The sequence below is a fragment of the Moschus berezovskii genome, chromosome 12, assembly GCF_049115385.1.
Source record: "Moschus berezovskii isolate FMDL1 chromosome 12, NW_MosBer_1.0, whole genome shotgun sequence".
In the NCBI taxonomy this organism is placed as follows: Eukaryota; Metazoa; Chordata; class Mammalia; order Artiodactyla; family Moschidae; genus Moschus; species Moschus berezovskii.
Window position 1 is genome coordinate 88,530,044 of NC_142471.1, and position 143,554 is coordinate 88,673,597.

General features: G+C 42.8%; 5 protein-coding genes and 1 non-coding gene across 12 annotated transcripts in view; 3 read left to right on the plus strand and 3 right to left on the minus strand.

Annotated features, from left to right (window-relative positions):
- The first annotated feature begins 2,792 nt into the window (after positions 1-2,792).
- Positions 2,793-23,797, plus strand: C12H10orf88 (chromosome 12 C10orf88 homolog). Its single transcript, XM_055424459.2, has 6 exons — positions 2,793-3,110; positions 4,234-4,437; positions 5,230-5,302; positions 7,335-7,541; positions 15,296-15,750; positions 20,774-23,797. Exons 1-6 carry the CDS (start codon positions 2,947-2,949, stop codon positions 21,006-21,008), a joined length of 1,338 nt encoding a protein of 445 aa, XP_055280434.1. The 5' UTR covers positions 2,793-2,946; the 3' UTR covers positions 21,009-23,797.
- TRNAH-GUG (transfer RNA histidin (anticodon GUG)) lies at positions 16,678-16,749 on the minus strand. Its single transcript has one exon. It is a non-coding gene; the product is annotated as a tRNA-His (tRNA).
- Positions 23,798-36,763: 12,966 nt separating the features above from the next.
- Positions 36,764-64,634, minus strand: LOC129555274 (ATPase PAAT-like). 2 transcript variants are annotated; one of them, XM_055424456.2, is made up of 6 exons: positions 54,543-55,526; positions 53,060-53,263; positions 52,175-52,247; positions 49,340-49,546; positions 43,625-44,079; positions 36,764-38,393 (listed from the first exon to the last, which is right to left on the minus strand). In XM_055424456.2, exons 1-6 carry the CDS (start codon positions 54,704-54,706, stop codon positions 38,159-38,161), a joined length of 1,338 nt encoding a protein of 445 aa, XP_055280431.1. In that variant the 5' UTR covers positions 54,707-55,526; the 3' UTR covers positions 36,764-38,158. The 2 variants fall into 2 exon arrangements, with proteins under 2 accessions (XP_055280431.1, XP_055280432.1); XM_055424457.2 differs by having other exon boundaries at positions 38,206-38,388; positions 54,543-64,634.
- PSTK (phosphoseryl-tRNA kinase) lies at positions 64,594-77,423 on the plus strand. The gene is made up of 6 exons (XM_055424463.2): positions 64,594-64,823; positions 67,173-67,464; positions 67,918-68,116; positions 70,735-70,810; positions 73,267-73,360; positions 77,089-77,423. Exons 1-6 carry the CDS (start codon positions 64,608-64,610, stop codon positions 77,286-77,288), a joined length of 1,077 nt encoding a protein of 358 aa, XP_055280438.2. The 5' UTR covers positions 64,594-64,607; the 3' UTR covers positions 77,289-77,423.
- A 6,063-nt stretch (positions 77,424-83,486) lies between these two features.
- On the minus strand, positions 83,487-101,017 carry IKZF5 (IKAROS family zinc finger 5). 4 transcript variants are annotated; one of them, XM_055424460.2, is made up of 5 exons: positions 100,898-100,996; positions 99,297-99,419; positions 90,254-90,458; positions 88,118-88,300; positions 83,487-87,522 (listed from the first exon to the last, which is right to left on the minus strand). In XM_055424460.2, the coding sequence occupies exons 3-5, from the start codon at positions 90,384-90,386 to the stop codon at positions 86,579-86,581; spliced, it is 1,260 nt and encodes a 419-aa protein (XP_055280435.1). In that variant the 5' UTR covers positions 90,387-90,458; positions 99,297-99,419; positions 100,898-100,996; the 3' UTR covers positions 83,487-86,578. The 4 variants fall into 4 exon arrangements, with proteins under 4 accessions (XP_055280435.1, XP_088698531.1, XP_055280436.1 ...); XM_088842405.1 differs by lacking the exon at positions 100,898-100,996 and adding an exon at positions 99,840-99,854; XM_055424461.2 differs by lacking the exon at positions 99,297-99,419 and having other exon boundaries at positions 100,898-101,017.
- Positions 100,974-143,554, plus strand: part of ACADSB (acyl-CoA dehydrogenase short/branched chain) — a 45,256-nt gene continuing 2,675 nt past the window's right edge. Inside the window, exons 1-9 of one of the 3 annotated variants that reach the window (XM_088842404.1) lie at positions 100,974-101,119; positions 129,399-129,547; positions 129,741-129,841; positions 133,385-133,591; positions 134,302-134,472; positions 135,633-135,758; positions 137,063-137,155; positions 141,031-141,120; positions 142,503-142,640. In XM_088842404.1, the coding sequence (XP_088698530.1) occupies positions 100,989-101,119; positions 129,399-129,547; positions 129,741-129,841; positions 133,385-133,591; positions 134,302-134,472; positions 135,633-135,758; positions 137,063-137,155; positions 141,031-141,120; positions 142,503-142,640 (1,206 nt within the window). In that variant the 5' untranslated portion in view covers positions 100,974-100,988. Of the gene's footprint in view, positions 101,261-129,390; positions 129,548-129,740; positions 129,842-133,384; positions 133,592-134,301; positions 134,473-135,632; positions 135,759-137,062; positions 137,156-141,030; positions 141,121-142,502; positions 142,641-143,554 lie in introns of all 3 variants that reach the window. The other 2 variants (XM_055424454.2, XM_055424455.2) reach the window with 2 other exon arrangements.

Below are 143,554 nucleotides of genomic sequence, written 5' to 3' on the forward strand. Positions count from 1 at the left end.
GGCCTCCATGACCTCTGCTTGTACGTCTCTGAAAATGTGAATTTTATTTACCTTAAGGTTTTCCAGCTCCTGCTTTAAGTCTAAACAAACACTTGTCTTAAGTAAATGAACCTACTATGCTCACCCTCACTGAACCCAATACTTTGAATTAAATTATCTGTGGGTTTCCTTTCCTCTCACTCAAAAATGTTTTATTTTTCCAAGTTTTCTTTTCTTCCTACTCCTTCCTGTTGAAGCAGCAATGATTCTGAGGTAAATAGTCTTAAATGACCTAAGTCATGACTAAGGACACAGGCTATGTTGACTTTCCTTACAGAGCTGACCACTTCATCTCTTGGTTTCCTTCTATTCCTGTGGTTACTGATTGCTGACTTACTTGATAACTCTGTACATTGAAAGTGTTTTTTTCAAGGTGTGAATTTTATGAGGAACAAACTCTGGATCCCCCAATTATCAAAAAGAGTCTAGAACCCATCAGGTGCTAGCATGTGTCATGGACAATGACTCAAACATGAATTTTATCAATCGAGTAACAATTTACCCCACCTAAGCCTCTAAATTCAGGCGCAGAAATAAATTCAGACATACCCATTTACCCCATGAAAACTGCATGAAATTAAAAATGTCAGTGTCCATAAAGATTCTGAAACACAGTGACACTCATTTGTTGAGAACTTGTTTACTTTTGTTGTCAAGGTAAAACAGCAGCCTCGAGTAGTGTCAATAGAAAACAGCCTACAAAATTTAAAAAATTTATTCATTTGGTTCAGTTTAGTTGCTCAGTTGTGTCTGACTCTTTGCGATCCCACAGACTGCAGCACATCAGGCCTCCCTGTCCATCACCAACTCTTGGAACATACTCAAACTCATGTCCACAGAGTCAGTAATGCCATCTAACCATCTCATCCTCTGTTGTCCCCTTCTCCTCCTGCCTTCAATCTTTCCCAGCATCAGGGTCTTTTCCAATGAGTCAGTTCTTTGCATCAGGTGGCCAAAGTACTAGTTTCAGCTTCAGCATCAGTCCTTCCAATGAATATTCAGGACTGATTTCCTTTAGGATGGACTGGTTGGATCTCCCTGCTGTCCAAGGGACTCTCAGGAGTCTTCTCCTACACCACAGTTCAAAAAAATTTATCTGGCTCTTTACAGAAAGCTTGCTAATCTCTGATGGAACATCAGATGTATCCTCTCATCAGACTGTTACATCTGCTTCCATCTCAAGTCTCAAAGTGGATAATATAAAAACTTTTAGAATAAAAAAAATTAAAGATACATCACAAGAAAAGGATAGGAGTCAAAGAAATTTTTCATAATTGCATATTTACTGAAAAATACATCAGAATAATGTAAATATGACTTTCTAAAGCAAGTGAAGAAATAAAAACATACTTCAACTGAAATGCTAAGAACAAAACAAAAAACCTCCTCGGTGAAAGAAATAAAAACCATAAAGGTGTTCGTTCCCAGCATTTCCAGGTTAGATTCCTTCACACAAATGAACTGTGGCAGGGGTGGCAAAAGAGAGCTCGCCTGTAAGTGGTGAAATGCCACAATATTATTCTCTAAGGCTCCATAATTTAAGTGTCCAACAACTAAAGAGGGAGGAGATGCTAGATTTTTCAGGATTATCTTCTTCCAAACCCTGTTACAACACTCTTGAGATATATTTTTTACAATGAGATCTGTGAAGTTTATTCTAAGACCATGCTGCTGCTGCTATTTAGACCCTAAGTCCCATCGAAGTCTATGTGACCACATGGACGATAGTCTGCCAGGATCCTGTCCATGGGATCCTCCAGGCAACAATATAGGAATGGGTTGCCATTTCCTTCTCAAGGGGATCTTCCCGACCTAGGAATGAAACCGAGTCTCTCGCCTGGCAGGTGGCTTCTTTACCACTGAGTCAGCTCTACGGTCCACTTTTTTCACAAGGCGGGGCTGACAGAAAGGGGCAGAAAGGCATCATAGGTTTAGCTATCCCCCGGGGATCTGGGAAGTTCCATCCAAGACCACTTTTACGGACCAAAGCTTAAAGGCCCTTCAGGTGCAGCTCAGATTCTACAGCTCCACAACAGACCAAAGGCCGCCTTCCTGATTGCTCCTCCTGGGGCCTGGAGTGCAGACCAGTGGGGCAAGCCCCTTCCGGCCCTTGTCTTTCTCCACTTTCCATCCTGCCCGGTGGGGCCCGGTGCTGGGCCCCGGGGGACAAGAGAGGGGTTCGGATCAGCTGAGAGGGTAACGTCCCAGGGCCCCAAACCTTCCCTAGAAATTCGCCCCGGCCCCACAGCTGCGGGGTACATCGTCCAAACTTCCTCGGCGAGAGACGAACTGCGGGCACCCACCTGATACCCTCGGAGGAAAGTGCGTGTGGGAGCCGGGTGAGGAGCGACAAGGCGACTCCACGGCCACCCGCGCAGTCCCCAAACCCCGCACCCAACTGCCATCAGCAAAAACTACCGGCGTCCACTCCAGAGACACCCACGGTCGAGAACAGGTCCTTCAGCTCTCGAGAGCAACGGACGCCACACCGAACTCGCGATGGACTCTCCTCAATGGACCAGCCCAACTCGGTCAGCCCAGCAAAAGGGGAGCGACACCACCGGCTTCAGCTCCTGGGATAACGTCGAATAACCGCTGCGTTCCCGCGCGCTCTGCACCGCGCCTGCGCAAATCCCAGGGCTTGGACGCGGCTGCCAGTGCTCATGCGCCGCCCTCCAGCTCTTTCCCCAAAGGCTTGGGCGCCCCCCCTCCGCCCAAACCGGCCGGTATGCGCATGCGTGTCTGCGGCAGCTGGTCCCTTCCCGACGCAGCCGGGAAGCCGCGGTTGTCAGGTTTGCCGCCGGCCGAGCCGGAAGTTGCCCTGTTCCTTCACCTTCCCTCGATCTGGCGCAAATTAAAGAGCTATAGAGAGAGGTTCCGGAGCCGGCCTGGCCCGTCGGTGGCCGAATGGAGACCGAGACCGTACATGGGCCGCTGACCCGCCGCCCGACCCTGGCCTCTTCCTGGGATGCCGCGTGCGGAGCCCTGGCCCGGAGTCTCCGTCTCACCCCGGCTGGGCTCGGCGCCCGGGACGCCGACTGGGAGGAGCTGCTGGAGCCGCCCGCCGCGGGGTGCGCCGGGCCGGCGGGGACTGGGCTGCGCCGGCTGACGGCCGCGCCTGGGGGAGCCGCGCGGGCGGGCGGGCGCCCTGAGGGGAGCGGGGCTGCGCCCGGGATGCGGGAGCCGCGCGGGCGGCGGGGCTGCGCCCAGAATGCGGGAGCCGAGCGGGAGCCGCGCGGGCGGCGGGGCTGCGCCGGAAATGCGGGAGCCGCGCGGGCGGCGGGGCTGCGCCGGGAATGCGGGAGCCGCGCGGGCGGCGGGGCTGCGCCCGGGGTGCGGGAGCCGCGCGGGCGGCGGGGGAGGGAGCGCCGGGCCCGGGTGGCGGGAGGGCACGGGAGCGTCGGCGGGAGCGCCGAGCGGACTCGGGTGCGAATGCTGGGGCCGGGGGCAGGTGCGCGGGAGGCAGCGTTTCACACACACGCCCCTTGAGTCCAGCTCGTCGGCTCCTGAGGCCCCTTGTCGGATCAGAACCGGCCTCTCATCCTGAAACAAAAACCTCCGGTCTGTCAAAATAGGCATTAAACAATCCAAATGTCGAATATCTTCATAAGCTTGATTTTGAAAATGGCACACATTTGTCCTTTATTCCATTCTGCAACCCCAGCCCCCGACCCCCGCACACACACTTCTAGCCTTTTTTTTTGTTTGTTTAATTTCATGCTGGCCACTCAGTAAATCTATTTCATTAACTAGATAAGCTTCCCTAGTGGCTCAGAGATTAAAGCGTCTGCCTCCAATGCAGGAGACCCGGGTTCGATCCCAGGGTCGGGAAGATCCCCTGGAGAAGGAACCGGTAACCCACTCCAGTATTCTTGCCTGGAGAATCTCGTGGACTGAGAAGCCTGGTAGGCTACAGTCCACGGGGTCGCAAAGAGTCGGACACGACTGAGCGACTGAACGGAACGGAACGCCAATGTAGATAGAAGTCAAGGGAAAATAGTGGAGGCCCTCGTCTAAAGCATCATGTCATCATGATTTCTTTATTGCGCATTTATTTGGTCAGTGTTTTGGAGTGCACTTGGACTCCAAATGCAGACGTAAGGGATTTGGATAATATGTCAACCCTGTGGCCCAGTAAGTGGATTAACGACAATGTTCAGAGAACTATAGGTATATTCTTCATTTTCTTTTCAGCCAGGATCAGGTGATTTTGAAAAGGAACCTGAACAACCAAGATGAAAACCCCTGCTTCCTTTACCTGAGATGTGACCCTCATGGAGGTGAAGAAATCGTTTCTATTGGCATTTTAAGTTCAGCAAGAAATATGGAAGTGTACTTAGGAGAGGAGTACTGTGGAACCAGTAGGGGCAAGAATGTTTGTAATGTTCTGGATAACAGGTTTGTGACTTATGCATGTGGAAGTGTTCTGAAGTAGTGTTGTGTTTTCTTGAACTTTTGCAGTATTTGTTGATTCTCTGACATTGGTGCTAAACACTGGGAGAGAGAAGATAGAAACATACCAGCAGACGTAGAAGTTTAGGCCTTTAGGGATCTTAAAGACAGTCTAGAGCAGCCTAGTTGTTTTTATAAATGTGGAAATGGAGAGCTAATGGAAGAGAGAGAAGTTGATAAAATATCATAGCTAGTTAGTGGAAAAGTTTTATTAGAATAAAACTCTGGTAAGTGTTTCACATTTGTTTTATTTAACTTACAAGGCTCTGTTTTCCAAAAATTAATTTGTCTGATCAGTCTAGAATTTTGACCATTTTCCTATAGGAGACCGTTTACAAATAGTGCATGAATTCAAGACTGCCATACCAGCATACTTAACCCATTATTATACTTTTTGATTTTTTCCCCCCAATTTCTTATGAAGATTCTGTCTTAATCGTTTCTTAATATGAATCAAAATGTGAACCGGGCATGTTGTATATAATGGATATATTCTTGAGCTTTATGGTGTGCTCTGTGCTACATGATTAATACTGTTGATTAATTTTCTCATGTAGCTAGTAACTGGCAGATAGTGTTTTTATATCCAGTGCAACTCCACAGGAAATTCCAACTGTTTATGTCTCACCAGGAAAACTGAATTTCAGGATTTAAATATTGTCTTGGAAACCTTTATTTTTAACTGTAACTATTATAAATGATAATGTATGAAACTTTTATAATTTTTTTTATTTTTAGTGAACATGAAAAGATTACTTTGTACAAAAAATATCTAAAATTGGAGTCTCCCACATATGCTTGTAAAATAAAGGTAAGTCATTCCTAAATTTTAACTAATTTGAAAACTATAGTTGTTTTTCTGCCTTATATACACTTTCTGTTGAGTGGGTAAAATAATTAGTCCAACTTGGTTTCCAGTTCTAGTTCAGAAATACTTAGTAATTATTTTCTAAAAAATTATGCTTTTTTTAAAAAATTTGAACATTTATTACATTGCTATGTCATGACATATCCTGTTGATAACACAGTGATATTTTACTTTTAAGCCTCCAAAAACTGTGATTAAAAAAATAAAAATTTTAACTAAGTTATAGTTTATTTACTTGAATATGTAAGTTTAAAAGATTTGTTATCTTTTTATGAAAGGTGTCAAAAAAAAAAGCATATGCAGTTTTTGCCCCCAAATATTTAGAAAGATAAAATATAATTAGAGAACTTTCAGACAAGGGTAACACAAAGTTAAAGAGAATTGAACTGGTGTCTTCAGCATGAACAATATTGTTAAAGTGAAGTTTACTGATGTCATCAGGTGTAGGGAAAGGGTATAGAGCTGGAAACCATAAGCCCTGGCTATTATGTAGGCTCTTTTGCTGACTAGCAGAGTAATCTTGAGCCAGTTTCTTCATTTTTGTTTGGACCTACTTTATGGGTAATATTAGGGAACTGAAGAAAATAAATTATTGAATTGATTATTTTTATCTCTAAAATTCTGTGCTGATTATTACAGAAGAGCAAAGATGTTGTTTAGGTGTGTATACTAATAGCTTCTAAAGTTGTTTAAGGTGATTCATTCATCCACACATATTGGAAAGCCTATTAATGACAGATATGGTACTTGACATTTAGGAATTAGAAATAAATTGGAATGAAGCCATCACATTGCTAATATTATAGTGGGCAAGACAGATAATAGGTTGATTCAGTGTGGAAAATAGGTACCACATTCACTCCTGAGAAAGGTTTGGGGCAGGAATAATAAGGAAGTTGAGATGTGGGTGTATACATTTCATGAGGTATTTACTCACTTGCTGATGACAGTCACATCTTTGGTGCAACACTGTTTTTGGATCATGGACCTGTATTCACCTGTGTCTTTGTGTGATGTATGGGTTTGTTGTCTCTGAAGGTGAAAGGGATTCATAACTGTCAACTACCAGGGAGTGCAGAGAGTTTGATTTAGGAAAATCTTTGCGTTTGTATGACCTCTTCTGGGCCAGTAGTACCTTCAATAGTTTATGAAAGTTGAATGATAGTTACTGATGTGTGTCTTTGAGCACTCACTCAGTGATCTATACTGGACATTTTAACACACAATCCTTATAACAACCATGTGAACTGATTTTACCCCTGACTCAAGTTTGGCATCTGCCCAGGGTCACCCAGGCACAGCCCTCACTGAACTCAGGTCTGTCTGATTCTAAATCCTGTTTGCGTTCCACTTTGCTACTTTGCAGTCCTACGGCGCACAGGAAACATCTTGGTTTAGAAGCATGAACAAAGTGAGGCAGCATGAAGCACGGAATAGCTCCTGGGACAGAAGCCAGAAGAACTAGGCTCAGAGACTGACCTTTATTTACTCTTGACACATTAGAAAATCACCGTGAACTCATCTTTTCTATGTGCAAACTGTTGAGCTCTCTTAAGTCATCTGGACATTCTCTTAGAATTCCTTTAAAATTTATTCTAAATTTTAAAATACGGAACTGTATTAACTATCAGCCAACACCTTGCATGGGCTTCTAGTGAGTCTTATTTAATATCACATAATATTATGGCAAGTTTCAGTATGTTAAGGACTCAGATTGGAATAGTTTATCTTTAATTCCTTAAACTATTAAGTAAAACATTAATTACACTTAATTTTTTTTAGTTGCAAAAAGACTTTAAAGTTTATGTAGTTCTTTATAGCTTTTTTCTGTGACTAGAGAAACTTTAAAATGTACTTGAGGTTAATTTTTAGACTTTTGAATGCTTCAGTGTTACTTCAATATTGACAAGAAATGACCTTAAATAATGGTTGTTTTTATTGCTATTAATTTTGCTGAACTTTTGTGTTACAATAGCTGCTCTCCTTTGGTGAAAAGAACTGTGTGTTCATCAGTAAAGTTGTGGTACACGTAAGACCAGTCTCGGCACATTCTTCAGCAGGCTCTCGCGCTCTTGGATCAAGGATAGACCTGGAGAGGGTCCAAACCATCATGGAGTCCATGGGGTCAAAGTTATCACCTGGAGCTCAGCAGTTGATGAAGATGGTGAGATTCCAGCAGCAGGTGAGTAGGAATGGATTTCTTTCCAGATACCATTACATTTCTCTAAATGATAGCACTTTACTACAACATGTGGTGACATAAATTTTTTCCTTTTAGCTTTTATTATTACTGATTTCCCTGTTATCTTTACTGACTTATATAAAAATTGCATCTTGCAAAAAAAAATGGTTTTTACAGACTTCACAATTTTCTGTTAATTCTCTAGCTCATTCATTCAGCAAGCATTTACTTAGCCCGTTTTTCATGAATAATGCACTGTTTCGATTACTTTAAAAAGTTCTAAGGTGAATTAGTCTACAGCCAGTCTTTTAAGAATTTCTGTAGACTTAATAGGGAACTCAGGGCATGTAAGTGGGGAATGTTGAGAAAGACTAGGAAAGGCTTATTAAAGAAAGTGGCATTTTATCTGGGCCTTTAAAGAGAAAGGGTGGGATTAAGCAAGTGAATTTGGAGAGATGCAACTTAAGAGCTGGAGAATAGTTCAGATTAAATCTTCAGTGCTGGAAGGAGTAGGATGTAGCTAGGAAGGGAATAGAAGTTCATTTCTCTGGAGTGAAGATGTGATAGGAGAAGCCTCAGGTGGACTGGGGCTGGATCATAGAGGATTTTGAATGCTATAAAGTTTGTGGGTGTCTTTTAGCTTCGCATGACAAAATGTGATCCACTGGAGAAGAGAATGACAGACCACTTCAGTATTCTTGCCTTGAGAACCCCATAAACAGTATGGAAAGGCAAAAAGATAGGACACTGAAAGATGAACTCCCCAGGTCGGTAGGTGCCCAGTATACTACTGGAGATCAGTGGAGAACTAACTCCAGAAAGAATGAAGAGACGGAGCCAAAGCAAAAACAACACCCACTTGTGGGTGTGACTGGTGATAGAAGCAGGGTCCGATGCTATAAAGAGCAATATTGCGTAGGAACCTGGAATGTTAGGTCCATGAATCAAGGCAAATTGGAAGTGGTCAAACAGGAGATGGCAAGAGTGAACGTAGACATTCTAGGAATCAGTGAACTAAAATGGACTGGAATGGGTGAATTTAACTCAGACGACCATTATATCTACTACTGTGGGCAGGAATCCCTTAGAAGAAATGGAGTAGCCATCATGGTCAACAAAAGAGTCCAAAAGGCAGTACTTGGATGCAATATCAAAAACGACAGGATGATCTCTGTTCATTTCCAAGGCAAACCATTCAATATTACAGTAATCCAAGTTTATGCCCCAACCAGTAACACTGAAGAAGCTGAAGTTGAACGGTTCTATGAAGACCTACAAGTCCTTTTGGAACTATCACCCAGAAGAGATGTCCTTTTCATTATAGGGGACTGGAATGCAAAAGTAGGAAGTCAAGAAACACCTGGAGTAACAGGCGTATTTGGCCTTGGAGACAGGATGAAGTAGGGCAAAGGCTAATTGAGTTTTGCCAAGAGAATGCACTGGTCATAGCAAACACCCTTTTCCAACAACACAAGAGAAGACTCTACACATGGCCATCACCAGATGGTCAATACCGAAATCAGATTGATTATATTCTTTGCATAAAAGATGGAGAAGCTCTATATAGTCAGCAAAAACAAGACCGGGAGCTGACTGTGGCTCAGATCATGAACTCCTTATTGCCAAATTCAGACTGAAATTGAAGAAAGTAGGGAAAACCACTAGACCATTCAGGTATGACCTAAATCAAATCCCATACGATTATACAGTGGAAGTGGGAAATATATTTAAGGGACTAGATCTGATAGAGTGCCTGATGAACTATGGATGGAGGTTCGTGACATTGTATAGGAGACAGGGATCAAGACCATCCACAAAAAAAAGAAATGCAAAAAAAGCAAAATGGCTGTCTGAGGAGGCCTTACAAATAGCTGTGAAACAAAGAGAAACGAAAAGCAAAGGAGAAAAGGAAAGATATACCCATTTGAATGCAGAGTTCCAAAGAATATCAAGGAGAGGTAAGAAAGCCTTCCTCAGTGATCAGTGCAAAGAAATAGAAGAAAACAATAGACTGGGAAAGACTAGATCTCTTCAAGAAAGTTAGAGATACCAAGGGAACATTTCATGCAAAGATAGGCACAATAAAGGACAGAAATGGTATGACCTAACAGAAGCAGAAGGTATTAAGAAGAGGTAGCAAGAATACACAGAAGAACTGTACAAAAATCTTCACGACCCAAATAATCACACTGGTGTGTACACTCACAGACATCTTGGAATGTGAAGTCAAGTGGGCCTTAGGAAGCATCACTATGAACAAAGCTAGTGGAGCTGATGGAATTCCAGCTGAGCTATTTCAAATCCTAAAAGATGATGCTGTGAAAGTGCTGCACTCAATATGCCAACAAATTTGGAAAACTCAGCAGTGGCCACAGGACTGGAAAAGCTCAGTCTTCATTCCAATCCTAAAGAAAGGCAATGCCAAAGAATGCTCAAAATACCACACAATTGCACTCATCTCACACGCTAGCAAAGTAATGCTCAAAATTCTCCAAGCCAGGCTTCGGCAGTACATGAACCGTGAACTTCCAGATGTTCAAGCTGGATTTAGAAAACGCAGAGGCACCAGAGATCAAATTGCCAACATCTGCTGGATCATTGAAAAAGCAAGAGAGTTCCAAAAAAACATCTATTTCTGCTTTATTGACTATGCCAAAGCCTTTGACTGTGTGGATCACAATAAACTGTGGTGGAAAATTCTGAAAGAGATGGAAATACCAGACCACCTGATCTGCCTCTTGAGAAATCTGTATGCAGGTCATGAAGCAACAGTTAGAACTGGACATGGAACAACAGACTGGTTCCAAATAGGAAAAGGAGTACATCAAGGCTGTATATTGTCACCCTGCTTATTTAACTTATATGCAGAGTACATCATGAGAAACGCTGCGCTGGAAGAAGCACAAGCTGGAATCAAGATTGCTGGGAGAAATATCAATAACCTCAGATATGCAGATGACACCACCCTTATGGCAGAAAAGTGAAGAAGAACTAAAGAGCCTATATGAAAGTGAAAGAGGAGAGTGAAAAAGTTGGCTTAAAAGCTCAACATTCAGAAAACTAAGATCATGGCATCAGGTCCCATCACTTCATGGCAAATAGATGGGGAAACAGTGGAAACAGGGCTGACTTTATTTTGGGGGGCTCCAAAGTCACTGCAGATAGTGACTGCAGCCATGAAATTAAAAGACGCTTACTCCTAAGTTATGACCAACTTAGCATATTAAGAAGCAGCAACATTACTTTGCCAACAAAGGTCCATCTAGTCAAGGCTATGGTTTTTCCAGTGGTCATGCATGGTTGTGAGAGTTGAGAAAGCTGAGCACTGAAGCATTGATGTTTTTGAACTGTGGTGTTGGAGAAGACTCTTGAGAGTCCCTTGGAGTGCAAGGAGATCCACCAGTCCATCCTAAAGAAGATCAGTCCTTAGTGTCCATTGAAAGGACTGATGTTGAAGCTGAAACTCCAATAGCTGGCCACCTAATGGAAAGAGCTGACTCATTTGAAAGACTGAAGGCAGGAGGAGAAGGGGACAGCAGAGGATGAGATGGTTGGATGGCATCACCAACTCAATGGACATGAGTTTGGGTAAACTCTGGGAGTTGGTGATGGACAGCGAGGCCTGGTGTGCTGCAGTTCATGGGGTCACAGAGAGTCGGACATGACTGAGTGAGTGAACTGAACTGAACCAATTATGTGTAAAGATGGGTCAGCAGGAAGTGAGGCTGCAAGATGGAAAACATCTGTTATTTCTCATCCAGATGAGGGTTAAAAAGGGCCTAAACTTGAAGGAGGAAGCAGGTCCTGGGCTGTGAGATGCTACAGCAGTGGTACTGGTGAGACCTGACCATAACTTAGTATGAGTTTTGTGGGAGAAAAACAATCAGAAACTAAAGTTTTGAAGATGCTGTTACTAATAATACACATGGAACACAACGGAGGGAGTGACTTGGGGAAAAAGGAATTTAATTTGGAAGTATTGAATTTTAGATGTGAAACTTTAAAACAAGAAATACAAATTAAAATAGCATATAACTTCTGTGAGATTTGCCAATATTAATTTAGTAGGAGTATCATTGGAGGGACGGGCAGACATAGGAGAACAGGAGAGCTGGTGATGATCTTGGAAACCTCAGAAAGGAGAGCTTCCAAAAGAACAGAGTCCGTCCTCTTCGTTCTCTGGTAGAGTGATCTCACCTGCATAGCTCAGGAGGTTCCTAACAGATGCTCCTGCTCCAGTGCTCCGTCTCCACAGAGCAACCAGAATGATCTCAGGGTCCATCAGACTCGACTTCCCCTGTGTGATGTCCCCGAACTGCTTCCCCCCGCAGCAGAGTTAATCCAGATTCCTCACCCTGTCATCTCAGATCTGGGCCATCGTTCCCTCCTCAACACCATCTCCTGTCGCATCTCCTCAGATGCTCGTCTCTAGACATTCTGAGGTGTGTGTTCCCCAGATACCCACCTGTGCTCCCACCTCAGGACCTCTGCACTCTTAACTGTTCTCTTTGGCCAGAATCCCCTCTTCTCCATCTTAGCAAGTCTGCCCTTTTCTTGTTCTTTCAGCCTCATCTTAAATGTTCCATCTTAAGCAAGACTGTCCCTAACCACCCTGTTTAAAATAATTAGCCTCTTCCTCCAAACCTCTTATCATATTTTCATCAGAGCTTTCTCGACTATTTTTGTTTTTATTCGTGTATTGTTCTGTTTATCTCACTAATATATAAACTTTGTGCAAATAGGACCTGGCTGTCTTGTTTATGGCTCCAGGTAAGTACAAAGTATATACGCCCTTCAGATTATCAACCAGGTACTCCTTAGAGATCTTCAGGGAGTCGGTTTGAATAGTGATAAGATGAAAGTTTTCAGTGTCCACCTCTTTGCGATCTTGAGGACTGTAGCCCGCCAGGCTCCTCTGTCCATGGAATTCTCCAGGCAAGAATGCTGAAGTGAGTTTCCATTTCCTCCTCCAGGGGATCTTCCCCACCTAGGAATAGAACTCAGGTCTCCCACATTGCAGGCAGATTCTTTACTATGTGAGCCATCAGGTTAGGTGATAAGATGTAAAGTGTCACATGAGCTCTGTAGCTGTCTGTTGAGTATAAAGTAGGAATGTTTCATAATCAGAACCCCTCCTCCTGTGGAAGGGGTGTAATGACACATACTCTTTAGAACCTTCATGTGTTAATTGGGGCAGGGCCTGTCCAGAAGGGGAAAGGAAGGACCTGGGAGCAGCTTACCGGCCTCTCCCTGTTTCACCTGTGCCTTGTGAAAAATTTTATTAAAGTGGTTTCTTATTTTCTTGTTTCGAAGTTCAAATGTGTGAACTTGACTGTTTTTGCTTCTGCAGTTTAGAATAATTGAGTGGGAATTCTGTCTCTAAATTCCTGGTATATGATTGTCATTTAAAGTTATCTGAGTGAAAGCTGTGAGAAAATATATTTTCTCAAAGAAAATATATTCAGTTATTCAAGATTTTTATTGTTTACCTTTTACATCTTTAAGAAAATGAAAAAAGATCTTTTTTCTTGCTTTTTCAAAGTGATACTTACACACGCACATTCTTTATAATTAAAAGAATTAAAGATGATCTTCAGAAATCCTACAAGATGTTCATAAACAGTTTTTCAGAAATCTTGGAGTATATGTATATATATTTGAAATTAAATATACATGTACAAGTATATGGACACAATTCTACATAAATGCTTTCATGGTTTTCAGCCTGCTGTATGTTTTTTCCACATGTTAATAGCATATGACATGTGCCCTAAACAATCAGTACATATGAATCATTTTATATATTTTTTTCTGCCTACTTTAAAAAAGGTTTGATGTCCCTTGCAAGGCAACATATGACAGCTCAAGAAAATTAAGAATTGAATAAAGGCAAACAAAAGAAGTAGAAGAATAGCCACCAGCATCTAAAGTTGGTTCATTTACTGCACTGTCCTATAGACTAACCTGTGAATTTCTCAACATTTAATACAAAGTAAAAAGTAATCACCTTAAGAGCTTTTCTCTAGAAGAATATGACTAATTTTTATGATCAATGAATTTCTTATAATTATATAATTATATAAATATATATAATTATAATAATGTTATAATATATCAGAAAAGAAAAATTCATATAGCAGATGCCTTAATTGAATTTAGATTTTTCTGATTAAAATTTCTGGCAAATTAATTGTCATTTACAGTTTTGACATTGAGTCCACTATTAATGTAATCGCAATTTTGTAGACTTTTCAATTTTCTATCATAAAGTTTTCTTGTAGTATCAAAATTATGCTACCACCAAAAATAATCGAGTTTTGCCTTTATGATTCAATAAAGCTTCTTTTCAACAAAGGAGAGTGGTCTAATTTTTAAATTTTATAAATTGTATATAATCATCATTCTTTAGGAATAATTTAATATTTACTTAAAACTTGCATTCAATAGAAGAAGATAAGATTTTGTTATAGAGGGAGTTTCTCCAGTGGGCAGTTGAGTAGAAGTTCCTTGGGGCCCTGTTGCTCCCACACACCAACTTCCCTGGCTCTCATTATTCGTATGTCCTGTTGTATTTTCCCTGAAGTATCACTGGCTCCATCCACAGGGTTTCTTTCTTTCTTTGTTGTCTATCTCCCCCTGCTGCCTAGATTGTACTGTCCACACATCAGTGATTTTGTTTTTTGTTCACTGGCTTATTTCCAGGGCCTGAAACAGTACCTAACACAGAGTAGATTTCTGGAAGATATTTGTTTAACGAGTAAGTTTGGGGCTCACTTAATCCAAGAATCATTTTTCAAATATCCAGAAAATATATGGATTGAGTGTCTTCATCTAATCTTGAATAATAATTTTCTTAGTCTCTCATACAAGGTTTTGAACAATAATATCACTGTGAGATGATATTCCCTGATAAGTATCTCTAGTAGAGATCTGGGTTTAGAATTTAGGATGGCACCATAAAATTTAACAGTTAGCTAGGCTAGAGGTAGTTTTGCTTTTCTCTTGCAGAAAAATTGAAGACCATAGCAAGAGTGTGCCTCCCTATAGGAGACAGTATAACCTCCTATCAGATGTGAGCCAGTCTTCTCAGGAACGAGTATAGCCTAGCTAGTTGAGTTGAGGCCACAAAACATAATTATTACCCTATAAATTATTATGGCAGACATGGCCAAAAGGTAGCTAGCTCATTTTAATCATTGAAAATGTCACAAAAATATGCAGACTTTAAGTATATAAGTAGAACATCAAACTTTAAGCAAGTAACTATCTAGTCTATCTTCTAGTGAAAACAAATTGTATTTCTTTAGGGTGGCCTACATTTGTGACAGTGGGCAGATGATTTTTAATTCTAGGAAAATTATCAATTATCGTGACTCATTAGAAGATACCATAGATTAAGGAGGCCTTTGTAGTGGAAACATTAAAATATGCCTATGCAATTTTACTAAGTATGCTTGTATTTAATTGAAGATTTTCCATAGCAAAACTACACTGAAATGACTAGAAGTCCTGACTCTGGAGTTGGGTGTCCAGGGTTCCAGTCCTAGCTCTGCCACAGACGGCTGTGTTACCTTGGCCAGGTTAGCTTTAGTCTTTTCTCCTCAACTCAGTATTGGGACAGTGGCTGTAGCCTACTCCACGTGGATGTTCTGAGGCTCAGATGAAAGAAGGCAGCTTGCCTGACTCTAGGTTACTGCAGAGTTAGCTGTCATTATCATTAATGTTGCTGCTGTTTTCTTATCTGCCTTCCTTAGAATTGTGTTGCCATCGGAGAGCAGCTGCAGTGGATACTGGGAGACACGGGACACAAGCGCGTGACGGGACTGCAGTCCTCGTCTCCTCCGGGAGCCTTCGACAAGTCATCCTCCACACCTTTTCCTTTCAGAACTGGATTGACATCTGGAAACGTGACTGAAGACTCGGAAGCTGACACTGAGAAAAGTCCGCAGCCAGCTGGTGGAGGAAGTATGAGCCGCCTCCAAGAGTGTAAAATTGTGCCACAAAGCCGTTCTCTTCTTGAGAATGATCTGAAGAATGCAGTATCTTCTTTCTTATCAAAGAAAGCAAGTGACAGCTCACACATACCTAACTCCGAGTTGCTGCCTTTTCTCCAGAATTTGTGTGGTCAGGTGAGCCATCTCCGGGTGGGACCCGGCACCAAGTGGCAGGACAGCGTCGCCAAGCCCGGCGGAAGCTCTGGGGGTGTCACGTAAGTGTTTAGACCCGTGTGGTCGAGATGGGCTGTGGGGGAGGGGGAGGAGGCAGGTGGAGGAAAGAGGTTTGTTTCAGCAGCTTCTGCCTGAAATTGTTTCCGGAGAGAACTGTAGGAGCCTTGACAGTTCACCACTGACACACATAGAGGAAAGAAATGTTCTGCAGAGTAGAATGCATTGCTTTGAAAGGTGTGTAAAGTGGAGGTGCCGAGCCCTTCTCAGGCGTTTGGTGGGAGGAGTATAAGCAGCAGACGGGTCAGAGTAGAGAGTTACCCGTATGAAAGGAGAGGAGCTGTGGTAGCCGTGATGTGTACACTGTTTGCCTGATTGTATGAAGTGAGCCACTGCAACGGATTTTCCTTGTAGATCCTGTGTGACCCAGGCTAATTTTGGAGTCATCCAAACAGTTTTCAGCTCTTAATTATTTACAGTATACATTTCTTATCCTCTGGTTTCATAATTCCAATTTTTTCCAGTCCTGCTTTGATTAAGTGGTAGCAATTTAGTATGTTCCCCATCCTTTATATAAATGGAATGTGTCCAAATATTGCACTGGAATTCAGGACTCTAATCATAGTCCTGGCTTAACTATTTGACTTAACTATTTCAAACTTTGGATTTTTACTTTTATTACATTATAAAATGAGGTAGTTCTGTTGGTTGAATTTTTTTTTTTTAATGTTCCAATAGCATTCAGTTTGAGGAGTTTAATAAGTTAAAAAAAGTGGTTCCTACTTGAGAAGGACAAGGAAAGATAACAGTCTTTAATAGTTTAAGTTACTTTAATGTTAGTGTAGTGTAGTCGCTCAGTCGTGTCCGACTCTTTGTGACCCCATGGACTGTAGCCCACCAGGCTCCTCTATCCATGGGATTCTCCAGGCAAGAATACTGGAGTGGGTTGCCATTGCCTTCTCCAGGGGGTCTTCCCAACCCAGGGATCGAACCTGGGTCTTCCGCATCACAGGCAGATGCTTTACCGTCTGAGCCACCAGGGAAGCCCAAGGTTGGTGCAAACTTAATTGTGGTTTTCGGACCGTGAATTTTAAATCATTATAACTAAGCTCAAACACATCTGTACTAGTCAGAGTAGGAACCATTACAATCAACACATTTTTACCAACAAGAAATAAGTTTGTTTATTCCTGTAGTGTAAAAATCTGTGCCTCTGGATCTGACAAACTCTTGGAAAGCATTTTCTGCCTCCTGCTGGTTGTGGAAGCATTTTCCCTGCAAAAAGCCGTTGAGATGCTTGAAGTGGTAGTCGGTTGACAAGAGGTCAAGTGAATGTGGGGGGTGAGGCAAAACTTTGTAGCCCAGTTCGTTCAGCTTTTGAAGCACCGGTTGTGTGCCGTGCACTCAGGGATTGTCGAGGAGAAGAATCGGGCCCTTTCTGTTGACCTATCTGGCTGCAGGTGTGGCAGTTTCCAGCACACCTCATCGATTTGCTGAGCACGCTTCTCAGATGTAATGGTTTTGCTTGGATTCGGAAAGCTGTAGTGGATCAGGTGGGCAGCAGACCACCAAGAGTGGCCATGACCGTTTTTTGGTGCAGGTTTGGCACTGGGAAGTGATTTGGTGCTTTTTCTCAATCCAGCCACTGAGCTGGTCAGCACTGGTTGTCTTATAAAATGCACTTTTCATCACATGTCACAATCCAATTGAGAAATGGTTTGTTATTGCATACAATAAGAGAAGATGATACTTCAAAACGATATTTTTTTTTGTTTTTCGTCAGCTTACGAGGCAAACACTGAGCCAGCTTTCTCACCTTTCCAGTTTCCTTCAGATGTCAAATGACCATAGAATGGTTGACGCTGAGTTCTTAGGCAGCTTTCTTGGGTAGCTGTATGAGGATCAGCTTCAATGATTGTTCTCAGTTGGTCATTGTCAACTTCCGTGACCGGCCACTGTGCTCTTCATCTTCAAGGCTCTTGTTTCCTTTGCAAAACTTCTTGAATCCCCACTGCGCCAGATATTCCTTAGGAGTTCCTAGACCAACTGTGTTGTTGATGTTGGGAGTTGTCTCTACTGCTTTATTTCCCACTTTGAAGTCGAATAAGAAAATCACTGAAAGGACTTTCCTGGTGGCTCAGATGGGAAAGAAAATGCTTGAATTTGCTTTTTGTCTAACATCATTTCCCTAATCTAATATAAATATAAAATACACAACAAGTAATAAGCCATTAGCAAAAAAATCATAAAGCGAGAATGCACATTAAAATGATGTGTAACATAACCACATTTATCTAAGAATGTATTCCATTATCAAACAGCAGGTTTCAACAGTGCAAAACTGAAATTACTTGTGCACCAACCTAATACTTTAAAAGTATTAAATTACTTTAATACTTTAGACTTCCCTACTTCCTAATTGTCAGAGAATTTCTTTCATCATGACTAGGTTTCTGTCAAATATTTTTCCTATGGCCATTTATATGATCATGAATTTTCTTCTGTAGTCTGATCTTATGGGGAATTACATTAATTTCAAAACTTGAACCCACCTTGCATACCTAGAGTAAATCCCACTCAGTTGTGGGCTGTAATTTTTATACAATGTTGGATCTGATTTGCTAATATTTTGTTGAGTATTCTTGCATCTAATTTATTAGAGGTACTGGTCTGTATTTTTCTTGTCCTGTCTTTGGTTTTTCCTATGAGGATAATACTGGCCTCATAAAATGAGTTCCACATCTTAAAAGAGATTGTGTACAACTGGCATTATCTCTTCTTAAGATGTTTGGTATTGATAGGAGTCCTCAGTGCAACCAGCTGGGCCTGGATATTTCTTTCTCAGATATTGTTAAATTACAAATTCAGTTTTTAACAGTAAAGTTGTCAGTTCTCCCCATTGATACAAAGGTTTAATGCAATACATACTAAAATTTCACCACAATATTTTATAGACAGAGACAGGATTATTTTAAAAATTCTATGAAAAGCAAAAGAGGAAGAATAGCTAAGACAACCTTGACAAAAAGAATGAAGCGGGGGCATCCCTCTTCCAGTGTCGAGTCTTCTGCAGCGAGAGGATCAAGACAGGGCAGTGATGGCGGAGGGGCGGACACAGGGGTCAGTGGAGCCCAATAGAGGGTCAGAGATAGACCCACACAGGTGCGCTCAACTGAGTTTTGACAGAGGCGCAGCAGCAGTTCAGTAAAGGAAGAAGAGTCTTTCTAACTCATGGTGCTGGAGCAGATGGATATCCAAAGAGCAAAGAGTGAACTGTGACCCAAACCTTGTACCTTATACAAAACTTCACTCAAAATGGATCAGAGCCGTAAGTGTAAAACATGAAGCTCTGGAAGTTTTCTAATAATCCATAGGAGACATTCTTTGGGAACCTAGACAAGATTTCTTAGATATGACACGAAAAGCAGGAAAATTGAAAATATACTGGACCACATGAAAATGCAAAATTTTGCTCTGTGAAAGACTCTGGGGGCTTCCCAGTGGCTCAGTGGTAAAAAAAATCCTGCCAGTACAGGAGACAAGGGTTTCCCTGATCTGATAAGATCCCACGTGCTGCGGGGCAGCTGAGCCTGTGCACCCCAACTGTTGAGTCTGTGCTCTAGAGTGCAGGAGCCACAACCACTGAAGCCCCCGTGCCCCAGAGCCTGTGCTCCACACGAAGAGAGGCCTGCGCACCACAACTGAAGAGTAGCTCCCGCTCGGCACAGCTAGAGAGCAAAGCCCACGCAGCAGCAGAGACCTGGCACAACCAAAAATAAATAAATTCTTTTTTAAAAAAGACTTTGTGAAGTGGAATAAAATACAAATTCCAAACTGGGGAAAAAATTTGCAAATCACAAATCCAATAAATGACTTACATCTAAAATATAGAAAGGGCTCTTAAAACTCAACATTAAAAACTCCAGCTGGCACATGGGCAAAAGACAGAGAGAGACATTTTACCCGAGAGGCTATGCAAAAGCAAATAAGCACATGAAAAGATGTGCTATTGACCTCGTGGCTATTAAGGAAAGGCACATTAAAACCACATGATACCACTCCACAGTTATTCAAATGGCTGAAATAAAAAGTGTAAGATGGTGACAATACCAAATTCTGATGAGGGTGTGGAGAAAGAGGATCTCTCATACATTACTCATGGAGATGTAAAATGCTACAGCCACTCTAAAAAATACTCCGGCTGTTTCTGATAACTAAGCGTATATAGGTACCGTGTGCCTCAGCAGTCATGCTCCTGGGCATTCATCCCAGAGAAAAGAAAACATCTGTCCACATAAAAGCCTGTACACAGTTGTTCATAGAAGCTTCTAGTAATTTAGTAAGGTTGCTGCTGCTAAGTCACTTCAGTCGTGTCCGACTCTGTGTGACCCCATAGACGGAAGCCCACCAGGCTCCCCCGTCCCTGGGATTCTCCAGGCAAGAACACTGGAGTGGGTTGCCATTTCCTTCTCCAATGTGTGAAAGTGAAAACTGAAAGTGAAGTGGCTCAGTCGTGTCCGACCCTTAGCGACCCCACGGACTGCAGCCTACCAGACTCCTCCATCCATGGGATTTTCTAGGCAATAGTACTGGAGTGGCTTGCCATTGCCTTCTCCGTTAGTAAGGTTATGTGGATTTAAAAAAAAAAAAACTCAACTATTTCAATTGTACCATTGCTTAGGGAAGTACTCGGAAGAAGACCTTAAAAAATTCACAGGATGACTTTAGATTTGGAGCTCAAAATAAAAAAAGTCCCTTTCTTTCTAATGATCTATTCTTTGAGGGTAGAAGTTCCATCATCTTCATTTTTATACTCTCATTTCACTTTGTGCTTAAATGTTTAATGAATTAAAGAAATAAGAAGGCTTTGGGCATTCAGCGTTGTGGTCGTCTCCTGGGTATGTGTTGGAAATATGTTGCAAGGAGACAGAATATAGTTGTGGAGACAAATTTCAAAGTTGTGGCGACAAATTTCAAAGTTGTGGCTACTTTATTGTACTACAGTTTGGTTGTTTTTGTTATAGTATTAAAGAAAATTGTTACATTATTATTTAAATTTACTTCTAGACTGGAAGAGCAATCCATTTGTTCCTACTTGGAAAAGATTCTTTCTAAAAATATGGAACTGATGGAAAAGAAACTTACAGACTACATTGATCAGCGAATATATAAACTCCAGGAGCACATAGATAATAAGATCGCTTTGTTAATGGACTTGCTGCAGCGCCCCAACTCCCCACCTTCTGGGATGCCTCTAAGACATTATGACTCTGGAGAAGGACTTTCAAATGGAGAAAGATAAGCACTCAACATATACAAAGTACTACAGATATTTATTACATATTTATTATAAAACCAAACTGCCAAGAGTTAAATCAACTATTTAATGTCATTTGAGGATCGCTGTTTACTTGCGTAAAGTGGCTTCAGTGTTCATTTTACTATACTGTTACTGTAAATCTGGTACTGTACACTAAGATTTAATGTGGTAGGGTCACAAATCTTGTTTCCCATATTTTTCACTTTTGTAAAAAATTCACATACACAGCTGGGTTGCTTAAATGTTCAGATTTTTTTAAAGATTTCTAAAGCATTTCATTAGTTTGTACTGTATATGTGTTTGATTGGAGTACTCTTGTAATATTTACAAAGACCTTATGTTTAGGGGTATACAAAGTGCTCAGAATATGTGATTGATATTTTTTCTTTTTCTAATCGTTCTTATAAAACTGGGTACCTAAGACTTGGAACCTTTAATTTCAAATCACTATGTTACCTTTTTTGTTGTTTATTTCAGGTTAAAAATTAAATGTGATGTTTGGCATGTGTAAAACTGGTTTACATTGGGGCTGTTAATTTTGTGTTCTGTCACATTGTAGCTGTGGATAGAAAATTAGTAATTAGAACTGACCTATCCTGTGTTAGGCTTATTAATTTCAGATGCAGTGTTTGGTGTAAAATGAGAGACGTCATCTTGTTTTATCTCAGTCAGTCCAGGAAGCAGAAGGAACTCTCTCCTTTTCCGAACTGACACAGGTTCTTCTTTCCAGAGCCCTTTTCTGTTTAAAGTATGAAATGCCGAGATTCTGCATTGAGGCGTTAAGACTCATAAAGCAAGGAGGTTACAGTTCTCTCTGGCAGACTTAATTTCCAGAAATGATACCATATATGTGTTGTAAGGTGATATATTTGCCTCTAAAAAATTAACGAATTCACTCTGGAAATTAAATGTTTTCATCTAATATTTTAGATGAAAAAGGATGGTTTACACTCATTTAGTATTTTCATGAATTTAGTTCTTTGAAGTGAGAACTAGGATAAAATTTGTTCATTTGTAAATCACTCTGAAGTTAGGGATATGAGGTGGTTGTTCAGTCACTAAGTTATGTCTGACTTTGCGACCCCATGAGCTGTAGCATGCCAGGCTTCCCTGTCCTTCACCATCTCCCAGAGTAGGACTTGTATAATATATAACTTTTATCAGTCTTTTCCTAATTTATTAACAACATATGTAGCCATTAGATGGCATTTCTTTTAGCACATAGGAGAAATGTGTCTCACTTAAAGTTGAACCCTTTCATTAATAGTTTACACAGCTTCTGATAATTGTGGTCTGTTTTTTGATTCACAAATTGCTTAGTATAACTAGAACACATATGCTGTGTTTTATAAAATAATTAAATACAGTATTTATGATTATAGTATTATAAATAATTCAGATGAGCTTTAATTCATAATCTTCCATTTTTTAATTTTTTTCATGTTAATAAAGACCTAAATTACATTTTAAATGTATTAGAGATTCATGTGTGTGCTCAGTCGCTCAGTTGTGTCTGACTCTTTGTGGCCCCATGGACTGTAGCCCACCAGGCTCCTCAGCTCATGGAATTTTCCAAGCAAAAATACTGGAGTGGGGTGCCATTTCCTACTCCAAGGGGATCTTCCCAAACCAGGGATCAAAGGTATTGATTTTCTTACATTTATAAATTTCTATACATGTGTATATGTAATTGCTTTGTTAAAATCATTATTGCCTAAGGAAATACTGCCTGAATTTGCTCAAACGGGAGGAGCAGACACACAGTATGTACAAAATCTCTATAAAGTCTTTTTTTTCTCGTAACTTTTCTCCACTTGTAGGTGGCACAGCTGGTAAGTCCAGTCTGGGCAGTGAGGGTTGGCAGCTGCACCCGTGTCAGGATAGCCACAGCAGTTAGAGGCGGCTGCACGGGATGTGTGGGCGATTAAAAATGAGGTCAGGAGACAGGTTATGTATTTTAATTTCCACACTGCCTCCCCTTGGAGGATTGTTTCATCTCCATCTTTCCCATGGTGACATACGAAGGTTTCCATGCTTCTCTCATCACTGGATTTTCAGCCGTTTAGGGGCAGGACAGAGAGTGTACTCGCATGCTACTGCCACGTGACTCGTCATGAAGAGTCGATGGCTCACGGAGGTGCTTCCTCACTCAGCCCCAGCATAGCTTTCCAGGCACACGGGCCACCACGACGTGACCTGCTGGTCCAGCCTGTCCCTTCTTCCCAAGCCCCTGTGGGCTGTTGGCCCAGTCCTCCTGTACGCTGACCCCCACCTCTCCCTGCCCTCATCACAGTCGTCACACTGCTGTCCAAAGCTCAGCTCAGGTGCAGCTTCATGAAGCTGCCCTTGCTCTCTGAGTTCCTCAGCAAGTGGCTGGACAAGTGAAACCTAAAGAGACAACATTGAAGGCTCTTCTTAGGGGGACGTAAGTGAAAAAGTTGGCTTAAAGCTCAAAATTCAGAAAACTAAAATCATGGCATCTGGTCCCATCACTTCATGGCAAATAGATGGGGAAACTGGAAACAGTAGCAGACTTGTAGCAGACTTTATCTTTTTGGGCTCCAAAATGATTGCAGATGGTGACAGCAGCCATGAAATTAAAAGACACTTTTTCCTTGGAAGAAAAGCTATGACCAACCTAGATAGCATATTAAAAAACAGAGACATTACTTTGCCAACAAAGTTCCATCTAGTCAAGGCTATGGTTTTTCCCGTGGTCATGTATGGATGTGAGAGTTGGACTGTGAAGAAAGCTGATCACTGAAGAATTGATGCTTTTGAACTGTGGTGTTGGAGAAGACTCTTGAGAGTCCCTTGGACTGCAAGGAGATCCAGCCAGTCCATTCTAGGGGAGATCAGTCCTGGGTGTTCATTGGAAGGACTGATGCTGAAGCTGGAACTCCAATACTTTGGCCACCTGATGTGAAGAGCTGCCTCATCTGAAAAGACCCTGATGCTGGGAAAGATTGAAGGTGGGAGGAGAAGGGGATGACAGGATGAGACGGTTGGATGGCATCACCAACTCAATGGACATGAATTTGGGTAAGCTCTGGGAGTTGGTGATGGACAGATTCTTGGCATGCAGCTTTCGCAAAGAGTTGGACACGACTGAGGGACTGCACTGAATTGAGAGCAGTTTAGATTGACTCAAGCATACGACACATGTGAGAGGAAAGGCTTGAAAAGGTAGTAGCCTGGGTCTGACTCAGGAAAACCATCACTGCGTCCCTGCAGATCTTTAGCACCAAGTTGGCAGCAGCTCAAGCAGGAGGGTGACCTGATTACCCTCGGCCTTGGGGAGAAGACCAGAGTTGAGCTTTGCCCCTGGCCTCGCTTGCAGGATTTCCTGGCATCCTGCTTTGGGTCTTGTGAATGGATCAGTAGAACCATGTAACATCTGACTGATGAGTTAAGTCAGTTGCTACTCACTTGCTCAGCAGGCTTTGCCAGAATCCTCTGGGGAACTTGATAATCGTGCAGGTTCTACAGCCCAACCCATTCTAAGGAATCATACTGAAGTGGTCCCTGAACAGGGGCCTTTCAGAAGATCTCAGGGTTCTTATTGGATGATGGGCTGAGCTGGTACATCTCGGCCCAGAGCCGTCCCATCAGCCTCACCTGGGAACTGGTTGAAAGGCAAATTCACCAGCTTTTACCCCCAAATCAATGAATCAGAATCTCTGGTGGGGCCCAGCAGAGAACCCTTGGTGAAGGTTGCATCAAATCAATCTTTTCACTTCTACACTTTCCATCCTGATCAAGCTCAGGAACAGAACACATCTGTGGCTGGATCAGAGCCACCATCAGAGGGGTCAGCTGCTCACACTGGCATCACAGTTTACAAAGTACTGACACGTCTGTCTGCACCGAAGCCTCTCACACATTAACAGCCACCACGCCGTCAGACCACACAGCATTTGTTATCTTTTCACATTTGAGAAGAAACAACAGGCTCCGGGAGCTGAACTACTTTGCCAGCCATTCTGTCAAGTAAATGGAGGGAAAGGGGCTGGAGTCCGGGACTCCTTTCCTTCTCCTGTCTCCATCCTCTGTTCTCTGTGCCCATGGAGGTCAGACTCCCCAAGACTCCAAAGGTACAGAACCCATGGGTTGATTCCCCCAGATTTAATGCGAGTCCTGCTGAGAAGCCCAGGCTAGCCCAGCACCAGCGGCATGGTGGACAGTGCAGGAGCCCCCCGACAATGGTAGCTAGGAGACATGCTCTGCTCACTCCCTGGTCATGACACTCCTTCCCTCCACTGATGGGTGTGCCAGTTGGCAACCCAGAGGGGATCCCACCATAACAGTCATCTTTGCTCCCATGGGCCAGAGATTCCTTCTCCCGCGTAGATACACCCATGGCTCTAGCTGGGGAATCTCCAGTTCTTTCAAGCAGCACTGCTGGGGGCTTCGGAGCCCCGGTATCACTGAAAAAATGGATCAAAATAGCACGTGGAGGGACTTCCCTGATGGTCCACTGGCTAAAGCGCCACACTTCCACTGCAGAGGGCATGGGTTCGAGGCCTAGTTGGAGGAACTAAGATCCCTCATGCCTAAAAACAAGTCAAAAACAAAATGGCACCTGGAGTCTCCTCTTTTAATGTTACTAGACTGGCTGGGTACAAGTACCTTTATACACTTGACTTAGAACAGGTATCCTATTCAGCTTTGATTTGTAACCCTTTTAACTTATAAAGTATGAAAATCTTCCAATGTCACTGAACATATGCTTGAATCCTAGTAAATGCCTCCTTATCATTTTATTGTGGTAACAATAAAATTTTGTTTTATTGTAACATAAAGTTCTGTAATCAAACTCTTTGGTGTAAGAGTGTTTTTCACCTCCCCACATTTCTGTTTATTTTTTTCACTGAAATTTTAAACCTGCTTTTGATTTCCAGTCAAAACCTGAAAATTACTGTAAGGGAAATAAGACCTGAAAAGGTAAAGACTTAGAATTAAGTGATTGAAAATGATCTTTCTGTTTCATGGGGGCTAAAATATACCTCCGCGTGGAACAGAATTCAGAACTCCATGGAAGAGCTGGTGTCCAGAGTTGATGTCACACAGGCTGTGGCCCAATAGGGGTCATAGCACCAGACCTGGAGAGAGGCTGGGCTTCTAAAGTGAGCTCTTCAACCTTGCATCTTAAGTTCTCTAACAGGGATGATTCGATCCCTCTTTCTCAAATTACAGGTTTGATAAAATATCCTGTTCCCTGCAGAGTTTTTGGTTGTTATTTTAAAAAAAACACAATTTTTTTCCAGTTGGCCTTCATCCAGATCTAGAGGATTTAACTGTAGTAAGTATGTTCAGCGGTGGAGTTGTTTATGCTTCTTTCCTGACTCACTGCTCCCAGATTTCGTTGTGTTAGGTTAAGCAAATTGCTTATTCCAGGCAAATGATCTCCTGGGAGAATAGAGAGGGGAAAAGGGCAGAAAGGCCTTTTGTCTCCTATAGAGACAGAATAAGGAAAAAAAGGCTCCATGGATCTTAAACCATGAGATGGCATGACAGTTGTCAGTGGGAGAATTGAAAACCTTTTCCTTAAGGCATAATCACTTATAAAACAGGTTTGTGTATTTTATTTCCTGCATGATGTTTTGAAACAAAGAGTCTTTCCCTGAGTCATTCCCATAAAATAGTATTTTTAAATTTGCTGGAGAGCAAGGGGCCTGACTCTTATCAGTAAACGTATTTCATGAGACCCAGGTGTTTGGGAATAAAACCCTTTGCTCAAGTGCAGGCTTGTTTTTGACAGACAGCTGCATGTTACTGCCTGTGAAAGGAAAAGATTCTTAAATTTTCTGTTGATTGAGTTCCCTCTGGACTTTCTTTTTCAGTCCTTTTGCACCCATGAATAAACCCTTTACCCAACCTGGACCACTTTGGGATGCTAGGCTTCTGGGAAGATTCATGTTTCCATGCATAAGGAAGGCTCTGTGGTTTGGGTTCCCTGACCCCTCTGAAGGAAGCATACTGTGGTTGCTAAGTGACTGGGGGGCGGGGGAGGGGGCGGGAGCTCACACTCACACTCACGGCTTGCACTTCTCTGCCCAGGTGTGTGAGAGATGTTTGATCTCGAGATCATGATCGCCATTGGGAGCGCCTTACTGATGACAGCTTTCGTGCTCATAGGCGTCGTCATCTGTCTTTTCTACAAAGTATCCAACGCACTGAAGTGAGTGATGTGGGTAAGAGGGGCTGACACCCCCTCACATGGGATCCTGGGGCTCTGTGCTTGAGCGGGGTTATCCCCGGCCCTGTGGCCGCACCCTGGGTGACGTCAGGAACAGCGGGAGGGTTTGAGAGGACCGAGGCGGGGAGGGTAGAGGCTGGCTTTCTGCCCCTTCTGGTCTGGGGCTGTGAGCTCACAAGGACACTGTTCTCAGCCGCTGCGTCTGCGTTGCTTTGCCCTCCCGTACCCTCAGCGGGTCGACTCCACAGGTCTGCAGACTGAAGACGGTGTGACTGAGTCTGCCTCTGCTTACTTGGAGGATGCGCTGAGCTAATGTTCCCCCCGCCTGAGTTGGGGCGCTCTCAGCGGGTCCTTGGCTCTGGGCACAGTGGGATGGGCCTGTAGGCCCCTGGGGAAGCTGAGTTGTGTGAAGATCCTGGGCTTTGCCTCACCAGGGAGTGTCGATCTGAAAAGGGAGTGTTAAGTTTGGGGGAAAGGAGCCTTCAAATATGGGCGAGACTGGTCGTCAGAAGCAGTGGTGTTCCCATGCATTAACGTTCCAAGGAGACAGCATGTTTGTCGAACAGTCCTGCATCAAGCTTTGAATGACCTGGTTTTTATTTCCAGCTCCTCCTCTGCTTGTATGTGTTTGATCAAGGCACTGCGCTTGTCCATGTCTCAGACTCTTTATGTGATGAGTGGGGAGAATAATACAAAAACAAAGCAGCAGTTGTGTTCCCATTCTGGGGAAGTTCGGTCTGTAAGCAGGAAGGTAGCTCCCAGCACCCGGGGACGGCTGACTTGGCACCCTCCCGGGTTGTGCTCTGCCCTTGGTGAACTTGCATCGATCACCTGGGTGACCCGCACTTGCAACTCACTCTCCCTCATTTGCTGGAAGCTGATCCTTAACACTTCTGGCACTCTTAGGAGAGGAAGGGATTGGCCAGGAACTTGGGAGGAGGGCAGCATTGCTTTCATCTCGGGCTGGTGTCATGGGTTTGATTGGTTCCAGGCCCAAATTCTCCAGATCCCCCTGACAGTTGTAACATGTGGACCGAGAAGAAATATTCTAATCCTATGCTGTGTATGTCTTTTCTTCAGTGCTGCAAAGACACCCTTTGCTACGACCATTACCTGTAGTGATCAAGATAAGGTCACCGAGGCTGCAACCTCCACCCCCGAGTCCTACCCCAGCTTCCAGTGGTGTGAAGACTGTAACTTGCCTGCCAGCTTTGACCCCTGACATCGTGCTTCTGTGACATAAGCAAGGGGCTGAGTACAGAATGAGTAATACCAGGTGGCTATAAAGGCCGACTGCCACCGTCTGAGTGTTACGGGAACAAGGGCTGTCGTGAACATTTCCTCGTTTGTTATGAACGTGTCGTATTTACATATATTAAGCAAATGTGTTTTCTTTCTTATTTCCATATCATGTCACATAAAATGTACTAACTTTATGTCAGTATTTAGTATTTAATTTTACATCATAGTATTTATGTTCTAGGCTTCCCAGGTGGCTCAGTGGTAAAGAATCTATTTGCCTAGTAGGAGACTCAGGTTTGATTCCTGGGTCGGGAAGATCCTCTGGAGAAGAAGATGGCAACACACTCCAGTATTCTTGCCTGGGAAATCCCATGGACAGAGGAGCCTGGCGGGCTCCGGTCCATGGGGTTGCAGAGTCGGACACAACTTAGCAACTAAACAACGACAAATATCCTATTCTGTTTCTCTGGAGAATCCTAATAGAGTTGGATAGGACGTGAAAAGCACTTGCAAACTAAAGCATTTTTAGTAACATGAAAAGTGAACAAACAAATCCCCTTCCTTCATCTCAGGGCTTCCCCAGCGGGTCAGACAATAAAGAATCTGCCTGCAATTCAGGAGACCCAGGTTTGGTCCCTGCGTCAGGAAGGTCCCCTGGAGAAGGGAGTGGCTACCCGCTCCAATATTCTTGCCTGGAGAATCCCATGGATAGAGGAGACTTGGGATCGCAAAGAGTCGGGCATGGTAGAGCGACTAACAGTTTCCTTCACCTCAGTGTTTATTTATTTTCTTAAGCACCTTCTGGATTTAAAAATAGTGGATTCAGCAAGACAAAGTACAGATACAGAAGCTTTGGTTCCTGAATTCAAGTATCTGTTCAGGGTGCAAAATCATGCACTGGAAACTGGAAACCTGTGGGTCAGACAAGATTCAGAATCCGTTAGAGGCACAGCAAAGGGCATGGAGGCAGCAGAGGAATAACTGATGGGGGAGGGCAGGTGAGAGCTTTCAGGAGAGAAGACACGAGCATTGAACAAGTGGAGGAAGAGACGGAGATAAGGCCCAGGCTGAGGTGTGAACCTGGTCGGCTGGAAGAGTGAGCTGTGCTGAGACATGGCGTCAGAGGCCGTGCTAAGGGCTGTGGCTTCATCCTACCTTGGGGGCTCCCCCACTGAGTTTAAGGTAGATCTGTTAGGGGAACCACTGAGTTATCTTACAAACAGGAGACCCTGGTAAGGAACATGGAAATAACAAGCTACCGCCAACTGGAAGAATTCAGGAAAGGTCAAAAGGAGAGAGGAGGGACCTCCCAGTGGCTAAGACTCAGCTCCCGATGCAGGGGCCTGGGTTCGAACCCTGGTCCAGGAAGTATATCCCACGTGCAACTAAGATGGGGCACAGGCAAATTAAAAAGACTGAGGAGTGTCTAAAGCTTAAGGTATCTTCAAATCTTGTAAAAGCTAATTTTTTTCTTTTCCATGTTAAGCTGAACAAATCACTTGACTATTTTATCATTTAAGATTAGGTGTGCCATAACAAAATTTCAAATAACAGTGGCTTGAACAAGTAAGAATTTGATTTCTCTCCTCTTCAAGATGCCCAGCAGCAAGCGGTCAGGCTGGCTGTCTTTGCCACGTCAGGGGCCATGTTACTCTGTGTGGGTTCTTTCCCCGAAGTCACAGCATGGTCCAAGGTGACTGCTGGTTCTCTAACCCTCATGTTTAAATTCTAGAGAGGAGGAAGGCTAAGAAAGTCTGTGCATTCCATTTCTCTTTAAACCCCCTGTGCTAGATAGAATTGAATGACATGGTCTCAATGAGCCACAAGGGAAGCTCAAAAACGTTTTTACTCCAGTTCTGAATGTGTACTTGAATTTTGCTGAGTCAGTAGATATCAGGTGTCCTCACCACACACACACAGAAACACACACACACATTGTAGCTGTGAGTGGGAGGTATGCTAATCAGCTTGATTTTGGTAATCATTTCATGATGTACACATGTACTAATACATCATGGTGTATGCCTTACGTATATATAATTCTTATTTTTCAATTCTACCTCAATAAAGAATACTTCCTGGCATTTCCTTGGTGGTCCACTGGTTGAAACTTTGCTTTCTAATGCAGGGGTTGCAGGTTCAATCCTTGGTCAGGGAACTAAGATTCGACATGCCGCATAACCAAGGAACCAAAGCATAGAAGGGAAGTAATATTGCAGCACATTCAATAAAGACTTTAATAATGGTCTACATAAAAACAAAAGAAAATTAAAAACTTTAAAAAGGGTTCAGTTGCTCAGTCGTGTCCGACTCTGCGACCCCATGGACTGCAGCACACCAATCCTCCCTGTCCATCACCAACTCCTGGAGTTTACCAGAACTCAGGTCCATTGAGTCGGTGATGCCATCCAACCATCTCATCCTCTGTCGTCCCCTTCTTCTCCTGCCTTCAGTCTTTCCCAGCATCAGGGTCTTTTCAAATGAGTCAGTCCTTATCAGTGGCCAAAGTATTGGGAGTTTCAGTTTCAACATCAGTCCTTCCAGTGAATACCCAGGACTGATCTCCTTTAGGATGGACTGGTTGGATCTCCTTGCAGTCCAAAGGACTCTCAAGAGTCTTCTCCAGCACCGCAGCTCAAAAGCATCAATTCTTTAGCGATCAGCTTTCTTCACAGTCCAACTCTCACATCCATACATGACTACTGGAAAAACTAGCCTTGACTAGATGGACCTTTGTTGGCAAAGTAATGTCTCTGCTTTTTAATATGCTGTCTAGGTTGGTCATAACTTTCCTTCCAAGGAGTAAGCGTCTTTTAATTTCATGGCTGCAATCAGCATCTGCAGTGATTTTGGGGCCCAAAAAAATAAAGTCTGACACTGTTTCCCCATCTATTTGCCATGAAGTGATGGGACTGGATGCCATGATTTTAGTTTTCTGAATGTTGAACTTTAAGCCAACTTTTTCACTCTCCTCTTTCACTTTCATCAAGAAGCTCTTTAGTTCTTCTTCACTTTCTGCCCTAAGAGTGGTGTCATCTGCATGTCTGAGGTTATTGATATTTCTCCTGGCAATCTTGATACCAGCTTGTGCTTCCTCCAGCCTGGTGTTTCTCATGATGTACTCTGCATATAAATTAATAAGCAGTGTGACAATACACAGCCTTGACGTACTCCTTTTCCTATTTGGAACCAGTCTGTTGTTCCATGTCCTATTCTAACTGTTGCTTCCTGACCTTCGTACAGATTTCTCAAGAGGCAGGTAAAAAGTGTTATTTTTACTAAATACTATTTTATATCACCCATCAGCCAGAGAGAAGAAAGAAAAATAGAGACTTCTGTGGTAGTCCAGCGGTTAAGATTTCACCTTGCAATGCAGGGGGTGTGAGTTCAATCCCTGGTGGAGGAACTAAGATCCCACATACCTCAAAACCAAAACATAAAAAACAGAAACAAAATTGTAACAAATTCAATAAAGACTTCAAAAAGAAAGCAAGATTTCTGGAATTAAGCTGCAGGAGCTGCTTGTATAATTTGGAGATTAATCCTTTATCAGTTGCTTCATTTGCTATTATTGTCTCCCATTCTGAAGGTTGTCTTCTCACCTTGCTTAGAGTTTCCTTTGCTGTGCAGAAGCTTTTGATTTTAATTAGGTCCCATTTGTTTATTTTTGCTTTTATTTCCAATATTCTGGGAGGTGGGTCTTGGAGGATCCTGCTGTGATTTATGTCGGAGAGTGTTTTGCCTACGTTCTCCTCTAGGAGTTTTATAGTTTCTGGTCTTACATTTAGATCTTTAATCCATTTTGAGTTTATTTTGGTGTATGGTGTTAGGAAGTGTTCTAGTTTCATTCTTTTACAAGTGGCTGACCAGTTTTCCCAGCACCACTTGTTAAAGAGACTGTCTTTTCTCCATTTTATATTCTTGCCTCCTTTGTCGAAGATAAGGTGTCCATAGGAGCGTGGGTTTATCTCTGGGCTTTCTATTTTGTTCCATTGATCTATATTTCTGTCTTTATGCCAGTACCATACTGTCTTGATGACTGTGGCTTTGTAATAGAGCCTGAAGTCCGGCAGGTTAATTCCCCCAGTTCCATTCTTCTTCCTCAAGATTGCTTTGGCTATTCGAGGTTTTTTGTATTTCCATACAAATTGTGAGATTATTTGTTCTAGTTCTGTGAAAAATATTGTTGGTAGCTTGATAGGGATTGCATTGAATGTATAAATTACTTTGGGTAGTATACTCATTTTTACAATATTTATTCTTCCAATCCACGAACACGGTATATTTCTCCATCTATTCATGTCCTCTTTGATTACTTTCACTAGTGTTTTATAGTTTTCTATGTACAAATCTTTTGTTTCCTTAGGTAGATATATTCCTAAGTATTTAATTGTTTTCATTGCAACAGTGAATGGAATAGTTTCCTTAATTTCTCTTTCTATTTTCTCATTATTAGTGTATAGGAATGCAAGGGATTTCTGTGTGTTGATTTTATATCCTGCAACTTTGCTGTAATCATTGATTAGCTCTAGTAGTTTTCTGGTAGAGTCTTTAGGGTTTTCTGTGTAAAACTAAGTGACCCAATCAAAAAATGGGCCAAAGAACTAAACAGACATTTCTCCAAAGAAGACATAAAGATGGCTAATAAACACATGAAAAAATGCTCAACATCCCTCATCATCAGAGAAATGCAAATCAAAACCACAATGAGATACCATTTCACACCAGTCAGAATGGCTGCTATCCAAAAGTCTACATGCAATAAGTGCTGGAGAGGGTGTGGAGAGAAGGGAACCCTCTTACACTGTTGGTGGGAATGCAAACTAGTACAGCCACTATGGAGAACAGTGTGGAGATTCCTCAGAAAACTGGAAATAGAACTGCCATATGATCCAGCGATCGCACTCCTGGGCATACACACCGAGGAAACCAGAATTGAAAGAGACACATGTACTCCAATGTTCATTGCAGCACTGTTTATAATAGCCAGGACATGGAAGCAACCTAGATGTCCATCTGCAGATGAATGGATAAGAAAGCTTTGGTACATATACACAATGGAGTATTTCTCAGCCATCAAAAAGAATGCATTTGAATCAGTTTTAATGAGGTGGATGAAAGTGGAGCCAATTATACAGAGTGAAGTAAGCCAGAAAGAAGAACATCAATACTGTATATTAACGCATATATATGGAATTTAGAAAAATGGTAACCTGAACCCTGTATAAGAGACTGCAAAAGAGACATGCATTTAGAACAGTCTTTGGGACTCTGTGGGAGAGGGTGAAGGTGGAATGATTGGGGAGAATGGAATTGTAGCATGTATATTATCATAAGTGACCAGTCCAGGTTCGACGCATAAATTTTCCTCTGTTCATTTCTTTGCATTTGTGCTTTTTTAATAAAATTCTTTTTTAGAAATAAAAAAAAATAAAAAAAAATAAAAATAAAAAAAAAAGCAAGCAAGAAAAAGTTAACCGCTAAGAGTCCACGATGAAGTGTGTGTTCATTCACATTGTTTCTTTTTAAAACTGTCCTCCTTCAGGCTCTAAGAAATTTTTCCTCTGTGTGAACCCTGTGTCGAGACGTCATACATGTGTTCTCCCCAGAGCGTGACACTGCGGACATAAAGTCCTGGCAGCTAACCCTGTGATGAGGGAAACACAGGTCACTTCTAGCAACGTGGCAGAGTGGGGATGTCCCGGTGGGGAGCGGAAACCCACAAAGCCCTGATCCTGAAACTCAGCCCCAGTGAGGACGGCCCCTGGACAATGAGAGAGCAGCAAACAACACGTCAGAATCCTCTTTCCCCACTTTCAGCAGGTGGAGACTTTGATCTCTGAACAAGGAAGGCTGAAGGCTCTGCCCGTCCTGAAAATCTGTTAGTCAGCTGCTCACAGACGATGAGGATGGGCATGGCTGATAAGTCACTGACTGACGATTGTGTCCCCAGCTCGAGCTCACAGGGAGGTTGAGAACTTGTCTCAGATCATACTGTTTGTAAATGGGATGACCACAGTTAGTAGCCAGCTAGTCTAGTTTCAGATTTTTGCCCCCAAGACACTGTACTTCTAGTTCTGGGATTTTCTGTGCATTATAATCAGCAGGGGAGCTTCCCAAGACCCAGATCTATGGACTGAACACCCTAGACTCAGATCACCATCTCCAGGGGTGGGACCCAAGAACCAGTAGATTATTTTTAACCTTTTATTTTGAAATAAATGTACACCCACAGGTGGTTTTGGCTTTTCTGTTTGTTTTTTGTTTTTTGTAAGATCTCAATGTGAGGCCAAGCTGAGAAGAGGGCACTAGACTACAAGACTGTCTCAAGGTTTCACGAGAACTGCCTCAGTTAATCTCAACAGCCTTCACTCAGGGACAGATGTGATCGAATTCCCAGTCAATGGCTAAGAAAGTCCAGTGTGCTGTGCGCCATCACTCAGCTGTGTCCGATCCTTTGCAACCACGTGGACTGTAGTCCCCAGGCTCCTCTGTCCATTGAATTTTCCAGGCTCCAATACTGGAGTGAGTTGCCATTTCCTACTCTAGGGGATCTTCCTGGCCCTGGCATAGAACCCGCATCTCTTGTATTGCCTACGTTGGCAGGCAGGTTCTTTACCAGCTGAGCCACTGGAGAAGCCCAAGAAAGTCCAGAGAACTGACTTAATGTGACCAAAGGCACATACTAATGGAAGGCAGAGAGTTGATTCCAAGCAACCTGGCTCCAGAGCCTGCACTCCTCCTTACCCTATCCCAGTGGTTCTGAAACTGGACAGAGTATCAGAAGCACTTGCAGAGTTACTTAAAAGCATAATTGCTGTGCCCCACCACACCCCCAATTCACACTCAAACAGGGTGTGTGGGGCCTGAGAATGTGCACAGCTCACAACTTCCTGGCGATACTGATGCCGCCACACGGTGAGAATCACAGCCCTACACCGCTGACACAGAGCTGACTTCCCGTTAACCCTCAAGGAAATAAGAGAAGTGGGGCTTCCAAATCGCCTGGAATTCTAGGGTTATTAAGAATCATATGACTTCCCTGGTGGTACAGTGGATAGGAACCCATGCACAGGGTACATGGGTTCAATCCCTGGTCTGGGGAAAATTCCACATGTGGAGCGGCCAAGACCACATGCCACGACTGAGCCCGTGTGCCCTAGAAACTGTGCTCTGCAGCAAGAGAAGCCTGCACATCACCAGTAGGGAAGAGCGCATGTGCAGCAGTTTAGACTCAGCGCAGCCAAAGATAGGGAAGAGGGAGATTAACACTTAATTGTCACCTCCCGTGTCCAAGACCTGTACTAGCTGCTTCATGTTCAGAGTATTATAAACTCATACAAGATGGAGGCTGTGATACTCCCATTTTACAGAAGGGAAAACTGAGGTTATTAAAACTATTGAATCCCTCACGCAAAGTTAGACGGCAGTTTAGTGACCAGCAAGGAAGAACTCAGATTTATCTATCCTGATGTTTCTTCCTCTACATCGTCATGTTCTCCAAGAACACTTAGAGAGAAAATGTCAGAATGGTGGAATACTGAAACCCTGGGCTGCTGTCCAATGCGGGGCTGGGACTGCCTTTAAGAAGGAGGAAGTAGTGAAGTGAGGGCAGGAAGGGACAACGAGGAAGATGCTGTATTTGCTTTCCCTTGAGAGATGAGTCACTTTATCTTTCAATAGCCGTGGATTTCAAAGGTCAAAGGAGATCAATTCAAAATAAGAAGGTTCTATACCAAAACCTATATGGGCACTGGGAACAGAGGATGGAGACAAGGAGAAGAAAAGGAGTCCTGGATTCCAGGCCCATCTTCCCCACATTTTTTAAGAGGGAGATCTTGATGTCTACAAGGTAGAAAATTCAGTTGAATATTTGAAATCAGCTCTTTTCAGTCTTGAACCTTTATCTATCTTTTTGATATGATCATATTTCTGTTTCAGATGTAATCAAGGTGAAACTTGTAATATGAATCACGTATCTGGAAGGAGGCATTTTAAAAAATAATTTTAATTATTTTTGGCTTTGCTGGGTTTTGTTGCTGCATGGGCTCTTCTCTAGTTGCAGCAAATGGGCTTCTCAGTGCGGTGGCTTCTCTTGCTGCAGAGCACAGGCTTAGGTCACGCAGGTTCCAGTAGCTGCGGCTCCCAGGCTCTAAGGCACAGGCTCAGGAGTTGTGACACGTGGGCTTAGATGCTCCGAGATATGTCGGATCATCCCAGATCAGGGATTGAACCTGTGTCGCCTGCTTTGGCAGGTAGATTCTTTACCACTGAGCTCTGGAAGGAAACATTTTGTAAATGAACAACTACCAGAAGCTGTAAAACTGAACTAAAGGGTTCAGCTTGGAGTGAGACATTCCTCCTGAACAACAATGGGAATACTACCTTACAGCTATGTATGTTGTCCCATCAATTAGAAAAGAATAAAAAAGTATGCAGATTCTCGAGGGGCTATAGTGAGAGTCTGTCCCATATACTGTCACCTTTGTAGTGTGATACAAATGAATAAGAGGATGTAAATGAGTCCTCATTTGAAAGAACTGACCACAACATTGACTGCAAAACACCTGCTTTCATAAAGCATTTTGAGAAAAGATATCTGAGGGAGGTAGGCTCGAGGAAGGGGATATACATACACTTACCGGCAGACCTGCCCTGTATGGCAGAAACCACCACAACTTTGCAAGAGCAGTTATCCTCCAGTGAAAAAAGAAAAAAGAGAGTTGAAAATAAAAAACTTCTGCTTCCGTAGACAAGTAGTTCTCAGAGTGGATACATTTATTTTTTAAACGTGAATCATCACCCTCCAACACACAGATGATAGTTATAATTTCTGAAAATTAAGTCTGCCTGAGAGAGCTGCAACCTCCCTGACTCACATGTCTCAACCCCTCAGTGCAGACCCTCAGAGTTTCATGCTTTAAATGTACAGAAAAGGGCTCTGGAAAGAGAAACCTGTACCAGTCCAGAAAGGAAAACAGTTCCTAGTATCTTTTGGATTGGCTGAGATAAAATAAAACAACTTCTCTCATTTTACATCAAACACTAGATATAAAATAACATTCCTAACAAGGAACAGGCTAGCTCTGCTTTGTACTTCCTTCTCTACTGCGACACTGTACTGAAACCAATAATATTAACCTCAGTGTAAACTACTTTCACACATGGCAAACACTGCATTTTCCTCATTATCTGAGATAAACAATACAAAATGTAAATTAGTGATTTGAATGAAAGTTTCCAAGTCTGAAGGATCCAATTTTTCAAAAACAATCAATTAGAAAAAGAAAAACTATCAAATACTCTAAGCATTATTTTTCAGACTCCTAAGACTGTAAAAAGTCTTTGTATAAAAAAAAGTACTTCAACGAAACACATATACAATACAAACTGATGAACTGCTTTAGAAATCTTTAAAATCTTAAACATTTAATCCAGAAGTATACATAAATTTCAGTAAGAGTGAAAAATATTACAAACAAAAACCTAAGATCCCACCATGTTAACTTAGTATACAGTACTGGATTTACAATGTGTGCAGGAAAATGAACACTGAGATCACTTCATGTACGTAAGTGGTAATATTTCAAAGGACATTAAATACTTGCTTTTCATAAACTTTCTGGGGTGGGGTTTGGCTTTGTAATAAATATGTAATAAATATCTGTAGTACTTTGTACATGTTGAATGCTTATCTTTCTCCATTTGAAAGTCCTTCTCCAGAGTCATAATGTCTTAGAGGCATCCCAGAGGGTGGGGAGTTGGGATGTTGCAGCAAGTCCATTAACAAAGCGATCTTATTATCTATGTGCTCCTGGAGTTCATATATTCGCTGATCAATGTAGTCTGTAAGTTTCTTTTCCATCAGTTCCATATTTTTAGAAAGAATCTTTTCCAAATAGGAACAAACAGGTTGCTCTTCTACTCTAAAAATAAATTTAAAAAAATATTATGACAATTTTCCCTCGTATTATAACAAAACAACCAAAATACACTACAATAAGGCAGCCAATACATATCGCTGAAATTTGTCTCCACAACTACATTTTGTCTCCTTCCAACATACTTCCAGGTTCTTGACATATTTATAATCTCAAATGCTTAAAGCATTATTAGTGCTTCAGTTCTTTAAATATTTAAGCATAAATTGAAATAAGAATATAAAAATTGAAGATGACAGAATTTCTACCCTCAAAAACAAGTCTTTAGATACAAAAGGTCTTTCTCCTCTGGTTTTGAGCTCCAAATTAAAAGCAATCTTGCTTTTTCTTTAAGGTCTTTGTATGTCTTCCAAGTCCTTGCCCATGCATTTTAACAGTTTTCTCTTTTCTTCATCCAAACAACCTTCTAAAGCATTGGAAGGACAAGGACAGTGAATTTCAGAGTGTGGTCCACAAAACCCTAGGATCTCCTCATATTGTTCCAGGCATTCCATGAGGTCAAAAGTATTTTTTATCATAACACTAAGTTATCTGAACATGAACTGTACAATAAGTGTACAATGAATTATCCAGAGGCCACACCATGTATAATGTCATTACTGTGACGACTAATTGCTATCTGGTTGTGTACTCTGTTCCCTAGAATTCTTTAAGGTGGCAGGTTTAGGGCAGAGATAAATGTTTTCTCAGAGGTAACTCAGTTTGCTCTCAGAATCTCTACTGCGGTCTTACTAGCTATGTTGAGTTATACATGCTATGAGGTGACATATATGAAACTACAACCAGTCAATGCAGTTTTACATACATTTGAAACAATACCATTCTAAAAAGAAAATATGGTGTTTTTTCAGAAAGATATTTATGTTACTATGTAATGGGTTTATTGTTATTTCTAAACTAATAAATATTTGTATATAGCCTACATAAATAAAAGTTCTTTGGACTGCTCAATTAGTTTTAAGAGGGTAAAGACCAAAAACTTTGAGAACCACTGCTCTAGAATGTGGTGGTTTCTAGTACTCATGCATGAATGAGAGAGTTGGACCGTAAAGAAGGCTGAGCGCCAAAGAATTGATGCTTTCGAACCGTGGTGCTGGAGAAGAGAGTCCTTTGGACCACAAGGAGATCAAACCAGTCAAACCTAAAGGAAATCAACCCTGAATATTCACTGGAAGGACTGATGCTGAAGCTGAGGCTCCAATACTTTGGCCACCTGATGCAAAGGGCCGACTCATTGGAAAAGATCCTGATGCTGGGAAAGAATGAAGGCAGAAGGAGAAGGGGGTGACAGAGGATGAGACGGTTGGATGGCATCACCAACTCAATGGACATGAGTTTGAGCGAGCTCCGGGAGATGGTGAAGGGCAGGGAAGACAGGCGTGCTGCAGTCCCTGGGGTCGCAGAGAGTCAGACAACAATGACTGAACACCACCACTCCAGAATATACAAGAAGCTTTTTATTGTTCTCTTTATTTTCAAATAACTATAGATTCGTAGGAAGTTGTAAAGACACTGTATTTGCCTAGTACCCTTCACCCAATGGTCCTGGTCTGACTTCTTACCTACTATGGAATAATATCAAGACCAAGAATTTGATGCCAGTACAGTGTATGGATGCCATTTTATCACACACACACACATTCATGTAAATATCACCACAATCAGAGACAGAACTATCCCTTAACTACAGCGATCTCCCTCCTGCTACCCTTCCACTGTCACGTCCACTTCCCTAACCTCCTCCACCCTGAACACCTGGTAATCACTTACAGTGCTCATCTGTGCTATGAGAACGTTACACAAATGGAACCGTGCAACGTGACCTCTTGAGATTCTCTTGTAGATCAGATAATGCCTTTGCCAGACAACCACATTGTTGCATGTGTCAATAGGTCACTCCTTTTTATTGCTGATAGCATCCCATGATATGGATATACCAGGGTTAACTTAACCATTCATCAACTTTAAGATATATCGGCTGCTTATAGTTTTGGGCTTTTACAAATAAAGCTTCTATGAACAATTGCGTATTGATTTTTATGTGGAAAAAAATTCTTGGGGGACTTCCCTGGTGGCACAACAGATAGGAATCCACCTTCCAACTTAGGGGACATGGGTTCAGTCCCTGGTCAGGGAAGATTCCAGGTGCCGCAGAGCAACTAATGAGAAACCCGTGCTAAGCAACAAAGAGCAGCCCCTGCTCGCCACCGCTCGAGAAAGCCCGTGAGCAGCAATGAAGACCTAGCACAACCAAAAATAAATTAATTAAAAAAAAAGAAGTTCTCATTTCTCTGGGATAACTGCTCAGGAGTATGATTTCTGAGTCACATGATAACAACATCTTTAGCTATGAGAAACTGCCAAACATTTTTTAAAGTGACTGTACCACTTTAAATCCCCATGAGCAATGTATGAGAGATCCAATTTCTCATTGGTATTTGGTTTTGTCACCATTTTTAAACTTTTAATTTTAACCACTTGAATAATTGTATAGTGGTATCTTGTGTCTTGTGCTTTTAATGTGCCCTTCCTTAATAGCCAAGAGGTCAACAATAGCTCATCTTTTCACGTGATTATTTGCTTTGTACATCTTATCTGGCAAAAATGTCTCTCTATGGTCTTTTGCCCATGTTCTAATTGGATTTTTTTTTTAAATGTTGAGTTTTCAGCACTCTCTATATTTTAGATGTAAGTCATTTGTTGGATTTGTAATGTGAAAATATTTTTTTCCCACTCTGGAACTTGTATTTTACTTCTCCTAAAAGAGTCTTTTACAGAGCAAAAGTTCTAACATTTTCATGGAGGTCAAACATTTTTGGTGTCTTATCTAGGTTACCAAAGAATGTCTCCTTTGGATTATTAGAAAACTTCCAGAGCTTCATGTTTTACACTTACGGCTCTGATCCATTTTGAGTGAAGTTTTGTATAAGGTACAAGGTTTGGGTCACAGTTCACTCTTTGCTCTTTGGATATCCATCTGCTCCAGCACCATGAGTTAGAAAGACTCTTCTTCCTTTACTGACCTGCTGCTGCGCCTCTGTCAAACTCAGTTGAGCGCACCTGTGTGGGTCTATCTCTGACCCTCTATTGGGCTCCACTGACCCCTGTGTCCGCCCCTCCGCCCTCACTGCCCTGTCTTGATCCTCTCGCTGCAGAAGACTCGACACTGGAAGAGGGACGCCCCCGCTTCATTCTTCTTTCTCAAGGTTGTCTTAGCTATTCTTCCTCTTTTGCTTTTCATAGAATTTTTAAAATAATCCTGTCTTTGTCTACAAAATATTGTGGTGAAATTTTAGTATGTATTGCATTAAACCTTCATGTCAATGGGGAGAACTGACAACTTTACTGTGTTAGAAATTCAATTTGTAATTTAACAGTTACCAGGAAAGAAACCATCCAGGCCCAACTGGTTTCATCGGAGACTTCCATCAATACCAAACATCATACGAAAAAAATCACATCAATTTTACACAATCTCTTCTAAAATATAGAACTCAAAAAAAGTAGAACTCATTTTATGAGATCAGTATCACCCTCATAGTATAAAACCAGACAAAGACAGTAAAAGATAAATACAGACTAGTATCTCCAATGAATTCTATGTAAGAATACTTGACAAAATATTAGCAAATCAGTTCCAGCATTGTATAAAAAAGAATTAGACCCCACAATCAAGTGGAATCAATTCTAGGTATGCTAGAGTTTTTGAAACAAATGTAATTTCACCATATGAAGAGATTACTGAAGAAAATTCATAATCATATAAATGGTCATAGGAAAAATTATTTGACAAGATCTTGTATCCCCCTATGATGAAAGAAACTCTGATACCAAGGAACTAAGAAACACTAAGCTTTAGAGGCCCTAAGCAATCTGACTTCTCTCCACCTATAGTCTTTGTGTGTTTGCTCTATTATATCCAGGGATTTTTTATTGTTAATAGGGACGATCTGAGAGAACTGGAGACATTCCAGCTAAGCTGGAATCAGAAAGGTGGAAGTGGAAGTCGTTCAGTCGTATCCGACTCTTTGCAACCCTAAGGACTATACAGTCTATGGAATTCTCCAGGCCAGAATACTGGAGTGAGTAGCCTATCCCTTCTCCAGTGGATCTTCCCGACCCAGGAATTGAACCAGGGTCTCCTGCATTGCAGGCAGATTCTTCATCAATTGAGCTATCAAGGAAGCGCAGTTTTTAAATGTTTAGGTTTTTTTTTTTCTTTGCATTTTAGTATTTGCTTGTTTTGCCATGTCACAAGTTAACACCGATGAAGACTATCAACAATTAAAAAACAGTTACCTTTCCTTGTTCTTCCCAAGTAAGAACCACCATTTGTTTCAATAACTTACTAAACTCAAATTTAAATGCTATTAAATACATTAAGAAAATTTCAACCAAAAGAACGACCTCATTTGAGATGTAAAAAAAGTCTAAATCAAAAGACTGAAAGAGTAAAGTAAAATAGCTCAGTCAGAACCATGGCTGAAGCCCTGAATTCCCGTCTGGTGCATCTATCTAAAGGATGGTGTATGTGTGCTCAGTCGCGCCCAACTCTTTGCAGCCTCATGGACTGTAGCCCAACAGGCTCCTCTGTCCATGCAATTTTCCAGGCAAGAATACTGGAGTGGGTTGCCATTTCCTAGTCCAGGGGATCTTCCCGACTCAGGGATTGAACCTGCATCTCTTGTGTCTCCTGCACATACTAAACACTTAAATACCCCTCAATCAAAGCAGGAGTGGAAAAATTGGAATTATGAGATCAAAGGATAAGAGCCTGTACACTATTAACAATTACAAGCTGACAAATGTTTGGATGACTCCAAAATTAGCCTGGGTCACACAGGATCTACAAGGAAAATCCGTTGCAGTGGCTCACTTCATACAATCAGGCAAACAGTGTACACATCACGGCTACCACAGCTCCTCTCCTTTCATACGGGTAACTCTCTACTCTGACCCGTCTGCTGCTTATACTCCTCCCACCAAACGCCTGAGAAGGGCTCGGCACCTCCACTTTACACACCTTTCAAAGCAATGCATTCTACTCTGCAGAACATTTCTTTCCTCTATGTGTGTCAGTGGTGAACTGTCAAGGCTCCTACAGTTCTCTCCGGAAACAATTTCAGGCAGAAGCTGCTGAAACAAACCTCTTTCCTCCACCTGCCTCCTCCCCCTCCCCCACAGCCCATCTCGACCACACGGGTCTAAACACTTACGTGACACCCCCAGAGCTTCCGCCGGGCTTGGCGACGCTGTCCTGCCACTTGGTGCCGGGTCCCACCCGGAGATGGCTCACCTGACCACACAAATTCTGGAGAAAAGGCAGCAACTCGGAGTTAGGTATGTGTGAGCTGTCACTTGCTTTCTTTGATAAGAAAGAAGATACTGCATTCTTCAGATCATTCTCAAGAAGAGAACGGCTTTGTGGCACAATTTTACACTCTTGGAGGCGGCTCATACTTCCTCCACCAGCTGGCTGCGGACTTTTCTCAGTGTCAGCTTCCGAGTCTTCAGTCACGTTTCCAGATGTCAATCCAGTTCTGAAAGGAAAAGGTGTGGAGGATGACTTGTCGAAGGCTCCCGGAGGAGACGAGGACTGCAGTCCCGTCACGCGCTTGTGTCCCGTGTCTCCCAGTATCCACTGCAGCTGCTCTCCGATGGCAACACAATTCTAAGGAAGGCAGATAAGAAAACAGCAGCAACATTAATGATAATGACAGCTAACTCTGCAGTAACCTAGAGTCAGGCAAGCTGCCTTCTTTCATCTGAGCCTCAGAACATCCACGTGGAGTAGGCTACAGCCACTGTCCCAATACTGAGTTGAGGAGAAAAGACTAAAGCTAACCTGGCCAAGGTAACACAGCCGTCTGTGGCAGAGCTAGGACTGGAACCCTGGACACCCAACTCCAGAGTCAGGACTTCTAGTCATTTCAGTGTAGTTTTGCTATGGAAAATCTTCAAATAAATACAAGCATACTTAGTAAAATTTCACAGGCATATTTTAATGTTTCCACTACAAAGCCCTCCTTAATCTATGGTATTTTCTAATGAGTCACGATAATTGATAATTTTCCTAGAATTAAAAATCATCTGCCCACTGTCACAAATGTAGGCCACCCTAAAGAAATACAATTTGTTTTCACTGGAAGATAGACTAGATAGTTACTTGCTTAAAGTCTGATGTTCTACTTATATACTTAAAGTCTGTATATTTTTCTGACATTTTCAATGATTAAAATGAGCTAGCTACCTTTTGGCCATGTCTGCCATAATAGTTTAAGGGTAATAATTATGTTTTGTGGCCTCAACCCAGCTAGGCTATATTACTTCCTGAAGAGACTGGCTCACATCTGTTAGGTTACACTTTCCTCTAGAGAGGCATGCTCTTGCTATGTTCCTCAATTTTTCCACAAGAGAAAGCAAAACTACCCTCCAGCCTAGCTAACTGTTACATTAGATGGCTCCACCCTAAATCCTAAACCCAGAACTCTACTAGAAATTCTTTTTTATTAACTTATCTGTTTGTTTATTTATTTTGTTGCACTCTACCACATGAGGGATCTTAATTCCGAAACCAGGGTTCGAACCCATGCCCCCTGCAGGTGGAAGCTTGGAGTCTTAACCACTGGACCACCAGGGAAGTCCTAGAGATTCTTATCAGGGAATATCCTCTCATAGTTAATACTGTTCAATACCTTGTAAGAGAGACTAAGAAAAGTATTATTCAAGATCAGGTGAAGACACTCGATCCATATATTTTCTGGATATACTAAAAAATGATCCTTGGATATAATTAGCCCAGAACTCATTCATTCAACAAATATTTACCAGAAATCTACTGTGTTAGGTACTGTTTCCGGTCCTGGAAGTAAGACAGTGAAAAGCAAACACAAATTTGTATATATACTCCCAGAATTCTGAAAAATTATTTATCTCTGAATATCTTAAAGGATTTGCTTTAACTTTTTAATCACCTTGAAAAACAAGGAAAAATAAAAAATAAAAAAATAAAATAAAAAAAAAATAAAAATTTTTATTTTTAAGATGAACAAGGTAAATAGTGAAAAATCTTGGAATAACTGAATATATTTCCTTTGAGAAAATGGCCCAGAGCTTTCACTCAGATAACTTTAAATGACAAACATATGCCAGGCACTATGAGACAGAATTCTTACTCAATTATTCTAAACTGCTGAAGCAAAAACAAATCAAAGTCAGCACATGTGAACTCCAAATACAAAGGAAATAAGAAACCACTTTAATAAAACTTTTCAGGAAACAAGTAACCACAAGGCACAGGTAAAGCAAGGAGAGGACAGGAAGCTGCTCCCAGGTCCTTCCTTTCCCCTCAGGACAGGCCCTGCCCCAAAGAACACAGGAAGGCTCTTGACAGTGTGCGTGGTGACACCCCTTCCACAGAAGGAGGGGTTCTGATCATGAAACACCCCTACTCTACATGCAACAGATACTTACAGAGCTTATTCGACACTTCTCAGAAAGACAGTCCATGGATTATTTGTTTGCAAACAAAAGTAATCCCAGAGAACCAGGTATATCCCGTGAGAATCATTCCATGAATGTAGTCTTCCGCATAGACATAGGATATTTATCAGCATGTTTAAAAGAAGATTTCACAGGATCATCTGCTTTCTTCCCCAGGGTGTTTCCAAAATGCCCCCAGAGGTAAGGATTTAGCATATGCATATGAGGGGAAACAGGGTACAACACATGCGCTGCTGGCAGTAGGACTTGCATTTCTGGATGAGACAAAGCTGCAAAGACACACACCAAGCTGGACAGTAAGATAAGAGTTGGGCAAGCACTTTACCTAACGCATTTCTGAACTGACATAAATTCATGATGAAGAAAGCATGTTTTGGGAATTAAATAAACAAGCAAAAAAAAAAACACCTTAAAGACATGGCCAAAAAAACACCTGAAACTTTGGCATCATTTCTTTTCCAAAGACAAGTTTTTAAAACATAAATATCAGTCATGAACTGATTTTTTTAAAATTCATTAACCCTCTTGAATGTTTCCAAAAATCTTTCACAAACACAGTTTTTTCGGTTTAAAATTTTTAATCTCTATGTCCACTGGATCTTTCCCCTTAAACATTTGTTCTTAAAATACACTATGCATAGGGCTCATCTGGTATTGCTAGTTAGAAATAGTTGAGTCCTGGATCATACCCTCAGGGTTTTAGGTCACAACTGAGGGCCAGTGTTCTGTCTTTATAAGCATTCCAAGGAATTCTGATACAGGCAGGTTCATTATCTCTAGCCTTTTTGAAACAACCTACTTTAACCTGGCTACCTCCACATTCCAACTACTCATTTACTATCTAATTCCTCAAAATCTGGTTTCCATCTCCTCACTATTCAAGCTGACCCATTAAGGATCTGCAAAAGAAGCTGAGTTGATAATCAAGGAACATATACATTAGAGTCATAAACAAGACAGATCAGATTCCTGTTTGCACAAAGCTTATATTTTAATGAGATAAACAGAGTAATATATATACATGTATATATGTGTGTGTATATATATAAAACAACAAAAATAATAAAGAAAGCCATGATGAAAATATGACAGAGACAGTGCAGGAAAGTCTAATCTAACAGTGTGATTGGCAAAGGTCTCGCTCAAGATGGAACATTTAAGATGAGGCTGAAAGAACAAGAAAAGGGCAGACTTGCTAAGATGGAGAAGAGGGGATTCTGGCCAAAGAGAACAGTTAAGAGTGCAGAGGTCCTGAGGTGGGAGCACAGGTGGATATCTGGGGAACACACACCTCAGAATGTCTAGAGACGAGCATCTGAGGAGATGCGACAGGAGATGGTGTTGAGGAGGGAACGATGGCCCAGATCTGAGATGACAGGGTGAGAAATCTGGATTAACTCTGCTGCGGGGGGAAGCAGTTCGGGGACATCACACAGGGGAAGTCGAGTCTGATGGACCCTGAGATCATTCTGGTTGCTCTGTGGAGACGGAGCACTGGAGCAGGAGCATCTGTTAGGAACCTCCTGAGCTATGCAGGTGAGGTCACTCTACCAGAGAACGAAGAGGACGGACTCTGTTCTTTTGGAAGCTCTCCTTTCTGAGGTTTCCAAGATCATCACCAGCTCTCCTGTTCTCCTATGTCTGCCCGTCCCTCCAATGATACTCCTACCAAATTAATGTTGGCAAATCTCACAGAAGTTATATGACTTTTTTATTTGTATTATTTGATTTAAACTTTCACATTCATCCTATGATCTCAACAGCGTTGCTAGATTGTAAACAATTACCATTTAGATTGTAAACATGAAGAAATTTATCCTTAAATAGAGGAAGCAATGCTAAATAACACAGAACTAACACTGTCAGCGTTGAATTCAGGTCTCCTGACATCAGAGTTGCACTATAAAGAAAGCTGAGTGCCAAAGAATTGATGCTTTTGAATTGTGGTATTGGAGAAGACTCTTGGGAGTCCCTTGGACTGCGAGGAGATAAAACCAGTCCATCCTAAAGGAGATCGGTCCTGGGTGTTCATTGGAAGGACTGATGTTGAAGCTGAAACTCCAATACTCTGGCCACCTCATGTGAAGAGCTGACTCAATGGAAAAGACTCTGATGCTGGGAAGGATTGGGGGCAGGAGGAGAAGGGGACAACAGAGGATGAGATGGCTGGATGGCATCACCGACTCGATGGACATGAGTTTGAGTGAACTCTGGGAGTTGGTGATGGACAGGGAGGCCTGGCGTCCTGCGGTTCATGGGGTTGCAAAGAGTCGGACACGACTGGGCGACTGAACTGAGCTGACATCACATCTCTGCTGCTCTCAACAGGGGCTCCTGCTCTCCGGCTCCTCGTCCCTCTCCCTGTGCTCCAAGAAACGCAGCTGCTTGCCCATGGTGTTCCTTCCTGGCTCTGGTCTCTCCCTTCACTACCTTCTCTGTCATCTACTAGGGATGCTGCCGCCCTGCTGTGTTTCTGAAGGCTCACAACGTCACCCCAGGGAACGTGGTATTCACATAGAAAACTCAATACTCCAAAATTAAACTACTTTTTTCCCTCCAAGTCACTCCCTCCCTTGCGTTCCCTGTGTATTACTGGCATCACCATCTTCAAAAGTTTGGTTTCACGTTTGATTCTATTTTTCTCCCCCAAACCGCACACAAGGTATTGTCAAGTCCCAGTGGCTCCACTGTTGTAGCGTCTCACAACCTAGCACTAGGTTCCTCCTTCAAGTTTAGACCCTCCTTAACCTGCATCTGGACGAGACATAACAGAGATCCTTTCCCTCCTGCAGTCTCACTTTCTACTGACTCCTCATCTTACACGTAATAGTGAACTAGGGTTAATTAAACAGGAAAAACACGCCCACAAGCTTCAGAAGAGCATTCAAAACCCTCTGTGATCCAGCCCTAGTCTACCTGAAGCTTCCCCTATCGCTTCTTCACTCCAGAGAAATGAACTTCTGTCCATTTCCTAGCTACATTATACTCCTTCCAGCACGGAAGATTTAATCCATACTGCTCTCTCTCTCTCTCAAGCTGCAGCCCTCCAAATTCACATGCCGAAGCCCACCTATGTAGTCCCCTAATAAGACCACCGAGACCTTTAGGGACAGGCCGTAGACTAATTCACCTAGGAACCGTCTGTAGTAACTAGAACAGAGCATCATTCACGAACAAGGGGCTAAGTAAATACTTGCTGAATGCATAAATGAGTGAATTCATAGAAAATTATGAAGTCTGTAACAGAAATATTTTATTTGTAAGGGCATAAGGCTACAGAATGTTGCTTTTAGAAAACTTAGTAAAGATAACAGTCACATCAATAATAATAGTTAAATAGAAAAGATTTATGTCACCACATGTCCTAATAAAAAGCAATTATTTAAAGAAATGTAATGGCACCTGGAAAGAAATCCATTCCTACTCACCTGCTGCTGGAATCTCACCATCTTCATCAACTGCTGAGCTCCAGGTGATAACTTTGACCCCATGGACTCCATGATGGTTTGGACCCTCTCCAGGTCTATCCTTGATCCAAGAGCGCGAGAGCCTGCTGAAGAATGTGCCGAGACTGGTCTTACGTGTACCACAACTTTACTGATGAACACACAGTTCTTTTCACCAAAGGAGAGCAGCTATTGTAACACAAAAGTTCAGCAAAATTAATAGCAATAAAAACAACCATTATTTAAGGTCATTTCTTATTAATACTGAATAAAGAAGCATTCCAGAATCAAAAAATTATATTCAAGTACATTTTTAAGTTGTCTCTAGAACAGTCAAAGCCAAGAAAAGATTCAAGAGAACAAGGAAAATGTAAAAAGTCCTTTCAAAGTAAAAGATTACGTAAAAGTAATGTTTTATCTAATAATGTTTTCTTCTTTAAGGAACTAAAGATTAACTGTATCAATCTGAGATCTTACCATCATGAAACATGCTATATCATTTAATGCAAAAGAAGATTGTCCAGGATCCCATGCAAATGTTTGTGAAGTGCTAAATATAACTCAGTATTTTAGAATTAAAACCATACGGAATATTAAGACAACCTAAGAGATCTCAACAGTTTACACATGAAAAACGAGTTCACGGTGATTTTCTAATGTGTCAAGAGTAAATAAAGGTCAGTCTCTGAGCCTAGTTCTTCTGGCTTCTGTCCCAGGAGCTATTCCGTGCTTCATGCTGCCTCATTTTGTTCATGCTTCTAAACCAAGATGTTTCCTGTGTGCCGTAGGACTGCAAAGTAGCAAAGTGGAATGCAAACAGGATTTAGAATCAGACAGACCTGAGTTCAGTGAGGGCTGTGCCTGGGTGACCCTGGGCAGATGCCAAACTTGAGTCAGGGGTAAAATCAGTTCACATGGTTGTTATAAGGATTGTGTGTTAAAATGTCCAGTATAGATCACTGAGTGAGTGCTCAAAGATATGCATCAGTAACTATCATTCAACTTTCATAAACTATTGAAGGTACTACTGGCCCAGAAGAGGCCTTCATACAAACGCAAAGATTTTCCTAAATCAAACTCTCTGCACTCCCTGGTAGTTGACAGTTATGAATCCCTTTCACCTTCTGAGACAACAAACCCATACATCACACAAAGACACAGGTGAATACAGGTCCATGATCTAAAAACTTAGTGTGCCACCGAAGATGTGACTGTCATCAACAAGTAAGTACCTCATGAAATGTATACATCCACATTTCAACATGCATATTGTGCTTTTCAACCCCCAAGCCTTTCTCACCAGTGAATGTTGTCCCTATCTTGCACACTTAATCTACCTGTCTTGCCACTATGAGCAACATTACAGTTTATTTCATAACTGCTACTTCCTAAATGCCTAAAACAGCAGCTGGTATCTATAAGTCCTCTAATATGAGTAAAGAGCCTCTTGATGAAAGTGAAAGAGGAGAGTGAAAAAGTTTGCTTAAAGCTCAACATTCAGAAAACTAAGATCATGGCATCTGTTCCCATCACTTCATGGGAAATAGGTGGGGAAACAGTGCAAACAGTGGCTGACTTTATTTTTCTGGGCTCCAAAATCACTGCAGATGGTGACTGCAGCCATGAAATTAAAAGACGCTTCCTCCTTGGAAGGAACGTTATGACCAACCTAGACAGCATATTAAAAAGCAGAGACATTACTTTGCCAACAAAGGTCCGTCTAGTCAAGGCTATGGTTTTTCCAGTGGTCATGTATGGATGTGAGAGTTGGACTATAAAGAAAGCTGACTCTGGAAGAACTGATGCTTTTGAACTGTGGTGCTGGAGAAGACTCTTGAGAGTCCCTTGGACTGCAAGGAAATCCAACCACCCATCCTAAAGGAGATCAGTCCTGGGTGTTCATTGGAAGGACTGATGCTAAAGCTGAAACTCCAATACTTTGGCCACCTCATGCGAAGACTTGACTCACTGGAAAAGACCCTGATGCTGGGAAAGATTGAAGGCAGGAGGAGAAGGGGACGACAGAGGATGAGATGCTTGGATGGCATCACTGACTCAATGGACATGGCTTTGGGTGGACTCTGGGAGATGGTGATGAACAGGGAGCCCTGGCATGCTGTGGTTCATGGGGTTGCAAAGAGTTGGATATGACTGAGTGACTGAACTGAACTGAATGTGTGTTAGATAAATGCATCACTTTATTAAAATGACTTTAGAATCCATTAGTATATACACCTAAACAACATCTTGGGATAATCAGCTCTGTGCTCCTCTGTAAGCAATAATCAGCACAGAATTTTAGAGATAAAAATAATCCAAGAATTTTCTTTAGTTCCCTATTATTACCCATAAAGTAGGCCCCAAAAGATGAAGAAACCTGCCCAAGGTTACTTTTTTAGTCAGCAAGAGACTCACTTAATAGTCAGGGCTTATGATTTCCAGCTCAGTATCCTTTCTCTGGATCTGATGACATCAGTAAAGTTTACCTTAATAAAATTTTTCATGCTGAGGACACCAGTCTAAACTCCTTTAACTTTGTGATGCCCTTGTCTGAAATTTCTCTGATTGTGTCCAACACTGCTACACTAACCAAAGTACAGTGACATGACAATAGCAAATAAATGATCAAATTTTAAAAGAAGAATGTTGATAATATTTTAGAAAAGAATTTCTTTTTACATGTTTACTAAGTATTTTTGAAATAAAACCAGGGACCACGCTGGACTAATTACATTACCAATTTACGGAAATAAATATATCTATACATTAGGAAAGCAATTGTAGTTTTAAATTAGCTAAAATTTAGAAATGACTTACCTTTATTTTACAAGCATGTGTGGAAGATTCCAATTTTAGATATTTTTTGTACAAAGTAATATTTTCATGTTCACTAAAAATAGAAAAGAACTGGTTTATTAAAAATTTCATAATTATCACTAAGAAGAGTTATATTTAAAAATAAAGGTTTCCTGGACAATATTTAACCCTGAGATTCAGTTTTCCTGGTGAGGCATGAACAGTAGAGACTTCCTACTGAATAGCACTAGATATGAAGACAATATCTGCCACTTACTAATTATACGAGAAAATTAAATTAGATATCCAATGTATACTCATGCAGCACTGAGCATATTTTAAAGCTCAGCAACACATCTGTCATACACATACACACAGTACATAAAACAGTTCATACTTTGATTCATATTAAAGAAAGATGAGAACAGAATCTTCATAAAAAATTGGGGGAAAAAAATCAAAAAGTCTAATAATGGGTTAAGCTTGCCAGTATGGAACAATCTTGAGCTCATGCACTATTTGGTAACGGCATCCTACAAGAAAATGTTCAAAGTTCCAGGCTGAGTGACAAAGTGATTTTTGGAAAACAGATTCCTTGTGAGTTAAAGAAAACAAATAAGAAACTTACCAGAACTTCATTTTCATCAGACTTTTTCCCAAACTAGCTATGATCTTTTACCAACTTCTCTCTCTTCCATTAGCTCTCCATTTCCACATTCACACACACAATTAGGCTGATCTAGACTGTCTTTAAGATCCCTAAAGGTCTAAACTTCTACGTCTGCTGGTATATTTTTACTTTTTCTTCCCTAGTCACCAATGTCAGAGAATCAACAAATACTGCAAAAGCTCAAGAAAATAAAACACTACTTCAGAAGAACACTTCCACATGCATAAGTCACAAACCTGTTATCCAGAACACTACAAACATTCTTGCCCCTACTGGTTCCACAGTACTCCTCTCCTAAGTACACTTCCATATTTCTTGCTGAACTTAAAATGCCAATTGAAACGATTTCTTCACCTCCATGAGGGTCACATCTCAGGTGAAGAAAGCAGGGGTTTTCATCTTGGCTGTTCAGGTTCCTTTTCAAAATCACGTGATCCTGGCTGAGAAGAAAATTATGTAGTTTTATAGTGCTTCCCTGGTGGCTCAGATGGTAGAGAATCTGCCTGCGATGCAGGAGACCTAGATTGGATCCTTGGGTGGGGAAGATCCCCTGGAGAAGGGAATGGCAACCCACTCCAACATCCTTGCCTGGAAAATCCCATGGACAGGGGAGCCTGGTGGGCTACAGTCCGTGGGGTGACAGAGTCGGACACTTTGTCCGACACTGAGTAGACTGCCACTGCCTGCTGCAGTCCACGGAGTCGGCCACAAGAGCAACGGAACGACAACATGCAGTGTTACAGCTCTCTGTCATTAACAAAACACTGTCATTAACCCCCTTAATGGGCCACAGGGGTCGACATGTTACCCAATTAGCTGACATTTGCATTTGGAGTCCAAGCACCCTGCAAAGCACTGATCAAATAAATGTTCAATACAGAAATCATGAGGAAATGATGCTTTAGACTCGAGGGCTCTCCACTCTATTTCCCCCTGGACTTCTATCTACACTGTATGCGACTTTCTGAAAACTGTCTGAACAGTTAATGAAATGTGCTTACTGGTCGGCTACTGTGAACTCAAAAACCGTTCAGGAGTGGGGGTTTGGGGACAGGTACAGAATAAAGGGGAAAAGTGTGCCATTTTCAAAATTAAACTGATGAAGATTTTTCCACTTTTGGCTTTTTTTTAAGGCCTATTTTAGCCCACGGGCTTCCCAGTTGGCTCAGTGCTAAAGCATCCTTTGCAAATGCAGGAGACAACGGGAGACGCGGGTTCGATCCCTGGGTGGGGGATGATCCCCTGAAGGAGGAGATGGCAACCCACTCCAGTATTCTAAACTGGGCAATCCCTCGGACAGAAGAGCCTGGCGGGTCGCGGGTACATAGGGTCGCGGGTCGCCAAGAGTCAAGACCCGACTGAAGAGATTTAGCATGCATGCATTGGTAGACAGGTTTTTGTTTCAAGATGAGAGGCCGGTTCTGATCCGACAAGGGGCCTCAGGAGCCGACGAGCTGGACTCAAGGGGCGTGTGTGTGAAACGCTGCCTCCCGCGCACCTGCCCCCGGCCCCAGCATTCGCACCCGAGTCCACTCGGCGCTCCCGCCGACGCCCCCGTGCCCTCCCGCCACCCGGGCCCGGCACTCCCTCCCCCGCCGCCCGCGCGGCTCCCGCATCCCGGGCGCAGCCCCGCTCCCCTCAGGGCGCCCGCCCGCCCGCGCGGCTCCCCCAGGCGCGGCCGTCAGCCGGCGCAGCCCAGTCCCCGCCGGCCCGGCGCACCCCGCGGCGGGCGGCTCCAGCAGCTCCTCCCAGTCGGCGTCCCGGGCGCCGAGCCCAGCCGGGGTGAGACGGAGACTCCGGGCCAGGGCTCCGCACGCGGCATCCCAGGAAGAGGCCAGGGTCGGGCGGCGGGTCAGCGGCCCGTGTACGGTCTCGGTCTCCATTCGGCCACCGACGGGCCAGGCCGGCTCCGGAACCTCTCTCTATAGCTCTTTAATTTGCGCCAGATCGAAGGAAGGTGAAGGAACAGGGCAACTTCCGGCTCGGCCCCCGGCAAACCTGAGAGCAGCCGCTTGTCCCCGTTGTCTGGAGACCAGCTACCGCAGACGCGCAGACGCGCGCCGGCCGGATTTGGCAGTGGGGTTCAAAAGCACTGGGCCGCGGTGCGGTGGCTCGCGGGAAGCTCCAGATTAGAGCATGCGCGCTGATAGCCCGTGGGGCACCCCGCCTCTGGGCTATGCGCAGGCGCAGTGCGGTGGTCACGCACCCCCGACCCCGACCCCCAGCCTTTACTTGACTTTAAGTTCATTCGCTCAGTCGTAGCCCATTCTTTGCGACCCCAAGGACTGCAGCACGCCAGGCTTCCCTGTCCATCACCAACTCCCGGAGTTTGCTGAAACTCATGTCCATCCAGTCGGTGATACCATCCAACCATCTCATCCTCTGTCGTCCCCTTCTCATTTTGCCTTCAATCTTTCCCAGCATCAGGGTCTTTACCAATGAGTCAGTTCCTCATATCAGGTGACTGAAGTATTGGAACTTCAGCTTCAGTCCTTCCAATGAATATTCAGTACCGATTTCCTTTAGGATTGATTGGTTGGATCTTCTTGCAGTCTAAGGGACTCTCAGGACTCTAACACCACAGTTCAAAAGCATCAGTTCTTCGGCGCTCAACTTTCTTTAGAGTCCACTTCTCACCTCCATACATGACCACTGGAAAAGCCGTATCTTTGACTAGACGGACCTTTGTCAGCAAAGTAATGTCTCTGCTTTTAATGTGCTGTCTAGGTAATGGCTTTTCTTCCAAGGAGCAGGTGTCTTTTAATTTCATGGCTACATTCACCATCTGCAGTCATTTTGGAGCCCAAGAAAATAGTCTGTCACTGCTTCCACTGTTTCCCCATCTATTTGCCATGAAGTGATTGGGACCAGATGGCATGATCTTAAGTGTTTTGAATTGAGTTCTAGGCCAGCTTTTTCACTCTCCTCTCTCACCTTCATCAAGAGGCTCTTTAGTTCCTCTTCACTTTTTGCCGTTAAGAGGGGTGTCATCTGTATATCTGAGGTTATTGATATTTAACCCTGCAATCTTGAATCCAGCTAGTACTTCATCCAGCCCAGCATTTCACTTGATGTACTCTGCATTTAAGTTAAATAAGCAGGGTGGCAATATACAGCCTTGATGTACTCCTTTCCCACTTTGGAACCAGTCCATTGTTCCATGTTCAGTTATAACTGTTGCTTCTTGACCTGCATACAGATTTCTCAGGAGGCAGGTAAGATGGTCTGGTATTCCCATCTTTTAAGAATTTTCCACAGTTTGTTGTGATCCACACAGTCAAAGGCTTTAACACAGTCAGTGAAGCAGTAGTAGGTGTGTTTTTCTGGAACTCTCTTGCTTTTTCTATGATCCAACAGATGTTGGCAATTTGATCTCTGGTTCCTCTGCCTTTTCTAAATCCATCTTGAACATCTGGAAGTTCACGGTTCACATACTGTTGAAGCCTGGCTTGGAGAATTTTGAGCATTACTTTGCTAGCATGAGATGACTGCAATTGTGCAACAGTTTGAACATTCTTTGGTTTTGCCTTTCTTTGGGATTGGAATTAAAATTGACCTTTTTCAGTCCTGTGGCCACTGCTGAGTTTTCCAAATTTGCTGGCATATTGAGTGCATCACGTCCACAGCATTGTCTTTCAGGATTTGAAGTAGTTCAGCTGGAATTCCATCACCTCCACTAGCTTTGTTCCTAGTGACGCTTCCTAAGGCCCATTTGACTTCACTCCAAGATGTCTGGCTCTGCGTGAATGATCACATCATCGTGGTTATCTGGGTCATGAAGATCTTTTTTGTATAGGTCTTCTGTGTATTCTTGCCACATCTTAATACCTTCTGCTTCTGTTAGGTCCATCCATTTCTGTCCTTTATTGTGCCCATCTTTGCATGAAACGTTCCCTTGGTATATCTAATTTTGTTGAAGAGATCTGATTTTTTCCATTCTATTGTTTTCCTCAATTTCTTTGTATTGATCACTTAGGAAGGCTTTCTTGTCTCTCCTTGCTATTCTTTGAAACTGCATTCAAATGGATATATCTTTTTCTCCTTTGCCTTTAGCTTCTCTTCTTTTCTCAGCTATTTGTAAGGCCTCCTCAGACAACCAGTGACTTTGGCCTTAGAGAAATAGCACGTAGTAGGGATGCCAGTGCCTCTTTGGACCTGGTCCAAAGAGGAGAGTCCCTCGCAAGGTAAGTGTGGTGTCCTCTTTCTAGAGACCTGAAGCACCTCTTCCAAACCCTCACTCTCTGGAATGGACCCTGAGCCTTTCCGCCTAGGGTGGTGATTGTGTGTGGGGGGGGATGGGGACAGGGTGGGCATGGAGTTGGATTTTCTCTCCTCAGCCCCCTTCCCACAAGCGCTCTTTCTTTTGAGGGTGGCAGGTGGATGCTGGCAGTTCGACTTTAGTTGCAGAGATTTGCATGTTGTCCATGGCAGCTATGGGGCCAGGCAGGTGGTGTCTGAGGAAGGTAGGGGCTCTGGGACGTGGGCCTCTTGTCCACAGGGCCACCAGGTCAGATGGAAGGTGGAGAAACAGCAGGGCCCAAAGGGGGTTGCCCCCCCACCCTGTCATCTGCACTCCTGGCCCCTGGAGGAGCAATCAGGAAGTGTTGGGTCTGTGGTGGAGTAAAATCTGGGCTGCAACTGAAGGGCCTTTAAGCTTTGCCTGGAAAAGTGGGAGTGGATGGAATCTTCTACTCTTGGGGTAGGAAGGTATATGGTCCCTCCCCACCACCACCACTTATCCTCTTCATGAAGCCCATAGAGATGAGTTTTCCAGGTTCTGAAAGGAAAAAGGGAATCAGAATAAGTGGAATGTCAGAGTTTGAAAGGCCTTGCTTCTTGTTCTAATAAACTTTCATTGATAGTAACATGTTTGCACAGTCCAAAGAAAATAAGCTCTTCTTCAGAAACATCAGTCTGCACTTGAAGGAGCAGGTTCAACCTTATCACTGGACTTCGGCTTTCCTGAACAAGGCTGAATGACCAGGATTCAGGAAACTAGACTTCTGTGGTCTCTCCTTTCTTTTGCACAGCCAGTGAAGTCACGAAATCTTGGTTTTCTGAAAGGAAATCTATTATATCTTTCTTCATCTCTGCTTCTGTTTTGAAGCACTTTCATCTGAACAATTCCAGGAGCTTCTTTACTGTCCTTAGCCTTCATTCCCAGTCCCTTCCGTTCCACCCTCTGCTCTGCCCTCTGCTGCTTCTGGTGCTTGTTGCTCTTGACAAAGTACAGCCTTCTGTACTCTGATTCCTGCCTGCCTCCCTGCCCTCCTTCCTACCTCAACCTTTGCAAAAGCAGTTCCCCTTTCCTGGAAAGCCTGTTATTTTGGTGCAGAGAAAATCCTGTTCATCATTCAAAACCAAGCAGATCTCCACCCTACTACAGAATTAAACTCATTCCTCCGTAAGACTCTTATGCTTTTTTGGTATGTCAAAGAAAATCCAAAACTGGAGGTTATGTTTATTTCAAGTCCTTCCAGGGATATTTTGTTCCATTATGTTGCAGGTTAAGGGGAAGCTACAGAATCCTTCCTACCAGTTTTACCTTTGATAGTTTTCCTTTTATATACAATTTAACATAAACAGCCAATTTAAATTTTTTAGGATTTAGTTATACTTATCCCTGTGTTGTGGACAGTTTGTTTTTCTCACTTTCCTCCTGAAATAACTTTTTTTTTTTACCAGCAGAGTGTGTCTGTATGTGTGAATCCCCAGCATTTAACAGTATTTGATACACAAATACATTGAATGGATAACTTTCACAGTGTTAAAATACAAGGCTCATTTATTGTTGTTGAAGGATTTGGTTGTTTTTAACATCTTAATAATTATTTTAAACACAATGATGGAAGTAAGCAAACAATGAAAAACCTCTGTTGGAAATTTCTAGGAATTTCTTTCTTCTGAGAAGATAGTTTAGAAAACTTAAAAAACAAGAAAGTGATATCTGTTCATTGTTGTTATGAGCCAGAAGTTGGTAAAATTCAGCTTCTCCTTTATCTTAGGAGAAACTGCTTGTACCTTTTATCTTTCCTCAGACACTTAGGTGATTCTTAGGATTAGTGAGACTGATGATTATTCTGGATCTAAGTACCCACGTTCACATTAGTTCATTTACTTTGCTTTCAGCGTCACACCACCAGGAGCAGAATGGTCTTTGGGAAATCAGAAAAACACTTGATACTGTAAAATTAGTTCAAGGTTTGGTAACATTTGAGTATCTGGCTCACATTTTAGGCTATCTTTGTTTTTTTTTTTTTTTAATAAGAAAGGTAAGACTGGTAACTTAGTGATTCAACTGAAAATGACATTGATTGTAAGGTATAGAAAAGGAACCAATAAGCTTGTAAGTTTTACATTGGCTTATTTAACTTATATGCAGAGTACATCATGAGGAACGCTGGGCTGGAAGACGCACAAGCTGGAATCAAGATTGCTGGGAGAAATATCAATAACCTCAGATATGCAGATGACACCACCCTTATGGCAGAAAGTGAAGAGGAACTAAAGAGCCTCTTGATGAAAGTGAAAGAGGAGAGTGAAAAGTTTGGCTTAAAGTTCAACATTCAAAAAACTAAGATCATGGCATCCGGTCCCATCACTTCATGGGAAATAGATGGAGAAACAGTGGAAACAGTGTCAGACTTTATTTTGGGGGGCTCCAAAATCACTGTGGATGCTGATTGCAACCGTGAAATTAAAAGACACTTACTCCTTGGGAGGAAAGTTATGACCAACCTAGATAGCATATTAAAAAGCAGAGACATTACTTTGCCAACAAAAGTCCGTCTAGTCAAGGCTATGGTTTTTCCAGTGGTCATGTATGGATGTGAGAGCTGCACTGTGAAGAAAGCTGACTGTGGAAGAATTGATGCTTTTGAACTGTGGTGTTGGAGAAGACTGTTTAGAGTCCCTTGGACTGCAAGGAGATCCAATCAGTCCATCCTAAAGGAGATCAGTCCTGGGTATTCACTGCAAGGACTGATGCTAAAGCTGAAACTCCAATACTTTGGCCACCTCATGCGAAGAGTTGACTCACTGGAAAAGACTCTGATGCTGGGAGGGATTGAGGGCAGGAGGAGAAGGAGACGACAAAGAATGAGATGGGTGGATGGCATCACCAACTCCATGGACGTGAGTTTGAGTGAACTCCGGGAGTTGGTGATGGACAGGGAGGCCTGGCGTGCTGTGATTCATGGGGTTGCAAAGAGTCGGACACGACTGAGCGACTGAACTGAACTGAAACTTTAGAGGAGGAGTTGCTGAGATGGGTATGAACAATACCTCTTTGGAGACTAAAGTAAGGAAGTTCATTTTTATGGGTCTGTAAGGACTGATGCAAAGCTGAAACTCCAATACTTTGGCCACCTCATGCGACGAGTTGACTCACTGGAAAAGAGTCTGATGCTGGGAGGGATTGGGGGTGGGAGGAGACGGGGACGACAGAGAATGAGATGGCTGGATGGCATCACCGACTCGATGGACACGAGTCTGAGTGAACTCCGGGAGTTGGTGATGGACAGGGAGGCCTGGCGTGCTGTGAGTCATGAGGTCGCAAAGAGTTGGATACGACTGAGCGACTGAACTGAAGTGGGTAGCAGCCAAAGAGTCAAGCATTTACTAAATGTCTAGTCCAGTTCAGTTCACTCGCTCAGTCATGTCTGACTCTTTGTGACCCCATGGACTGCAGCATACCAGGCTTCCCTGCCCATCACCAACTCCCAGAGTTTACTCAAACTCATGTCCATTGAGTCGGTGATGCCATCCAACCATCTCATCCTCTGTCATCCCTTTTTCCTCCTGCCTTCAATCGTTCCCAGCATCAGGGTTTTTTCAGATGACTCAGTTCTTCGCATCAGGTGGCCAAAGTATTGGAATTTCAGCTTCAGCATCAGTCCTTCCAATGAATATTCAGGACTGATTTCCTTTAGGATGGACTGGCTGGATCTCCTTGCTGTCCAAGGGACTCTTAAGAATCTTCTCCAACACCACAGTTCAAAAGCATCAATTCTTTGGTGCTCAGCTTTCTTTATAGTCCAACTGTCACATCCATACATGACCACTGGAAAAACCACAGCCTTGACTAGACAGACCTTTGTTGGCAAAGTAATGTCTCTGCTTTTTAATATGTTGTCTAGGTTGGTCATAACTTTTCTTCCAAGGAGTAAGCATCTTTTAATTTCATGGCTACAGTAACCACCTGCTGTCATTTTGGAGCCCAAGAAAATAAAGTCTGTCATTTTTTCCATTGTTTCCCCATCTATTTCCCATGAAGTAATTGGGACCAGATGCCATGATTTTAGTTTTCTGACTGTTGAGTTTTAAGCCAACTATTTCATTCTCCTCTTTCACTTTCATCAAGAGGTTCTTTAGTTCCTCTTCTTTCTCTGCCAGAAGTGTGGTGTCATCTGGATATGAGGTTATTGATATTTCTCCCCACAATCTTGATTCCAGCTTGTGCTTCATCCAGTCCAGCATTTCTCAGTATGTACTCTGCATATAAGTTAAATAAGCAGGGTGACAATATACAGCCTTGACGTACACCTTTCCCAGTTTGGAACCAGTCTGTTGTTCCACGTTCAGTACTAACTGTTGCTTCTTGACCTGCATACAGATTTCTCAGGAGGCAAGTAAGATGGTCTGGTACTCCCATCTCTTTAAGAACTTTCCACAGTTTGTTGTGATCCACGCAAAGGCTTTGGCGTGGTCAGTAAAGCAAAAGTAGATGTTTTTCTGGAACTCTCTTGCTTTTTCCATGATCTAGCGGATGTTGGCAATTTGATCTCTGGTTCCTCTGCCTTTTCTAAATCCAGCTTGAATGCCTGAAAGTTCTCATATACTGTTGAAGTTCATGTACTGTTGAAGCCTGGCTTGGAGAATTTTGAGCATTAATTTGCTAGTGTGTGAGATGACTGCAATTGTGCGGTAGCTTGAGCATTCTTTGGCATTGCCTTTCTTGGGGACTGAAATGAAAACTGACCTTTTCCAGTCCTGTGGCCAATGATGAGTTTTCCAAATTTGCTGGCATATTGAGTGCAGCACTTTCACAGCATCATCTTTCAGGATTTGAAGTAGCTCAGCTGGAATTCCATAACTTCCACTAGCTTTGTTCATAGTGATGCTTCCTAAGGCCCACTTGACTTTGCATTCCAGGATGTCTTGCTCTAGGTGAGTGATCACACCATTGTGATTATCTGGGTCATGAAGATCTTTTTTGTATAGGTCTTCTGTGTATTCTTGCCACCTCTTCTTAATATCTTCTGCTTCTGTTAGGTCCATACCATTTCTGTCCTTTATTTTGCCCATCTTTGCATGAAATGTTCCCTTGGTATATCTGATTTTCTTAAAAAGATCTCTAGGCTTTCCCATTCTATTGTTTTCTTCTATTTCTTTGCATTGGTCACTGAGGAAGGCTTTCTTATCTCTCCTTGCTATTCTTTGGAACTCTGCATTCAAATGGGTAGATATTTCCTTTTCTCCTTTGCCTTTAGCATCTCTTCTTTTCACATCTATTTGTAAAGCCTCCTCAGACAACCATTTTGCCTTTTTGTCTTTTTCTTGAGGATGGTCTTGATCACTGCTTTCTGTACATTGTCATGAACCTCTGTTCAGAATTCTTCAGGCATTCTATCTATCAGATCTATTCCCTTAAATCTATTTGTCGCTTCCAATGTATAATCATAAGGGATTTGATTTAGGTCATACCTGAATGGTCTAGTGGTTTTCCCTACTTTCTTCAATTTAAGTCTGAATTTGACAATAAGGAGTTCATGATCTGAGCCACAGTCAGCTCTACTAGAGTACAGAATAAACATCTTAGTTAATGTCAGCAACTACAGGTGAGATTTTGGAGAGGTTATGAACAATGCCATGCTGTCCAGGTCATGTTTGAGTTAAGGTAAAGTAGTTCAGGTCTTTTTAAGTGAAAATCTGTTTGTGAATAGAAAGGGGATCCAGAAGGCTTAGCTCTAGGGATTAGAAAGAAAGTAAAGAAAGAAACTTACTCTTTGGCTAAAGTTCTTCCACAGACAAAAAGCTGGCTGAGGATATGGTGGGCAAAGACCATGGGGTTCTGCTTCATTTCAGGGAGAGAGGACCAGGTAGAGTACAGAGGATTTTTAGGGAGGTGAAACTATTCTGTATAACACTATAATGGTTATACATTATAACCATGTACATGTCATTATACATTTGCCAAAACTCATGGAATGTATAACCCAATGTAAACTAGAGGTGATAATGTGCACTGTGCTGTGCTCAGTTGCTCAGTCATGTCCGACTCTGCAACTCCATGGACTTCAGACAGTCCGGCTCTGATGTCCATGGCGATTCTCCAGGCAAGAATACTCGAGTGGGTTGCCATGCCCTCCTTCAGATGATCTTCCCAACCCAGGGATAAAACCCAGGCCTCCTACATTGCAGGTGGATTCCTTACTGTCTGAGCCACCAGGGAAGCCCAAGAATACTGGAGTGGGTAGCCTATCCCTTCTCCAGGGGATCTTCCCAATCCAGGAATCCAACTGGAATCTCCTGCACTGCAGGCTGATTCTTCACCAGCTGAGCTACCAGGGAAACCTGATAATGATGTGTAGGTTCATCAATTCGTAACAAATGTACCATCCTGGATGTTGATAGTAGAAGAGACTTGGGTAGGGGTGGGTAGAGGTGTATGTGAACTCTCCACTTTCTTTTCAATTTTGCTGTGAACCTAAAACTGCTGTTAAAAATGTAAGCAAGCACAACTAACTGTGTTTAAACAAGAAAAAAAAAAATAGGTTGCCTAGGAAAGGGAGAGGAAATGAGTGTGAGCGGGGATGAGGAATAAAAAACAGTAATAAGGGGGAGGGATCTTGCACTGGGCCTATGACAATGAACTGTCATAAAATGAATGTTTAACTCAACGGTCACCTTCAACCCAAGAGAAAGAAAATGAGGTTGATGTATGTGCACCTGTTCTGTAATCACAAATATATCAGATACAACACCGGTTATTGATTATATTTTGCCCTAGTATATACTCATTCTCATTCACTTGTTCTCCACATTTTGAACATACCTCCTTATGAAGAAGAAGTAACCTCATAAGATAAGCGGAAAGCTAGAATCTGAATGCAATTTTTCTACATCACATTCCCCACAGAGGGAATCTGTTTTATACTTCCCCACATCTTAGCATTTCTTTAACACTAAAAAAAATGTGTGCTCTGCGTGAATGCACTGGACTTGGAAGTGTAAGAAGGGCTGTCCCTTTCTTGCCTTCATTTCCCGACACTTGCTGCCAGCTGGTGGCGTTACCGCGCAATAACTAATATTTTTTACCTTTCCTCCTGTCACCTGGAAGGAACAGCGGAGCACAGTTGTCGGACTCAGCTGTAGTTCGATGTTTTGTTTTTTTTTTTAAACTGCCTCGCCCCGCAGCTTTAGGGGATTTCATTAATAGTTCCCCGACCAGGGATTGAATCTTGCCCTCCGCAGTGACAGCGTTGACTGGATCCCAGGGAATTCCTAAGTCCAACTTTTCTGACCTTTTAGGAAACGCATCCCCGTGAACTTGCCAGCCTAGGGGACTCGACTCACACTCAGTTCAGCACCAGCGCTTCAAGGGTCCAGGGGGACGATCTCAGAGACTACCGGGACCACGCAGGCTGTTTTGATCCGAAGACTCGCCCAGTTCTCCCTTGCGCCCCCACGAGGTGCAACCTGGCGGTGGGACACTGCGCATGCGCGGTTTGACGGACGTTGCGCCGTCAACGCTTCCGGTGGCCTCGGGTCTCCCGCTACAGCATGAAGATGGGGGAGGACGTCAGAGGAGCGCACAGCGAAGGGCCACAGAAGCTAGTCCTCTGCGTTCTCTGCGGCCTGCCGGCTGCAGGAAAGTCAACTTTCGCGCGCGCCCTCAGACACCAGCTACAGCAGGAACTCGGCTGGGCGGTGGGCGTCGTCGCTTATGATGACGTCATGCCGGAAGCGGTACTTGAGGAGGCAAGCGCACGCCCATTGGTCAGTACGGAGGGGGCGGGGCCTAGGCCGGAGTTCAGTTCGGTTCTGTTGCTCAGTTGCGTCTGACTCTTTGTGACCCCTTGGACTACAGCACGCCAGGCCTCCCTGTCCATCACCAACGCCCGGAGTTTACTCAGGCTTACGTTTATTGAGTCAGTGATGCCATCCAACCATCTCATCCTCTGTCGTCCCCTTCTCCTCCCGCCTTCAATAGCCAAGGGAAATGTATTGTTGGAGGAGACCCTGATGCTGGGAAAGATTGAGGGCAAGAGAAGAAGGGGACGACAGAGGATGAGAAGGTTGGATGGCACCATAGGTGTAGTGGATAATGCGTGGTGTGGGAGAAGGATCCCTGATGGAGGAGAAACGGGGGTTCGAGGAAAGTGAGCTGCTTTGCACAGAATAAGTTGACTATGAATATAACAGGTACAAACAGCCACCAGTATAGGGTTAGATTCTGAAGTAGCGTGCAAGGTGGAAATCTCCCATTGTCAGATACCCTCCTGAAAATCCTTTGGGAAGGTTTTTCTGAAAAGAGGGACAGACGCTCTCAAAAATTCCAACACAGCCAATTTAACAATCAGCCAGGAAAATCCAGGTTTTATGGGGCTTTAAATTATACAGTTTGAGGGAAACCCTTTTAAAGAAGAAGGATACAAAATTACAAGTAACAAGGCACTTACTAGGGTGCCTCCTGTGAAACTCCAGTCTGTACTAATGAAGAATTTGGCCTCTGAAGCTGGATCTTCATTTGTAATCAGAGTAAACCTGCCACTGCCAGAATAGGAAAAGATGTTGGTTTCTTAGTTGACCACCAGATGAAGTAATAGGCTTGTGTTTGGGTACCAAGTACATACTTGGCTTTAAGCCCTCAGATCACCCTCAGCGTGATGAGATGCATCCCTTTGAGAAGCATGTGAAAACAGAGACTTGGGGGAACAGTAGATTGACAGCATTCATCTCATGCTAACTCTAGAGAAAATACTCAGTGACATATTCTGAAAATTTTTAAGTAGTTTGGTTGTTTAGTGCTGAATGTAGATGAGTTCGCATAAATAAAATGCAAATATGGTGTAATTTCAGTCTGTGAGTATATTTGCAAAAATACAGTACATTTGGCATGTGAAAAATTTTGGACTTCACCAGCAAAGTTATATATTTCCCCATTCTTGGTTAGTTGTGAGGTAAATATGGTATCAGTCCCGTAGTAGCACTGGATTTACTTAGGTAATAGTATTTCACCACTCTGGAGGAAGCTGGAACTTGTCGATAGAGATTGTATTTGCTGTGGTTTTCCCTCAGTTTTCTTACTGTATTTTTTCCACTCTCCCCCTACAAAGGCCCTGGGGCTCATCTTGTTACCATGATTAGGATATCTCACATTTTAGGAAGTGATCTGTGTTGCTGTTTTCTTTTCAGTGAATTTCACTGATATATTGGGTTGGCAAAAAAAATTCATTTGGGTTTTTCTGTAAGAGGGCACGGGAAAATCCAAACAAACTTTTGGGCCAAACCAGTATTGGTTTTGTGTGCTGTAATCGCAGTGATGTGATGGGGCGTGGACAGACAGGAGAGGGGTCCTCATCTCCCGTCCTTGTGTTTTCCCTCCAGCCTTGACCTCATAACTGAGTCAGTGCTCTCCAGAGCGCTTGAGCAGCAGCAAGGTTACTTGTGTTTCCAAGCTACTTATTCTCTTCCCCTCAATCTGCTTACTCTGTCTTTCCCCATCCCATTCCATTCCTATTGTTAGCCTGAGGTCCTTTCATCTGGACCCAGAGACTTTTCATCTGATCCTCTTCCTGTCTGCAACTTTTCTTATTTCAAGGGCACGTGGGCATTGCTATATCTTAGCCAGACTGTTTTATCTGGCAGGATATTGATTTTGGTTCCTTCTTTCTCCTGGATGGTAACAGCTTTTCATTCTTTCATTTATGCACTTATTCAGTCATTTCATAAACATTTCTGGAGCATCTGTTAGGTGTCAGACCCTCTGCTGAAGGCTGGGTATACAGCAGTCTATTGATCTAGCAGGGACATGGAGTTGCTTAAACAGTATAAACCATCTTAGAGTGGAGACTCAGTGTATACAGGTGTCATGGTAGGCGAAGGAGGGTCTGCATGCCTTCTTCGTGGTTGAGTCTGAAAAGAGTTCACAGAGAGGTAATATAGCTGAGTAGTTTTTCAGCAGAGGGAATAGCATATATGAAGACATGAGTATGAGAAAGCAAGCTGTGACTAGAGACCTCCAAATGGTTCAGAAATTATCATATGGAGCAGCGGGGGTGTTGAGGCATGACCACACTACTGGCCAAAGCCTAATATAATTTGCAGTTCTCTGGTATTTTGCAGCCATCCAAGTGGAAATTGTTTCGCCAGGAACTGTTGAAGTACCTTGAACACTTCTTGCTGGCTGTCATTAACGGGTGTCAGCTGTCTGCCCCACCCAGCAGGACTGAAGCCATGTGGAAGGATTTTATAACCTGCTTGAAGGATCAAGAGCTGATATCTTCTGCAGCTGTTGAGGCCCAGTCTCTCTACCCCTTAACGAAGACTGCTGTGTCTAGACCTCTGCTTTTGATTTTAGATGACAACTTTTATTATCAAAGTATGAGATATGAAGTCTATCAGCTGGCTCGGAAATGTAATTAACACATTTTTTTTTCCCTCACACACAAAGATATTTATTCACGTCTCAAATTTACTAGTGCTGGGACTTCCCTAGTGATCCAGTGATTAAGACTTCACCTTCCAATGCAAAGGGTGAACGTTTGATCCCTGGTCAGGGAGCTGATATCCCACTTGGCTTGTGGCCAGTAAACCAAAACATAAAATAGAAGCAACACTGTCACAAATTCAGTAAAGACTTTAAAAATGGTCCGCATCAAAAAAAAAAAAAAAATAACGATCACTGTTTTTAGTGAGAACTTAAGTGAATTAGGAGGTTTACATGGATTTACTTCATTTTCAAAGCTACATGTTCAGTACTGCTCATGGTCTTTCCTTCTGCAGATGGGATAACTTATGTAAATATATTTAGTTCACATTTTGGAAAGATACTGCCCGAGTAATTTTGTGGTTTTTGAATTGTTTTCAGATGCATTAGGCTTTTGCCAGCTCTTTTTAGATTGTGCTCTCGAGACCTGTCTACAGAGGAATGCTCAGAGGCCACGACCACTGCCTGCCGAGACCATCCACCAGATGGGAAACAAAATAGAAAAGCCCAACCCCGAGAAAAATGCTTGGGAACACCACAGCTTCGCAATTCAGAGTCCAGCGTGTGCTTCCGAGGCCAGGTAGCCCACTCAAGGGTTTCTTTCCACCAGGAGCTTCACTGAGCCAGGCCCTGGGCTGCAGGCCTCTCTTGTATCCACTCGATTGCTCTCACACAAGCCTTGGAGAGAGATTATTTTTTCCTCTTTGTGTAGAAGAGAAAACCCAGTGAGGGAGTTTAGCTTGCCCAGAGTCACTGACATGGTCAGTTACGGCTGCGAGGTGAATCCAGGTTTGTTTGCAAATATGTCCTCTTGTTAAAGTTATACGGTTTCCCAGGGATCAGGGCAGGGCGTTCAGAGTAGGGTACCTCTCTGATACTCTTGCTTAAGTAGTGTAGTCTAGACTGCCCAGCAGTTTTCTTTCCTTTTTTAAAAACTTTTTATTTTGGGGGCTGCACCACGAGGCTTGGGTGATCTTAGTCCCATGAGCAGGGATCGAACCCACATCCTCTTCATTGGAAGCACAAAGTCTTAACCACTGGCCCACCAGGGAAGTCCCCCCGCCCCCCGTAGTTTTCTTATACAGAGAAAAGGAATGGATGGAATCCTGGTTGTGCCTTAAGTCTCACTCCATTGCGCTGCTTGTCTAGATGTGAGGCTTGTGGCTATGCTATCTAATGCATCTGATTGCTGACAGGCCTCGAGACTTCTAGAGTTCAAGTTTACATTTCTGATAGAAATTTCACCGATGATGGAACTGCTTTGTATTTGTCCTGCCCAGTATGGTAGCTGCTGCAGCTGCTAAGTCGCTTCTGTAGCTGCTAGCCACATGCAACTGACCATCAAGCACTAGACATAAAACCAGTGCAACTTATGACCTGAATGTTTATTTATTTGGCTGGCCTGGGTCGTCTTTGCTGCATGTGGGCTCTCTAGTTGCAGAGAGTGGGGCTGTTCTCTAGTCACTGTGCATGGGATTCTCCTTTCGGTGGGTTCTCCTGTTGTGGACCACAGGCTCTAGAGCACAGCCTAAGTAGTTGTGGCCCATGGGCTTAGTTGCTCTGAGGCATGTGGGATCTTCCCAGACCAGGGATCCCACCCATGTGCCCTGTATTGGCAGGTAGATTCTTAAACACTGGACCACCAGGGAAATCCCATGACCTGAATTTTAAATGTTATTTTGATCACTTTAAACTTAACTGGTTGCATGTGGCCTGTGGATGCTGCAGGAACAACACAATTCTAGGGGTATGTTGCCCACAGTTCCTTAGTTCCTGCCTCACTGTTGTCCATATGAGATCAACAGTTTTTTAAAAGTCTAATGTTTTAAATTCTGTATTCTCTTCCAATCATATAAATCTTTTTCTTAAACTCATTCTTCAAAATGTTTAGTTCCCAAGATACAGTTTCCATGCATTTTGTAATACTCTAACATTCTAAAAACATTCCAAATTGGATTTAAGTAAGTATTGTTCGTAGGTTTAATGAAATAAGCTATGGCTGAGATTTCTAATTTTAACTTCCCATAATATCTTGAAACTTTGAGCAGGCGAACACATAGCTGATTGATGGCTTGTTTCTGGAATACTGAAAATGTTTTCCTTCGGAAATGAATGGCTGGTTGAGATATTGAGATATCCCATGAGAGCAGCCCAAGGTTATCATCACTGCTTTGGGGGCTAGTTCTTACTAGAAGTAGGAAGGAGTGTGAGCTTTGCCAGTGCCAGGGCCAACCCTGAGCAGAATCTGCAGGTCTGTCTTAAGTCTTAAGAACGTACGTGGTCCAGGGACTTCCCTGATGGTCCAGTGTCTAAGACTCTGTGCTCCCAAAGCAGGGGACCCAGATTCAATTCCTAGTCAGGGAACTAGATCCCACATGCCACAGCTAAAAAGGTTCCACATTCCATAGCTAAGACCATGTGCATCCAAATAAATATATAATTTAAAAAAGAAAAAACCTAAACCAGGGAGGGAAAAAAAAACCAACAACCCGTGGTCTAAGATAGTCCCAGCATAGCTGTGAAGGGGTTGTCTAAAATCTGGTGGCCTTCTATTGGAAGTTGAAAGATGATATGACAAATATACCTTTCCCAGGCTTCTGTGAAATACTACAACTACTAACTGGTGGTTCAGCACTAAAGAATCCACCTGCAGTGCAGGAGCTGCAGGTTTGATCCCTGGGTCAGGAAGGTCCCCTGGAGTAGGAATTGGCAACCGACTCCAGTATTCTTGCCGGGAGAATCCCATGGACAGAGGACCCTGGTGGGTTAGAGTCCATAGAGACAAAAGAGTTGGACATGACAACTGAGCTCACATACACAGACGCACAAATGAGTAGAAGCCAGGAAATAAAGACTAAGCATGCTTCTCTGGGCAATATAAAGTTGTAGGTGCCTAAAGTTCAGCACTTAATGAGAGAAAAGAGAGAATGTCTTTTCAAAGCTTATTAATAGGGGTCTTGGGAAATTAGTATTTTTTACAGGAGGGATTTTGGGGGACTTCTTTGTTTTGAAGTTCTACATTTGAATTTTGCAAGTAGAAGGTAGCTTCCAAATCACTTTGCTTTTCCCCTTCTGTTTAGGATTTTGGATATACCACCTTTATTCCTCTAGAATTCAGCTTAGTGCCCTAAAACACAAGTTCTTTTAAAAAACAGATGTTTGATATGAGAATTTATTTAATCCTACCTCCTTTTACAGGCTGAAGCTGACTGATTTATTGATTACTGCTTTGGAAAATCCAATAAAATACATGGAGGAAAATTTGGAACAAAAAGTAAGTCTTCCAGTTGAGATTTAGCATAAATGAGAAGGAACTTTCTCTCGGAAGAAGGATCTTCTCTAGGAAGAGCCTTTGGAGCTCAGTGTGAAGTATGAGTAACGTGTGGAAGATGATCTCTGTCCCTGCTCCAGCGTCTCACCAGCATCCAGCCCCTGACACCTGGGTGCAGCAGTGCTCTGGAGGCAGCCTGCGCTGCCTGCTCAAAGGCAGCTGTTAAGTTTTCAGAAACATTGGAGCCTGCTGATGTTACATTGGTAGCTTGAAGTGGGCATGGGTGGGAATATTTACACCATTGTTGTTGTTCAATCATTCAGTCGTGTCTCTTTGTGAGCCCAGGGACTGCAGCACGCCAGGCTGCCCTGTCCTTCACCATCTTCCAGAGCTTGCTCAAACTCATGTCCTTTGAGTCAGTGATGCCATCCAAGCATCTCATCCTCTCTCGTCCCCTTCTCCTCCTGCCTTCAGTCTTTCCCAGCATCAGGGTCTTTTCTAATGAGTTACCTCCTCACATCAGGTGGCCAGAGCATTGGACCTTCATCTTCAACATCAGTCCTTCAAATGAATATTCAGGACCGATTTCCTTTAGGACTGACTAGTTTGATGTCCTTGCAGTCCAAAGGACTCTCAAGTCTTCTCCAGCACCATAGTTCAAAACCATCAATCCTTCGGTGCTTAGCCTTCTTTATGGTCCAACTCTCATATCTATACACGACTACTGGAAAAACCATAGCTTTGACTAGACGAACCTTTGTTGGAAAAGTAATGTCTATGTTTTTTAATATGCTGTCTAGGTTTGTCATTGCTTTTCTTCCAAGGAGCAAGTGTCTTTTTAATTTCTTGGCTGCATTCACCATCTGCAGTCATTTTGGAGCGCAAAAAAATAAAGTCTGTCATTGTTTCCATTGTTTCCCCATCTATTTGCCATGAAGTGATTGGGAGCAGATGGCATGATCTTAGTGTTTTGAACTGAGTCCTAAGCCAGCTTTTTCACTCTCCTCTCTCACCTTCATCAAGAGGCTCTTTAGTTCCTTTTGACTTTTTGCCATAAGGGTGGTGTCATCTGCATATCTGAGGTTATTGATATTTCTCCCTGCAGTCTTGATTCCAGCGAGTACATCATCTAGCCCAGGATTTCACTTGACGTACTCTGCATATAAGTTAAATAAGCAGGGTGACAATATAGAGCCTTGATGTACTCCTTTCCCAATTTGGAACCAGTCCGTTGTTCCATGTCCAGTTCTAACTGTTGCTTCTTGACCTGCATACCTCTTGAAGAATTTTCCACAGTTAGTTGTGATCGACACAGTCAAAGGCTTTATCATAGTCCACAAAGCAGGAGTAGATGTTTTTCTGGAACTCTCTTGCTTTTTCTATGATCCAGTGGATGTTGGCAATTTGATCCCTGGTTCCTCTGCCTTTTCTAAATCCATCTTGAACATCTGGGAGTTCTTAGTTTACATGCTGTTGAAGCCTAGCTTGGAGAATTTTTAGCTTTACTTTGCCAGCATGTGAAATGAGTGCAATTGTGTGGCAGTTTGAACATTCTTTGGCACTGCCCTTTTTGGGGATTTAAATGAAAACTGACCTTTTCCAGTCCTGTGACCACTGCTGAGTTTTCCAAATCTGCTGGCGTATTGAGTGCAGCACTTCAACAGCATCCTCTTTTAGGATTTGAAATAGCTCAGCTGGAATTCCATCACCTCCACTAGTTTTGCTTGTCGTGATGCTTCCTAAGGCCCACTTGACTCTGCACTCCAAGATGTCTGGTTTGAGGTGAGTGATCACACCACCATGGTTATCTGAGTCATGATCTTTTTTGTATATTTCTTCTGTGTATTTTTGCCACCTCTTCTTAATATCTTCTGCTTTTGTTAGGTCCATACCTTTCCTGTCCTTTAGTGTTCCCATCTTTGCATGGTATGTTCCCTTGGTATCTCTAATTTTCTTGAATAGAGAATCTTTCCCATTCTAAATAGACAAACACTATAGATGGGTTTGTTTCTGTCTTTGAGAGTCTATTCTTAGACATTAACCGGCATACTGCCCACATGGAACCCAGTTTACAACTTGATGTATTCCATTTAGACCCTCTCCTAGAGAAGAAGGGGGCTTCCCTGGTGGCTCAGATGGTAAAGAATCTGCTTGCAATGCAGGAGACCTGGATTTGATCCCTGGGTTGGAAGATCCCCTGGAGAAGGGAATGGCTACCCACTCCAGTATTCTTGGCTGGGAAATCCCATGGACAGAAGAGCCAGGGGGGCTACAGTCCATGGGGTCACAAAGTGTCGAATACGACTGAACGAGTAACACTTTCATTTGAGAAGAATACCTGGAACAGAAAAGCCACTTTTACTTTTCTTTCAGTCTCTTCACCTATGTATCACCGACACCTTAGTCATTTCTTTTATACAACTAGGTAACTGTCCCAATAACAATGTCTTATTACCTAGGAAACAGACAGACTTATCTGTTCAACTAACATTCTTCATCAAGCTGATCAGACCCTCCGAAGAATTGTCTCTCAGACAATGAAGGAAGCCAAAGGTATGCTGTGTAGTTAAGATTCTATTCAGTTGAGACTATTCTCTCCTGCTGCTCTTGTTCCCTGGACATGAATACTTTATGTACTTTCATTTGTGACGTTTACATCATGTTTTCAGTTTAAATGTGGAACTCGGTTGTGTTAAACTTCTACCCCTGGTATCAGGCTTTCATCCATCCAGTAGGTTTTTATTGAGTGGCTACTTTGTACTAGGCTTTATTCTAGATATTGGAACATTTGGAGGGAGCAGAATGTCAGTGAGGAGATACACACACAAAAGAAATATATGAACATATGCCAGTGCTCTGAAGAAAAATATAGTAGGGTAACAGTGTAGTGATGGGAGGATTTATTTTCAAAAGAGCAACCATGAAGACTTCTCAGAGGAAATGACATTTAAGCAAAGGTGTGAATGAAAGGAAATAGCAAGCCACACTGGTGCCTGGAGGATCGTTCCGAGTAGTGCCGAAAGCTACTTTACCTGTGCCAGGTAAAGCTGGTATATTCTAGAACACAAAAGAAGACACTGAGTCTAGAGTGAAGTAAGGGATGGGGAGAGGTAGTCAGGGCCAGTTGGAAAATCAGCATGGCATCTGAACAAGTTCAGTGCACTGTCAGTCTGAACTTAGATGAAATATGTGGTAATGACAGTTTTGGAAAATTATTCCTTTAGGTTTTGAATATTGAACTCTTTACTATCACCCTTGATTTTAAAAAAATAACAGCAGCTTAACATTTCTTGAACTCCTTTTATATGCCAAGAGCCTTATATATTATTTCTAGTCTTCAGAATCCTATCAGGGAAGTGTAGTTTTACAAATTGGGAAATGGAGGGTCTGAGAGGATAAGTATACCTGCTCCAGGCTACACTGAACAGTGGCTATATACTTGGGGCTCAGAGTTAAGTCTGATTCTAGTCTATGCTTTCTGTTATGCTCCCGCACATCACCAACATTTATTATTAATACCTTTAGGAAAACTTAGGACATTGGAAAAAGAAACAGTATACTAACCATATTATGTTTTTCAAACTTCTTTTTTTAACCATGATTCATAACTCGATTTTAATACTGTAACCTAGTGTGTGTAGCCCCTTACGTGAACACACTCCTGCATAGAAACAAAACGCTTCCATGTTTAATGAACTCTACTGTGGTCTATTTGATTGCATCTTAGAAAAACACCGGTTGCAACATGCAACCCAGGTATGGATTATAATACAAAGTTTGGAAAAGAGCTGGAACAAAAATGGTCTCACGTCAGAAAAAAAACAAGAATAATTGTAGAAGTTTTCAGCCGTTTGTCTTTGTCTGTAAAATGAATTAGGACCATGACATCACTTCATGGCAAATAGAAGGGGAAAAAATGGAAGCAGTGATGGATTTTATTTTCTTGGGCTCCAAAATCACTGAAGATGGTGACTGCAGCCATGAAATTAAAAGACGCTCCTTGGAAGGAAAGCTATGACAAACTTAGAGAATGTATTAAAAAGCAGAGACATCACTTTGCTGATATGGGTCCATATAGTCAAAACTATAGTTTTTCCAGTAGTCATGTATGGATGGATATGATAGTTGGGCCATAAAAAAGGCCGAGTGTCAAAGAACTGATGCTTTTGAACTGTGGTGCTGGAGAAGACTCTTGAGAGTCCCTTGGACTGCAAGGATATCCAACCAGTCCATCCTAAAGGAAATCAGTCCTGACGGTTCATTGGAAGGACTGATGCTGAAGCTGAAACTCCAATCCTTTGGCCACCTGATGTGAAGAACTGACTCCCTGGAAAAGACCCTGATGCTGGGAAAGATTGAAGGCAGAAGGGGGCAGCAGAAGATGAGATGCTTAAATGGCATCACCAGCTCAATGGACATGAGTTTGAGCAAGCTCCAGGAGACAGTGAAGGACAGGGAAGCCCGGCATGCTACGATTCATGGGGTGGCAAAGAATTGGATATGACTTAGCGACTGAACAACAACATAAAATCAAGGGGGAATAGGGTTATACCCAAATTACTCTCAACTCTCTTCCTCTCCATTAAAAAAAATCTTTCCCCCTTCTTGGTGAAGGAGATGGCACTAGCTTCTAGAACTCTGCTTAAATAAAATTAAATGATTGGGTTCTCTTTCCATCAAGAAGTAAAAGGACAGTCCACAAAATGCAAGAAAATATTTGCAAATCACATCTCATAAGGGACTTATACCCAAAATATATACAGGACTCTCACAACTCAATAATAAAGAGAAATAACCCTATTTTTCAAATGGGCAAAGAATCTGAGTAGAAATTTCTTTAGGGAAAATATACAAATGGCCAGTAACTGCATGAAAACACACCTGGCATTATTAGTTATCAGGGAAATACAGATCAAAACCACAGTGAGATACCACTGCACACTCACTAGGACAGCTAGAATCTAAAAGTCCAAGTTTTAGTGAGGATATGGAGAACTCAGAATCCATGGACACCACTGGTGGGAATGTAAAATGGTGCAGCTGCTTTGGAAAACAGCCTAGCAGCTCCTCAGATTAAATTTAGTTACCATGGGACCTAGAAATGAAAACATATTCATATAAAAATCTGTACACAAGTGCTTGCTGCTGCTGCTGCTAAGTCACTTCAGTCGTGTCCGACTCTGTGTGACCCCATAGATGGAAGCCCACCAGGCTCCCCCGTCCCTGGGATTCTCCAGGCAAGAACACTGGAGTGGGTTGCCATTTCCTTCTACACAAGTGCTTAGAGCATCATTATTGCTAAGTCACTTCAGTCGTGTCCGACTCTGTGCGACCCCACAGACGGCAGCTGACCAGGCTCCGCCGTCCCTGGGATTCTCCAGGCAAGAACACTGGAGTGGGTTGCCATTTCCTTCTCATAGCCAAAAGGTAGAAGTAACCCAAATGTCTGTCAGCTGATAAACATGTGGATATGTCCATCTATCCATAAAATGGATTACTCAACTATAAAAAGCAAGAAAATACTTCAACATGGATGAACCTTGAAAACATTATGTAAAGTGCTAGAAGCAAGCCACAAAAGGTCACATAGTATGAGTCCAGTCATATGAAATGTCCAGAATGGGGAAATCTGGAAACACGAGGTAGATTACTGGTTGCTTAGGGATTGAGGGCAGAGAGAGGGGGAATGGGGCAGGAGGGTGATATTAGCTATCGCAGATGATAAAAGTGTTTTTTAAGATTGACTGTGATGATTGTTGCTTATATCTGTGAATATACTAAAACTACTGAATTGTAGTTTAAATGGTAAGCGGTAATGTTCATTTTACCTCCATAAAGCTGTTCAACAAAAAAAAATCAGTTCTCAGTCACACCACCCACACGGCTAGTGGCTGCTGGCCTGAATAGGGCAGACATAGAACGTTTCCATCACTGTAGGAAACTATATTGGACAGCTATTCTAGGTATATGAGCTTCAAACCCAACTGTCATTTTCTAGCTCTGCTCTTCTGCCTTACTACCTATTAATTCAATAAGATTGTAAATCAACTTATTTTGTCAACAAAAAGCCTTTTCTGCTCTCACATTTCATAACAAGTTATTTAAATGATTTGCTTGTATTGCATTAAGGTGACCTTTGTCTACATGTATATTATACCAGCTCAATTATTATTTGTAGAAGAATCTGAATGGTTTGTCTGAAGTAATCAAATTAATTTCCTAGTGTCATCAGTCCAGCTAAATTTAATCTACCCAAATAATTTTGAGTATCTTTATTTTAGATGAACAGATGTTTCCGTACAACTTGAAGCTTTTGGCAGAAGAACTTAACAAGCTCAAAGCAGAGTTTTTGGAAGACCTAAGACAAGGAAACAAAAAATACCTGTGCTTTCAACAAACCATTGACTTATCAGATGTTATTTCTTTTTTCCATTATGAGAAAGATAACATTGTACAGAAGTATTTTTCAAAGCAGCATTAAAACTTCTGAATCTCCAATCAAATATCTATTTTGGTTATGATTTTGCAAACTAATTAAAACAATTATGTATTACTGGATGTGTTCTAGTCTAATAATGTGAATTGCCAAATGCAGAGTTCCAAAGAATAGCAAGGAGAGATAAGAAAGCCCTCCTCAGCGATCAATGCAAAGAAATAGAAGAAATCAATAGAATGGGAAAGCCTAGAGATCTCTTCAAGAAAATTAGAGATACCAAGGGAACATTTTATGCAAAGATAGGCACAATAAAGGACAGAAAAGGTAGGTACCTAACAGAAGCAGAAGATATTAAGAAGAGGTGGCAAGAATACACAGAACTGTACAAAAAAGTCACGACCCAGATAATCACGATGGTGTGATCACTCACCAGACATCCTGGAACGTGAAGTCAGGTGGGCCTTAGGAAGCATCACGACGAACAAAGCTAGTGGAGGTGATGGAATTCCAGTTGAACTATTTCAAATCCTAAAAGATGCTGCTGTGAAAGCGCTGCACTCAATATGTCAGCAAATTTGGAGAACTCAGCAGTGGCCACAGGATTGGAAAAGGTCAGTTTTCATTCCAATCCTAAAGAAAGGCAATGCCAAAGAATGCTCAAACTACCGCACAATTGTACTCATCTCACACGCTAGTAAAGTCATGCTCAAAATTCTCCAAGCCAGGCTTCAGCAATACGTGAACCGTGAACTTCCAGATGTTCAAGCTGATTTTAGTAAAGGCAGAGGCACCAGAGATCAAATTGCCAACATCCATTGGATCATCGAAAAAGCAAGTTTCAGAAAAGCATCTATTTCTGCTTCATTGACTATGCCAAAGCCTTTGACTGTGTGGATCACAATAAACTGTGGAAAATTCTTAAAGAGACAGGCATACCAGACTACCTGACCTGCCTCTTGAGAAACCTGTATGCAGTTCAGGAAGCAACAGTTAAAACTGGACATAGAACAACAGACTGGTTCCAAATAGGAAAAGGAGTACGTCAAGGCTGTATATTGTCACCCTGCTTATTTAACTTACATGCAGAGTACATCATGAGAAACCCTGGGTTGGAGGAAACACAAGCTGGAATCAAGATTGCTGGGAGAAATATCAATGGAGATGGCACCACCCTTATGGCAGAAAGTAAAGAACTAAAGAGCCTCTTGATGAAAGTGAAAGAGGAGAGTGAAAAGGTTGGCTTAAAGCTCAACATTCAAAAAACTAAAATCATGGCATCTGGTCCCATCACTTGGCCATCACTTCATGATGGGGAAACAGTGGAAACAGTGGCTGACTTTATTTTTCTGGGATCCAAAATCACTGCAGATGGTGATTGCAGCCATGAAATAAAAGATGCTTACTCCTTGGAAGGAAAGTTATGACCAACCTAGACAGCATATTAAAAAGCAGAGACATTACTTTGTCAACAAAGGTCTATCTAAAAGCTATGGTTTTTCCAGTGGTCATATATGGATGTGAGAGTTGGACTGTGAAGAAAGCTGAGCACTGAAGAATTGATGCTTTTGAACTGTGGTGCTGGAGAAGACTCTTGAGAGTCCCTTGGACTGCAAGGAGGTCCAACCAGTCCATCCTAAAGGAGATCAGTCCTGGGTGTTCATTGGAAGGACTGATGTTGAAGCTGAAACTCCAATACTTTGGCCACCTGATGCAAAGAGCTGACTGATTGGAAAAGACCCTGATGCTGGGAAAGATTGAGGGCAGGAAGAGAAGGGGACGGCAGAGGATGAGATGGTTGGATGGCATCACCGACTCGATGGACATGGGTTTGGGTGAACTCCGGGAGTTGGTGATGGACAGGGAGGCCTGGTGTGCTGCGGTTCATGGGGTCGCAAAGAGTCAGACACGACTGAGCGACTGAACTGAACTGAAAGACCTGTTAAAAAAAAAAATCAGTCCATTCTTTGGACAAATTCTTAGAAAGGTAGTCTCCCTAGACTGAACCAGGAAGAAATAGAAAATATGAACAGACCAATCACAAGCACTGAAATTCAAACCATGATTAAAAACCTCCCAGCAGACAAAAGTCCAGGACCTGATGGCTTCACAGGTGAATTTTATCAAGAGAAGAGTTAACATCTATCCTTCTGAAGCTGTTCCAAAAAGTCACAAAGGAAAACTTCCCAACCCATTTTATGAGGCCACCTTCACCCTGATATCAAAACCAGATAAAGATACCACAAAAAGAGAAAATTACAGGCCAATATCACTGATGAACATAGATGCAAAAATCGTCAACAAAATAGTCGCGATCCTTATCCAACAATACAGTAAAAAGTTCATACATTATCATCAAGTGGTGAATCCCTGGTACTCGTCCCAGGGACGCAAGGATTCTTCAGCATCTGCAAATCAATCATTGTGATACATCATACCAACAAATTGAAGAATAAAAACTGTATGGTCATCTCAGTAGATGCAGAAAAAGCTTTTGACAAAATTCAGCACTGATTTATGATAAAAAAAAAACTCTCCAGAAAGTGGATATAGAGGGTACATTCCTCAACATGAGAAAGGCCATATGACAAACCTATAGCTAGCATCATACTCAGTGGTGAAAAGCATTCCCTCTAAGATCAGGAACAGGACAAGGATATCCACTTTCACCAGTTTTATTCAACACAGTTTTGGAAGTCCTAGCTACAATAATCAGAGAAGAAAAAGAAGCAATGGGAATCCAAATTGGAAAGTAAGTTCAACTGTCACTGTTTGCAGGTAGCGTGATTCTGTACATACAAGATCCTAAAGATCCTACCAGAAAACTACTAGAGCTCATCAGTGAATTTGGTAAAGTTGCAGGTTACAAAATTAACACACAGAAATCTGTTGCATTTCTACACACTAACAGCACCGAAAGATCAGAAAGAGAAATTCAAGAAGCAATTCCATTTACCATTGCATCAAAAAGAATAACATACCTAGGAATAAACCTATCTAAGGAGACTGGTGGCGCAGATGGTAAAGCGTCTGCCTACAATGAGGGAGACCTGGGTTTGATCCCTGGGTCGGGAAGATCCCCTGGAGAAGGAAATGGCAACCCACTCCAGTACTCTTGCCTGGAAAATCCCATGGATGGAGGAGCATGGTAGGCTACAGTCCATGGGGTCGCAAAGAGTCGGACACGACTGAGTGACTTCACGTCACTTCACTTCGGAGACACAAGACTTTTAGTCTGAAAACTATAAGATGCTGATGAAAGAAATCAAAGAGGACTTAAACAGATGAAAAGATATACCACGTTTGTGGATTAGAAGAATCAATATTGTCAAAATAACTATATTACGTAAGGCAATCTAGACTCAATGCAATCCCTGTCAAATTACCAATGGCATTTTTCACAGAACTAGAACAGAAAATCTCAAAATCTGTATGGAGACACAAAAGACCCTGAATAGCCAAAGCAATCTTGGAGGAGGAGAAAAAGAAAACCGAATTGGTGGAACGAAGCTCCCTGATGTCAGACTATACTACAAAGCTAGTCATCGAAACAGTATGGTTCTGGCAGAAAAATAGAAACATAGATCAATGGATCAAGATAGAAAACTCAGAAATAAGCCCATGCCACTGTAGTCAATTAATCTATGACAAAGGAGGCAGGATTACACAGTGTTGGAAAAGACAGCCCCTTCAACAAATGGTGCTGGAAAAACTGAACCACCACATGTAAAAAAATGAAATTAGATCATTCCTTAACTCCATATACAAAAATAAGCTCAAAATGGATTAAAGCCCCAAATGTGAGACTGGACACTATAAAACTCTTAAGAGGAAAACATAGGCAGAACACTCTCTGACATAAATCACAGCAACATCATTTTCGATCCATCTCCCAGAATAATGGAAATAAAAGCAAAAATAAATGAATGAGACCTGCTTAAACTCAAAAACTTTTGCAAAGGAAATAAAACGAAAAGACAGCCCACAGACTGGAAGAAAATACTTGCAAATTATGTGGCTGATATGGGGTTAAGTCTCCAAAATTTAGAAACAGCTTGACCCTTAATAGCATCAAACAACCCACTCAAAAAATAGGCAGACAGCCTGAATAGACATTTATCCAAAGAGGACAGATGTCCAATAGGCACATGAAAAGATGTTCAACATTGCTAGTTATTAGAGAAATGCAAATCAAAACTACAATGACATACCACCTCACAGCAGCCAGAGTGGCTGTCATCAAAAACTCTACAAACAAGAAATGCTGGAGAGGGTGTGGAGAGAATTTAAATTGGTGAGAATGTAAATTCTCACTGTTGGTGACAATGTAAATTGGTACAGCCACTATGGAGAACACTATGGAGGTTCCTTACAAAACTAAAAATAGAGCTATTGTATGACCCTGGAGTACCACTCCTGGGCATACACCCCGAGAGAAAAACACGGGGTTAAAAGATAAATGCACCCCAATGTTCACTGTGAGAGTTGGACTATAAAGAAAGCTGAGCACTGAAGACCTGATGCTTTGGAACTGTGGTGTTGGAGAAGACTCTTGAGGGTCCCTTGGACAGCAAGGAGATCCAACCAGTCCATCCTAAAGGAAATCAGTCCTGAGTATTCACTGGAAGGACTGATGCTGAAGCTGAAACTCCAGTACTTTGGCCACCAGATTTGAAGAACTGACTCACTTGGAAAGACCCTGATGGTGGGAAAGATTGAAGGCGGGAGAAGGGGATGACAGAGGATGAGATGGTTGGATGGCATCACTGACTCAATTGACATGAGTTTGAGAAGACTCCAGGAGTTGGTGACAGACAAGGAAGCCTGGTGTGCTGCAGTCCATGGGGTCAGAGTCAGACTCCACTGAGACTGAACTGAACTGAATGTTCACTGCAGCACTGTTTATAATAGCCAAGACATGGAAGCAACCTAAATGTCCATCGACAGAGGAATGGACAAAGATATGGTACACATATACAATGCAATGTTCAGTTCAGTTGAGCCACTCAGTCCTGTCCTACTCTGCGACCCCATGAACTGCAGCACGCCAGGCCTCCCTGTCTATCACCAACTCCCGGAGTTTACCCAAACTCATGTTCATTGAGTCAGTGATGCCATCCAACCACCTCATCCTCTGTCATCCCCTTCTCTTCCCGCCTTCAATCTTTCCCAGCATCAGGGTCTTTTCAAATGAGTCAGCTCTTCGCATGAGGTGGCCAAAGTATTGGAGTTTCAGCTTCAACATCAGTCCTGTCAATGAACACCCAGGACTGATCTTCTTTAGGATGAACTGCCTGGATCTCCTTGCAAGTCCAAGAGATTCTCAAGTCTTCTCCAACACCACAGTTCAAAAGCATCAATTCTTCCGCGCTCAGCTTTCTTAGTCCAACTCGAATGTTAGTCAGCCATTAAAAATGAAATAAGGCCATTTGCACCAACATCACCTAGAATGTCATATTGAGTGAAGTCAGAGAAGGAAATAAAATCAGTTCATTTGTCATAACAGAAATTCCTTCAGTCAGTCACTTGTCAGATGTGACATGAATAATTGAACAGCAGAGGAAGCCTCCCTCATTCCTGTGCCACAACACTTTAAGGGGGTCACAGAGAGTTGGACTGTGAAGAAAGCTGATCGCCGAAGAATCGATGCTTTTGAACTGTGGTGTTGGAGAAGACTCTTGAGAGTCCCTTATACTGCAAGGAGATCCAACCAGTCCATTCTAAAGGAGATCAATCCTGGATGTTCATTGGAGGGACTGATGCTAAAGCTGAAACTCCAATACTTTGGCCACCTCATGCGACGAGTTGACTCACTGGAAAAGACTCTGATGCTGGGAAAGGTTGGGGGCGGGAGGAGAAGGGGACGACGGAGAATGAGATGGCTGGATGGCATCACCGACTCTGTGGACATGAGTTTGAGTGTACTCCGGGAGTTGGTGATGGACAGGGAGGCCTGGCATGCTGTGATTCATGGGGTCGCGGAGAGTCGGACACGACTGAGCGACTGAACTGAACTGAACTGAACCTTAAATAAAAAGAAATTAGGAAGGAGACAAAATGCTAATTATGTTACTATTTTTTGTTTTTGGTAACTCATGTGACAGATCTTTTCATGGGTAAGGCATTCTACAAATCGAAACTAATGTAGCCATAAAACCTTTTCTTTAAAAAAATAATTAACATTGACATACTGAAAAATTATTTAAAAAACTGGATCCTAGTTTTCAAAAAAGAAAAATCGAGATCCATTAGAAAGTGTGATTTTTTTATTCATACATTACAAAAGCAAAGCTTCATTCACAATATGAACTACATACTAGATAGTTATTTCAGCATCAAACTGCTCTCTGGAATCCCTAAACAATATAGTGTGTTCTGCAACCATACTCAAGTTTTATATTTTACATACAAAATACGTTCTTTACATCAAAGTACATATTAATGAAACCAAGTTCTAGAAATCATATATCCTCTAAGACTACTTAATGAAAAGTCCTTAGCAGGGAATTTTTTTAAAATAATACATCCATTTGATAAATATTCTTGTAGAACTTAAATGAGGTTTATCTCTGGACATTTTTTCAGGTAATATTCCCTTTGTCAAACAGTTCTGCAGATGAATGGCAAACACATTTCTAAAACGAGACAGCACTGGAAAATATCCAATTAAATTTTTTCAAAGTAAAAGTCTAGCCTTTACTTGGGTTTCAAGAAGTTGTAGCTACATACTATAGTAATAAAAATCTGAAATAAAATTATTCCCTGTTAATCTCGTCACAGTTTCTTAAAAAAATATTAGTGGAGATAAGTTATCTACCAACTTTAAAAATCTAAACTTATGTTCACTGAACAAAAATAAATTTAGTTTCAGAACATTGCCTGTTATCAGCAAAGTATTATAAATAGTGCATGTTAAACTTTTCTCAACTCATTTCTATAAAATATATGATTAAAAATAAAATGGGAGAAACATATTCAATACTTAATGGAAGATATCTTTCCAATACAGAATTCTCAAAAAATTTAAATAAAATCCTAACTATTTTATAAAATACAATACTAAAAAAGTTTCTAAGGTAGATTTGCTTCAAAAACATTAGTGCATTTAGAATTAACTGTAGCTTTCAAGCATTGATACCTTTGGAATACAACTATGCTCTTTAAGTCATAGGAATTTTAACATTATACATTCTAGTTTGTACTTATGAAAAAATTATCTAAAATGCTCTTTCAAAGCATCTTTGTCAGAAAAAAAAAATACTTGTCACTATTTGGCCCAGAATATACAGTTAATAAACTGGTTTTAACATGCGAGTTCTTCCTTTTTGTTTAATGAAAACTTCCATTTCCTATTTTGTGGTATTGCTTTTATATGAAGAATAAAATAGAAGAAAAAAATAAATGCAAAAGTGTCTGAATGACAGCACCCTGTTTCTGACAGTATATACATAGGAGGGTCAAGTTACACATTTGGAAAAGGCTGCTCTAAAACTGATCCGAAGAGCAAGAGCTCCAAGCAACAGAGCAGAAGAAACTGCAGACTTGAAATTCACAGGCCTCAGACTGACAAGGAGAACTGTCTACAGAAACTCCTCAGTGCTGCTCTTTCCACAGTGCAGTGGAGATCAGATTAAACCACAAGAACTCATTTTAATGGCTTTGTAGTATTTGGAAGAGAGGGCATTAAGATCCATTAACTTGGCACTTGGGGATTTTTGTGGACAGATACCACCAATATTTCCCTTTCACTTACTTTAAGAGTAGAAGTCCTTTTTAGTTAATGCTTAATAATTAAAATGTTTGCTTTAAGAAGCCAATTAGTAACACTTTCAAGATTTGAACCCAATTAAAAACAAAATTTTGCAAAGTACACAGAAACCAAGTTAGTAACAATATATTTTATTGTTCGACCAAGCTGTCCTCAGAGTAAGCTAGTTATTACACAATATAAAAACAACAGCCTCCTATTCAAAATTATTCTAAATTTATATAGCAAGTTTTATTTTTGTAAACAAATATGTTTAAATGCATTTTTATATCTATATCCTCTTCTACTAAGGCGACGATTCAGTTCACAGTTTCATAGTTTTCTTGCCATACATGAAAGACTGGTAAAACTGCAAGTGTTATAATTTGAATTCACGGAAAATATCTTAAATGGCCAGTTCTGAAGAGGAGACTAGAATTCGTTGTGGACTTATGTTCTCATCTTTGTAAATGTTACTTCAGCATCACATTTTCCCATGTGTTTCTACTGTCTTCCTGCTCTTGAAAATTATGGGCAATAAATGGATAGAAGGCAGGAAAAGGAAACTTCAGATTTTTTTTTTTTGGAAGGACCACATTTCCTAAGAATAAGATGGATGACATCCACTGTACCTCTTTGGTCATCAAAGGAATGGAAGGAATAAGATTCTCAGTTTGGCTGTAAAACTCATATGTAATATTAGAATGAAGATTTAAATGAAAAATTCAAATTAAAAGAAAAAAAGGCATCTTCAGAGATAACCCTCTGCTATTTCTAGCATTCTCGAGTACTTACTGGTAGTTTTTTAAATAAATTACAATAAAAAGAATACAATGGAAAACTGCTGTGTTTAAACTAGAAACTGAATAAGCAGGTATTTTAAATATTAAACTCCATTTTCAATTTACAGTCTTAAAGTTTCATTTCTTTTCAGAACTTTTACCTCATATTTTTATAACTTTAATTTTAAAAGAATTAAATGTTTTACATTTGCCCTTATGGGAAAAAGAAAGATTTACTACACTGATACTGCTTTACTCTTACCAGTTGAAATTAAACTATTTATTCAACTAAGCTATGTTAACTAATTTTTAATTAAGGGCAATTTCAAAGGCAATTCCTCTACAAAACACTGAAATAAGTTGGAATAGATTTTGAAAGAGAAAGTAATTTATTCTACCATTTTGAAATTATGGCAGAAATAACACCTAGCTGCAATTTAGATGTTGAAATACCAAGAGTATCCATCAGCCTTGACGTTTTTATGGACTGTAAATGTGAGAAATTTAAATAACCACTTGTAAGATTATGATTGCATTCAAATTCTCAAATGTCTAAATGAGAGGAAAAAAAATTAAGACACCAGTGTGTCCAACTCTTCTAATACATAAATGACCCTGACGAGGCTTCTATGAAAAAGAGAAAACAGACATTTTGTTTCCACTGTCAAACTTACACTCTATATGTATAGAACTTTAAATTAGCAGACACCTTATTAGGGATGACACCACCCCACCCCTCCCCTGCAAAAAACAACAGTAAACTACAAAACACAAAAAGGCAAAGCAAGGAAAGCATAGCGTGATTGTTTTCAGTGTTGGTTATGTTGCCCTCTTGCAAAATGACAGGCAAAATCATACTTGTTTTTACATTTGCATCCACATATGTTACACTGAAAAGGATTTTCATACCCATGACACCCCATGTGAATAGTGTAAAGGATATTGTCGGCAAAGTACATGTCACAGTGCTGGCAGTGGTGGAGAAGCTGCGGGTCCTGGACTGGCAGGGTGGGAGCTGGAGTGCTCGGCTGGCTGTTTCCCATGCTCGGAGTACTTGTATGGGCACTTGGTTCACTGCTCGGCCCTGCCACCGGACTGTAGTTCCTTTGACCGTGTGACGGCCGAGGCTCAGGGCTGGTGGGAGAGGAGCTCTGAGGAAGACTTGCTGACACGGCAGAAACTACTGCCTGGGCAGAGGGCTGCTGCATCATGAAGGGCTTCTCCTCGGCGCAGGGAACTACATCAGGGGACGCGGGGTTTTGGTTTTCAGGTGGCAAACTGGACAGCTGTCCGGCCAGAGTTGAGAGCTGGTTTAAAGGGTTGTCAACCATGAGTTCTTGCGGGTCTCTTGGCAGGCCTCCAGTTGGTGTGGTTTTTGCCATACTTTCATAGGAGTCAGTCTGGATATTTGGGATTTCATGGGTAAAATCATTAAGGTAGTCTGGCTTCTGAACCACCATGGAAGGTGGGCTTAAGTTGATGAGTGCTCTTCTGCTATAGTTCAGGTTGCTAGTTTTCTTCTGTAAAACCCCCCACATTTTCTTGCTGCTTAAGGAAGACCTAGTCCCTTTAATTGGTACCATTTTATGCTTGCGCCTTCGATGATGGGACAGGTTGCTTCGGTCACTGCAACGGAAGGAACACAGTTCACATTTGTATGGTTTTTCTCCTGTATGGGAACGCATGTGGGCTTCCAGATGACGCTCATAGGCAGATGCAAATGGACACAAGTGACATCGATGAGGTTTCTCACCTGTTTAAAAGGAAAAATGGGACAGAAACTGCAGGAGTAGCTCATTTATGAAAAGTTTCATATTTTGTCCATTCATTATTTAGAAACTGATCAAAAATAAAATGCTTTTTAGAAATACACACATGCACAAAAGATTATTAAAATCTGTTAAGAAAGCTGCATACAACAATCTTCATACTCTACTGATTAGCGGAATATATTCCTTTCACAGAAGGGATGGCTAAGGCGACGTCTAGGGTTAGCAATGTCGCCTGCAATTGTACAGAAACCTCCACCCCAGTCTGCAGTGGCAATGGACTCAGACATGATAAAGATAAAAACATCCATCACTTCATTCTGCCTTCAGCATTAAGCTGGCCAGTGTGCAGAGCTGACACATACTGAGTGCAGACCATGAAGGAAGAGAGCTAAGGAAGGGCGCGCTCACAAGGGGCCTCCCTTCCTTGTCTGCTGTCAGGCTGCTGCTCTGTGAAACTGGATTCACTTCTCCATTCACTCAAACCTTACCTCCACCTTCATTTTCAAACAATCAAAACTATTTATATGACACAACAACCTGCCGTCCTCGGCCCCTCTCCAGCCCCTTCTCTGTTACCTGTGTGGATTCTAATGTGTTCAATGAGCCGGGCGGTGCCTTTGCTGGCATAGTTGCAGTACCGACACTTGAGCTTTCCATCAAAGGTCCTTTCAAACCCGTCTACTAACATTCCTGAGTTTTCATCCAGGGAAACTTCAACAGATGGGTGATCAAGTCCATTTTGATCACCATCTGTTCCAGCTACAAACAAAGTATAGCAAAAGAAATTATGCATCTTAGCATCAACTCAATTTAGCAATTTAGTGTTGAGTGGTAGAAAATCTTTCATAAATTGACAGGTCGCTTAGCATAAAAGTTAAATTCATAAAAATCACACAGTCTTTCTGAAGTGACATTAATTCCATACAAAAGCAGCATTATATGAGGGGGATCTCAAATCACTAACACATATCAGTGCTCAACATGCTTTTGAGGAAGAGAACAGGGCATTACCTTTATCTGACAGGTAAGGAGAAAGAGGGGAGTAAACAGTGATGGCAATTTTATGTTTAAGATTCTAGCCGCTTCTACAAATACAATGGGCCATCATGATCATCTTCTCAAATCCTAGTCTATTTATTTAATCTAGAGTAATTCATATTGAGTTTTGTAGTTCCATTCAGCTTACATGTATGTTCTAGACCCTGGGTTGCATTTAGGATCTTAAAATTCTAATTAAGCACATAAAGGGAAATATTGTACCTGATATCTCCGGATGTTATAACCTGTAAGAATTTCAGTTAAGAGATGTTTGGCTGTTTAATTTTAATCAACTACTTTGTATAGGTAAACTGAAGGAGCAAGTCTGGAAAACCAGCAGATGGTGGGGACTACAACCCTGCTCTCTCAGATCTGAGTCCAGGAATTGTACACTAGAGCATTAAGAGGGAATGTCTATTCCTCCAGTTTCATGGGAAAAGCACTTCTACACCATCTTAAGGAGGTAGCCATGGATGTATGGACAGTTTGAGCCCTCTGCTCTACAGTTTCCTCCATCCCTCACCAGGAGGAGAGAAGGGACTTTGCCGGTTGGTGCAAGTTCAAAATCCAATAGGTCCATTGCTCTGGAGGGACAAGGAGGCTCAGTGTCCCCTTTTCTCCCATTGCTTTTCTAAGGCTGTGACTTCCAAAATTTTACACGCATACGGAATCACTTGGGGAGTGTATTAAAATACACCTGCTGATTCAGTAGATCTGGGGTGGGGCCTGATGGTTTGCACTTCTCACCAGCTCCCAGGTGATGCCTCATCTCTGCTGTTGCTGGTCCCTGGATTACAAAGCCCTAGGCCACCTAGGTCAAAGGTTAGCATACTTTTCCCACAGGGGTCAGATAGCAAACACTTCAGGCTGTGTGGGCCACAAGGTCTCTCACAGCTACTCAACTCTGCTGCTGTAACTCAAAAACAGCTACAGAAAATAGGTCAGCAAGCATGGCTATGTTTCAGTAAAACTTTATGAACGCTGAAGTTTGAGTTTCATGTTAATTTTCATGTGTCATGACATTATTTTTCTTTTTCCCACCAACCATTTACAAATGTAGAAACCACTCTTAGCAACCACACCAGCAGTCCAGATGGGACCCACAGGCTGCAGTTTGCTGCCTCCTGAGCGAGGGTCAGGAAGAGACCCCAGTCTTTGCGTGGAAGCAAACCCACCGGTCTCTCTATAGGGCAGGTAGGACAGGTTCAAGTACTCACTGCTTTTCTCTCTGCTAGTTTCACCTCCTAGATGCGCATATATCGGGGGCCCTCTCTTCACTTTAAGAGAAGAAACAGAAACCTCTATTTTGTCTCAAGTCGAATACAAATTTCCTAATGGCCAAAGGCCTTGTGTAATGAAGATGGACCCCCTTTGGGCTCCTTGTGCCCACTGTTAGCTAATGGAACCTGGAGAATGGGAAGGAAATTTAGAATCCCCAACTTTTGCACAGAGAACGCATCTCTGGACCCCAGGGTAAGCTCTGGGGAGGGGGGTTCCTCTCCCTCAGCAAAACCTGACCCGTTTAAAGAAGGGGGGAAAAAACCTGCCCATCTTTCTAGGAAAAAAAGAAAGATTCACATTAGTGAGCAACAGTGGCTTCATACTATGGATAACAACACACAAACATTACATGTATAAAAAATGAATTATTTAATGGTATTAAGAGGAATCTACCTCCCTGAAGAGCCTCTGCTTCTTTGTCCCCACTAACTGATCCAGAAATCATGTTGACATGATGGGTCTGCTGAGTTAGGTATTCCTGGAAATCTTTCACAAAGTCCAAAGGCTCCGGTTTCTTCTCACCCATCTTTGATTTTGATATATATATATGTATATATATATATATATGAATATTTCTGGAGTTTATGGTTCGTTATACCTATGGGGGGAAAATAAAATAATTTTACACTATTTAGGGAGATGCAGTATGTATTAAAACAACAACACTGACGAAGATTATTCTGGGCCAGGTACTACAAAGCAAGAGAACACAGTCCCTGCTTTTAAATACCTTATAATCGTCCTGGTGAGCTAAAGAAGACATACAAAACACAGGCAACAATTCATATATTTAATATTTAAATAAGCTGGGATTCAAACTTAGTTTGAATGGACAGAAATAAATTACAAAAAGGAAAACCCAGATGAAAGAACTCGGCAAATCAGCAGGGATTATCACTGAAGGAGCCAGTAGAGAAACCAAGTGGCTCAAACAGGGCTGGCGGAGAGAACTTCTGGACGATGCCCGTGGTGCACACCTGCACCGGCCGGCCCAGGTGCTCCCAGCCACTGCAGCCACTGAGTGCTCACATGTGGCTGATACAAATGACTGGAGTTTTCTTTAATTTACAAGTGAAATAGCTACCTGTGGCCAGTGACTACCATATCAAAAAGCAAAGGGTCTTAAAACAACATTCTCACATGAATGAGAACTCTAGAAGTAGGTGATCTAGAACAGTGGTGGCAAACTTTCTGAAAAGGCCAGATAGGAAATATTTTAGCCTGCGACTGTCACTATAGCTAAAAGCAGCCATAGACAATAGGTAAAGGAATAAATGTGATCATGTTCTAAATTCAGTTCAGTTCAGTCACTCAGTTGTGTCTGACTCTTTGCGACCCCATGAACCGCAGCATGCCAGGCCTCCCTGTCCATCACCAACCCCCAGAGTCCACCCAAACCCATGTCCATTGAGTTGGTGATGCCATCCAACCATTTTATCCTCTGTCGTCCCCTTCTCCTCCTGTCCTCAATCTTTCCCACCAGGGTCCAAGCAGGCACAGAGCCAGGTTTGGCCTATGGGCTGAAATTGTGCGACCCCTGCCCTAGAAATCCAAATCACCACCTCTACCGCCACTCACCATCCTACTCATTCTGAGAAAAAGAAAAAAAAATTTTTACAGAAAAGAAAAAAATACCTGATGCTGATGGACAGAAACTCTCATGTCAGATTTTGCAATCATAAACTAAAAACTGGTCTTTACATAAGTGTATGGCCCAAATTCACAAATCAAATAACCAAGAAGTTTTCTAGTAAAAAACAAGCTGAGGAAGTCTACCACCTAGGAGACAAGTCTTTCCTTCCAATAAAAACATATTTATGCACATGTTCTTAAATATGCCTTAGGCTAAAACTTTCTTTCCATAAACCCCAACTACTTAATGAGTAATTTACTATCTAAGAAAGTTATCTTTGATAGCCAGTAGTAGGCATCTAAAGCTAAAGATCAGTCACGTCTCAGTATATATGCTTAACTTTTTCTCAAAGCGTAGCACACACATAGAAAAGCGCAGCAGTCCTAAGGGTAGAGGCTTGGTGAATTGTCACAATATGAACACATCCATGAAATCAACACTAATGTCAAGAAACAGAAGGCTACCAGCATGCCAGGAGCCCCGCCATGCACCACCAAGGGCTCCACATCCCCGACAGCTTAAACTGCCAGCCCAAAGGGTATTCATATGTTCAGCTTCAGATAATGCCAGATAGTTTTTCAAAGTGAGTATACCGATCTGTACTCCCATTAGTGAGGAACAAGAGTCTTGTTGCCACACACCCTCACCAACACTCAGGTATTTTTTGCCTTTTTCATTTTAGCCATCTTGATGGGTGTATGGTGGTATCGCACTGGTTTTAATTTGTATGACTTGATAATTAATTAAGCTGTGTACTTGTTATGTTAACTTCCCGCTTGCTGCTGCTGCTAAGTCACTTCAGTTGTGTCCGACTCTGTGTGACCCCATAGACGGAAGCCCACCAGTCTCCCCCGTCCCTGGGATTCTCCAGGCAAGAACACTGGAGTGGGTTGTCATTTCCTTCTCCAATGTGTGAAAGTGAAAAGTGAAAGTGAAGTCGCTAGTCGTGTCCCTTACATAACCTCTATTTCATACCCAATGAAGCATCTGTTCAAGTCTTTTGTTCATTTCTCTATTAGGTTGCCCATCTAATTAATATGTAAGAGTTCTTCACAATATTCTGGATATGAGTTCTTTACTGTGCTGTGCTTAGTCACTCAGACGTGTCCGACTCTTTGCGACCCCATGGACTGTAGCCCGCCAGGCTCCTTTGTCAATGGGATTCTCCAGGCAAGAATACCGCAGTAGGTTGCTATGCCCTCCTCCAGGGGATCTTCCCAACCCAGGAATCCAACCCATGTCTCCCGCATTGAAGGTGGATTCTTTACCAACTGAGCCACCAGGGAAGCCCTTTATTAGATATGTATATCTTGAGTACTTCTCACACTGTGGTTTGCCTTTTCACTTTCTTAATGGTAACTTTTGTTGAACAGAAGTTCTTAATATAGTTCAATTTACCCATCCTCCCACTACCTTTACATTTAGAGTTGCTGGTATCCTTGCCTATATTTTACATGAAGATGTTCTCCTGTATTTTCTCGTGACATTTTTATTATGTTTTTACCTTTCATATTTTTACCTGGAATTGAGCTTTGTGTATTGTAAAGTTACGAGTCAAAATACACTTTTTCTCCCCATGGAGATATCCAACTGTCCTAGCAACACGCATCTGATAGACCGGCCTTTTTCCACCAGCCTCTTTCCTCACCTTTCTAAACCAGATGATAGATGAGATGCTATTTCTGGGTTCCTCATTCTGTTCCATTGGCCTATTTTTGTCTCTCCTCACACTACCACCACACAGTCTCAGTAATAAAAACCTTAATATCTCAGTAATTTAAGTCCACCAGTTGCTTTTCTTCTTCAAGAATATCTGGATCACTCTGGGTTCTTTTCTTTCTGGTCTGAGCCACCACCCTTTTCAGCCTAAGTGTTTCCGTGGCAAGAATTACAGTGTTGTAGAAATGAGATAAAAGCACATTTTCCAAATAGCAAAAGTGTGATCAACTTTAAAAATATATATATATTTATGTATTTGGCTGCTTTGGGTCTTAGTTGTGGTGTACAGGGTCCTCAGTTGTGGCATGTGTGATCTAGCTCCCTGACCAGGAATCAAATCCTGACCCCCTGCATTGGCAGCATGGAGTCTTAGCCACTGGACCACCACGGAGGTCCCAAAAAACTTGACCAACGTTTTAAAAACAGAAACTTCTATTTTAATTAATTATAACCAGAAATCTACTAGAAACAGACTACCTTGACTGTGTTGCTACGATAGATTGCGTAATACAATTAGTTTTCATTCCAATCCCAAAGAAAGGCAATGCTAAAGAATGCTCAAACTACCGCACAATTGCACTCATCTCACACACTAGTAAAGTCATGCTCAAAATTCTCCAAGCCAGGCTTCAACAATACGTGAACTGTGAACTTCCAGATGTTCAAGCTGGTTTTAGAAAAGGCAGAGGAATCAGAGATCAAACTGCCAACAACCGCTGGATCATCGAAAAAGCAAGAGACTTCCAGAAAAACATCTATTTCTGCTTTATTGACTATGCCAAAGCCTTTGACTGTATGGATCACAATAAACTGTGGAAAATTCTGAAAGAGATGGGAATACCAGACCACCTGACCTGCCTCTTGAGAAACCTGTATGCAGGTCAGGAAGCAACAGAACTGGACATGAAACAACAGACTGGTTCCAAATAGGAAAAGGAGTACATCAAGGCTGTATATTGTCACCCTGCTTATTTAACTTCTATTTCCCACTGCTACTGCTAAGTCACTTCAGTCATGTCCAACTCTGCGTGACCCATAGACAGAAGCCCACCAGGCTCCCCCGTCCCTGGGATTCTCCAGGCAAGAACACTGGAGTGGGCTGCCATTTCCTTCTCCAATGCCATTTCCCACTGCTGCTGCTGCGTCACTTCAGTCGTGTCCAACTCTGTGTGACCCCATAGACAGAAGCCCACCAGGCTCCCCTGTCCCTGGGATTCTCCAGGCAAGAACACTGGAGTGGGTTGCCATTTCCTTCTCCAATGTGTGAAAGTGAAAAGTGAAAGTGAAGTCGCTCAGTCGTGTCCGACCCTTAGCGACCCCACGGACTGCAGCCTACCAGGCTCCTAGGGGTCATTATTATTACTGTCTCTTTTCACCGTTTTCTACAAAGTTGAGGCTACTGAAAGTCTGTCCTCTGGATGAACAGAATATTATTGTGGTATTAGGTTAAACCTACTACCTTAAAGACTCTCAACAGGGTCTTCTCTAGCCTTAGTTTCCTATTTTGTAAAATGAGATAACAGTCCCAGTTTGCAGTACTGGTTTAAGTTTTACACATAAGTGTTAAGTATCTTGCAAGATGTGTAGTTTATGTATGTTTTCAGACAACAGCAGCTATTTCTGCAGCCAAAAATGGATATACCTTAGATTAAGAAATTCCCCACTGTCCAAAATTCCAAGTGTCTTATGTTACCATTTTATATATCTTGTGTGTGGTTACAATGAAACAAAGATGGTCCACTTTTCTCCATTATTCATATATTCCAATCTGCAGTTCCCAACTCACCTCCTCTTAGTGTCCTCCCCCAGGCCGCCTCTTTAGCTCACGCGCTCTAACCTGGCTCACCTTTCTCAGTCTCAAGGGTCATTACTGCCTCCTGAGCACATTGGTTTCAGTTGTTCTCCCATCCTGTCTGTTAACCTGAACGGCCTCTCTCTGTTTCCTAGTCACTGTGTTAGTATTTATGACTAGACTTGATTCTGCTGATTTAAAATCTGCCCTGTGCTTAGGAGAAAAAAAAAAGGTGGCAGTCAGCTACAATGAAAAAGATCATCAAAATAAGATTTAAAAAAAAAAATAATAATTCGCAATAGGGACTTCCCTGGCAGCCCAGTGGTTAAAACTCCACACTTCCACGGCAGGGGGCATGAGTTGGATCCCTGATTAAGGAACTAAGATCCTCCAGGCTGCACAGTGCAGCCAAAAAAATAAAAATAATCTATAAGAAGATGGACAGGGAAGCCTGGTGTACTGCAGTCCACGGGGTCGCAAAGAACTGTACATGACTGAGCGACTGAACTGATAAGAAGATTCTATCTCAATAAACCTGAAAACCACACCTCAGAATATACAGGGATGGGGAGAAATATAAAAATATACATAAAAAGGTAAGAAATAATAGCAGATAAAGATGCCGCATGAGTTCCAAAATGATAGAGAAAAATAAAAGAGAAATGCTTTTTAAAGAAATGATCAAGAAATTTCCAGAATTAAAGATTTCTTTCATTTCAATCTGAAAGGGAGCATAGAGTGCAAAATAGAACACTTAGAAACATTATTATGAAATTTTAAAGCTTCAAAGACAAAGGGAGTAATAGGAAACTTTCTAGTGAGAAAAGACTGCCAACCCACATAGAAAAACAGAGTAGCAGCACTGGGTATAAAGAAACAACAAACTTCCTCAAGCTGTTAAAGGCTAACTTCCGAAAATCTACATCACAACTAAAGGAGAAAATTTAGATGCATTCCCTCTAGAATCAAGAACGCAAGAATGCTTGCTATTACTACTGCCATTCAACACAGGTAAAGGCCCCTCACAATATAAAAATGAAAAAAGTAATAAAACATATAAGGACTGGGAGATACCCCTCCCCCTCAAAAAAAAAGAAAAGAATAAGATCTGGGAAATTGTTTTTTAAAATATAAAAGCTGTTAAGGCCCTACAGATTGTGACCTAATTATAAAGGCTGTGGTTTAGAAAGAAATCCTCGTGTTTCATTTCAACTTAGCATCATTTCTTGCCGATCACGTCACATAAAAACCAATGTTTCCACTGGAAAGTATCTGAATATACTTCTTAAACAAGCAAGATAAATTATACCAAATCCTAATTAGACAGCATAACACTGCTAAGGTACACAAGACAAGGCAGGGGGGAGAATGCACAAGACTGCAGGGAAAAAATGAAGGACATTTTTATACATGTGTCCCAAGTTTTAAGAACACAAATGAACCCAATCACAGAGGATGGCTGGCATATTCTGACAGTCCTGACTATTATCACATTGTCACATTACAAATTTCACTGTGTTCCCAGCCATAAATTTGATTTTCAATCAAAATGCATGATGGACTTTAACAACCACAAAGGATGCCAATGAAAAAAGGGAAGACAACATTGGTCAAGAAGCAACAGTAAGAACTGGACATGGAACAACCGACTGGTTCCAAATCGGGAAAGAAGTACGTCAAGGTTGTATATTGTCACCCTGCTTATTTAACTTATATGCAGAGTACATCACGAGAAATGCTGGGCTGGAGAAAGCACAAGCTGGAATCAAGACTGCCAGGAGAAATATCAGTAATCTCAGATATGCAGATGACACCACCCTCATGGCAGAAAGTGAAGAGGAACTCAAAGGCCTCTTGATAAAAGTGAAAGAGGAGAGTGAAAAAGTCGGCTTAAAGCTCAACATTCAGAAAACTAAGATCATGGCATCCAGTCCCATCACTTCATGGGAAATCGACGGGGAAACAGTGCAAACAGTGGCTGACGTTATTTTTTTGGGCTCCAAAATCACTGCAGATGCTGTTTGCAGCCATGAAGTTAAAAAACGCTTGCTCCTTGGAAGGAAAGTTATGACCAACCTAGAAAGCATATTAAAAAGCAGAGACATTACATTGTCAACAAAGGTCTGTCTAGTCAAGGCTATGGTTTTTCCAGTGGTCATGTATGGATGTGAGAGTTGGACTTCAAAGAAAGCTGAGCGCCAAAGAATTGATGCTTTTGAACTGTGGTGTTGGAGAAGACTCTTGAGAGTCCCTTGGACGGCAAGGAGATCGAACCAGTCCATCCTAAAGGAAATCAGTCCTGGGTGTTCATTGGAAGGACTGATGCTGAAGCTGAAAAACTCCAATACTTTGGCCATGCGAAGAACTGAGTCATTGGAAAAGACCCTGATGCTGGGAAAGATTAAAGGCAGGAGGAGAAGGGGACAACAGAAGATGAGATGGTCCCTGATGTTGGGAAAGATGAAAGGCAGGAGGAGAAGGGGACAACAGAGGATGAGACGGTTTGATGGCATCACTGACTCAATGGACATGAGTTTGAGTAAACTCCAGGAGTTGGTGATGGACGGGTAGGCCTGAAGTGCTGCAGTCCATGTGGTCACAAAGAGTTGGACACAACTGAGCGACTGAACTGAACACTGTAAACTTGAGAGAAACTCTATTCTTAAGAATTTTAAATATATTGATATGGTTTATAACCACAGACATCCTGCAATGATTTAAAAATTGTCATTCCATCCCTAAGCATTTTTGTGCCCACCTGACCTATATCACCTCCTCTCACGCAGACCTGCAAGACCCGTCCCCCATGGCAGATTTGCAAGCCCTTGTGGGGGTCTAGTCTATAAAACAAGCAAGTATATATGCTGCTGCTGCTGCTGCTGCTAAGTCGCTTCAGTTGCGTCCGACTCTGTGCGACCCCATGGACTGCAGCCTACCAGGCTTCTCCGTCCATGGGATTTTCCAGGCAAGAGTATTGGAGTGGGTTGCCATTGCCTTCTCCAAAGTATGTATGAGAGATGCCTAAATCCAAATAGAGTCTACAGTTCAAAACCGAGCTTTCTCCATCTCAAGTCAGTAGTTCTAATCACAATAATTAGAAAAATAACAATAATTCTGAAACTATAGAAGATTTCCTGATATTGAGGGAAAAAAAATTTAAAAGTTCTTGTATCCAAACCATCTTCCTATCTTTAATAAAGTACTTGTCAGTCTCAGGACTGAATGTTTAATCTAAGAACTCCATAAATTAACTGGTATCTAGAGATGCAACCAAGACAGTGGTAAATTTTAAAACTTTTGCAAATGCTAACATAAAAATCTACTTTCAGAATCAGCAAACTGTAATGTCCTCATTACCATACTTCATGATTATTATTTCCTATGATACAGCAAAATTCTGAGTCCTCCCTGTGATCCCTCTGATTAAAGTTAAGCTGGCATGGTATTCCATGGGTTCTAGATACATGTCTATATAGCAATTGGCTAGAATGCACCTAAATTATTTTTATGCCAACAGCTCTCCCCAACTACCCATTCAAAACTCACAAATAAGGTTCTTACAAAACTACCAGAAATTACCCATGCTAGTGAAAGAAAGAAGCATCTGAGAAATAAGTTTTGATATCCCAAAAGAACAGAAAAACCTCTTTAAGCAGGTAACTTACTTTTCTCTAACCTTCTCTGGGTCCTGGATCCTCTGATCTCCTTCAGTCTCACATTAAGAAAGGGAAGTTGCTCATCAATACACCCACAAACCCTCTTAACTAGGAGCTAACAATTTAAAACAGAGGCATCATGATGCAAATTAGAAGGCAGTCATAAGAAAGAGAGGTAATATGAGAACCAGAAGGGGCTTTTTAACCTACCTTCCTCCCAAACTATTTTTTTAATAAGCTACTGGAGGTTTTGAGAGTATGATTAGGCAGCAGCAGGATCTATTTTATTTAATCTACATAAAGTAGTCGACTAAGCAACTAATTTCCTTATACAATAACTTAATTTGGGGTTTAGACAGCCTATATACATACAGTGACTGCAGTTCAATGAATGTATATACACTTTTATACCTTAACAATTACGGTCACATGGAATACATATCAAACGCTTCCTTTGTACAGAGAAGATGGAACTTCAGAAAGAATTAGAACACATTTCCTCTGATTACATAACTGTCAAAAAAGCAAGTTCTTCAAAGGCAAAAGGGACATTATGAGGCTTTGAGAAGTCATAAAACATAATATAAAACATAAATAAAAACACGTTGGAAGAAATAAAGATGTATGCAATCTAACCTTTTCACCCCAAATCAGTTCCTCCTTTTTCTTGCCACTCCAACATTGATGAAATGTAGAGTAATCGAAATTTACTCTGGAGACACACCAAGGGACTCCCAAAGGCCATGGAGGGAATTTCAACTAAAATTGAAAAGCCATACAAAGTTCCGCAAAGAAAAATATACCACAAATCAAAACCTTTGTGACAAAAAATTAGCATCCACAGGTTTAATAAGCTAATAAAATAACGTGCCAATTTTACAAGTACCAGAAAACTAAGCTAAAAGATAAAGACCAAAGCAGCAGCTTCATTTCAGCAAAAGCTCCAACAAATCAGTGTGACTATCAGTGTGACTATCGTTTTTTTCCCCGCTGGTGGATTTCTTAAGATTCATTTTTGGTAAAAATTTTGTCTTTCTAAATTATTTCATTTGTTCATAGTACACTTCTAAAAGGCTCAGGATTAGTACTGCCGAACAGCTGTAACTGCATGAAAACAAGGGACTAGCGTAGACCCACAGGGAAACATTTGCGGGAAAAGGTTTAAAAAAACAAACCCACCAGGCACGCCTAATAACGGCATATCTGATCCCCATCACCCTCTCTATCGCAACTCAAAGCACTTTGGGTTTCCTTGGGAAACTCTTGGGATCCCTGGAGGCAAAAAATAAAAACACCAAACACCTCAATTCTCTGTAAGGAACTCCCAAGATTATATTAACATATAGTCGTGTTAAATGCACAACATAAATCAAAACTAAAGGGAATCTGTAAAACTGTTAGCTCAGATGTTTAAACAGTCATTCTAAAGAAGCCGTCTGTGTTCCAAACTGAAATTCTTCAGAGCTCACAGCTTAAAGAGCCCGTATTTCTTTTCCCACTGGTCGATCCTCTTCAGACCTACACCGTACACTGAGGGGACACTACCTGGGCCGCACGGTTGGGGTAGCTGGACCCGCTTTACCTCCGCTGTAGATTCAGGTACCGAGCACTTAGGAGGTGGATGGCTCGGCTACTCGCACTTCGGCCAGTTATCTTTGTTGCCGAGTCCTCCCTACATCTCACATCTCCCCCCAAGTAGAGGGAGTGCTCAAGCAGGAGAAAAGGATCCAGACAGGGCTGTCTGATAAAAGACGGGAGGTTTTAAAAGTCCTCCCGACCTGCAGCCCGCAACCGGCGTCGGGGCGGCATCCTCACCAGGATTCGGAACGCCGCGGAGCCGCGCGCCTCAGCGGAGCCCGCGGCCCAGGGACCGAGTGACGACGCGGACCTCGGGGCGCGCCCCCTCCCCTCGCGACCACCTGTCAGAGCGAGAGAGGCTGCTCCCCACCCGGGAGCCTCCAGCCCCCGACGGACGGCGGCCCCACCGCAGGCACCGCCCCCTCGGGGCCCCGGAGGCCCACACGCCGCGCCCTCCGCGCCCCTGTCAGGAAGCTCCCGGGTCGCGACCCTAACGACCGACCGACCGACCAACCACGCCCGCCCCTCCGCTGGGGCTGAGTCCCGGCGGAGTCTGCCGGCCCGTCGCGAACACCCGGCTGACTCTCCCCGCGCCGCTCCTCCTTAACCTCTCTGCTCAGCCCTGTCACCGCCGCCCGAGCCGACGACCAGCTACTTACCACCTGACAGTCGCACCGAGGGACCCCCACCACCTTGCTCAACGCCGCTGCCTTCGCCGTCGCCCCCGCCGTCTTCGTCACCGCCGCCGCCATGTTTGTTGTGTCTCCCGTTCCCTTCCCGCCCCACTGCCGTGCCCAACTCTCGCGTGAGCAGAGCGAAAAAGCGAAGGGAGGCTGTTGTCCCTCTCGGCGTACCGTCGGGACAAGGGGGCGGAACAAGGGGCGGGGCTCTAGCTCTACCTGCCTTCAGGTGTTGGCGTGCGGCCCAAGGGCTCCCTCGCACGTCCTCGCGGGATCAGTAGCATCTGTGTTCTAGCACTGATGGAGCGAGCTACGGTTCGGCTGCTGCGCGGCGGCGCGCTGGTAAGTGCGCTCGAGGCCGGCATCTTGGGAGGTCCCGGCTGACCTTGGCAGCGGCAGAGGGGTCTTCTCCTAACAGGACCGGGGTGGGAGGGTGGTGTATGCCCGGTGCCTCTCCTGGGCCAGCGCTTCCCTCCCTCCGCCAGGTCTGTCCCAAGACCCGTTACCGCGGGCGGGCCACGACCCCGACCGCTCTCCTGGTCTCTGGTCCAACCGGCCTCAGTTTCCGCAAGGAAGGCTGCGGGTAGCAGCTGCTACGAAGTAGGCGAGGGGCTGGTCTAGAAGCTTCTTTGGAGGAGCAGTCTACCTTGCGTGGGGTCGGAAAGACAACAGCTGCAAGGAAGCTTTTGCGGGCCATTGGGTCCTGAAAATCTTTAGAGACATTTTGCAGAGATGTCACTTATCTGATGCCGGCTTTTCCCAATGCTTTCATTTTCACCGCCTACCCTTCCCCGCTAAAAAGATTGTTGAAATCTGAGCAGCCTCATTCTGCGCAGTGTTCACGCCTGTCCTCTTTAACGCGGCCCTGCTCCAGAGTTAGAAAGGGACCTCGGAGTTGGTGGGCATTACTGGCCAGAAGGAGAATTTCCTCAGCCCTTTAACCTGGCTGGGACGCGAGCATTTTGCACGGGTAGGCTCATCGTGGCACAGGGGAACCCTTTCCTATCCCTCTCCCTAGAAAGGGAACTGAAAACTGCCTCCCAGGGGTTGTACCGAACTCCGCTTTCCAGACTTCCAAAAACTGTAGACTCTTGCGTCGGGTTCCCGTCACATTGAACCTTCAGCCCTTAAGACGCGCTTTCCAGAACTATCCCAATACACGCCCGTTTGTTGGTGCATTTTATGGCAACTTTCCCACTGCTGGCTGTTTGCTTTTTACACTTATTTGCATTTGTCTTTCGGAGAAGGCAATGGCAAGCCACTCCAGTACTCTTGCCTGAAAAATGCCTGGATGGAGGAGCCTGGTAGGCTGCAGTCCGTGGGGTCGCTAAGGGTCGGACACGACTGAGCGACTTCACTTTCACTTTTCACTTTCACACATTGGAGAAGGAAATGGCAACCCACTCCAGTGTTCTTGCCTGGAGAATCCCAGGGACGGGGGAGCCTGATGGGCTTCCGTCTATGGGGTCACACAGAGTCGGACACGACCGAAGTGACTTAGCAGCAGCAGCAGCATTTGTCTTTAGTGAGTTACATAGGCCCTCTACTGTTTCAGTCTGATACCCTGAGGCAAGGCTCTTTGTTTCATTAGAGGTTAATTAATGTTTGGCTCTTTTACAGGCTTGGGGTATTAAGGAAATTAGCAAAATAACGTTGGTGTATTGTCGCAAAGAATTACGTTTTTATGGTTACTGTTTAATGCCATTTTATAACCATTGTGTAATAATACTTTAGCAAAGAAAGGTCACTGTATTTCACAATTTGAGCCTCTTTTCATGTTCTAGAGCCAACATTTATTGATCACATACTATGTGGCAGCCGTGTGCTTGGTGCTTTACCTGTATCATCTCATTTAATTCTCACAACCATTCTAAAGATTAGTTTATAATCTTTCAGAGGCAGAGGCTCACACTAAAAAAGGTTAAGTGACTTGACTTGCTCAAAGTCGATTAACTAGAAAATGGTAGAGCTGGAATTCTAACTGGTCTGTGTCTTGCCACTCACACTGTTCACTGAACCCAGGGTAGATGAGGCACGACCAGGGAGGCTGGAAGAAGACTGAAAGAGCTGTGGGGACTGCAGACATGTTTGTTCTCCGATCAGCGGCAGCAGCAGCAAAGAGTCTTCAAAGACTACTGATATACTAAGACAGACAAAGTGGCCCGTGGCCAAGTGGGCGCACAGGCCCAGTGCTACCAAGGTCAGAATATCGTTGTTTGCAGAACATAAGATATGAGACTGAGAGAGAGGGGGACAGGAGAGCCTGACCGACTCCATGTTGTCAGTTAATTTCTCCACAGTGTGTTTCTAAACTTAACCTTCCTGCACCAGTGCCTCCCCTTCCTCAGAGATATCAAAAGCCTGTTGTTTGGATTTGTTGGTTTTATTGTGGCCTTTGAAGCTCTTTGGGTTTCCCTTGTGGCTCAGCTGGTAAAGAATCTGCCTGCAATGCGGGAGTCCTGGGTTCAATTCCTGGCTTGGGAACATAACCTGGAGAAGAGACAGGCTACCCACTCCAGTATTCTGGCCTGGAGGATGCCATGGCCTGTATAGTCCATGGAGTCGCAAAGAGTCATGACTGAGCGACTTTCACTTGTAGCTCTTTTACATAAATTAGCAAAATCTGATGGACAGGATGTTGCCTGTAGCAGAGTGGATTAGAACATGGCTTCCGTAGACTGATCGCTCAGGTCATGGGCAGCTTACTTAACCACTTTGGGTCTCAGTTTCTTGACCTGTAAAATGGGGAGAATAACAGTACTTACACAGTGGGATCATTGTGAAGATTAAATTAATTCATATGTATGAGTGAAGCACTTGAAACAGTGCCCAGCATTGAGTTGGCTCTAAGTGTTAGCTTATTATTGCCTTGCATGAATTATTGCCAATGCGAAATAAATAGTTCAGAGAGATGTGCTTACAGGAGGTGGGGCTTGACATGAGCACCAAAAAAAGGGATATCTTAGGTTTAAGTAAAGCTCAGAGGGGTGAAGGTTCCAGACCAAGGAGATGTATTAACAAAGGCGTGGAGGTTGGAATGAGGAATAGTTGTGCCAGGATAGCTGATGTGATGCTTGCAGAGGGATGAAACAAATTCAGCTAGCAAGACTCTACCATGTTCAGAGGTTATGTCTGTCTGCATTTGTTCCTATAGCAGTGAGTGCAGCCCAAACAGCATTGCCCACAGTCACAGACAACAGTCTTTTTTGTTTACTAAAACACAGCTTTTATAATGCTATTACTCATCAGTACAGAAAGGATGGTATTTCTTTGCGGTTTGTTTACCACCCTCCTTTCTCTCTGGTGCCCTGAAGGCTAACCATAAAGATCTTCTCTGGTAGCCATAAGATTCTTTCTCCTTTCTCTTACAATCCTTGAGTACTAACCCTATCTTAGACTCCCGTTGAGATGGAGAAATTACACATTTTCTAAATGGAGTGGCTTAGTGATGGGCAAAGATTGGAATGTTTGGAGGAAAAGTAATTTAGGGGGAACAGAGGGAAAATAATTCTCTGTTAGACTTTCAATTTTAAAAAATGTCAGTGAAACATATCTCTGGAGAGTTTGGGAAGCTGGGCAGGATGAGGATCTGGAAATCAGAAAAATAAGAACTAAAGAAGTAGGTATTAGCCGAAGTCACAGATGAGCATGGGACATCTGAAGGACTGAAAGCTCCAGAGAGCACAAGTCTGTGCCTCTTGGGGTACATTGCAGACCATTTTGGGTGAGTGTTGCAGAAAGGCAAAGCAAAAGAAGAATAAATGTAGGATATCCAAGGAGGCTTTGTGGCAAACATGCTTTATTCAGAACTGGAGCAAAAGAAGGAGAGGGCTATTTCAGTCCTTTTGTAAGAGCAGAAGTACAAGCAGAGATTGTGCCACATAAAACAACCTAAGGAAAGCAAAGGCAAATGTTTTTTGAGACGTTCCAAATACAGCCCCCTAACTCAGGACAAATTTATGGAGATGTTGGATTGAAAATTGAGGCAGGGAATGAACTTGGCTCATGAATCATGAAGAACTGCTTGAGGCGCTAGTGCTGTCATCATTTGGTTTGGCAGCCACCTGGCCCCTGCTGGTGTTGGACTCTGCCATGCCTGTTCTGGAAGTTAGGTGTGCTAACTTTGATCTTTGTTTTATCTGCTACCAGCCTGGTTTCCCTGAAGAGGACGAAGGGTTAAAGAAATTGCCGGCTCCTGGAAGGTATTGGACCCAAGTTAATTGTACAATTAAAAAACCAGATTCATTAATAATTTCTTCTTTTAAGATTCCTTTGGAAATAAAGGGAAGTTAGTCTCTGCTTTCGTTTTTGCGCACTGGTAGTTTGGGAAGGAAAATGTGCTGACTTGCAAAGGTTACACAGAAGGCAGACAGGTCTCCTTTACGCTGGTTCCTGGCACTGTGCTCTGTCCTGGTTGATTTAGCCCACTCCTGAGGCAGTCTGTTATTCTTCTAGAAGATGGTGGCATTGTTAGGAACTACTAGTGACTGGAATGAAGAGCTGGAGACTAATGGAAGGGAGAGGTTACATGTTCAGTACTTTTGGGGAACACCTTAAAAGAGAAGCTACTGTTTGGAGAGAAGGCACGCAGGGGTTCAAGAGATTCTGTTGCTAAAGTTTTGGCTCGAGCATATTAAAACACAGAAAGGATCAACTTTAAAACCTGCAGTGAGGTGTGCAGTACTTAGGTCAGATCTTAAAATGGATATCCTATGTTTAGACAGAATTGAGTAGGAGCCGTATCTTTCAAATCTAAATTCTGTGTTAATGGACGTATCAACCTATGGAACTGTTTATATGCCATATTACGCCTTTATCCTCTCATGGAACATAAAAACATCAGAAAATCACAGTTCTCTTCTTGATTAGGTTAATTAACCTAAAGCAGTAACAAGAAATGAGCATAATTAAACACATGCATGCATGCTAAGTCGCTTCTGTCGTGTCTGACTGTATGACCCCATGAACTATATAGCCCGCCAGGCTCCTCTGTCCATGGGGTTATCCAGGCAAGAATACTGGAGTGGATTACTGTGCCCTCCTCCAGGGATCTTCTTGACCCAGGGATCGAAGTTTCATCTCCTAAACTACAAGCGGATTCTTCACCCCTGAGCCACCTGGGAAGCCCATAATTAAGCAAATTGACATTTAATCTTGTATGTATTATCTAAAAGAACTTGGTATGAAGGACCTTCCTCCTCTCTTCCTGTGTTTCCTTTTTGGAGTGATGCATATATATTTTGAAGAAGGAGATGGCAGCCCACTCCCGTATCCTTGCCTGGAAAATCCCACGGACAGAGGATCCTGGTGGGCTACAGCCATGGCATTGCCAGAGTTGGTCAGGACTGAGCGACTCACACTTTCACTTTGCTTTCACTTTGAAACTGTTTTTCGCCTTAGTCCTACCATTGTCCATTCCTCCCAGCAGGGTACAAGAGATCCTGTTTCTCCTCCTCCTTGCCAGCAGTCGGAGTTGTCAGTAAATTGTTTTAGTTTAGCCATTCTGATAGGTGTGCATTTATATCCCACTGGGTTAATTTACTTTTAAAGTAATTATTTCAGTTCAGCTCAGTTCAGTTGCTCAGTCAAGTCCGACTCTTTGGGACTGCATGAACCACAGCACACCAGGCCTCCCTGTCCATCACCAACTCCCAGAGTTTACCCAAACTCTTGTCCATTGAGTCACTGATGCCATCTAACCATCTCATCCTCTGTCGTCCCCTTCTCCTCCTGCCTTCAGTCTTTGGCAACATCAGGGTCTTTTCAAATGAACCAGCTCTTCGCATCAGGTGGCCAAAATATTGGAGTTTCAGCTTCAACATCAGTCCTTCCAATGAACATCCAGGACTGATCTCCTTTAGGACGGACTGGTTGGATCTCCTTGCTGTCCAAGGGACTCTTGAGAGTCTTCTCCAACACCACAGTTCAAAAGTGTCAATTCTTTGGAGCTCAGCTTTCTTCACAGTCCAACTCTCACATCCATACACGACCACTGGAAAAACCATAGCCTTGACTAGATGGACCTTTGTTGGCAAAATAATGTCTCTGCATTTTAATATGCTGTCTAGGTTGGTCATAGCTTTCCTTCCAAGGAGTAAGCGTCTTTTAATTTCATGGCTGCAATCACCATTTGCAGTGATTTTGGAGCTCAGAAAAGTAAAGTCAGCCATTGTTTCCCCATCTATTTCCCATGAGGTGATGGGACCAGATGTCATGATCCTAGTTTTCTGAATGTTGAGCTTTAAGCCAACTTTTTCACTTTCCTCTTTCACTTTCATCAAGAGGCTCTTTAGTTCTTCTTCACTTTCTGTCATGAGGGTGGTGTCATCTGCATATCTGAGGTTATTGATATTTCTCCTGGCAGTCTTGATTCCAGCTTGTGCTTCTTCCAGCCCAGTGTTTCTCATGATGTACTCTGCATAGAAGTTAAATAAGCAGGGTGACAATATACAGCTTTATTGTACTCCTTTTCCTATTTGGAACCAGTCTGTTGTTCCACGTCCAGTTCTAACTGTTGCTTCCTGACCTGCATACAGGTTTCTCAAGAGACAGGTCAGGTGGTCTGGTATTCCCATCTCTTTCAGAATTTTCCACAGTTTATTGTGATCCACACAGTCAAAGGCTTTGGCATAGTCAATAAAGCAGAAAAAGATGTTTTTCTGGAACTCTTTTGCTTTCTCCATGATCCAGCGGATGTTGGCAATTTGATCTCTGGTTCCTCTGCCTTTTCTAAAACCAGCTGGAACATCTGGAAATTCACGATTCCTGAATTGCTGAAGCCTGGCTTGGAGAATTTTGAGCATGACTTTACTAGCGTGTGAGATGAGTGCAATTGTGCGGTAGTTTGAGCATTCTTTGGCATTGCCTTTCTTTGGGGATTGGAATGAAAACTGACCTTTTCCAGTCCTGTGGCCACTGCTGAGTTTTCCAAATTTGCTGGCATATTGAGTGCAGCACTTTCACAGCATCATCTTTTAGGATTTGAAATAGCTCAACTGGGATTCCATCAGCTCCACTAACTTTGTCCGTATTGATGCTAAGGCCCACCTGACTCCACATTCCAGGATGTCTGGCTCTAAGGTGAGTGATCATACCATCGTGTGCAGACTTATAAATGAAGACAAGTATAAGAACACTATTGCTGGGGTCCAGCCTCAGCAGAGTCCAGGGATACCCTCAGGATGAGCGGCGTCAGCGAGAAAAGAAAGAAAAAAAAGCGAGTCGAATCTTGGTTGAGTGCAGAATCAAGACTATTTTCTTCACATCAGTGCTTAAAAGATGTGAATTTCAAAGAAAGGGGAATGTCTTGATAAGATTGTACCAATTTGGATGGGCTCTTAAAACATCAAGGCCACAAGGCATGAAAAACGACTTTATTGTGTAGCAATTAGTCAGCTGTGAAAGTTATAAACAAGCCTTATCTTGGGAGCCTCAGTCCTGGGCAGACTTTATGGCTCCATAGGTAGCATGGTATCTGGATTTGGGCTCTACCCCCAAACATCTGCAGAGACGATTTTGCACACTAATGCTATATGCTTATTTATTCTGTTATCTACCTTCATCTCTGTGTTTTCTTCTAGTGTACTCCCAGGCACACCATGGACAGGGGGCAGGGAGACATAGCAGCAAGCACTGGTGTGTGACCCTGAGGGCCAAGGATCTCATGAGCTTCTTCCAGATCTCACCCTAAGGGGCCCTTCTAAACTCGCGGAGGGCTCTGTATTTACTTTTGCTTGTGGGGTGTTTAGGCCTATTGTTAGCAGACTTAGTTTTATGCCAGGGGTGCTTTGTGCAGTCATGAGCATTCCAAACTCTAAATTGACATTTATAACCCCAACAGGGCCAGAAGGGGTAGGATGTTCTGTGTAAAGATGTTTTCCTCATCCCTGGCCTGTTTATAGGTACCCATGCACCCCCAGGGACTGTATTGCTGCCATGCAAAGGTTTCAAGGGGGATTTTTGAGCAGGAGTCAGAAGAATTCTTAGAAAGCATAGAGGACTACCAAGCATCAGAAAAAGAAAAGACGGAGGCCCGGGAGTAGATGATGAGGGCGACCCTGAGAAATCCCCAGAGGTCTGGACGGCCTTGCGTACCAGCTCCTCGAACCAAGACCTTGTCATGGGCGGGGTCTCTCTTGCCGGCTCCCGACACACTATGACACCGGTTTGTTTGTTTTTTAACCTATGAGAGGCATGCAGAGACCTAAACATTGGCGTACCAGATGTTTTGGCAAGATGCTAGCGACATAGGAACCATGATATATTTCTTAATGGGATGGAGAATGGTTTAACTTCTGCGAACCACAATTAGAGAAAAATTTTCAGTATTTTGAGTTTATTTTGCCCTTTGCTAGAGACTTCTTATGCTGCAGGTAGAAGTAAAATGCACAGACGTGAAATCATGTAGATCAAAAGTTACTCTTTGCAATCATGTAGATCAAAAGTTACTCTTTGCAGCTTCTTTTAAAGAAACTTTACTTTGAAATATGTAATTAGATTCATAGAAAGTTACGTAAACACAGACAGTAAAGACAGAGATTCCCTTGTCCATCACTCTTTGATTTTCCCATAGTTACTTCTCAGTGGTTCAGTTATTGAAATCAGAAAATTGATATTATTGTAATAACAAAGAAATAACAACCCACTAAAATGGTATGAAAATTACTCTAACCCTAAACCATTTGACCATTCAGCAGCCTCAAGAAAGAAGCATTATCTATATTTAAACAGAGCCTCCTGAAATTACCTCTGCAGATAAACAAACTTTCTTTTCTCTTGTCAGTTATTTTCCAGGGCCCCCACCCCAACCGCTACCATTAGAGCCCAAAGGGGTAGAGAAGTTCTCTTGCAAAGAAATGTGTACATATATTTCTATGGTATTTTATCTCCTGCAGATTTGTATAAGGAAGTCCACAATCAAGGTACAGATGGATACATTCACAGCAAAGAACTTCCTTGTTACAGCATTACTTATGAAAACAAAGGGAATTCTGTTACATGTTAGAAACCTCTCCAGAATATATTGCTCCTTGGGGTTGGAAGAAAACAGAATAGGGTGCATAGTGTGCTCTCTTCTAGAAGGACCAGGAGGAACACAAACAGCTGTGTTTCTATTTGCTTTATGTTTGTCTGTGAAGAATACCAGGTGGGTGTGTTAGAAGCTCCCCTATGGGAGGCTGGATGGGGACAAGGCAGTAGCTTTTTTGAACATCTGGTCAAACCAAAAAGTTTTGAGTAGGGCACCTGGGGGTGTGGTGTAGGGGGATCAGGGAAGGCACATTTGTGGATCATGTGTCTTGGACAAGTGGATCATTTGGCTTTAGAAAGTTGTAAGAGGGATAGTTTTTACTCTCCGAAGTCAAGCATGAAAACCACAAATTCTGGCTCATTCTATTATTACATATTAGAATCACCTGTCAACTGAAAAAAAAAAAGCACAATGTAAAAGTTGAGAATTATATTTTTATCACCAGATGGTCAACACCAAAATCAGATTGATTATATCCTTTGCAGCCAAAGATGGAGAAGCTCTATACAGTCAGCAAAAATAAGACCGGGAGCAGACTGTGGCTCAGATCATGAACTCCTTATTGCCAAATTCAGACTTAAATTGAAGAAAGTGTGGAAAACCACTAGACCATTCAGATATGACCTAAATCAAACAAATCCCTTATGACTATACAGTGGAAGTGAGAAATAGATTTAAGGGACTTGATCTGATAGAGTGCCTGATGAACTATGGACAGAGGTTCATGACATGGTACAGGAGACAGGGAGCAAGACCATCCCCAAGAAAAAGAAATGCAAAAAAGCAAAATGGCTGTCTGAGGAGGCCTTACAAATAGCTGTGAAAAGAAGAGAAGCGAAAAGCAAAGGAAAAAAGGAAAGATATACCCATTTGAATGCACAGTTCCAAAGAAGAGCACGGAGAGATAAGAAAACCTTCCTCAGCGATCAATGCTAAGAAATTGAGGAAAACAATACAATCGGAAAGACTAGAGAGCTCTTCAAGAAAATTAGAGATACCAAGGGAATATGCAAAGATGAGCACAATAAAGGACAGAAATGGTATGGACCTAACAGAAGCAGAAGATATTAAGATGAGGTGGCAAGAATACACAGAATAATTATACAAAAAGGTTTTCACGACCCAGATAATCACGAAGGTGTGATCACTCACACTCACCTAGAGCCAGACATCCTGGAATGTGAAGTCAAGTGGGCCTTAGGAAGCATCACTATGAACAAAGCTAGTGGAGCTGATGGAATTCCAGTTGAGCTATTTCAAATCCTGAAAGATCATGCTGTGAAAGTGCTGCACTCAGTATGTCAGCAAATTTGGAAAACTCAGCAGTGGCCACAGGACTGGAAAAGGTCAGTTTTCATTCCAATCCCAAAGAAAGGTAATACCGAAGAATGTTCAAACTACTGCACAATTACACAAATCTCACACGCTAGTAAAGTCATGCTCAAAATTCTCCAAGCCAGGCTTCAGCAATACGTGAACCATGAACTTCCAGATGTTCAAGCTGGTTTTAGAAAAGGCAGAGGAACCAGAGATCAAATTGTCAACATCCGCTGGATCATGGAAAAAGCAAGAGTTCCAGAAAAACATCTATTTCTGCTTTATTGACTATGCCAAAGCCTTTGACTGTGTGGATCACAATAAACTGTGGAAAATTCTGAAAGAGATGGGAATACCAGATTACCTGACCTACCTCTTGAGAAACCTGTATGCAAGTCAGGAAGCAACAGTTAGAACTGGACATGGAACAACAGACTGGTTCCAAATAGGAAAAGGAGTACAACAAAGCTGTATATTGTCATCCTGCTTATTTAACTTATGTGCAGAATACATCATGAGAAACGCTGGGCTAGATGAAGCACAAGCTGGAATCAAGATTGCTGGGAGAAGTATCAATAACCTCAGGTATGTCAGATGACACCACCCTTATGGCAGAAAGTGAAGAGGAACTCAAAAGCCTCTTGACGAAAGTGAAAGAGGAGAGTGAAAAGGTTGGCTTGAAGCTCAACATTCAGAAAACAAAGATCATGGCATCTGGTCCCATCACTTCATGGCAAATAGATGGGGAAACAGCGACTGACTTTTATTTTTCTGAGCTCCAAAATCACTGCAGATGGTGATTGCAGCCATGAAATTAAAAGACGCTTACTCCTTGAAAGTTATGACCAACCTGCTGCTGCTGCTGCTAAGTCACTTCAGTCGTGTCCGACTCTGTGTGACCCCATAGACGGAAGCCCACCAGGATCCTCCATCCCTGGGGATTCTCCAGGCAAGAACACTGGAGTAGGTTGCCATTTCCTTCTCCAATGTGTGAAAGTGAAAAGTGAAAGTGAAGTTGCTCAGTCGTGTCCTACCGTTAGCGACCCCACGGACTGCAGCCCACCAGGCTCCTCCATCCATGGGATTTTCCAGGCAAGAGTACTGGAGTGGCTTGCCATTGCCTTCTCCGATGATCAATCTAGACAGCATATTAAAAAGCAGAGACATTACTTTGCCAACAAAGGTCCGTCGAGTCAAGGCTATGGTTTTTCCAGTAGTCATGTATGAATATGAGAGTTGGATTATAAAGAAGGCTGCTGCTGCTGCTAAGTCACTTCAGTCGTGTCCGACTCTGTGTGACCCCATAGACGGCAGCCCACCAGGCTTTGCCGCCCCTGGGATTCTCCAGGCAAGAACACTGGAGTGGATTGCCATTTCCTTCTCCAGTGCATGAAAGTGAAAAGTGAAAAGTGAAAGTGAGGTTGCTCATTTGTGTCTGACTCATAGCGACCCCATGGACTGCAGCCCACCAGGCTCCTCCGTCCATGGGATTTTCCAGGCAAGAGTACTGGAGTGTTGCCATTGCCTTCTCCAAAAGAAGGCTGAGCGCTGAAGAATTGATGCTTTTGAACTGTGGTGTTGGAGAAGACTTTTGAGAGTCCCTTGGACTGCAAGGAGATCCAACCAGTCCATCCTAAAGGAGATCAGTCCTGGGTGTTCATTGGAGGGCATGATGTTGAAGCTGAAACTCCAATACTTTGGCCACCTGATGTGAAGAACTGAGTCATTGGAAAAGGCCCTGATGCTGAAAAACATCGAAGGCAGGAGGATATGGGGACGACAGAGGATGAGATGGTTGGATGACATCATCGACAGAATGGACATGGGTTTGGGTGGACTCTGGGAGTTGGTGATGGACAGGGATCCCTGGCGTGCTGCAGTTCATGGGTTCGCAAAGAGTCAGACACGACTGAGTGATTGAACTGAACTGAACTGATGATTTATTCAGCAGACATTCTGAGAACTTCAAACCCTGGATGCCACCCCTTCACTCACTGTGAGGGACCACTCCAGAGAGGTAAGGGAGGAGCCACGATACATAGGAGCTTTTGCAACGAAGACCAGGTTGTCAGACCATCAAAAGATTTTTGTTAATTAAAAGAAAACCAGACATCTTAAGTTAGTGAATTTAGCACTTTTCATTGGGCTTCCCTGGTGGCTCAGACGGTAAAAGCATCTGTCTGCAATGCAGGAGACCTGAGTTCGATCCCTGGGTCAGGAAGATACCCTGGAGAAGGAAATGGCAACCCACTCCAGTACTCTTGCCTGGAAAATTCCGTGGATGGAGGAGCCTGGTAGGCTACAGTCCATGGGATCTCAAAGAGTTGTACATGACTGAGTGACTTCACTTTGTGCAGGAAGATGCAAGAGTTTGAGTTCACTGAAATCACTCCTTTGATAATGAACCTTAGCTGTCCAGGCTCAGCCTCCTATGCTTTCTCTTCCTGAGTTTTTCAGGGCTCACCCATGGGGCAGCTGTAATGCCATGGCTTGGTGGCTGTAATATCCTTTGTTACTGATTTTGAAGGCAACATTTTTTTTCACACACATAGTTCAGGGAGCTTTTTAGAAATGTGGAACCCCCAGCTTCATCCTGACTCTCTCGAAGCAGAGCTTGAATTAGTGGGGCTGAAATAGCTCTCTCTTGATCTAAGGTCCCCCCAAAGATCTGGGTATGTAGCCAGGAGTGGCAACACCTGGTTTAAATCACGGTCATGATAGGGGTGGGCGGGTAGGGGACTTGTTTCATAGATACTAATACTAATATTCATTGGTAAAAGTTCCCAGAATAAACCAGTTTATTGAGTTTAGTTATGTGTAACTGTATTCGGTAGTTAGATTTAAGAAATCCATAAAATTGTTTTGTAGTGTGATGCTGAATGTATTAACAGCTACATCTAGCATTTTAAAAAAACAAGCCTACTTTGAAAGCCTGAAGACTATGCGGTTCAGGCATTTATATATTTTAACACATCTTAACATCAAAATTTTTATCATTAGGCCTTTCTAATAACACAGATAACTGTGGGAAATAATATAGCTGGTACCCAGTTCCACACAACCTACTTTAGCTGTACCCCCCCCCTTTTTTTTTTAAAGAAATGAAAGCATCTGCCTCCAATGCGGGAGACCCGGGTTCGATCCCTGGGTCGGGAAGATCCCCTGGAGAAGGAAACGGTAACCCACTCCAGTATTCTTGCCTGGAGAATCCCATGGACGGAGAAGCCTGGTAGGCTACAGTCCACGGGGTCGCAAAGAGGCGGACACGACTGAGCGACGGAACGGAGCAGAACGGACGGTAACAATTGTGACATCAGCCCTGTACTTCCACCCGCTCCTTGGAGGCAGCCTGCAACCGGGGCCCAGCGCTGAGGCGAGTTGGGATCACAGGAAGGCAGCCCAGACAAAATGTAGCTGATATCACCCGGCTTATTGCACACAATTAGCACACAACACAGGCTAGTCAGAGTAGGGAAAGCAGACAAACAAGGGGGTGACAGGAGCAGCTCCTGTTTGCCATGTCCTTCCTCAGGCTTGGCTGAACAATTCCTTAACACGCTTAATTTATCACACCAGGACGGTGGGAGTGCACAGTGGCCCCTGTGACTCCATCTTGACCTACTGAACACACCCTAACTCGTATGAGTCTCATACAAGATAAGTAGCAATCCTGACCCAAGAGAAATCACCGTGAAATCACACACTCCTGAGGTTGATGTGTATGCTTCCCGTTTATGTTTTTAAAACTAACATCTGTGTATATCAGAATATATACTAACATTTGCTGTGTCTTTAAAAGTGTACATAAATGCTATCTGCCTGAATAAATTATTTTGCAAACTGCTTTTTGTGTTTATTACTATATTTTCAAGACTTACCTGAAGCTGCAATACTTTGGCCACCTCATGCGACGAGTTGACTCACTGGAAAAGACTGATGCTGGGAAAGGTTGGGGGCGGGAGGAGAAGGGGACGATGGAGAATGAGATGGCTGGATGGCATCACCGACTCTGTGGACATGAGTTTGAGTGTACTCCGGGAGTTGGTGATGGACAGGGAGGCCTGGCGTGCTGTGATTCATGGGGTCGCGGAGAGTCGGACACAACTGAGCGACTGAACTGAACTGAACTGAACTGAACCCATGTTGATAGAGCACTTTGACTGCTCTAAAACATTCTGTTAGATCAACATGCTGTACGACAAGCTATGCACTCCTTTGTTGGTCAGTAGCTGGATTCTTCATTTTCTTCCCCACTTCAGGTGTCACAGCATTCTTTGCGTGTCTATACTTGTGTGTATGAGCTCCAGTGGAACTGCTGAACCTTAGGGCGTGTATGTTTTACAACGGTGATCACACCAGCTTGTCCGTGTAGAGTAGAGGAGACTGTTCCTCTCCACCCACTGCAACAGCTTGTTTAAAAAAAAAAAAAATCTAGTTCATGAACCCTGTAACATAATAAGAAAGACTTTATTCAGGAAGGGACTACTGCATTGGGGTTTTGCAGTGGGGGTGCGAGACGAGGCTCTGCTCCAAATGCAACAAGGAAAAGTGGGTGTCTGTAACCAAGAAGCGGGGCGAGTGTCGGTGGCTTGAAAATTATAACGAGGGAACAGCAGAAGTAAGGGGGATAAGAAATAGCCCACGCTCTTCAGGATCTTGCCACAGGTGGACCAAAATGATGGGATGCCAAGGATGAGGGGTTTTCATTAACGTGACCCAGCAGGATTCTTATTAAAACTGGACAGAGTGCAGCTTGAACTCAGCCCAAGGTTGGGGCCTCATCGCAAAGAGGAGCTTGATTCGTTTGGTAAAGGAGAGTCTTGACAAACTTCCCTAGCACTTCAGGGTCAAGTCGGGGGCAGAGGAGAAGCTAGAGGAGGAGACTGAGGAGCGCCGGGGCAGGAGCGGATGGGGGGAGAAGGAAGACAGCAGAGTGTCCTGGGAGTCAGAGAGATGGGACGCCTGGAGGGTGGAGGGGTGCACAGCTGAACTGGGTCAGCTGCGGTGACTCTATTGAATTTTGAAAAGCATGAGGATGCTTGACCTTGTAGGGAAGAGATCCTGGTGATGGGGCAGCGGGCTAGGGGGGGTGGCAAGCCACGTTGGGGTGGGCTGAGGAATGTCCCAAACCCTAGGGGCAACAATGTGGTCAGAAGTAAAAACGTTCACTGTTCATGGGGAGACGGGCCTCCAGTAAACAGTTCAGTTAGATTGGTGCGGTAGTTCTTACAGGTCTGGTCCAGACCCCTGGGTCAGCTGCTCGCCACTGTCTTTTTCTTCTTATTCTGGTGTGTTTGGGATCTGCAGCCCCCGCTACAGACTAGGCCGATGCAAAGGTTCTTCTTAAGTGGGAAATAACGAATCTAAAAGTCATTTTCACAAACAATCTGCTCAAAATAAAGGCCGAGGACCTGAATAGACATTTCTCCAAAGAAGACATACAGGTGGCCAATTCGTAGTTGTTCAGTGGCTCAGTCGTGTCTGACTCTTAGCAATCCCATGGACTGTAGCATGGCAGGCTTCCCTATCCTTCACTGTCTTCTGCAGTTTGCTCACATTCATGTCCACTGAGTCAGTGACGCCATCCAACCATCTCATCCTCTGTCACCCACTTCTCCTCCTGCCTTCAATCTTTCCAAGGATCAAGATCTTTTCCAGTGAGTTGGCTCTTTGCATCAGGTGGCCAAGGTATTGGAGCTTCAGCTGCCACATGAAAAAATGTTCAACGTCGCTGATTATTGGAGAAATGCAAATCAAAACTACAATGAGATATCACCTCATACCAGCCAGAGTGGCTATCATCAAAGTATCCACAAACAAGAAATGTTGGAGAAGGTGTGGAGAGAAGGGAACCCTCTTGCACTGTTGGTAGAAATGTAAATTGGTCCAGAGAACAGTATGGAGTTTCCTTAAAAAAACTAAAAATAGAGCTACCATATGACCCTGCAATCCCACTCCTAGGCATATATCCAGAGAAAAACATGATCCAAAAAGATACAAGTACCCCAGTGTTCATTGCAGCACTATCTACAATAGCCAAGACATGGAAGCGACCTAAATGGCCATCAACAGAAGAATAAAGATGTGGTACATATATGCAGTGGAATATTACTCAGCCAGTAAAAAAATATAATGCCATTTGTAGCTCATGGATTGGACCTAGAGATTGCCATACGAAGAAGGAGAAATACTGTATGACGCCCCTTATATGTGGAATCTAAAAAGTAATGATACGAATGAACTTAGAAACAGACTTACAGACATTGAGAGCCAGTTTATGGTTCCCAGGGGAGAAGGGCTAGTTCGCAAGTTTGGGGCGGACCTGTACACACTGCTGTATTTTAAATGGATAGTTAGCAAGGACCTACTGTATAGCACGTGGAACTCTACTCAGATATGTGGCAGCCTGGATGAGACGGGGGTTGGGGAGGTGAATGGATACATGTATATGGATGGCTGAGTCCCTTTACTATTCACCTGAAACTGGCACAGCGTTGTTTGTTGATTGGCTGTACCCCAATACACAATAAAAAAAGTTTATAAATATTCAGTTCAGTTCAGTCGTGCCCGACTCTGCGACCCCATGAATCACAGCACGCCAGGCCTCCCTGTCCATCACCAACTCCCGGAGTTCACTCAAACTCATATCCATCGAGTTGGTGATGCCATCCAACTATCTCATTCTCTGTTGTCCCCTTCTCCCGCCCCCAATCCCTCCCAGCATCAGAGTCTTTTCCAGTGAGTCAGCTCTTCACGTGAGGTAGCCAAAGTATTGGAGCGTCAGTTTCAGCATCAGTCCTTCCAATGAACACCCAGGACTGATCTCCTTTAGAATGGACTGGTTGGATCTCCTTGCAGTCCAGGGGACTCTCAAGAGTCTTCTCCAACACCACAGTTCAAAAGCATCAATTCTTCGGCGATCAACTTCCTTCACAGTCCAACTCTCACACTTAAAACATTTCACTGTACATGAGCTAAAGGTCTTTCTATCTTGATTAGAGATAGCCCTTTAAATAGTGGGCTTCCCTTGTAGCTCAGCTGATAAAGTATCCGCTTGCAGTGTGGGAGACCTGGGTTCGATCCCTGGATTGGGAAGATCCCCTGGAGAAGGGAAAGGCTATCCGCTCCAGTATTCTGGCCTGGAGAATTCCATGGACTATGCAGTCCAGGGGTCACAGAGAGTCAGACACAACTGAGTGACTTTCAGTTCATTTCACTTCCATTGTATATAATCCCAGGGCTACAGGTCATGGGGCATCTATTATTCATCCTAAGGTAGATTGCTGGGACAATCTTCTGAAACAAGCATAGAGCATCTTTTTCAATAACTTGTTTAAACTTTACAGGTATGTAGCGTGACAACAAGGAACTGTCTGGGCAGTGGATCTTAGAGCTCAGTTAACAGAATCAGAATCAGGCACCATACCTGCCTCCTGAGAAATCTGTATGAAGGTCAAGAAGCAACAGTTAGAACCAGACATGGAACAATGGACTGGTTCTGAATTGGGAAAGGAGCACATCAAGGCTGTATATTGTCACCCTGCTTATTTAACTTATATGCAGAGTACATCATGTGAAATGCCGGGCTGGATGAAACACAGGCTGAATCAAGATTGCCAGGAGAAATATAACCTCAGATACACAGATGACAACACCCTTATGGCAGAAAGCGAAGAAGAACTAAAGAGCCTCTTGATGAAAGTGAAAGAGGAGAGTGAAAAAGTTGGTTTAAAACTCAACATTCAAAAAACTAAGATCATGGCATCTGGTCCCATCACTTCATGGCAAATAGATGGGGAAACAGTGGAAACAGTCAGAGACTTTATTTTCTTGAGCTCCAAAATCACTGCAGATGGTGACTGCAGTCATGAAATTAAAAGACACTTGTTACATGGAAGAAAAGCTATGACCAACCTAGACAGCATATTAAAAAGCAGAGACATTACTTTGCCAACCAAGGTCTCTCTAGTCAAAGCTATGGTTTTTCCAGTAGTCATGTATGGATGTGAGAGTTGGACTATAAAGAAAGCTGACTGCCGAAGAATTGACACTTTGAACTGTGGTGTTGGAGAAGACTCTTGAGAGTCCCTTGGACTGCAAGAAGATCCAGCCAGTCCATCCTAAAGGAAATCAGTTCTCAAGATTCATTGGAAGGACTGATGTTGAAGCTGAAACTCCAATACTTTGGCCACCTGATGCAAAGAACTGAGTCACTGGAAAAGACCCTGATTCTGGAAAACATCGAAGGCAGGAGGAGACAGGGACGACAGAGGTTGAGATGGTTGGATGGCATTACCAGCTGGATGGACATGAGTTTGAGCAAGCTCTGGGAATTGGTGATGGATGGGTAAGCCTGGTGTGCTGCAGGCCATGTGGTCCCAAAAAGTCAGACATAACTGAGCAACTGAACTCAGAATCAGAACTGGATATCCATTGAAACATCTCTATCTGGAATTACCCTTGTTTTAATCAAATATAACCAAATTAAGGTTAAACTTGTTTGTGAAATGAATCTGGTTAATGGATTATAGTTATTCCTTTAAATTGGCTGTGCCAGAACTTTCCATAAGGAGTCTCAGGGCCAGGAAAACCATACCAAGGGCTTGTCATATATTTTTGCACTATGGGTTTAGGTGAAGTCCTTGCTTTTTGAGATCCCCAAAATACTGTGAGATTTTTGCACCTGTTAAGATGTGGCCTTCCTAATTTCCCTGATAAATCTGCTGGGAACGTAAGCGTTTTCAATCTCTGGAGGGATCAGGTGGAGAGAAGAAAATGTTTCAAGTCTGCTAACAAATATATAATTTACCAAATTGCTGTCAGTCATAATTAGCTTAAGGGGAAAGGTTTTCCTCATATCTGGGAAAGTAAGATTAAAAGCCAATAATATTTCACAAAACTGAAAAATTATAACCATATTCATCAGTGTATTCAAGTCAACTAATTTCTTTTTAACAACTTTATGAAATCAGTTTCCATTAGACTTTTTGTATATCTTACCTAGTTCAACAGTTTGATTTAAAAGTTATTAAAAACCTGCAGTTGTCAAAAAATCCTTTCTTTGAATCTTCTTGAAGATTAAGCAGTTTTATGATGCACCATTTTAAGGGCAAGTCAGTGCAGCTTGCAGCTGCAACGCAGAGCCCAGCCCCACGTTGGGTGCCAAAACCTGTTACCGAATTCAGGTTAGGCTACTTGCTACTCAAAGGCAATAATCAAGAGGCAAATGTCAGAAAAAAGAGAGATGCTTTAATCAGAAAAGCTGGAAATCTGGGGGAAAGGTGGGTTCATGTCCTGAGACTACCTCCAAAGATTCTGCTCAGCCCTACAGTTTTTAAAGAGGGGAAAAAAGGGGGAAGAATATCAGTGAATCCCTGAGGCAGAAGGTTGGATTCTGCCTCCTCCTCCATTGTATGCAGACTGGCTGATTCTCTTCAGGTGTTATCTTGGGGTTAAAGAACTAGTCTTTCATTCTTGGAAAAGAAGCAGCAGGGTAGGCAACTATGGTGCGCATTCAGGAGAGTGTAAGTCAGGAGTGACGTTAAATTGCTCAGTGCTCTCATTTCTTTAGGTAGGTTCTCTGAAGGGAAGAAGACAGAAATGGGGAAACAGGAAAGGGGCAGAAGAGCTGCTTTCACAGGTCTGTAGTGTCAAAATCGAGTTGAACAGAAGGACCCTCAGTTGGCGCTGGAAAGTTGCTCATTGGTGTGGGGAAGCCCCTCAGATGTTGAAATTGGTCTCAGAATCCTTACAAATGAATCACACAACCACACTGAGATGGGGTGAAGAAAGAACTTTCAGAAGCAATCTTTTGACTGCGTACATGGGGCTAAAGACAGAACTGGACTCAAGCACTCTGATTAATTTGATTCTCACGGTGTAGTGTGTTCTGAAATGATTTCATGTATGTGCTAGGTTTGAGGAAGCAAATTCATCCTAGATCATGAGCCCATAGCCAGGTTTCTCATTGTCAGAAGTTAAAACAAGAAAAACTAGCTGCAATGAACTCTTGTGAAGTCTGGTGCTTAATGGAATAAAAAAAAAAAAAAGATTCTTGCACATGTGCAGTGAGGAGAGCCAGGAAGGCACAGGTGGAGGGAACCACTGTCTACTAGGGTGCAAGGTCTTGTTATATCGATCGTGTCCTTGGAAAAGACCTCTCCTCTGTCTTCCTTTTTACCTTTCAGAAGTGTGAAAGCTTCTTAACTGAAACACTTGAAGGATGTTTCCAACAGCACTTTGTTAGCTAGAACGTAGCAGAGAAGGGCTGTGATTCACTCAATGAGTTAAACAAGTTTCACCAGAACACTCAGCAGTTGGGCCTTCTTAAGCTTTTCCGTGCTCTTTGTGGAAGGTAGACAGCAATGTAGTTGTGTTTATAGACCTTTTCTCAAAATGTTTTAAAATGCTTAAAATATATAGGATCACCAAGGAAATCAGCCACCATAAAAGTGGTACGTAGACCTTACATTGCAATACAAGAATATGTGCTTCTTAAGTAAGACCTGACAGAAGTCTGGATAACAACTGTAATTTTGAAGTGGTGATGAGCCCCCAACAATATTTCAATTGATGTAAAGGTATCTGATTTATTTTGGTGACAGTCACAGATAATAACTACTGTAACTTGTTGCCAACATTCATGATCAAAGAATGCTGATTTCTTTGATTAGCATTACCTAATCAAATATTAGCATAATCTGTAATATTCCAGTTAGAGGTTAGTGAAATAAAATATAGTTTTCCCCCTATCTATGTTCGTGGGCTTTGTTGTTCTGCCTATAGGAGCCTGCAGACCCCAGATTTGATCATTAGAACTTCTGAGTGCAGCAGAACTCTGGGCGGTTGAGTAGGAAACAGATCAGACTCAAGCTTCGAAAAGTATTTGGCAAGGCATAAATAACCATTATTCCATTCAGCTAGCAATTGCTGCTCTGTACAAAAAAATGTGATGATGTGGTGCAATGGGTTATAACCGTGGAAAATCATTTTGATGGAGTGGGCACCAAATTGCAGAGGCTGAGGTCAACACTGAAGGGCAGGGGGCAGTTGAAAATCATCGTGGAAACCTTGGGCTGAGCTGTTAAAGGCAAGGCAAGGAGACATCTCCTTTATTAAGAACTGCTGTATTAAAAGGAAATCTTTTTTTTTTTCCTGCCCCAAAGGAGAGGTGTTATCTTTAATGCTTTGGTTTATAATGGATTCCATTCACTTAGCATATACAGCCACTATTTTATGACGAGTATCTTCAGCAATCTCCTATACTTGTACACCACTTTTTTAAAGTGCGTTTGCCCCTGTAATCTTGTGTCTAAAGTAACTGCTATGGGTTGGACAGTCATATACTTTATCAATAGCAATATTGAGGCTGAGGGGGTCACAACTGTGTCAGCGGGGAAAACGGTGCGGGAAGACCCTCTGGCATCTTGAGTTTCTCAGTGCTGGACTTTCTGCTGAAGATCAGCTTTGGTAGAAAGGTGATGTCCAGCAAGTTCTGTAGTGGGTTTAGTGAAGCTAACCTCCCCTAGAAATAAGAAACGTGGGCAGTGTAGTACAGCTTTTGACACGTAATACGCAAGATTCCAGAGCATTTTGTGGAGGACGTGACTGGGCCCATTCTTTCATTCATTTGAATATACATTGAGGGCCCCTCCGGCCACTGACCAGGAGGGCGCCCACACTCGCCTCCACCCCCCGTTCCTCCACTCTTCCCTCCTGTGCCTGCTGCTGTCAATCACTGTCTCCTGCTGCTGCTTAGCAACACTCCCCTGCCCCACCCCCCAGAGGTCAGGTCAGGCGGGGGGGCCCCTTCATATTTGCATTTCTCACTTCAGTCTTTCTTGTCCTGTGTTTTCATTCTTGTCGTCTGTTTCAACAGGAAGAAAGCGGTGCCTTCCCCCTGCCTTTTATCTAGTCCCAAGTTTTCATGTCTCAGCTCTGCCTTTTAATGAGAACAAAAAAAAGGTCCTTGCAACTTTGCCCTGAATTATCTGTCTCCTAATTCTCAAAATCAGCTAGAAAAATTGAGATGGACACATTTTTTTTTTACCTGACTGGCCAGTATTTCTTTTCCCCAGGAGAACCCAGAGCAGACCGCATGTACTGTTAGGCACAGAACTGCAAAGACTAACCCGTATGTAGGTGAGATTAACAGCGATGTCAGACGTGGTGACTCTTGTTTCTTTTTTCCTCTTTTTATCAATAAGCTTTTCAGTGAACGCTCAAAGCTATTAAGAAAATATATTGCAATAGTGAAGTGAAGCTGCTCAGTCGTGTGCGACTCTTTGCGATCCCATGGACTGTAGTCTACCAGGCTTCTCTGTCCATGGGATTTTCCAGGCAAGAGTACTGGAGTGGGTTGCCATTTCCTTCTCCAGGGGATCTTCCTGACCCAGGGATCAAACCCAGGTCTCCTGCATTGTAGGCAGACTCTTAACCCTCTGAGCCACCAGGGAAACCCATATTGCAATGTATATATATAATACTACATATGCTTTTTTTTTCAGGCCAGGCTTTATTGGGGCTCCTGCTGCAGGGTGGGGGTGTATGAGAAAAAACCAACAGGTTCCCTTGCTTGCTCTGCACCCCAAGGAAGGCTGAGTTTGTTCCTTATATGGGAGAGGGTAGGGAGGCCTGGTGTGCTGTGATTCATGGGGTCGCGGAGAGTCAGACATGACTGAGCGACTGAACTGAACTGAACTGAACTGAGGGATGTATCCAGGGGTCAGGTAGGAGGGGTGGCTTGCTTAGGTGGTCTGCCCACCCCTCAGGTGGTATTGTATGCTGGGGCATGCTTTTGCTCCAGGCTTTTCAGATGTGGCAGTTGGGTTTTTTGGTATCTTTGCCTCTTCTGCCCAGAATCTGCCCTGACTGCTCATGCAGGCATGCAGTTAGTTTTCATCCCATATAGTTTTTTTGTATTTTATTGCTGGAGGAAAGGTTGTTCAGGTATAAACTTTGCAGCAGTGCAGCAAAGGGTCCCAGACCCCAGACCTGTCTCATTCCCCACCGAGAGACTCTACATTGTAGTTCTTAAGATGCTGAAGGTCTCTTCTGAAACTTCTTCCTGCTGGACAGGGCCGCAGACCCTAGCGTACCCTAGAGGTGTAGAAGTCCCTCGCTGACTGTTCCAAGGACCTTAGGGACCTAGGCCACTCTCCACTGGAATGGGCTGAGTTCCTTGAGCCATCATGAGCCTTACGTCAAGCTGTTGGAGCCAAAAGGACACAAACTTAACCAAAAGGTTAAAAAAGCAAGGTATGTAGAGGAGAACAGGAGCCATTGAAGGACCTAGAAAGAGAAGGAACCTGGTTGACTTTGGTCTTCCTGAATGTTGATAAGGGAGGCAATGTCACCTTGGCTTGTTCAGTTGAAGCCTCTCTGCCTGGGCTTGTGCAGTTCAGTTCAGTTGCTCAGTCGTGTCCGACTCTTTGCGACACCATGGACTGCCAGGCCTCCCTGTCCATCACCAACTCCTGGAGCTTATTCAAACTCCTGTGCATCAGGTTGGTGATGCCATCCAAGCATCTCATCCCCTGTCATCCCCTTCTCCTCCCACATTCAATCTTTCCCAGCATCAGGGTCTTTTCCAGTAAGTCAGCTCTTCGCATGAGGTAGCCAAAGTATTGGAGTTCCAGCTTCAGCATCAGTCCTTCCAATGAATATTCAGGACTGATTTCCTTTAGGATGGACTGGTTGGATCTCCTTGCAGTCCAAGGGACTCTGGAGAGTCTTCTCCAACACCACAGTTCAAAAGCATCAGTTCTTTCACGTTTAGCTTTCTTTACAGTCCAACTCTCACATCCATACACGACTACTGGAAAAACCATAGCTTTGACTAGATGGATCTTTGTTGGCAAAGTAATGTCTCTGCTTTTTAATATGCTGTCTAGGTTGGTCATAGCTTTTCTTCCAAGGAGCAAGTGTCTTTTAATTTCATGACTGCAGTCACCATCTGCAGTGATTTTGGAGCCCAAGAAAATCAAGTCTCTGACTGTTTCCACTGTTTCCCCATCTATTGACATGAAGTGATGGGACCAGATGCCATGATCTTAGTTTTCTGAATATTGAGTTTTAAGCCAGCTTTTCACTCTCCTTTTTCACTTTCATCAAGAGGCACTTTAGTTCTTCACTTTCTGGCATAAGGGTGGTGTCATCTGCATATCTGAAGTTATTGATATTTCTCCCGGCAATCTTGTTAGCAGCCTATGCTTCATCCAGCCCGGCATTTCACATGATGTACTCTGCATATAAGTTATATAAGCAGGGTGACATTATGCAACCTAGGCTTGTATTTCCTTAATATTAACTTCTGTTCTGACACATTGGTCCAAGTGCAGCAGGAAGTAGTTGTTCTGCCAGAAGATTATCAAGGGTCAGACAGTTGTCAAGAACCATATCAGCCAAGGGAATAGAGTGTTTCCAAGTCACCATAAGGCTTCAAATAGGAGCCAACCCATCATTTTACTTAGCTGTCTGATAGTGCCTGTCTTTTGAACAGGTATCTCAGAGCTTCTTCTGGCTCACAAGTATACTATTTTCTATTGTGACCTCCAGGGTTTCTGAGGGTAAAAGCTTTAGTCTGGACAAGTGTACCCAACTAGATATCCCCTGCAGTTTGACAGCAATCAGTTCAGTTCAGTCTGTCAGTCGTGTCCAACTCTTTGTGACCCCATGAATCGCAGCACACCAGACCTCCCTGTCCATCACCAACTCCCAGAGTTCACCCAAACTCATATGCATTGAGTCGGTGATGCCATCCATCCATCTCATTCTTTGTTGTCCCCTTCTCCTCCTGCCCCCAATCCCTCCCAGCATTAGAGTCTTTTCCAATAAGTCAGCTCTTCGCATGAGGTGGCCAAAGTATTGGAGTTTCAGCTTTAGCATCAGTCCTTCCAATGAACACCCAGGATTGATCTCCTTTAGGATGGACTGGTTGGATCTCCTTGCAGTCCAAGGGGCTCTCAAGAGTCTTCTCCAACACCACAGTTCAAAAGCATCAATTCTTCGGCGATCAGCTTTCTTCACAGTCCAACTCTCACATCCATACATGACCATGGGAAAAACCTTAGCCTTGACTAGACGTTTGTTGGCAAAGTAATGTCTCTGCTTTTTAATATACTATCAAGGCTGGTCATAACTTTCCTTCCAAGGAGTAAGCGTCTTTTAATTTCATGGCTGCAATCAGCATCCGCAGTGATTTTGGAGCCCCCCAAAAATAAAGTCTGACACTGTTTCCACTGTTTTTCCATCTATTTCCCAGCAATAGGGGTGGTTAAATATACTCCAAAGGGGCCCTTCCATTTTGACAATAGGTGGTCTTGGAGAGACCCCTCTCTTCAGGTTTTAAGAAGAATTTGGTCCCCCAGGTTTTTTTTTTTTTTTTTTTTTTTTGTGAATGTGCTACTCCTTCCTCTGTATTTTTAATGGGGCTGGCTCTGCCTTGTGGGCATGGTCAGACTGCCTAATTTGCTTTTTTTTTTCTGAACTTTACATTTGCTTTTTAATTTTGCAAAGCTTGACTTGTTCTCTTGCCTGTTCCACGAACCTGTCTTGTCCTGACAGTGCCCTCAGCTTCTCAGAAGCTGGCGAGCTCTGCCCCTGTGTGCTCACAGGCATTTGGCAGGTCCTCAGTACATTCTGTTGATTTTTGTTGACCAAAAGGAAAATTTCTTTTAGCAACTTCACTGAGGTATAATTTACATAGCAATATAGTTCAAGCTGTGTAATTATAGTGTGGTTGAATGGCCTCAGTGACTCATTGATGAGTCTGAGCAAGCTCCGGGAGACGGTGAAGGACAGGGAAGCCTGGTGTGCTGCCGTCCATGGGGTCGCAAAGAGTCGGACACGACAGAGTGACTGAACAGCAACATCATTCATGCTTTTTAAGAGTATAATGCAATAGTTTTCAGTAAATACACAGAGATGTGCAGCCGTCATCAGAGCCTGATTCTGGAACATTTCCATCAGCCCAAAAAGATCGCCATGCCCTTTGGCAGGCACTCTTCATTCTTACCCTGAACCACAGGCAGCCACTGTTCCACTTTGTGTCTGCATGGATTTGCCTGTGGTAGAAATTTCGTAAAGAGACTTATGTAAGTATATTTTCTTCTGAGCTAGCTTTGTTTACCTGACATGTTTTGTTTGTCTATGTTCAGGAAAAAACTAATCCCTCATTTGTTTTCCCTGTACTAAAATTCTACAGAAAAAAAATTGGGAAGGCATAAACAAGCATTTTTTTCCCAAAAATAATTCATCTTCATATAATTTCTTCATGCATGCAATTTACACTTATCCATTTCTTTAACTTCCTATCTTTTAATACCCCTACAGCCAACGCCCGATTCCCTGCACCCCAAGCCACGGTTGTCTGAGCTCCTTCTGGCCCTCTTTCCCTCCATCTGCCTAGCATTTTCTGGGCTCTTCCCAGGTGGAGGTGATACTAGGTATCCTATGTACTCTCTTTGTTTTTTCACTTTTTTTTTTAATTGGAGGGTAATTACTTTATAATATTTTGTTGGCCTCTGCCATACAGCAACATGAATCAGCCACAGGTATAAATATGCCCCCTCCCTCCTGAACCCCTCGCCCACCTCCCACCCCATCGCACCCCTCTAGGTTGTCACAGAGCCCTGGGTTGAGCTTCCTGTGTCACACGGCAAATTCCCACTTGCTATTTATTTTACTTATGGTAATGTATCTGTTTCCATGCTCTTCTCTCAATTCATCCCACCCTCTAACACACGCATTTGGAGTGCTGAAAGACGGCACTGATGAGCCTACTTGCAGGAGAGCAGTGGAGACGCAGACATAGAGAACAGACTTATAACGAGCATCTGAAGTCAGGTGGTGTCTCTCTCTCTTCTTTTCATTGAAATCGGACGGTCTCTCTGTGTTTCTGGTCAACGACAAACGCATTGCTGACCCAAAGCTGAAGAATTTGAGACCCTGTGACGGGGACACGCTAATGTCAGGAGGAGCTAGCCGTGCAGTTTCACTGAGTTGCAGCCCTGACTACTTCTCTTCGACCACCACTGCTGCGTTCTTAGGGATCAGAGGAGAGTTGGTCATTACCATTTGTTGAGCTTCTACTATACAGTGGGTACCATGCTAGACCCTTGATGTGGATTGCTTCCACAAGGTTATTATCCTTATTTTCCAAAGGTTGTTATCCTAATCTTTACAAGGAAGGAAACTAAGATTGAGACATTTTAACAGAGAGGTTAAAAACCACCTGCCGAAGATCCGCCTGCAATGCAGAAGACCCCAGTTCGATTCCTGGGTCGGGAAGATCCTCTGGAGAAGGGATGGGCTACCCACTCCAGTATCCTTGGGCTTCCCTTGTGGCTCAGCTGCCAAAGAATCTGCCCGCAACACAGGAGACCTGAGTTCGGTCCTTGGGTTGGGAAGATCCCCTGGAGAAGGGAAAGGCAACCCACTCCAGTATTCTGTCCTGGAGAATTCCATGGACTGTATAGTCCATGGGGTCACAAAGAGTTGGACATGACTGAGCGACTTTCACTTTTCACTTCAAGATCACATGGTAAGCAGCCAGACTGAAGCTAATTCTTTCGGACTCTGGAGCCCGTTTTCTTAACCTGTATGTTCTCGTACTAATTAATGAGAAGCTGAAGGAAAAAAAAAAACACTGGGCACAGAAACCCAAAAAGCATAGCTCCTTGCAGCCAGGCAGGGCAGCTGGGACACTCAGCTCCCTCAGCTGTCCCTGGGCCCTCGCACATCCCTGCCCCAGGAGAGAATTCTCTTCATGGTAGTCAGTCAGTACTGTTAAGTCTGGTTTTCCTAGCCGAGAAGTTACAGAAATGTGTCATTTGAAGAATGCGTTCCACCTGGAACATTCTGTTTCCTCGAAGGTAAGAAGTAATTATGTGGGGAGACATTCCTTTAGAACAGCTCCTTCCCGGATAACCCAGCTTGGGGGTTTTTGGTCACAGGATGGTGAATCTTAACGTGCCAGGCCAATCTCCCTTATTTCGCTGAAAGCAGTTATAAAGGGTGGGTGTGTAAAGTTAACTGCCAAAGCAGCTGACGTTTCCTCCTCTGGACTTGCTTTCGTGCCCTCGTGCGGGTGCATATGTTCCCTACTCAATGGCGACTGTTCCCACAGCTACAAAGACACTTCCCAAGTTGCCTGTCTTCCTGGAAAACTCCTCATGCCCTAAATTATTCTCAGTCAGAAGCTGAGCTCAAAGTGACAAGCAACGGACTGCCTCTTGCCCCTCTGCAAACATTTACTGATGAGGAGATGATGATAAAGAGCACAGGTGAGTGAACCCGGTTCACCACAGTTCTCCTCGGGTCACCATGTGGCCTTTGGTATGAGATCACACGGCCTGTGATGGGACGGGGGAGGTGTTCGATTAAGTTTGTCATTAATTTTAAGTCCTCCTTTTTTTAAAATTAATACATGCCAGATTTCTAAAATAAAGACTTATTAGTATTTTTTTTCCCCTACAGTTAAAAAATTTGCCCAGGAACAAGTTGCTCCTTTTGTTTCAAAAATGGATGAAGATTCAAAAATGGAAAAATCCATAATACAAGGATTATTTCAACAAGGGGTATATAATTAATGATTATTCTAATTTCAAACTTTCATAAATACCTTCCAGCGTTAAAATATATGCTGCATACTTTTAAATTTAGGAATGGTACCGACTCTGTGGACATGGGTTTGAGTGAACTCTGGGAGTTGGTGATGGACAGGGAGGCCTGGTGCGCTGTGATTCATGGGATCGCGGAGAGTCGGACACGACTGAGTGACTGAACTGAACTGAACTGAACTGAGTGATGGCATAGTTTCCTAGTCAGAATTATGTGACTTCTCTTTCAGATTGAGAGCCTAGTTAAAAAAATTTTTTTAATTGAATTAACTTTTGAAATTAGAAATACCGGTGCTTTTTAAGTAAAAGGTTAGAAGCAAGAGTGATTTCTTCAGACCAGTGGTATTCAACTGAGGGCTATTTTCGTTCCCCAGAGAACAGCTGGCAGTGTCTGAAGACGTGGTGGCCACAGCTAGGTGTGCTACTGACGTCTAGTGAGACGCAGGCTGAACACCGCAGAGGGCACAGGATGGCCTGCTGATACAGAATCATCCAGCTTAGCAACGCCAAGGCTACGAAACCTTGCTTTAGTAAAGCTGCACACCAGAGCATCTGCCTGAATCTCTGTGTGTGTAGGAAACCTAAAAGCAAGAGGTTCGTATCTGAAATCCATCAGATTCAACCCGGGCAACCAGTTTCCAACTTTTTAATTGGAAACGTATGGTGCTTTAATAGAAGCACAGTATATAAAATAGATAAAAATAGAAATGTTCTGATTGTGAGTATAGGGAGAGGTTATCAGCATGGGAACCCCCACGGAGAACATTTCAGAATCACCGGACTCTTCATCTCTCCCTTCTGTATAGGTGGGAAGATTTTATTTTTGGAATACTAAGGCTATCCCTGGTAGCTCAGCTGGTAAAGAATCTGCCTGCAGTGTGGGAGGCCTGGGTTTGATCCCTGGGTTGGGAAGATTCCCTGGAGGAAGGCATGGCCACCCACTCCAGTATTCTTGCCTGCAGAGTCCCCATAGAGCCTGCTGGGCTACTGTCCATGGGGTCACCAAGAGTTGGACATGACTGAGCGACTAAGCACACACATGCAAGGCTACCCCAGGTGGTGCTAGGCGTAAAGAACCTGCCCGCCCATGCCAGAGATGTAAGAGACGCAGGTTGGATCCCTGGGTTGGGAAGATCCCCCCGAGGAGGGCATGGCAACCCACTCCAGTATCCTTGCCTAGAGAATCCCATGGACAGAGGAGCCTGGTGGGCTACAGTCCATGGGATCACACAGAGTCGGACACTTAGCAACTTAGCACACAAGGCTATCCCAGAACTAATAGTCCCTATTAGTTCAGAGCCATTGGCTTAAATCTTAACCAGTTATCCTGTTTGAAAATTAGCCTTTTCCAGTAATTGTTTTATTTCTCACTGTTCAAATAATACTAGTTGTTTGTTTTTTTTTTTAATACCATATAGTAGTAGTTTTTCAACTTTCTTTTAGCAGTGAAACTGTTGGGAAAATAGAATCTTATATGAAATCACAGTGGTTCAGAAAGCATCCATTTTTCAGCCAGGTCCATTTACAGAACCTCAAGGCTTTTCTGAGAGGTCTTGGGGTCCCACAGTTTGAGCTTCACTCTCGCGAGGGGGTAGTTCTTGCAGGCAGGGTCATTTGCAGCAGCCGGTTGCCTGCCACATCACAGTCACTCCTGCCTGCTTGTCACACACCCCTTGGGGGGTCTGCTTCATTTCACATCTTGCATCAGCTATTCTCAGCCTCATGTGACTCCTAATTTCTGACCTCTACAGAGGTCACCTGCCAAGATAACTGACAAATATGTCCATCGGTGACCTTTTTAGAGGAGCAGTGTCTCTGACAGCTGTTAAAGATGTGATAGTCTGATATTCTCACGCCTCCGTCAGCCTTCAGGCACCTCCCAGTCCTGAATTCTTCCTCATAGAACCTCATTGCTGGTTTGCTCAGCCTTTCTATCCTCCCCCTTGTGGTTCTCACTTCCTATCAGCTAAGTTTCCCAGCAGCTAAAACAGCGCGTGCAACTCCCTGCTACCTGCAGAGGACAGAGAGAAGCATTCCTCTTTGCCTGGTCACAGTTTTGTGTCTCCCCCCCCCCACCCCCCTTAGTAAAAGGCAGAAGATTTATTCTATGTGAAGAGAAGTCAGAGTATACACAGTTTTGGGTCTTGAATTACACGTGTACACATTCTCTTTCTGAAATGAGGACACTTAAAAAACAGAATATTGTGGATGTTTCATGTTCCAGACTGAAGACTGGTTACTGAATAGTCAGGCAGTTACTGAAAAGGCTTGATCAGTTTTGACCATGATTGTCAGGCAGCTGGGCCTTGTCTTGTGTGATTCTAGGAAACACTAGACCACTTGTGGGCTGCTGACCATCTGGACTTGCTGAAATGGCCCCAAAAGGAATGACCGTTCAGTTGTCCATTCAATTATTATCTCAAGGTGGAAGGGACTGACTCAAAGAGGTTATGCTCAATGAAATTGGAGATATTCACTGCTTTCTTCAGTTTCCTTATTACATATTTTATTGCCATTCCATTTCAGTATCCTTTAAATTATATTACCTATTTTTGTTTTTTAGATCCCAAAAGCAAATAATTGATAGTTCTACCATGTCATTTTATCTTTTGAAAATATATTTCTGTTATAGATTTTTCTGTTAGTTACAGATTTTTTTGTTGTTGTTACTTAGAGGGATAGAGCCAAACCAAATAAAAATGAGATATACATACAGAATTTAAAAATTAAGAACGTATATAGTTACAAATTTTTTGAACTCATTGTTACAAGAAATTGTCCCATATAAAATAGCTTTCTGAAAACAAAGATCAGGACATCTGGTCCCATCACTTCATGGGAAATAGCTGGGGAAACAGTGGAAACAGTGTCAGACTTTGTTTTTTTGGGCTCCAAAATCACTGTGGATGCTGATTGCAGCCATGAAATTAAAAGATGCCTACTCCTTGGAAGGAAAGTTATGACCAACCTAGATAGTATATTAAAAAGCAGACGTTACTTTGCCAACAAAGGTCCGTCTAGTCAAGGCTATGGTTTTTCCAGTGGTCATGTATGGATGTGAGAATTGGACTGTGAAGAAAGCTGATCGCCGAAGAATTGATGCTTTTGAACTGTGGTGTTGGAGAAGACTCTTGAGAGTCCTTGGACTGCAAGGAGATCCACCAGTCCATTCTAAAGGTGATCGATCCTGGGTGTTCATTGGAAGGACTGATGCTAAAGCTGAAACTCCAATACTTTGGCCACCTCATGCGAAGAGTTAACTCACTGGAAAAGACTCTCATGCTGGGAAGGATTGGGAGCATGAGGAGAAGGGGACGACAGAGAATGAGATGGCTGGATGGCATCACCGACTCGATGGACATGAGTTTGAGTGACCTCTGGGAGTTGGTGATGGACAGGGAGGCCTGGCGTGCTGTGATTCATGGGGTTGCAAAGAGTCGGTCACGACTGAGCAACTGAACTGAACTGAACTGAATGTATGTTTCCTTCTTTTTCCTTTAGTTGATGGGTATTGAGATTGACACAAAATATGGAGGAACAGGAGCTTCATTTTTTTCCTCTATCCTAGTGATAGAGGAGTTAGCCAAAGTTGATGCATCTGTGGCTCTGGTATGTGACATTCAGAACACATTAATTAACAGGATGATTGGAAAATATGGAACAGAAGAGCAGAAGGCTACCTATTTGCCCAAGCTAGCTACAGAAAAGGTGAGCTGACATGAGTTGTTGAAATGAACCTGATCCTGTCTAAATGTAGGATGTTTTCAGGAGAAAAGTAGCTACAGTATTGACTTTTCTGTTTAAGACCACAACACAGCACCACTAATTACTCAAGCAGTGCTCAATCAATTAATGCTACCCTGATGGCTCAGAAGGTAAAGAATGTGCCTGCAACACAGGAGACCTGGGTTAGATCCCTGGATCAGAAAGATCCCCTGGAGAAGGGGATCTCCCAGTATTCTTGCTGGGAGAATTCCATGGATAGAGGAGCCTGGTGGGCTACAGTCTATGGGGTCGCAAAGAGTTGGACATGACTGAGTGGCTAATAGACAGTAGAAAAATACACTCAGAAATTTAGAGGATTACCATTGCACAATTAAATTATTTCTGTTTGCAGCCCAATTATATCTATTATTTTGATTGGTGGTTTCATTTACACTGCAATTATGAAAACCAGTTTAATGAAACGTAACTTTGAATATGTGTGCTTAGATCTCTAAGTCTGACCTAGACAAATAGTGGGATATATTTTGGGAAACAATGCTGTCAGAATGCTGTTACTATTTCGATACGTACAGGCTTTTGGAAGTAGCTAAGAGTTTTTGATTTTCAAATGTTGATTTTGCTGTAAGTGGGTATTTGTTATGCAGAATATAAATACAGGTCTTAATTTGGAATTTTTTTCCTTGCATGTGTAGGCATCAAGTATCTGCATTTCAGAGGCTGGAGCAGGTAGCGATTCATTTGCCATGAAGACCAGAGCTGATAAGAAGGGAGATTATTATATCATCAACGGGTCAAAGATGTGGATCAGCAGCGCCGAGATTGCCGGGCTGTTCCTGGTGATGGCAAATGCGGACTTTTCTGCCGTAAGTGTGAAGACAAACTGCTCGCCATTGCCCCCTTATCTTGTCTCTTTGTTTCTTTTCCTTACTTCCTTCTTCTTATTAGGACTTAGTCTTAAATTCTTCATTGTCCTCAGAATTGGAAAGGTTAGACAGCCGACATCTTTCCATCCGCTTATTTACGAACCTCCTAAAACAAATATTACACTTAACAATAAATTTAATCTCCTAATCTGTTAGACAGGAGGCTAAAATCTTGAATTTTATAGAATTTCAGATTTTCTGTTTAATAATGAAGAATTTAAGTAGCTATTTGGTACATGTATTTATTTATTTTTGATGTGGATCATTTTAAGTTTTATTGCATTTGTTACAGTGTTGCTTCTGTTTTGTTTTTTGGCCTGGAGGCATGTGCGATCTCAGCTCCCCATCCGGGGATTGAACCCACATCCCTTACATTGAAAGGTGAAGTCTTAACTACTAGACAGCCAAGGAAGTCCCCTAGCACATTTGTATTTTTTTAATTCTTTTTCTAGCACATTTATTTTTAAGAATGTTTTGTTACATTCTTAAAATAAGAAGGGCTAAAAGAAAAAGGGCTTCCCAGATGGCTCAGGAGTAAAGAATCCGCCTACCAATGCAGGAGACACGGGTTCAATCCCTGAGTCTGGAAGATCCCCTGGAGGAGACAGTGGCAACCCATTCCAGTTTTTTTGCCTAGAGTATCCATCACGGACAGAGGAGCGTGGTGGGTTACAGTCCATGGTTTGCAGAGTCGGACATGACTGAGCCTGCACGTACACATTCAGTTGAAAAATAGACATATAGCAAAATGGTAAAGATGGCTTTTGTTTTTTCTCTAGGGTAACATTTAGTTCAATTAAAATTTGAAACTTTATAAAATAAAGTTAAATTTAAGATGGGGAATTAATCATATAATACTTTTGTGTTGCTTAATAATTTTAATAGCAACCGTGGTTTCTGAAAGTGTAAAATAAAGAGTAAATTTCTTGACTTTGAATCTGCTTTCACCACTCTGGTTTCATACCACACATGGTGCAATTCTGAGTTCATTAGTAATTAGTGCTAAAGTCTGCTTTTAGTTTTCTGTTTACTTTGAGCCCTTTGGGAACAAGAGATCTTCTCAGTCAAAGTGGTGATAGCATTTTAAATCTGCATTTCAGGGGTATAAAGGAATTACCTGCTTCTTGGTCGATGGTGATACCGAGGGCCTTCATGTAGGGAAACCAGAGAACAAATTGGGAATCAGAGCGTCTTCCACCTGCCCAATCACATTTGACAATGTCAAGGTGGGTATCTTAGACAAGGAATAATCTCTGCCTGTATGTATAGTTGCAAGTAAGGTATCAAAATTATTAGTCCTACACAGGAGAGTATTTTGTAAACCTCTTGAACAGTGATCTTAGTTGACGTCATGACCTCAGTGTGCTTCTCATGAGCGTTGAGACCACGGATGGAAACCTGTCTGCCCATTCATAGCTTAGCAACTGGGTACTTATGCACCAAACGTGGCTTCAGAGGAGGAAGCCCACAGCACGGCCACAAGGTGGGGCTGTTGCCCAGTAAGAGTGGAAAGCAGCCAGGCAGCCCCCCGCAGGTGAGAGTTGAGTCTTAAAAAAAAAAACGAAGGGATGACTAGAATGGGGTGCTCCAGACTTGACTGAGATAGGGCAGGGTGCGATCCATCAGCTGCCGCTGGTGAGAATGTCACCTTTTTGGCTCCCTGGTGACTGTGTATGTGCTCCTGGGGTGTCCTTATGGGGTCGTGTGACCTCACTGCTGCACCCCAACTCTTTCTCCTCATCTCCCTTTGCTTTCCCCTTGCTGCCCACGCTTGTCTCCTACCTGCTCGTGTTAAGAAGCTAAGTGTATTTTTTTTTAATTTCTCTTCTGCTCTCTATAAAGCAGGGGTGTTTTTTTGTGGCCATGCCACACGGCTTGTGAGATCTTAGTTCCCCAACCAGGGATCAAACCTGTGCCCCCAGCAGTGAAAGCGCAGACTCCTAACCACTGGACCACCAGGGAATTCTGCTAAGTGTATTTTTTTTTAACTGCTCCTAGTCTAGATTTTTTTAAGTATGAGTAAACAGTTTAATCTATTTCTTCACTCCTCCTTTATCTTGTGTCCACATGCATGTGTCCACACACACCCCTCCATTGATTTCTGTTGCAATAATAGTCTCAACAGAAGAAAGGCTTACTGCCCATACACGTTCCCTGTTATTCCGAATAGTTTATCTCACGTTGTAGCGTACAAGGAAGAGTTCGGGGAGGCGGGGGGAAGTTGTTATTCATTTCTGTTGTTGATTAATTGTATGAGATTTCATTCTTCTGGATTCAACAGATGTCTGTGCTAGGCTCTGGAGGATGCAGCAGTGAACAGCATGGACTTGCGTTCCATCCCTCTGAGAGTGCATGGGAAGCAGTTTAGAAGGAGTTGCAGAGACATACTGGACAATTTCCTTGGAGTTTAATGAATACTATGCTAGAGTGTTATCACAGAAATTGAGCGTATATGTGCATTTAAAGATGTGTAATGAAAATGAATTATGGCAAATTAAATTGAGAGATGACTGCATGTTTTTCTTTTCAGGTTCCAAAAACAAATATCCTGGGACAAGTTGGACATGGCTATAAGTACGCCATTGGGAGTCTTAATGAAGGCAGAATAGGAATCGCTGCACAGGTTAGTCAGATTTTAGCCCTTTAACTTGACTCTTCCACACACAGTCAATTAAAATATAAAAAGAAAAACAAGAATCAATAAAACCAGTGAGTATTTGGAAGCTTGTCCACACAAGATGGCGCCCTTCCCTTCCATGAAGTGAAAGCATAGCTTCAGGCTGTGATTTCTTTAAAATTCCGCTTTGGTCAATTATGTAATGTCCTGAGACCCAAACAGTGGCTTAGAGCTAACAGTTTTTTTCTGCTTTGAGAGCATTAAAGTATTATCTAATACCTGGATCGATAAGTTAAGTACATTGTAGATTAAGTGTGGAATTTTTTTTTGAAAATCAACTTTTCAAACCATGCAATTCATTTTGCAATTTTAACAATTAAGAATAAGTAACATTCAGGGGACTTCCCCAGCAGTCCAGTGGCTGACTCCATGTTCCCAATGCAGGGGGCCCAGGTTTGATCTGTGTTCGGGGACCTAGATCGCACAAGCCACAGCAGCAGATCGCACGTGCCGCAAGGGAGCTCAAAGATCCCAGGTGCCACAGCTAAGACCCAGCGCAACCAGCTAAATAGACAAGCATTTAAAATAAGTCAATAAATCTTTAAAAAAAAGGAAGATGCTACAGTCTATTGTGGAGTGAGAGTCTCTGTAGATAATGAAAGATTTTTACTTAGTGTTTTGCATGTAAAAATCAAACAACTTTTTGGCCTGGCACTTAGAGATAAAATGGCAACAATTAAACAGATATATAAGATAAGAACTGTTCAATTTTTCTTTTTTTTTTTTTTACCAAATTTGCCCCTTAAAAAGCGTATTAAATTTTTCTATTAGATGACACCAGTTGTTTTCTAGAATCACAAAATGAAATCTTTGGTTTTATGAATTCATTTTTATAACATATTAACTTTTAATCAATGAGTATTCAGAATTCAAAAATTTACACCTTTTAGATTTTGAAGATACTGCATATATCAACTATTTGGAGTAGTTAAATTATAATTTTACTCTAGATTTTTCTTCACTGCTGTTAATCTGCTAATAAAATATTCTTAGCTCAAAACTTAACCCATATTTCCCACAAAGCATAGATAACATATCAGTAAAGAGAACTGGCTTATCTTTTCATTTTAAAGTTTTTCTGTGATTCAGCTTCATCAGATATGGCATTAAAAGCTATATCACTGGATTTTGTTCTTCCCAGACACATAAATAATACAGATGGCTGGCAGTAAATACACAGCCTGGGCTTTAGTCTAATTACTCCAAGTTATCGTATAACCTAATTAAAAGTTAAGGTCAGAAAAAACAGAAAGAGTAACATCTGGTAGTTATTGTTTCTTGATTAATACTGTGAATGCCTTTTAGAGAAGGAGGCACCTGTAACAGTGAACTGAAGGTGTCCATCCTCAAAACTCTGTAAAGAATTTTAGTTTTTCACTGTTTATAGTGGACACATTGCACACTGTTTTGGAAAAGCCTGTGTTGACTGACAAGTGATCACTACAGTTTGTGTCCGTATACCATATTGTTGGTATCCTGTGAACTTTAGTTGTAAGAGTTCAGCAGCAGCATCTTCTCTCACAGCCAAAAGTGCAGTGAGTTGCTGCCTCATTTTAATTTGCTTTTGGGGTTTTGACTTGGTTTGGGTTTTGTCCTTAATATAATGGGGCATAATATTCCATCCTCCAGAAAGTTCAAAGTAAAAGGCTTGAGGAAAAATTTGAATGAACACTAATGAAATATTGATAAGTTTGTGGGAATTTCCCCAAAAAACTTTAACTGTTGATCTTCTTTTTCCTTTTTCTAAAACGCCCATGGTTTGATGTAATTAGATAGTGATTTAACAGCAACCTAATGTTGGAGAAGGAAAGGGTAACCCACTCCAGTATTCTTGCCTGGAGAATCCCATGGACGGAGAAGCCTGGTAGGCTACAGTCCACGGGGTCGCAAAGAGTCGGACACGACTGAGCGACGGAACGGAACGGAATGTTGAAATGTAGAAATAGTTTCTAAGCTCAAATTCATTCAGTTCTTAGGGAGACTGGGAGGGCAATGAGACAGTCCAGCTATAACTGCCACCGTACCCTGATTTGTTCCTCACGTGTATGCACTGATATTTTTACTGGCACCTCTGTGTCAGTTGCCCCTAACTCTCGCTGTGCATTAAATCATTAAAGAGTTTTCAGAATGCTGCTGCTCAGGCCCACTCTCCCTCCCGCTTCTGTTCCATGCCCACGGTTTGGGTTTGGTTGCTAGACCCTCACATTGTTTGTTTGTTTTTCTACCATTGAAAATAATTTATTGAGGTGAGGTTTGTGTAACAAAATTCATCATTTTAAAGTGAATAATTCAGTAGCATGGGTTATATTCCCAATGTTGCTTAGCGGTCACCACTCTTATCCTAGCACATTTTCGTCACCCCAGAAAGAAGCACTGTGCCTTGAAGGACTCACCCCCAGGGCTGGGTAGACTCTTACCTTTATGGTCCCTCTCATCAGTTCAGTTCAGTCACTCAGTCGTGTCCAACTCTGCGACCCCATGGACTGCAGCAGGCCAGGCAGATGGAGGGTTCTGACAAAATGTGGTCCACTGGGGAAGGGAATGGCAAACCACTTCAATATTCTTGCCTTGAGAACCCCATGAACAGTATGAAAAGGGTCCCTCTCATATTCTGCTCTAAGTCAAGCGGCAAGGAAGGAGGGTGGCTGAGCATTTGGGGTCCTGGAAAGGTTACTGCTCAGGGAGGCCCCACATTGGTATTTTTATCATTTGAGTTCCCCTAGATGATTCTGACGTGCTGTCAGGGTTGAGAAACACTGCTTCTTTACGTTCTGACACCCAACCCACCGAAGCTGTTGTCATTCAGTAGCTAAGTCCTGTGCGACTCTTTGCGACCCCGTGGACTGCAGCATTCCAGGCTTCCCTGTCCTTCACCATCTCCCGGAGTTTGCTCAAACTCATGTCCATTGATTCAGTGATGTCGTCCAACCATCTCATCCTCTGTCACCCTCTTCTCCTCCTGCCTTCAGTGTTTCCCAGCATCAGGATCTTTTCCAGTGAGTCAGCTTATCGTAATCAGTAACCAAAGTATTGGAACTTCAGCTTCAGCATCAGTCCTGCCAATGAACATTCAGGGTTTTCTTTAGGATTCACTGGTTTGATCTCCTTGCTGTTTAAGGGGCTCTCAAGAGTCTTATCCAGCACCAAAACTCTTATTAATCCTGATCATATACAAAATGGACCAGAAGATAGAAGGTTCAGAAACGATAAAATTTCTGAGGCTTAGTTTGTGTCTAGAGACTAAAGCTTAAAGAAGAACAATCCGTAAAAGTGGGCATAACCACGCCAAAAAGTCTACTTCCCTGCTGGAATCAGATGTACTCTTCTTCATAGGAAATTGCTCACATTTTCTCCCAATTCATGGCTTTATGACTTCCTCATCTAAGCTTAGCGACAGTGGCAATAGAACACAGAGAAAGATGGAACACCCTGCCTTCCTGCCTGCTTAGTCACATCTGACTTTTTGCAACCCCATGGACTATAGCTCACCAGGCTCCTCTGTCCATGGGATTTCCCAGGCACGCATATGGAGTGGGAATCTTCCCGACCCAGGGATCAAACCCCAGTCTCCGGTATTTCCTGCATTGGCAGGCAGGTTCTTTACCCGCTGAGCCATCAGGGAAGTGTTCTCCCAATTACTAGAACTTAAGTTCTATAAATGCAGTGGGTGAAGGTCATTAACATATGCCTCACCATCTTGGTATGCCTAGTTCTTTCTTTACCGCAACTTTTCAGTTTACCTGTAAAACGAATTTGTAACCTGAATAATTAAGAACATAAACTATTAATAAAAAATAAGAAATTCTGATTTTTTTTTACAGATGCTGGGACTGGCTCAAGGCTGTTTTGACTACACTATTCCATATATTAAAGAAAGGGAACAATTTGGCAGAAGGGTATTTGATTTTCAGGTATGTAATTATTAGCATCTTTCTACCATTCCATACTCTCTTGTCTTCCTGTTAATGAAAAGCTTCGTTACAAGCTGCAAGGGAATCCTCTCGGGGATTTTAGTGGGAGAGGCACAGGGAGGGAGGAATGGGTCTCAGTGTCATACTTGTGACTGCATTGACCTTCTCCAAGGGCAGAACAGTAGTCTTGAGGCCTGGTTATGGCATGATTCAGGATACACCAGTGAGCACTTGGGAGCTGCCTCCTCATGGCTTCTAAATTCCAGAGCCTGGGGTTTGTGGTCAGACATCCTTGGTTATAATCCTGGTTCTTTGTCTTGCTGGCTTAGTCCTTGAGCGTGTTACATCACCTCTGCAAACCTCAGCTGCTTCATCCGTAAAATAAAGATAACACTACATACTCTTTAGGATGATTTGGAATCAAATAGATGTTTTAAGCGGCTTCCCTGGTGGCTCAGATGGTAAAGAATCTGCCTGCAATGCTAGAGACCTGGGTTCAATCCCTGGGTTAGGAAGATCCCCTGGAGAAGGGAACAGCTACCCTCTCCAGTATTCTGGCCTGCAGAGTTCCATGGACAGAGGAGCCTGGCAGGCTACAGTCTGTGGGGTTGCAAAGAGCTGGACATGACTGAGCGACTTCTACTTTCTTTCAGATGTTTCAAGTGCTTGACACAGTGTTAAAAATAGCACTCACATTTTTAAACATAATTCTACGATAATTTATCTTTTAAATCTTGGCATGCATGCTAAGTTGCTTCAGTTATATCTGACTCTTCCCGACCCCATGGACTGTAGCCCGCCAGGCTTCTCTGTTCATGGGATTCTCCAGACAAGAATACTGGAGTGGTTTGCCATGCCTTCCTCAAGGGAATCTTCCTGACCTAGGGATCAAACCTGCATCTTCCGCTGCTTTTACATTGCAGGCTAATTTTTTACCACTGAGCCACCAGGGAAGGCTTAAAATCTCAGCAGTTGTAAACAATTTACCTGAACTTTGAAAAAATTTTCAGAAGCAATATGTGGAGTGGTTTATTTTAGATTGCAGGTTTTAAACTGCCTTCTGGTGGCTCAGACAGTAAAGAATCCACCTGCAATCGGGAGACCTGGGTTCGATCCCTAGGGAAGATCCCTTGAAGAAGGGACTAGCTACCCACTCCAGTGTTGTTGCCTGGAGAATTCCATGGACTAGAGGAGCCTGGCAGGCTACAGTCCATGAGACTAAAAAGAGCTGGATACAACTAACTAACACTTTTGGGAAATGAATGTTTATTTTTGGGCAAGTATGTTTTGAGTCTGTCAGTGTTCCATATCCAGGTGGGATTTTGACAATGAGCTGTGTTTCCAGAAATCATGATTCTCTACATTGGATCTGACTGTTCCAGGGGCTCCAACACCAAGTGGCTCACATGGCCACCCAGCTGGAAGCTGCACGATTACTCACATACAATGCTGCGAGGCTCTTAGAAGCTGGAAAGCCAATCATTAAAGAAGCATCTATGGCCAAATACCATGCATCAGAGGTAAAACACACAAGAGTAATGCAGTCTTTAAAAATTTTTTTTTAACTTTTTATTTTGTATTGGAGTATAGCCGATTAACAATGCTGTGATAGTTTCAGGTTGTAGTCTTTTAATTTTTAAGATATTTATGTATTAACCTTGTCATTTAGGAATGTTGCTTGAACATTTGTTTGTTTTTCAAGTAAAATAACATGGACCTTCTAGTTCCTACACAGGAAATGCAAGAAAGTAAAGCTGCCATAGGAGGGTGCTTTAACTCTGTAAGGTCTCCACGTTCTCATGGCTCTTGGGTGGAAACCAAGTCACCCAGTTCAAGTGGAAAATCCACTGTAAATCCCTAGGTGAACCTCAGCTGAACCCTGGCATCATGGCTATGGTTTCAAGTTGGGGCGGTGACTGCTCTGGAGATAACGTGAGATAGAAAATAGCAGGAAGAGACCGTCCTTGTGTTGACTGTGCTCTGCATGTAACACGTCAGACTTGGACTGAAACTTGGTCGCATCATGGGGCTCGGCAGGGTGTTAGTCATTCCCTGGCCTCAGATATTTCTTCAACCCCTTCAGCCCTCAGGTCTAATCTTGGGCCTCAACCTCCCTTCTGAGCTCCAGACTAACAGATCCGCTTCTGCTTTGCCCACCCTGTCCTCCTGCCCTGACTGCCACCCTCCCTTCCCACCCTGCACAGTCACAAACCTGAGTCCCCGCAACACCCCTCCCTTGCTCCTGCTCCCTGTTGAATCCGTCATCTGTTATGAGAATTGCGCTCCTCAGTGTCGTGAATTTGTTTCTCTCCCCCCTGGTATTTATTACCAGTCGTCTAGTCCAAGCTGGGCCACCTCTTTACCAAACCACTGGAGTCACCTTCTAACTTTTCGTTGGTCCCTGTGGCTTCCTCCAGTCCAGTGTCCCTTTCAA

Bases quoted from the DNA above. Each gene is read 5' to 3' on its own strand.
- C12H10orf88 (XM_055424459.2), top strand. From the start codon at position 2,947: ATGGAGACCGAGACCGTACATGGGCCGCTGACCCGCCGCCCGACCCTG. The intron at 4,438-5,229 runs GTTTGTGACTTA...TTTTATTTTTAG, and splicing joins TGTAATGTTCTGGATAACAG to TGAACATGAAAAGATTACTT. The intron at 7,542-15,295 runs GTGAGTAGGAAT...TGCCTTCCTTAG, and splicing joins TGGTGAGATTCCAGCAGCAG to AATTGTGTTGCCATCGGAGA.
- PSTK (XM_055424463.2), top strand. From the start codon at position 64,608: ATGAAGATGGGGGAGGACGTCAGAGGAGCGCACAGCGAAGGGCCACAG. The intron at 67,465-67,917 runs GTAATTAACACA...AATTGTTTTCAG, and splicing joins CTATCAGCTGGCTCGGAAAT to ATGCATTAGGCTTTTGCCAG. The intron at 70,811-73,266 runs GTAAGTCTTCCA...CTTATTACCTAG, and splicing joins AGGAAAATTTGGAACAAAAA to GAAACAGACAGACTTATCTG.
- IKZF5 (XM_055424461.2), bottom strand. From the start codon at position 90,386: ATGGGTGAGAAGAAACCGGAGCCTTTGGACTTTGTGAAAGATTTCCAG. The intron at 88,301-90,253 runs GTAGATTCCTCT...CTTTGTTTGTAG, and splicing joins AGCAGAGGCTCTTCAGGGAG to CTGGAACAGATGGTGATCAA. The intron at 87,523-88,117 runs GTAACAGAGAAG...CCTTTTAAACAG, and splicing joins ACACATTAGAATCCACACAG to GTGAGAAACCTCATCGATGT.
- LOC129555274 (XM_055424456.2), bottom strand. From the start codon at position 54,706: ATGGAGACCGAGACCGTACACGGGCCGCTGACCCGCCGCCCGACCCTG. The intron at 53,264-54,542 runs GTGCGCCGGGCC...TTTTCTTCTCAG, and splicing joins CTGGAGCCGCCCGCCGCGGG to CCAGGATCACGTGATTTTGA. The intron at 38,394-43,624 runs GTAAGTGTTTAG...ATTTATTTTTAG, and splicing joins GGAAGCTCTGGGGGTGTCAC to AGTAGAAGAGCAACCTGTTT.